Source organism: Vitis riparia, chromosome 17, assembly GCF_004353265.1.
Source record: "Vitis riparia cultivar Riparia Gloire de Montpellier isolate 1030 chromosome 17, EGFV_Vit.rip_1.0, whole genome shotgun sequence".
NCBI lineage: Eukaryota > Viridiplantae > Streptophyta > Magnoliopsida > Vitales > Vitaceae > Vitis > Vitis riparia.
The window spans coordinates 4,912,456-5,056,634 of NC_048447.1; the positions used below are offsets into that span (position 1 = coordinate 4,912,456).

Sequence of the window (144,179 nt, forward strand, 5' to 3'; positions counted from 1 at the left end):
TGACTTGGATCTTTCATGCAACTCCTAATGCACTCAAGTCACATGCAATGCAAAAGATATAGGTCAAAGTGTTTACAAGATATAATGCATGAAAATATGATAGATAATAGTGAACTAAAACTTTATTAAATAAATAATAAAATCCAAGAGTTTATTACATCGTATCATGTTTTTAAGGGCTCTATCCTAACATCTAATACTAGTTGAAGGGAAAATCCAGGACCTTTCCATTTTCGAAGTCTAGATCATGTTAGGAACATGCAAAACTATCCAAGGTTTTTCTAAATCCTATGCACAATGGAGGGAAAAAAAACATTTTTAAACTTTATAAGGATTTAGAAAGTGTTAACGAAAAACATACCTTAAATTTAGATGTTCTTGAATCAAGTCCGTGTGATAAAGATGAAGAACAAAATCACAAAAGTCTCGTAAACTTGGAGTCTTCTACTCGATGACTCAAATCTTAATCTTAACACACTTCTGGTGATGATGGAAGGGAGGGTGAAGGCTATGGGAGCCCTCTCTCTGAAGGTGGAAAACGTCTCTCTAAAAAAAACTATGGAAGCCCTAACCCCTAAGGGGATATTTATAGGGTTCACCACTAGACTTAAGTGATTTGAGTCTACTAAGGGTTTGGGTCACTTAATTAAACCCAAAATGAGTCCTAATTGATTAGTTCACCCAACATGGCTTATTAATTAATCAATTAACCCAATCTAGAGATCTTGTTCACTTATTCGTATGCAACCTTGTGTAATTACCAAAATGTCTTTATGCATAAAAGTGAACCTAGAGTTAATCCAACCCTCATAGCTCATGCCAGCAAGGTACATGAACTCAAAGTGGGACCATTAGAACCCATAGGAGTACTAGCTCCCTCATAATTCAATTTTAAAGTTGATTCAACATCTCATTATAGAGAATCAACTAAACTCCAATATCCCATGTAAATAACAATGAGACATTATGTGCTCAAGTCCGTGACCTGCTATCCATTGCGTTTAGTCTCCCCATGAACTAGTGTCTATAGTCTAATAAAGTGGAAGTTATCAGCCTTTTAAGACTACCTCTACTATTCTTGAGTTAGAGATCCTCCTATTGTCTGTTCAATTGACATATTTTATCTCTCCAAGACCACAATATCAAGTTCCACTTAAGGAACTACTATGACCATAGTTTTCATTAACACACCTCCTTAGGATCACCTATGAAGACACTGTCTTAATCCCATGAGATATCATGATGTCTCTATTGAGAATACTTATTATTCTCGACTTCCATCAACAATGACCCAATCCATAAAAAATATATGATCAACTTATGATCTCACCCGTAGTTCAAAGTCACTATGAACTTCAATATAAGCTCAATATCCTCTCAAGGTTGAGAAACAATACAATAAAGCAGCTTGGTGAAGTCATGACTACTTGATAGCTTTAAATTATGACTTATCACTATAAGTGTTGTCCAATTTGTAACCATACACACTAGTGCACATGCCATGGAAAACCTATCTCGATAGCTAAGAGATGTCATTCCTCTAATTAGGAGGTGGTGCATTACAACCTCTAATGGGTTTCCTTGACCCATAAATTGGTTGTGAACAAGTCATCTATTTGTAAGGAACCCGTGACTTGAATCTTCCGTGCAACTCCTAATGCACCCAAGTCACGTACAATGCAAAATATGCAAGCTAAAGTTCTTACAAGGTCTAATGCATGGAAATAGGATAGATAAAGTGAATTGAAACTTTATTAGTAAACAATTTCTTCTCTTCTCTACGCTTTCCTTTTGTTCAAAATCAATGTAAAAAGTGGTGTTAGTGTAAAACAAGGAAGTCAAGTCCTTAAGCGGAGAGACTATAACTGCAATATCCAATAAGGATTTGAGTTCCAGTCATTTTTTCGTAGGGTTGGCAACTTACCAAGTATGTATTTTTAATAGAAAGCCCAAAGTGTAATGTGTCAAAGGATGGGAGATGGATTATGCTTATTTATTGTGTTAAGGCGTTTAAACATCCAAATAAAAAAACAATAACTCATAGCATTAATTAATCATTAACAATAAATAAACGAGAGTTGTAGAGGACAAATTAAAAGGTTAGTGTTACCTAGGTGAGTCTTCATGCATGTGATCCAAACCATATCTTGAATAGGCATTGCACCTACTAGTCCTCACTTCTCTAGTCGATCAAGGTTATGCTATGAGAAGCTCTATTCATGACTGACTCCATTGTTGATTCTCATTTGAGGTGTTTCAAGCAACAAGAAACCATGGTGACACCATGCTAAGAATTAATCCTTGCCTCATCAACCTTGGTTTAACTAGAAGAGGGGAGTAAAATGAGATCCTATACAAACAGTGGTAATGCAACCTCAATTCTTACCTTGGAACTTAAAAAGTATTTGAAGAACTAAAACTTAAAAGAAATCAATGGAAAAAATAAACTAACATTAAATTGAAATTGCATAGAAATGAAATTGAAACTTTTGAATTCAAACTTAGACTAAAAATAATAACTTGCAAAAAAAAAAAAAAAAAAGGTGGAAAACTTGATACATTAAACATGCCTTAGAAATTGCACTAACTAAGCTAATCCTATTGAAAAGATTTCGAAAAGCTTCCAAGATTTCTTCCCACTTGTCCATTGTTGTTTTTGAATTTCTATGGTAGAAGTCAACTCTCCTCTCATTAGTGGCATTGCTTCCAAACTCTTGTAATCTTTTGGTGGCGTCTATGTAATCTTAATTGGTAGATCTTTGTAAAATCCAAAAAGGTGAATTGCTTGTGGATAGTGACTTGTGAAGGTAGCTTGAGTGGCATGGGTAGAGCCTTTTGGGAGAGTTTGATGCACTACCATGGAGGGAAGGATAGTTTTTCGCTTGTTGCTAAAAAACTAGCAACAAGCTATTGGATTGTTATGATAACTCAAACTCAATATTTATATGACTCTAAAGAGACTATTTTAGTGTGTTTGAAACACTCATGACAACCTTAATGCTTTATTTTGATGCTAGTACCTTAAAAAAATTCTTTCAATGCATTTAGTGATATTTTTGTAGGTTTACGGAATGTTAGGTATATCCCTAGCCTTCTTAACAATTCTAAACTCGTTTGAAATAATGGAGTCATTTTAAACCAAATTTTTTATCCATAAATTTCTAACATAAATTGGATCATTATTTGAGTTTCAAGTTTTTATTTTATTTTAAAAACTACTTAACTTGTTAATGAATCCAACGTATTAAGTCTTGTTTGATTAGGAGTTTACTTGCCTAGTGGAATATATATATATATATATAGAAACTAGTAAAATCATTCAAAATGAATTTTGATTTTTGACTTTCTAATGTTATTGAGTTTATGACTTTCTAGTACTTAAATCGATTTTTGAGTTTCAAAAAGTTTAAAAATTAATAAATTTTATGAGTCAAGTTTTTCATTACATATACACATCATTTTTAACATGTAAATGAGTTAAGTTTTTTATTACATGCACATATTTAGTACTCAATTACAAATACCAAAATTTTAGAATGATTTGATTTAATTTGTAATTAATTGAATCATTTTTTAATTCCAAATTATTCTTAGAAATTAAAAAATTAAGTAAAAAATTTAAATTATTAATTATACCTCAATTTAAAATCTATTTACCGAGTGAAAAAAATTCAAAAAATATAATTGTATATATATGAGAAACAATATAAGCTCATGACCCAGTTTATTGATTTTGGTCTATTATTTTTTGTAGTGATTAGATCTATTTTTTTTTTAGTTTCAAATTATTTTTAAAAATGATTAAACTCATTAATAAATTTAATTCAAAATGTCATTTGATTTTGAGTTTTTTTTTGTAATAAAAAATATATTAAAATATAATTATGTGCAAAAAAGATATAATAGAGTTATTATGGACCAATTTTTATCCATAAGTTTTAAATTATTTTTTAAAATGACTAGACTTGTTAATAAATTTTATATATCAAGCTTAATTTGAAGTTTATTTGTATAGTGAAAAAAAATCTAAAAAATATGGTTCTATATAAAGGATAAAGAATAGATTCATTCTAAACTAATTTTTATCTATAAGTTTCTAATATTAGTTGGTTCATTATTTGAGAAGTTATTTTTAAAAATCGCTAAGTTCGTTAATGAATTCAATGCATTAAGTCTTACTTGATTTTAAATTTATTTACCTAAAGAAAAAATTTATGAAAATAAGAGTACATGTAAAGAAGAAATTATCCAAGTCATTCAAAATAAATTTTGGTTTATGACTTTCTAATATTATTGAGTTTCACAACTTTCTAGTTAGTTAAATTAGTTTTTGAGTTTCAAATTATTTTTAAAGATTAGTCATTTTATATATCAAGTATAATTTGATGTGAAATTTATTTACTTAATGAAATTTTTGGAAAAGTTAAAAGAAATTAAAAAAAAAAACATGTAATTCAAAGGAGGATGATATTTAAATATTTTTTATATTAGTATTGGACCAGAGAGAAGAAAAATGACATTATGGTTCAATTTTATTTGATTTTAAAAATGATATTATGATTCAATTTTATTTGATTTTTATGATTTTTTTAATTTATTTTTATTTTTATTTTATTTTAAAAATTAATGAAAATAACTCCTACATATTCTATATAAATTGTTTTCTATTTAATTTAATTTTTTAAAAATAAAAAACAAATAACAACTGTCAAACAATACAATGAATTTTTTAATATTTAAAAATAATTCTTTATATTTTCTTTTTCTTGATTTTAAAAATTAGTTGTTCTTTATTTAATTTTATTTTCAAAAATTGAAAACAAGAAAGGATCCGTGGGTTTTTATTTTTTTTAAAAATAGATTTTTTGAAATTGTAAATACTTTAAATTTTATATTCTTTATTTTTTTAATTTTAAAAATAAAGAATATTTATTATTTTATTATTGGACATTAGAAAAGAAAAATATTTATTTGGTAAATAATTTGAGGAGTGCAGAGAAAATATTTTAACTATAGAGAAAATAGTTGGAGTAGAAATCGCACACTTCTACTGGGAGCCGGGAAGATGTCAGCAGTGGCTCTCCACCTCTCCTTCACCCTCCTCCATCCACATTCCACAAAACCCAATTATCCGGTAAGCTTCTCCTTCTCAATTCCAAAATCTTCATTCCCTTTTCTCTACTTATCGTTTTTTTCCCTGTACAGATTTTCAGGTCTCGTTCTCCTTCAACCAAAATCACTCTGGGCCTTGTGGTTTCCTCTCATTCTTCAATTTCAGGAAATGGACAAGGTTTGTGGTTCTCTTTCTCTCTTTTTCATCTGGGTTTTCTGTTTCATAGGTGTCTGCATCTTGGAATTTGATTGGCAGGCGCTTTTGATCCCGAGCTTAGGCCAGTGCTTGAACTGGCAACTGACTCTGAGTTGTTTGAACTTGAGAGGATCCTTTTGGCCCCAGGTATAATTTCTTTTAATCAACCTGTTTTATTTGGTCTCTGAAAGGGAAAAAGGAGGGAAAAAATTGAGTAAATTAAATGGTGTTAGGCATGGTGATTTTCCAAATTGCTTCGGCGAATGGGCATTGCAGTACCTGGAATCCAGGAGACTTAATGACTTTTGTAGTAATTTTTTTTCTTATATATATTTGGAAAAATAAGGGCACTTATGCTTTCTTTCCATTAGGAGGGGCACTTTTTTGGAAATGCATAAATTTTCTGAATGAGGGAAAGTGAAAATGGCCTAGGAAATATGTTTGGCAACATATTTTCAAAAGCTATTTTGAAACAATGTCCTGGAAATGGGTCATTTTCAAGAAATTTCAAAATATTATTTTTGGAGTTAAAAATAACAATGCAAGTAATTTAGAAGTAAAAATGACGTGAAAATGATTTCTGAATCTGTTCATTGTTTTCATTTAATAAAAAAGAAATTACATTTTACAAAAATGTCTTTTTCATTTCTGCTACCAAACTGGTACTTGCCAGTTGAAGTTAAATTTCTCTGCTTTCCATACATTCTCAGCAATCAAATGGTGGTGCAACTGTCTTGAACAGTAGTTCTGAGGTGATTTTGAAGTGTTATTTAATCTTTCAATGTGATGTTGAATTGTGCTCTTGTTCAGCTACTTCAGTCCTTTGTTAAAATCAATAACAAGGAGAGCTGATGTTGACTATGCCATGATTGAAGAAGACCTTGAAGAGAGAGAAGATTTTATTTCTAGTCTCGAGTCGAGATTCTTATTCCTTGCAGCTGATGCTCGGTCTACATTAAGGTTGTTGAATTACTTAGCCAATGATTGGCAGTTTTATTTTTCTTGCTTCAGTCTTGGCTTTGACTAAGTCAATGAGTGGGTATTAAGTTTAGCATAAAATTTAGATGGTAGAAGACTTTTTTTTTCCCTTAAGCAAATATTCCTATGTATTGTTAACATCTAAGTTCCAAGGTGAAAACTGATTCATGATTGTTTATTATGGTGCAAACTGGTAATCATATCCGTTTAAGTTTATTTTTTAAATGGATACTATGATCATAGTGTAAATTCATTTGACAACTTTCTGATTAGTTGCTTTCTACGTTCTTTGTAGGGGTTGGAGGCCTTCTTATAGAAATGTCCTGCTTGGTGTGCGAAAAAAATTAAATGTCCCTTGTTCAAGCAAATTGTCAACTGAAGACCTAGAAGTAGAGATTTTTCTTCATCTATTGCAGGACTACTCAAGGTACTTTTTATAATAAATTCTCTCAATTTTACAAGGTTCTTTGTATTATAATTGTTAAAGTAGTGGTTTTAAAGGTGATAACATAACACAAGTTGATTGACCCTTGGTTAAGGCCATTTGCAAGGCTTAAGGTATGGGTGAAAGCCTTTCAATTATTTATTTTTATTAAAAGAGTTTTCAATTAGTTAAATATAGGATCTAAATTACAGTTATATCTAAGCAGCCTATTTACTGAAAGCTGAAAATAATAGGTCAACTATTCCAACACTCCTCTCAAAGTTGGTGCAAAGATATTTTGTGTACCAAACTTATAAATAATCCGAAGAAAAATTGTACTCTAAATCTTTTAGTGAGCATATTAGCTAGCTGTTTAGAGGATGAAATATATGGAGTGCAAACTTGTCTCAAGTCCAAGTTTTGCTTGATGAAATGTCTATCCACTTCCACATATTTGGTCCAGTCATGATATTCTAGATTATGGGCTAAATTTATAGCTACTTTATTATTATACTATAACATCATTGGATTCTTCACTTCCACTTTCAAATCTGAGGGTGCTATTTCAGCCAAAGTAGGTCACCATTGATCCATGGCTTTGAATTTTGCCTTTGCATTAGAGCAAACAACCATTGGTTGTTTCTTACTTCTCTAGGTAACTAAATAGTAGTTGGCCACTTATCTACCATGGATCCAACTCAATTGACATTAGTATAAGCTTCCAACTTTAGCTCCTTGTCTTTATGAAATCAAAGTCCCATGCCTGGTGTCCCTTTCAAGTATTTGATGATTCTATAAAGTGCATCAAGGTATGATCTAAGTGGGGCACGCATAAACTGACTCACTACACTAACTGCATAGGCTATGTCTGGCCTTGCATGTGACAAGTAGATCAGTTTTCTGACCATTCATTGGTACATCACACAGTCAACCATTAGTTCTTCCCTTTTTTAATCCCAACTTGTAGTTGGGCTCTATCGGAGTATTAATGGGCTTGCAGTCAAGCATACCTGCCTCTTGGAGAAGATCTAGGGTTTATTTTTATTAAGAAATGAAGATCCTCAGCTTAGATCTAGTAACTTCAATTCCAAGAAAATCTTAGGTTCCCCAAGTTTTTGATTTCAAATTCTTTTGCTAATTAAATTTTTAATCCCATCATTTCTTCAATGTCATCACCACTGACAATAATGTCATTTGCGTATACAATTAGGGCAGTGACTCTTCCAATAGAGGACCTTTTTATGAATAAGGTGTGATCACCTTGACTTCCCGCCCCCCGCCCCTTGACATTAACTTAGTGAAATTGCCAAACCAAGTTCGCGTTGATTTCTTTAGACCATGAAGGGATTTTCTCAGCCTGAATACCTTATTTTTCTAAGATTTATGCTCATACACTGTTGGAACATCCATGTGGTATTCTTCAAAGTCTCCATGGAGGAAAGCATTCTTCACATCAAATTGATATAAAGACCAATCCTTATTTTCTGTCAAGGATAAAAGAATTCTGATCGTATACATTTTAGCCATTGGTTCAAATGTTTCATATACGATTGAGTGTACCCATTTGCCCCTAGCAGGATTTGTCCAAAACGCCATCAGCTTTGTACTTGACTGTAAAAGTCTATTTGCAGTCCACAGTCCTTCCTTCAATAAATCAACAACTTCCTAGGTCTGATATTTTTCCAGCTCTCTGATCTCCTTGTTCATGGTCTGCCTCCATGGTTTTGAGGTTAAAGCTTCTTGGACTAGATTCTCGACACTTCTCCTCAAGTTGGTGCATGGATATCTATCATGCCCAAGTTGCTTGTTAGATGTTCAAAAACTAGTTTATGAAGTCCCTTGATTAGGATGTCAGCTAGTTGTTGGGTTGTTGGAACAAATGGCGTACATATGATATCAACTTCAAGTTTTTCCTTTATGAAATGTTTATCAATCTCCACATGTTTAGTCCTATCATGCTGAACTAAATTATTTGTAATATTAATTGCAACTTTATTATTGCAATAAAGCTTCAAAGGGTCTAATAACAGGTTGTCTCAGCTCTTTCAGGACTTGCTTAAGCTACAACACTTCATAAACCCCATGTGCCATTGCTCTAAATTCTACCTTTGCACTTATCCAAGCCACCACACTATTTTTTACTCCTCCAAGTAACCAAATTTCCCCATATAAACGTGCAATACCCTGAGGTTGATCTCTTATTAGTTACTGAACAAGCCCAGTTTGCATCTGTGTATACTTCAACTCCTTGCTACTCATTCTTCTTAAAAAATAGTCTTTTTCCTAGTGTATTCTTCAAGTACCTTAAAATTCTATAAACTACTTCAAGATGTGCTTCAAAAGGTGAATGCATATATTGACTTACCATACTAACTGCAAAGAATATCCGGTTGAGTGTGAGATAGGCAAATCAACTTACCAACCAATTTTTGGTACCTTGTAGTCTCCACCGAAACCCTAATTTCTAGCTTTCCGAGCTTTTCATTAGGATTTATAGGGGTATCTAAAGGTCTACAACCACTCATTCCTATTTCCTATAGGAGATCAACTCAAGGCTCCAAGACCTTTAATTTCAAATTCAGTAGTTAGACACTTATTCAAATGATTCATCCCAACCATATTATCTCTGCTTAGAATAATGTCATCCACATAGACTATTAAAATTGTAACTTTACCTCCTAGAGAGTATTTTAGAAATAGGGTATGATCTGTTTGTCTCTGATAAAAACCTATTTTATTCATAAAGTGGGTGAGTCTCTCAAACCAAGTCCAAGGAGATTGCTTAAGGTCATATAAAGACTTCTATAGTTTACAAACCTTTGGGCCAACCCTTTTATCGAAGCTGGGAGTAGATCCATATACACTTCCTCCTTTAGGTCTCTATTGAGGAAAACATTTTTAACATCTAGTTGTTGTAGTGGCTAATCTGGATTTGCAGCAATTGATAAAAGAACTCTGATTGTATTTAATTTTGCAATGAGAAAAAAGGTTTCTGAGTAGTCAATCCCATATGTATGTGTAAATCCCTTGGCAACAAGGTGCGCCTTGTTGTACCTTTGTAGAGAGCCATCAAAATTATATTTGATAGTGAACACCCACTTGGAGCAAACAATAGTCTTCCTTTTAGGTCGAGCTACCACTTCCCAAGTCTTATTCTTCTCAAGGGTCCTCATTTCCTAAAAAACAGCCTCCTTCCACTCTGGAATTTTTAGAGCATCCTTTACATTCTTTGGAATTTCTACACTAGAAAGTTGAGAGGTAAATGCGACCATGGAAGATGACAAATTCTTATAAGACACAAAATTGGACATAGGATGTTGACTAAGACTTAACACCTTTTTGAAATGCAATAGGGACATCCAGATCACTAAGAGACTCTTCATGTTCAATATTGGAAGAAGAACATGGTTTAGATGAAGCCTTACCTTTCTCAAGTGGTGAGATTGGATCTGTTCTTGAGACAGATTCATGGCCTTGTTGTAAAGTAGGTTCCACCATTTTTTGAATATGATTTCTCCTTGAGTAGACACGAAGCTCTTGATTGTTTTTATTTGTATTTTCATTGAATTCAATAGTTTCATGATCTTGATCATGTGTTGGCATTAAGGTAGTTTGTCCAACATTTTCAATAGCTAAATCATTTGTTCCCAAAGTTTGTCTACTACCAACAGACTCATCAAGCACAGGTGGTTGTTTTTCTATTTTTTCTAGAGATTTTTCTAGAAAGTTTCCTGGAGTTTCTCATCACTATTGAACTAAGGCGGGTTGGAATAGTGGTTGGTCTAACTCAGACACCTCACTAGGAATGAAATCTACACTTTTATTCTCCCCCTGAGGATGATCATTTAAAATAGGGTCTAGTTTAAAAGAAAGTGACGTTCATTGTTATAAACATTCTTTTGGTATGTGGATCAAAGCATTTCTATCCTTTTTGTGTTGAAGAATATCTAACAAATATGCATTTGGATGCTCTAGGATCAAATTTTCCACGATTATGATTATGGACATGAATATATGTAGTGCAACAAAAATTTTCAAAGATAAATTCATTGAAATCCGTGAAGTAAGAAAACACATGTTGAAAAAACCAAGTGGAGTTTGATATTTTAAAACCCTAGTAGGCATCCTATTGATCAAATAGGTGGTGGTTAAAATAGCTTAACTCTAAAGATATTGAGAACTTTTGTTGAAAAGATGAGTGATCTAGCAACTTCCAACAACTTCTAAAAGATGTCTATTCTTTCTTTCTGCCACTCCATTTTTTTTAGGTGTATCAACACAAGAACTTTGATGCATTATACCATTTTCTGGAAAGTTGTTTCCCAACAATTGATTAAAGTATTCTGTTTCATTACCAGTTCTGAAAATTTGAATATTTTTGTTTGAAATTGTGTTTTGACCATTTTCTAAAAAATTTTAAACACTTGTACTACTTCTGATTTTTCTTTTAGCAAATACACCAAAGAAACCCTTATATGATCATTTATAAAGGTGATAAACCACTTCTTTTTTTTCCTGAAGAAGTGCTGACCCTAGAAGGTCCCTAAACATCATCATGTATTACAAAAAAGGGTTTAGACCCTTTATAGGGTTGTGAAGGAAAAAATGCATGATGATGCTTTGCAAGTTCACAAATTTCACAATGGAATGAAGATGGATCTTTATTAATAAACACCTTTTGAAATAAATGTTTCAAATATTGAAAATTGGGATGTCCTAACCTAAAATTCCATAACAACATTTTATTCTCACTAGTTACTAAAATAGATTCAAAACAAGTACTTTGAGCTTATCTACCTAGTTTGATTCGATCTTCAAAGAAATAAAGTCCTCCACTTTGTCTAGCATCACCAATCATCTTCCTCAAGTTTAAATCTTGGAATTCACATTGAGATGAGAAAAAATTAGCTTGACACTTTAAATGAGAGGTTAATTTACTGACAAACAATAAATTGCAAGACAAATTAAGAACATAAAGAACATTATGGAGTGTAAGAAGTAAGGAAAATTTGGTAGATCCTTTTCTAGCAAAAGTCGAAAGAGATCCATCTACTATTTTTATCTTTTTGTTTCCTACACAGGGACTATAAGAAAACAAATTTGAAGATTTGGTCATATGATCAATTGCACTAGAATCTATGATTATGGGCAATTTGAATCAAGGTGAACAAGGGTTGTGAGAAGATGATTACCTTTTTGGGACAAGGAACAAGAAGGGGATTGATTTAAAGAGACCTAACATTGAATAAGTTTGTACAGATGCTCTATTTGATCCTTAGTAAAAGGAGGTGTTTCTAAGGAAGGTTGCTGCCCATGTTCATTACTTCTGGCTTGGTAGGCACGACTCTTCCCGCTAGGTTTCTTCTTCTAGTTTGATGGCTTGTCATGAATCTTTTAGTGGGTGTCACAAGTATGCCAGGGTTTTGTATAGTGGTCACACCATGGTCTATCACCCTTTTTAGAATTCCTTTTTTCTCTTTCTTGATCAAACCCCTTACTAACAAGGGAAAAACTATCAAATTCTATTCTAGCCCTTGGTGACTCAAGGTTCATCATAATGGATCTTCTAGCATCATCTCTTCTAACTTCAGAAAAAACTTCTCGGAGAGATGGTAATGGTTTTTTCCATAGAATTCGACCTCTCACTTCATTAAGGTCTTTGTTCAGTCCCGACAAGAAAACAAAGACTGTCATTCTCTCCTCATTTCATGTACCTCGCACTATCCCTAGGGTTTTCCCCTACCTCTTCATAACACAAATCTAACTCATGCCATAAAATCAACATCTCGTTATAATACTCAGTCACACCACTATCCCCTTGTTTGGATTGCCACAACTTTGATTTTAAATCAAATATCAAGCAGAATTTTCTAGATTTGAGTAGGTTTCTCGGATTGCCTCCCACACTTCCTTGGCAGTTTTTATGAAGAGATAGGGCTTCCCTATTTTTGGCTCCATCAAGTTGATAAGCCAAGTTGTTATCATGGAATTTTCTGATCTCCATGCTGCTAACTTTGGATCATTTGTGGCTGGTTTCTTCACCTTACCAGTTAGGTGTCCAAGCATTCCTTTATCATCATCGATTGCTGGTTTCATAGTCTGGGTCCATTTTAAATAATTCTTACTATTCAATTTATGAACTGTTAATTGAATGGTAGAACTAAATGATGAGATATCGGGAGGCAACAGGATTTGTCTGGTCATCCTCTGTTGTAACTGAGGAGGATGAATTTTTGTTGGCCCCAGTCATAGTTGTCTTCACCATGGGAATTTTTTGATAAAGAGCCTATTGTCACAAGCTGATTCAAATGAGCCTCCCCATGGGCTTATATAGAGCCAGGAAGCTTCTGGAGACTCCTAGAGTGGGAAGAGTGTGGAAGGTTCTAGAGAAGCCTGGAAGAATCCACACAATTCTACACTATGGTGGAAGGCTTGAGAGGAGTCTAGGGCTTTCTAGAGAATTCCAAAAGTCTCTTGTATATACTTGTACCTAGAATGATGTAGGACATTCTAGAATAGTCTTGAGTTGTAAGGAACCCTCCAAGGTTCCAGAGAGTTCCATTGGTGCCTATAAATAGGTGAGGGCCTCATTTGGCCAAGGCACCAAGCAAGTGAGCTTCCAAGCACTTGTAAGGCTTCTTTGAGTAATAAAGAGTTTCCATTCTTTAAGGAGTTGCCTACTAAGCTTCTTAAGCTTTCGAGTTGCAAGTGTCTTAGCCGAGCAAGCTAAGCATTGGGGATCAAGGCTGACTTAGCAAGATCAAGCGTCTTGACTTGCCTAAGTGGCGCACGAGCTTAGTGAACGACTAAGTCCATGACAAGTAGTATCAGAGCGCGGTTACGAATTGGGCATAGCAAAGGAAGCATGTCGGGCTCCAACATGGATGAGACTAGTGAGCAAACCCGTGGGAGGGAGACCGAGCATATTGCACGGGGCCAAGGTAGGAAGGATAAGTCTCGTGATGCCTTAGCCAACATGGAGGCAATGCTAGCCAAGGTGGAGCTAGCCATGGCAGACACCCGGGAAGGGGTGGACTTGATCGAGCAAGGCATGGAGAAGGGATTAGAGGATCTGAGGGAACAGATCCAAGACCTTCGCGAGGGGGTGCTAGGCTCACAAGTTCAGTCGGTGTCACACGAGGAGTTCGTGTCCTTCCAAGACAAGGTCATGACCATGTTCGCTAGTGTAGAGTCAAGGATGGAGGCCTTGGCTGCACGCATGGATGCCCGAGACCAAGAGATTCATCAAGAGCTGGCTATCTACAAGACTGCGGTGTCAGCATGTCATGGCCACTCATGAGGCAACAAGAGTGGAGGTGCCCAAGCCACACACGTTCAGTGGCAAGAGGGATGCTAAGGAGCTGGATAACTTCTTGTGGCACATGGAACGTTACTTTGAGGCCATTGCATTAACGGATGAAGCCACTAAGGTACGCACCGCGACCCTTTACCTCATTGATAATGCTACTTTATGGTGGCGTCGACGGTTTGCCGACATAGAGAGAGGGACGTGCACCATAGACACATGGGATGCCTTTAAGAGAGAAATCAAGAGGCAATTCTATCCCGAAGATGTGGCTTACCTAGCAAGGAAGAGTTTGAAGCGTCTCAAGCACACGGGCTCGATCCGTGAGTATGTCAAAGAATTCTCTACTCTTATGCTTGAGATACCTAACATGGCCGAGGAGGAGCTATTGTTTAACTTCATGGATAACTTGCAAAGTTGGGCCGAGCAAGAATTGAGGAGACGTGGTGTCCAAGACCTAGCCACGACCATGGCAGTAGCTGAGTCCTTGGTGGATTATAGAAGGGGAGACTCCTCCAAGCCCAAGCCACCATCCAAGGGTAACCAGGCCAAAGGTGGGGGAGACAAGAGGTCGCAAGGCCACACTTCTAAGGAAGGCTCAAGCAAAGGCCCTAGTGGTAAGGATGGCAAAGGCAAGGACAAGCGGAAGGAGTTCACGCCCAGGACCAATTGCTTCCTATGTGATGGTCCACACTGGGCACGGGACTGCCCTAAGAGGAAAGCTCTAAATGCTATGATTGAGGAAAAGGAGCAGGAAGGCGATGCTAAAGTGAGATCGTTGCAGCTCCTAAATGCCCTTAAGGCCAAGCCGATGCCTAAGACGCCTCAAAGCAAAGGGCTGATGTATGTGGAGGCCCTTGTGAATGGGAAGGCCACCAAGGCCCTGGTGGATACAGGTGCCACTCATAACTTTGTCTCGGAGGATGAGGCAAGAAGACTGGAGCTCCAAGCATCCAAAGAAGGAGGATGGCTCAAGGCAGTCAATTCAGCTGCCAAGCCATCACATGGAGTAGCTCGCGGGGTGACCATGCACATCTGCGCATGGGAAGGAAGGGTCGACTTCACAGTGGCACCCATGGACGACTTCAAGATGGTGCTAAGAATGGACTTCCTACAGAAGGTCAAGGCCGTGCCACTACCTTTCCTACGCTCAATGGCTATCCTAGAGGAGGAAAAGCCATGCATGGTCCCTACGATCACTGAAGGTACGCTCAAGACCCCTATGCTATCCGCTATGCAAGTAAATAAGGGGTTAAAGAGGGAAGAGGTGACCTACCTCGCCACCCTAAAGGAAGAAAGGGATGATGGGTCGGGAGAACCCATGCCTAAGGAAATCGAGGGGGTCCTTGATGAGTTCAAGGACGTGATGCCCCCCGAGTTGCCCAAGAGACTTCCTCATAGGAGAGAGGAAGATCACAAGATTGAGTTGGAGCCGGGAGCCAAGCCCCCTGCTATGGGGCCATATAGGATGGCACCACCCAAGTTAGAGGAGCTAAGGAGACAACTTAAGGAATTGCTAGACGCGGGGTTCATCCAACCATCCAAGGCTCCCTATGGCGCGCCGGTCTTGTTTCAAAAGAAACACGATGGATCCCTACGGATGTGTATCGACTACCGGGCACTCAACAAGGTGACGGTGAAGAACAAGTATCCTATCCCGCTCATTGCTGACTTATTCGATCAACTTGGAAGGGCAAGGTACTTCACGAAGCTAGACTTAAGGTCAGGTTACTACCAAGTCAGGATTGTGGAGGGAGATGAGCCGAAGACTACATGTGTGACCAGGTACGGCTCGTATGAATTCTTAGTGATGCCTTTCGGACTCACCAACGCCCCAGCAACGTTCTGCACCCTCATGAACAAGATCTTCCACCCATACTTAGACAAGTTTGTGGTGGTATACTTGGATGACATAGTCATCTATAGTAACACTCTAAAGGAGCACGTAGAGCACCTGAGGAAGGTCTTTAAGATCTTGAGGCAGAACGAGCTATATGTGAAGAAGGAGAAATGCTCGTTTGCTAAGGAGGAAGTGAGCTTCCTAGGGCATCGCATCAGAGATGGCAAGCTGATGATGGATGATAGCAAGGTGAAAGCCATACAGGAATGGGATCCACCAACCAAGGTACCTCAACTCAGATCTTTCCTTGGTTTAGTTAATTACTACTGGCGGTTCATCAAGGGTTATTCGGCAAGGGTAGCTCCACTCACGGATCTTCTTAAGAAGAATAAGGCATGGGAATGGGACGAAAGGTGCCAACAAGCTTTTGAAGATCTGAAGAAGGCTGTGACTGAGGAGCCGGTGTTGGCACTACCCGACCACACCAAGGTCTTTGAGATACACACAGATGCCTCAGACTTCGCTATTGGGGGAGTACTTATGCAAGAAAGGCACCCAATCGCATTTGAGAGTCGCAAGCTAAACGACACGGAGAGGCGTTACACGGTGCAGGAAAAGGAGATGACTGCCATCATCCACTGCTTGCGCACTTGGAGGCATTATCTTCTGGGGTCTCACTTCATAGTGAAGACCGACAATGTTGCCACTAGCTACTTCCAGACACAGAAGAAGCTAAGTCCTAAACAAGCTAGGTGGTAAGACTTCCTGGCCGAGTTTGACTATACGCTGGAGTATAAGCCAGGAAGTGCTAATCATGTGGCTGACGCCCTAAGCCGCAAAGTCGAGCTAGCGTCCATGACGAGTCAGCCCCAAGGAGACATAATGGATCTTCTAAGGGAAGGACTGCAACATGATCCAGTGGCTAAAAGTCTCATCGCCCTGGCTCATGAAGGAAAGACCAAGCGGTTTTGGGTGGAGGACGACCTACTCTACACCAAGGGGAGACGACTCTACGTGCCTAAGTGGGGGAACATAAGGCGGAACCTGATTAAGGAGTGCCATGACACCAAGTGGGCTGGGCACCCTGGGCAACGACGCACGAGGGCACTACTCGAGTCGGCTTACTATTGGCCTCAGATACGAGATGAGGTTGAGGCCTATGTGAGGACTTGTCTTGTGTGCCAACAAGACAAGGTGGAGCAACGACAACCTAGAGGCCTGTTGGAGCCACTACCGATAGCAGAGCGCCCATGGGACAGCGTCACCATGGACTTCATCATCGGACTACCCAAGTCGGAGGACAGCGGCTCCATCATAGTGGTAGTAGACAGGTTCTCTAAGTATGCAACCTTCATAGCAACCCCGACTGACTGCACTGCGGAAGAGACGACGAGGCTATTCCTAAAGCACGTAGTCAAGTATTGGGGGTTGCCTAAGTTCATTATCAGTGATCGCGACCCGCGCTTCACTGGGAAGTTTTGGACGAAGCTCTTCAAGCTTATGGGTTCGGAGCTTCACTTCTCCACAAGCTTTCACCCATAGACGGATGGGCAGACCAAGAGGGTGAACGCTTTATTGGAGTTATACTTGAGGCACTTCGTGAGTGCCAACCAGAGGGATTGCGCTAAGTTGCTAGACATAGCCCAGTTCTCATACAATCTGCAAAGGAGTGAGGCAACCAATAAGAGCCCGTTCGAGCTAGCCACAGGGCAGCAACCGTTAACTCCTCACACTCTAACGATTGGCTATACAGGGAGAAGTCCAGCGGCTTTCAAGTTCGCGAAAGGGTGGCACGAGCAAGCTGACATAGCACGCTCATACTTGGACAAGGCCGCTAAGAAAATGAAGAAGTGGGCTGACAAGAAGCGACGGCACACGGAGTACAAGGTCGGAGACATGGTGCTTGTCAAGCTCCTTCCTCAACAATTCAAATCCCTAAGGCCAGTGCATAAGGGCCTTGTGAGGAGGTATGAAGGACCCTTCCCCATACTTGGGAAGGTCTGCAAGGTGTCCTATAGAGTCGAGCTGCCCCCGAGGTTGAAGATTCATCCTGTCTTCCACGCAAGCTACTTGAAACCCTACCACGGAGACAAGGATGATCCAAGCCGAGGGTTGTCTAAGAGGGCACCGACAGCGGTCGTGACCTCCTATGACAAGGAGATGGAACACATCATTGCAGACCGGGTCATCAGGAGACGAGGTGTACCTCCTGCTACGGAATACTTAGTGAAATGGAAGGGACTACCGGAGAGCGAGGCTAGCTGGGAGCCAGCAGGAGCCTTATGGCAGTTCCAGGAGCAAATTGAGCGGTTTCGGGCAGAAGGCGCGATGAGGACGTTTGCAGCTTAGGTGGGGGAGAGTGTCACAAGCTGATTCAAATGAGCCTCTCCATGGGCTTATATAGAGCCAGGAAGCTTCTGGAGACTCCTACAGTGGGAAAAGTGTGGAAGGTTCTAGAGAAGCCTGGAAGAATCCACACAATTCTACACTATGGTGGAAGGCTTGAGAGGAGTCTAGGGCTTTCTAGAGAATTCCAAAAGTCTCTTGTATATACTTGTACCTAGAATGATGTAGGACATTCTAGAATAGTCTTGAGTTGTAAGGAATCCTCCAAGGTTCCAGAGAGTTCCATTGGTGCATATAAATAGGTGAGGGCCTCATTTGGCCAAGGCACCAAGCAAGTGAGCTTCCAAGCACTTGTAAAGGCTTCTTTGAGTAATAAAGAACTTCCATTCTTTAAGGAGTTGCCTACTAAGCTTCTTAAGCTTTCGAGTCGCAAGTGTCTTAGCCGAGCATGCTAAGCATTGGGGATCAAGGCTGACTTAGCAAGATCAAGCGTCTTGACTTGCCTAAGTGCCGCACGAGCTTAGTGAACGACTAAGTCCGTGACACTTTGCTCTAATACCATATTGAGAAAGAATAAGGTAAAGAAAAATATGATATCTCATTCTCATTGATGATGATGAATATTTATATACAAACACATTTGAGTTCTACTATAATTCAAATTCTATCTCCCACTCTAATTCAAATTAATAATAGACCTCTACTCTAATTTAAACTCTATCTCCTACTCTAATTCAAAGTAATATTAAACTTCTACTCTAATTCAAACTCTATATTATAGTCTAATTCAAACTAATAATAAATAGATAAATAGTAAACTTTAAATTAAGGAGAAACATTCAAATAACAATATTCCTAGATTCTCGATAGATTCTAACTAGAAAATCTTGTGATCATGCCAATGAAACCCTAAGCTTGCCAAAATTGACTTAAGTTACCAAAAAGTGTCATTGAAAGTTGGATTGAGAATCAAAACCTCTACTTGCCATTATCTTTGCTTTTCTTATCATTTTACCTTCGAGTTTGTTTGAAATTCTGATGAATTGACTTACTCTTTCATTCTTATTTTTAGTTAATTTACATTGAACCAAGCAATTCTTAAGTGGATGCTTATGAAATGAAATGCAAATAGCTTATTTGTCAACTAGTAGGCCCTCTCTTGTTTAAGATCTACATTCTTCCTCAAATTTCTGGTTTAATTTTAAGTGGCAAAAACATTTCATTTCAAAAAATGAGGTATAGTGGAGAAAGTGCTTTGGAGAGTTGTTGACATGGAGAAAAGTCTGGTTCCATGGAGGGGCCGGGTTGGTCAATCTTTTGCATTGGTGGAAAAATTGGTCCTTTGTGGATGGTCTCCTGTGAGGAGGTGCTGGTGAATTTTTTGAAATTGTTTGACAAAATGGCTAGGGCTTAGGTCTGAGTTAAGAGTAGTGTGGAGATGGACTAAGGAAGCTATAATCTCGATTTCGTTATGTTAGGTGAGGAGGGCATCTTTGATTCGACCTTCATCATGTTGGATGCATTTAGTAGTTTTGTGGGTATGCCAATAGAGAGGCATGAAAAGGAAATTGCAACTGTGTTTAGAAAGTTGGAGGCTTTGAAAAATGGCAAAGCTTTGAATTTAATGAAAAGAGGAGATCCTCCTCTACGTTTCATTTCAACAAGGAACTTTGGAAGCTTAAGTGTTCGATTAATTATTGCCCTTCAAATGGGATGGAGAGGAGTCAGAAGAGTTGCAGAGAAATCCTACTTGTTTCTCCATGAAATTAATGATTTTGTTTTAGAATGTTAAAGGGGTTAATAAGAAAAGAAGCAGAAGATAATCAAGTCCCTCATCAGTTGCTGGTTGAGTGCCTTGGATTATTTGTTGTTGGTTGTGGTGAGTGCTATTGGCACCTCGAGGTTTGGGTCCTCATGGAAAGTGTAAAGGACTTGACCATGGAAAGTTCCTCCATTACAAAAACAAAAAGTCCCTCATCGGATCACGAAGGGTTGACTTAGTTTGCTTGCAAGAAACTAAGGAAAAGCTTATGGATGTTCAGTTGGTGAGAAGTTTAGAGGTGGGTGGGTGGTAGAAGCAAGTGGTTTAGTGGGAGGCATTTTGCTCTTTTGGGATAACAAAGTGTTTGATTTGATTGGGATGGAAGTGAGGGATTATGAAGGAACTATGAGGACGATTTTGTTTGGTGTTTCTTTGGGGTTAATAGTTTAGTCCAGAGGGTTAAGAGAGAGATTTTTAGTTAGAGTTGGGGGCTGTAAAGGGGTTGTGGGATGACCCGTGGTGTATAACAGGAGACTTCAATTGTGTAAGGTTTCCGGGTGAAAGAAGAGATTGTTTTGGGTTCTCCTTTGATATGAGGTGCTTCTCTAAGATTATTGAGGATTTGAATTTGTGGGATCTTCTGGTTGGCATGCCTTTTACATGGTGTGGGGCCAATCTAATCGATACACATTGAGGCTAGATCGTTTGTCGGTGTTAGAGGAGTGGGAGAATAATTTTTTTTGCCTCATCCAAAGAGTTTTACGAAGGTCAATTTTGGATCACTCCCCTATCATTTTAGATAGGGGTGTTGTGCAAAGGTGTTAAACGCCTTTTAGATTTGAAAATATGTCTTAAAATGGAAACCTTCAAAGATCTAGTGAGGGGCTGGTGGATGAGTTATAATTTCAGAGGGTTTTTTAGTTATATTCTGGCAACAAAGCTTAAGGCTCTAAAACTAGATCTTAAAAAATGGAACAAGGAGGTCTTTGGAAACGTCAACACTAGGAAGGAGGAGGCCTTATAATAAATTGGTTTTTAGGACTCTATGAAGAAGGAGGTTGTCCTCTTCGTTGAGGAGTCAAAGGTTGGAAGAGTGATGGTGGATGGGTATAGCAAGTGGGTAGCTTTGGAAGAAACTATGTGGAGGAAAAAATAAAGGGAATTGTAGTTAAGGGAAGGGGATGGAAATGCTAGGTTCTTCCATAAAATGGTCATTGTGCATAGTAGAAGGAATTTTTTAGCTAAGGTAAGAATAAATGGAGAGTGGAATTCTAAGGAGGTAGATATTAAGTAGGCAGTGAACAGAGCTTTCCAAAGTCTTTTATCTGAAGTAAGGGAGTGGAAACCTAATATCAATGGTTTAAGGTTTGCTTTGTTGGAGACTGTGGAGGCTAGGAGTTTGGAGTATCCGTTCTCAAAGGAAGGGGTTGCCTTGTCTAGCTTGAGTAGGGACAAAGCTCTACGGCTAGATCACTTTACCATGGCTTTACGGTAATTTAGGTTAGGATTTTGTTAAACAAGAGGTGATGAGTTTTTTCATAATACCTTCTTCAAAAAAGTTTTAATGCTACTTTTTTGGTTTGATCCCTAAGAAAGGTGGAGTAAAGGATTGGAAAGATTTTAGACCCATTAGTCTAGCGGGGGATTATGTAAGCTTTTATCAATGGTCTTAGCAAACAAGATTAAAAAAGTAATGGGAAAAGTGATGTCTTAACTACCAACATGCTTTTGTGAAAGGTAGGTAAATTTTGGATTTGGTTCCCATTACAAATGAGGTCATTGAAGATGAAGAGTGACATCAGTCGTATGATTTGTAAAATGGATATTGAGAAGATATATGATCACATTAATTAGGACTTCTAATGGTGGTTTTAGAGAAGATGAGATTCAGTAGAGATGGATCAATTGCATTAGATGGTGTATCCTTACTGAAAATTTGGGAAAGAAGGCGGATGGTGCTTAAGGTGAGTGAGAGATGGTTATGGGGTGGGTGTGTGGAAGGGTAAAGTTTGCTTCTCTATAGTCAATGGAAGGAAGAAGGGTCAAGTTTTGGAAAGATAAGAGGGAATGGTGACTCATCTTTGGAAGAATCTTTTCCATCTCTGTTCTCCATAGCCATAGACAAAGATGCATGGGTAGCGGACGTGTGGGAGCAATATGGGGAAAGGGGTTGATGGAGCCCTCATTTTTCTAGTCAATTCCATGATTAGGAGCTTGAATGATAGACTTTTTCTAGAAACTCCAAGCTAGCTCAGTCAGGAGAAAGGAGTATGACAATTTAGAGTGGAAGGAATCCAAGTGTGGCAAGTTCATTAAATCCTTCTACCCCTCTTTAGTCTAGAGAAGAAGTGAGCCTTTCCTTGTAAATTGTGTTTGGAATCCTTGGGTTTAAGTGAAGCTATGTTCTTTTGTGTGGGAAGCATCATGGGGCAGAATTTTAACGATTGAGCACCTGAAAAGGAGGGGATGAAGTATGCTGAACAGGTGCTACATGTGTAAAAAGGTGGACTCGGTTAATCATCTGCATCTCCATTGTCCTATAGCTAGTGTCTTGTGGCAATTGATTTTTGTTCTATTTGGTGTGGTTTGGTGATTCATTCTTCAATGAGTGGAACTTTGTTAAGCTGGCATAGTTTTGTTGTGGGCAAGAAGTGGCAAAAAGATGGAGGGCAAATCCAGTGTGCTTGTTTTGGACGCTATGGATGAAAAAAACAAAAATGCCTTTGAAGGTTTGGAAAAAAACAAAGCAAACAATTAAACTTTTGTTTTTGAATTCTTTTTTGGAATGTGATAAATTGTATGTAGATGTTAACTTTATGTCTATTGTAGACTTTGTAGATTGGATTAATTTAGAGTAAGGAGAGGGGTTTGTTTTTTGTCCCTTTCCTCTTTCTTCTACTTACCTATTCTTGGCATCAATTGTAAACTTCACATGTACTACTTTGTGCCTCTAGTTTAGGTGCTTCTCTTGGATTATTGAAGATGAAATGATTTTTTCTCGAGGAAAATGCATATGAATTACCTTCTTTAGCCTATATTTATGTTAGTATCTCTTTTGGATTTGATGTTAGAAATTAGTTAGTAAATGTGCAAAAATAAGACATTTTTGAGTCTTGACATCAATCCAAAGGAAGCAATGAAGATGACTTGAAGATCAGTGAACAACTGGTGATGAAATAAGGCATTTTGATACCTAATTTGACACAAACAATGAGGAATCGATACCTAGCGATAAAGGAGTGGATAAAGATGCAATGTCAAAATAAATTTCGATATAGGAGATGTTGTATTGGATTATTGAAGGCTGATGACAATTTGATATACCTTTCGGATATCGAGTTTCCATTGTGATACTTGTTGCTAGGTTCGACAATGGGTTAAACTTACTAGTGATCTAGGAAGCAACAATGGCTTTATCAAATGTTTATTTTGATACTAGACGATTAGAGAATATGGTTCGAGATTTATCGGATGCTATCAAACTATATTTTAATAGCAGCTCAAACTCATTGGAAGAGATCATGCACCATTTCGACATGTGGATTTGCATTTGAAAATGAAGATATACCAATTTTGGTATCAAGATATATCAAGAGGTATCAAATTTGCAATTTCGACACTGAAAGCTGAAGCAAAAAGAAGTTTCTTAATTGGATTGGTATTGAATTGTAATTATGGTATCAAAATGTTATGAGACTTGTAATAAATGTTGTTAGAACTGTTGTTTTCAGTTACTTAGATTCTCTTAGGATTAGTGTGGAGAAAATTATATTTCTCATTCATATCTTGAAAGTATACTACCCTAAAATTATATACAACAACAAAAAAGAAGGAATGAAAAGAATTGGAAACTATCCTATTAGAGATCCCTAGAAATTAGGGATTATATACACTAATAAATATTATAGTTGTAATATACAACTGTGTATATAGTTGTAATAATCTTCACATACAACTATGTATATGGCTGTAACAAATTGTAATATTCAACATTCCCCCTCAAGTTGGTGAATATATATTATCCATTCCCAACTTGATAATGATTTCTTAGAACTGGGTACTGACTAATCCTTTCATTAAGACGTCGACTAATTGACTTCCAATGGACACATGGTGTCCAAATTAAGCCACCATCCAACTTTTCCTTAATAAAATGTCTGTCTACTTCCACATGTTTGGTTCTATCATGTTGTACTGGGTTATGTGCAATGTTGATGTTTGTCTGCTTCCATATGTTTGAGTATAACCTTTGCCCCAACAAGCCTAGCTTTGTAACTCTTAAGAGGACCACCCGCTTTGTACTTTACTGTGAACACCCACTTGCATCCTACTAGACTCTTCTCTTTTGGTAACTCAACCACATCCAAAGTCCCATTCTTTTCAAGTGCTTCCAACTTGGCTCACGGCTTGTTTCCACTCCTTAATATTTAGTGCCTCGGACAAGGTCTTAGGTATAGATATGGTGTTTAGGTTGGTGAGAAAATTCTATGAGATGACGACAATCTTTCATAGGACACAAAAAGGGAAAGTGGATATAAAGGGTGTTGAGTACATGTTCTTGTGCCTTTTCTAACTGCAATGGGCAAATTTAGATCACTAGGATCAACAAAATTGGGAGAAATCTTAGAAGAAGATGGATCATTTACCTCATAGGAAGTGGTGGGTTTTGACTCTTGGACTTGCATAGGTTCAGTGATGGTTGCTTTCTTCTTTGAGTAAACCATAACGCCTTGTAGAACTAGGAACTTGTTTGCTTGAAGGTGGACTTGTTGGTTTAGGAATTTGTGAGTGCTTAAACACGGGCTCAAACATGGATGATTGTGATTGTGATTGTGAGGGTTTAAACATAGATGGAGGCAAGTCAAGGAAGAACAAATCTCCTAAATCCATATCTTCCATGAATGATATCTCCCCCTAAAGATAAGGATGGTTGAAGTAGCTTTCGTGTTCAATAAAGGATATATCAGAAGAGACATAAAATTGTCGAGTGGGTGGATGATAACATTTGTAACCCTTTTTAGTAGATGAATGCCCCATTAAAATGCACTTAATTTCTCTTGGATTTAGTTTCCTTCTGTTATGAGTGTGGACATGGACAAAAGAAATACAACCAAAAACCTTTGGAACAAGACCGGTAGATGTTGTACAGTTTGGGAAGATTTTGCAAAAATTTCTATTGGAATTTTGAACCCCAAAACTCTAGATAGCAACCGATTTATACAACGAGCAATAGTAAGTATTGCTTCCCCCCAATATGATTTAGGAACATTTTTTGGAACAAAAAAGGTCTTGTAACAGTAAGAAGATGACCATTTTTTTCTTTTAGCAACCCCATTTTGTTGGGGAGTACTAGCGTAAGAGGATTCATGGATAATACCTTCTTTTTGAAAATAAGGAGATAGGATTGAAGTAATCCTTTGCATTATTAAATCTAAACTTCTTGATTCCCACTCCAAATTGAGTTTTGACCGTTTTGTGGAAATTGGGAAATACAATACTCACATCCGATTTTTGTTTGAGAAGAAAGATCCAAGTTACTCGAGTGCAATCATCTGTGAATGAGACAAACCATCTAGAGCTTGAAGTATTAGGAATTGTGGCAGGACTCCGAATATCACTATGAACTAACACAAAAGGAATTGAATCTCTTTGGTTATTTATTGGGAGAGAAGCATGCTGATGCTTTGCAAGTTCACAAACATCACAATGTAATTTTTCTACATCAATTCCTTTGAACAATAAAGGAAGCATAATTTTAATAACGTTAAACAACGGATGTCCAAGATGACGATGATGAAACCAAATCTTATCATTTATTGTAGATGAGATTTCAAAAAGGAATGATAAGGATACCTAGTTCTTTGTTATTTTGACCAAATAGTAACTCAAGATAGTAAAAACCATCCTTTTCTCTAGCATGTCCAATCGTCTTTCCTAGATGGATAGAAAATCATATGACAATTTTGTTCTTTGGTAAGTTGATGAATGGAAACAAGATTGGTGGAAAACTTAGGTACATGTAGCATATTCTTTAAAACCATGGATTTATTCAAGTGAACTTCCCCTTAACTAGCCACAGTAGCTAGAGAGCCATCACTAGTGGCTTTTTTATTACTAGGACATGAGCTATAGGTAAGGATGAAAATATCGGTAAACATGGATATATCAGTATTTGGATTTTACGGATATGTCGGAAATATCGGTAAAACATCGGTGGATATTTTGACAAAAATATTGATGGGGTGGAAATTGTTCAAAATTCAAGTAAATGCTTGGAAAAACTTCAAAAAATGATAAAATAAGTAATAATACACATATTAAAGTTATTTTGTAAGTGTAATTGACATAAGTATGGTTAAAGATGATATTTATTTTAAGAAAAATTATCTGAAATTCCTTTGATAAATTTGTATTTCTTTATTTTAAAAATTATAAACTACTTTTATTAAAACGTGTTTTATTACATTTTAAATAAAAAATTTAATCGATTTATATAAAATATTTTATTTCTAAAATTTAATTATACATTTGTGGTGACAACTTTTTGCTATTAACATTAATTTATTTAAATAATTAAAATTATTAAAAATTAAATTATTAATTTATCTTATCAAATTAATTTAATTTATAAAATATTAGAACTTCATTAATTTTTTTTAATATTTTTTTAGCAATTTTTGAATAAATTTATATTTTTAATATTTTAAAGTAAAAACATTTAAAATTAAATGAAATTAAAATGATGAAATATAAAAATAAAAAAATAAAAAGAATTTAAAAGTGAATTGATAATATTTTTTTTTAAATATAATTGATAAGATAAATATGAAAAATAATTAAAAATAAAAGGATAATATAAAATAAAAGGGTAATATAAATTTAAAATAAAAGATAAATTAAAAAAAACATGGAAGACGATTTTTAAAAAACACGGATAAATATTAAAAAAAAAAATTAGCTATTTTTAATTGCCAATAAAATGATGATATTTTCAAAAAAAATTATCACTAATTTTTTCACCTTGCCAGCGTGTGTTTTCTAATACTGATAAATTAGCAATTTATCGGTACAAATTTGATATTTCAGTGATTTTTCCAATTTTTCGCCAAATTTTTTCTTCAATCGATTTTTGGTTGCCAATTTTGTTTCAACCTCTCCTGATATCCTATATTTTGGCAAAATGTCCCTACATTTTTGTCCATGGCTATAGGTACTAAACTTTTGTGAGGAATGAGTCATATGATCTATAGCATCCGAGTTGATGACCTAAGAGCCTAGGAAAGACATATCTGAGACACTAAGATTCTTCAAGGGGGAATACTTATCCGGCTGAGTGAGAGAGCAAGCACCACTAGGACTCTTAAGGGTTCCTAGGAGATTCTTCAATTTCTCAATCTCTTCCTTCTTAAGCTCAGTATGTTTATTGCCACCGGATTTCACCTTCTCTTGTAAAGGGTTTTCATTGATATGAGAGTTGGTGAAATACGCCTGAGTTCTTTGTTGTTCACCTTTGAAACCTCGTTATCCACCCTTAAAGCCTTTACTCAAAGTTTGAGGCTTTCCATAGAGTTTCCAGCACCGGTTCCTTGTGTGTCTTGACTTCTTGTAGTAGGTACACCAAATAGTGTTCTTGTTAATTATTCTGGACAAATTTTCCCATTGATGGAGGATTCATGTTGTTGGAGTTGTCAATAATTTTAGAGAAAAATATAACAAAGAGCCTTTGAAATGGCAATTAAGGCCATTAAACTAGGGTTAAAAAAAAGAGGAAAAATGGTGCTACAACTCAACAATGAAGGCTAAAAAGAAAAATCCCAAGGAACCTAATTTAGCTCTGATACCATATTGAACAACCAATTTTCCTAAAAACTTAAGCTTGTAAGATTTGGTCCCATAATGACTCTAACACCCTCCCTCACTTGTAGCCTCTATTTTTGGGCTTACACGCAGGTTTAATAAATTGGGTAAATAAATATGTGATGGTGAGGTTCGAATACAGGACTTCCCACCAAACAAGTCGTTGATACCATGTGGAGAAAAATTGTATTTCTCATTTATATCTTAAAAGTATACAACACTACAATTATATACAACAGAAAAAAGAAAAAAGAAAAAAAGACTTAAGGGAAGAATTGGAAACTACCCTACTAAAGATCCCTACAAATTAGGGATTGTATACACAAATATACTCAAATATATTACAGCTGTAATATACAGCTGTGGAAGATATTCAGCTGTAATATACAGCTGTGGAAGATACACAGCTGTAATAATCTTCACATACAGTTGTGTATCCGGCTGCAACAAGCTGTAATAATCTTCAACAATTAGTTTAGATGATGTGGCAAGTTATTATTGGGTGAAAGTGAGTTGTCATTGCCTATAAATAGTTTGTTAGTTTAATTTTGGATATTATTAGTCCATGTATAGATTTGTTAGGTGTAGAGAGTAGTTTTATAGTTTTTCTCCAGAAATATTTTCTATGAAATTTTCTTGGCTTCCAAACATGGTTTTTGCATTTGAAAGAATGTGGAATGGAAGGCTAAAACTCTGTCAATATATGGGGAGTAAACCTTGTGTGGCTAAGGATGAAGAACGAATGCATTTCTCTGTAATGATTTCAACTTTATCCTTTAGATCTGAGATTTGTCATCTTGTGATAGTGTTCTTCTGATGTTGACTGCAAAATTCACCTCTATGATGCTTGATGAATACATTGGATGCTCTTGTTAAAATTGATCCAATGTTTTTCTGTCGATCATGTTTGTCTTAGAGTAAACTAGGAATGAATCAATGCCTAATTGAATAAAGATCAGACTTCTAAGAAGAGATCTAAAGCATGAACAGGAAATCCTATTCTAATTTGCCCAAATCCGTGCGTAGTTCAATTTGTCCTTATATTCATCTTTATCTTTCTGAAAAAAAGAAATTTGATTGCTTAGTAGTTGAACTGATTTTCTTCAACTTTTATCCAGATTTTAAAAATTCAGTTTTACTAAGAGTAGTTCTAATCTAAGATTCAATTGATTGGTGAAGGAATATTGATTAACATAGTAGTCTCTATGGAGATCCAACCATTATACTAGGTGGGTATTTAGTAAAACATAATATTTATTACTTAATAAATTAAGTTGACTTTAAGTTAAATTATTTTTAAGTTGTTGACTTAAGACTTGTTTCTTATTTTTTACTTGAAGTATTAAGGTTGTTTGGTAAAGTTAACTTAAAATTTATCCTAAATCATCAAATTAGCATATTTATCCTCATTAATTTTAACTAAGATTTATATTTTTACTAATCTTAAGCAATAGATTTATTAGTTAAACATTCATATTTAAAGTATTGTAGATACATGAGATAACTAAAAAATTATTTACTATAAAAATGAGTTGTGAATGTGGAGTTATAGTTGTAAAATATACTTTTACTAAACATGGGTAAATGAGGTAAAAGAGATTTAAAATTAAAAATAAGTTAACTATTTAAAGTTATTTTTTACTTTAAGTTGTGATATTAAGCTATTTTACCAAACATGCTTAATTAAATTAAGTTATTAAGTCATATTAAGTCATTAAGTTAATTTATTAAATACCCTTTAGCTGTTAAACCTTTTGGATTTCAAAAGAAATTATTTTTGGTTTTAGGTTTAACTGTATCAATGATAAATTTCTGGTTGATTTTGTAAATGTAATTTCTTACCTCAATTTTGGACTGATATGCATTGAACCAGAAATACACAAACCACTTATGGTGTATAATCTTAGGTAGTGCTCTTGTGGCTTGGCTCAAGTGGTAAGAGGTTGGGATGATATTGTGGGCAAGTTCCAAGTTTGAATCCTATGGGGACCAAAAAAAAAGTTAGTTATCAAACATTTACCTTTTTTTTTTTTTTTTTTTTTGTGGTCACCATAGGACTTCGATAATTGTGAAAGTATAGATCAAACAATTAAAAATTCTTTCTTGAATGTTTTTTTTGGGATTGGGTTAAATTGTATGTTAGGGATGGCTCTTTGTTGATGTTAGGATTTGTGGATTGGTTAAGCTCTATGTAGGGCACGTTTGCTGGTTTTTGTTTTTTCGTGCTTCCTTTTGGGTGGCTACTTTGTATACATCATGTATACCTTTTTTTTATTTTTTTATTTTATTTATTTATAATACATCTTCTTTATCTATATATATATAAAAAGTTATCAAACATGTACTTCAAGGCTCCCCATGGGCAACTCATCTGGCAGGAACCTCTCATCTCAGGAACAATATCTCTTAGGTTTGACCCTTGGGTGTGGTCCTTGGGGTAGGACATATGTCTCCATGATTTTCCCAATCCTGCAGAATAAGGTTAGTGGATTCCATGTTGTCCAAACAAAGAAAAAATAAAGATGGGGTCCACAAGAGTAAAATATGAAAGTGGATGCTCCAAAATACCGATGCAGGTTGGGTTGGGTGAGAGAAAGGAACTGGGAATTTTAAAGTCTGGAAAGAAAGAGAATTGGAATTTAAAGTCTGGAGAAGAAGAAAGCCGCAGTCAGAAGAAAAGAAGTTTGATTGGATGGGATTAAATATTTGGCAATAATATAATAAGGAATTTGTGTGAATAGCAAAGTCAAAAAGTTAACATCTCATCCTAAAAGTTTTGCTTCTTTAGGGTATGAGAATACATTATTTATATCAGTGGGAGATGGCAACTGAACTGAAATTGTTACCAATCTAGACTTTTTTCCTGCAATGCAAAAGACATCTAACTCCTAAAATACTAAGATATTAAGGATTCAACTAGCTCCTGATAATATTAAAATATTTTCTTAAATTACTGCTGCACTTTCCCAAATTGATTATTCCAAAATTCTGTAATATGGAAAATCTTTCTAAAGTCTTAAACATTCTAAATTAGGATATACTGCCTTGTTATGAATGGCATACCTTGTGGACGCAAGTGGGGGCCACCATAAGAGTTTTTTTGGACCCAATATTATGAACCAGGAAGCAGCAGAAGCCCTTATTTTGTGGAAACTTGTAATATCTTCTCTAAGATAGACTAATTGAACAACCTGTAGGTGGTTAAATTTGAGGCATAAAATTCTTTGATACTATCTTCTTATCTGACACCAAGCTGTTAAGAAGAGGCAATAGTTTCAGACGAAAGGAATGAACCACACCCATCACCATCCCCCAAATGAAGGCGAAATATCGATACGCCTTTGAGGTGGGTTTCTAAATTTACTAGCCATAAGTGCCTTAACTTATCTCCATATCTCCTTATCAATCCAACCGGATGATAGATCTCCTTAAGTGGCTTTCCCCATAATGCCGAGGCACCCATTAGAGAAAGCAACTTCTATCTTAACGTTCTAGTTGACCATGCAACCATCGTTCCAAAATTTGGTATTGAACCATTATATACTTGTTAACGTTTGTAGGCATTGTTGGGTTGGAAAATTAGAAATAAACTAATATATGAACTCATTTTTACTAATTAGATGTTTTTTTTTGTATAACTATAAAAAGTAATTGATTTTTGTAGGAAAAGTAATTTACATAGGTTATTGACCATGGAAACTCCAATTTAGCATATGTTTTTCTGGTCTTAACTCTTCGCCTTCTTCTTGGAGCAAGCAGGATTTTAAAAATTCCTTTTAAGTTGAGTTCTGTTGAGCTGAGTTTCACATAATGAATTATCTAGTGTCTTATTTTATACCATCTGATATCAAATAGGAATATGCCAGTAACTTTGAATTTTAATTCCTCAGGTATCATAATTAAGTCTTAGATTTGCTTCTACGACATGTTAGTGTTTATTAAGGCTGAAGCAATTCCTTGATGTGAATTACCAATTGGGGCTAGAAATGTGTGGTTTTTCTGTGTACCTCTTCTGTTGCTAATTCTTCTTCACTTAGACATATTTATTAGGTGATATTGTTCATTCTGGTCTGGTGTTATATTTTCATGTTTTCTGATATTTCATTTCCCAGGCATGCTTAACAAGATCTTTTTCCTTGTGAAATATTTTGATAACCCAAAACTTATTTTTTGTATATGTAGTGAAGAATCAGGAGCTCTTCCTAAATCATGGGAAAACTCTAAGGCTTCTACTAGTCATGGTAATCTAGAATTTGGACTCAGTCAATGGAAGGTGCAAGCTGTTGCTGCTTTGGGAGCTGGAGCAAGAGAACTCCAGTCAATAATTTTGAAGGTGTGGTTACTTTTGCTACAATGTCAGCTTTTGTGACTACTTTGATGATTTGACTTGACTAATTTTTTCAGGGTGGCAGTATGCTTACACTGGGAAAGATATATCAATTAGTAAGACAATGATCCTTGTGATTTGATTTTATTTTGCTTTCTCATATTTATTTCTCAGCTAGTTTCTCTTCTGTGGTAGTTAGCAAGGAGATTATCTGGGAAGCTCTTCTTGGAAGCTGCCAACTATCAGATAAAAAATGAAGTTATCAAAAAGGTACACACGTTTGAACTTATGGCTGTCTAGTTAGGTTGATATGAACTACATTTTTGTCTTTCCTTATTTTGCTGGGGGTAGAACCATTGCTTCTTATTTATTATGATGTCCTTTTTTTTGTGGTTTTGATAAGGAGGAATATGTTGAAAAATAAGAAAATTATAGCTATAAGCTGTAAGGATAAGGGATCCCTAAAACAAAAAAAAGGTGTTCTATATCTTAGGGTTAGGATCACCTCCTAATTGAACTCTATTAATCTCCCATTGCTGAAGCTGATAATGGGAGAGAAGGAGCTGCAAGATGAACGATCAAGGAGCTGGGACAAACTAACAGCCAACTTTCACACATTATGGCAATGTTAAGAGATAGTGAGACAAACTTTAGGTAAGACTGGCATCAGGAAGCATCTCACCATCATTTGGCCCAAGTTTTGGATGAAATTATGGAGGGAGATGGGTGGGAGAGAAGTGGTAGGGGCACAGGATAAGTATTTGGTAATCAAGCTCAAGCAATCAAACTGGCTGTATATTTTGAGCTTTGAGGGCTTTGGATATGCTACCCCAATACCCAAAAAGGAACATAAAGAAACCAAAATCTTTCATCTGAAAAACTGGCCTGTTAGAATTCCTTGGCACATTGAATATGAGTGGCATGATCCTGAAAAGCGTTCATCCCACTGATTTAAACAAGCAGGATAGTATGCCAGTGAATCGAGTGGTGAGTGATCATGGAAAATATTGTTTTCACTAAGGTGAAAACTAGCAGATGGAACAGCTGGACAGAATTTCTCAAAACTGAGCATGAGGTACCTGTTTGAGACCATGAAGATCATAGTGAAGACTACTAGTATGGTTGGAGGTGAGAGATACCTGCAGGCAGTTTCATACAGACTTCCTTGTAAATATTACCAGGAACTTTTTTTTTTTTTGATCTTGGAAAAATAAAAAAATAAAAAAGAGAAAAACAAAAGATCACCATGGGGAACGCATCATCTTCATGGTAGAACTTATGTATTAAACTCTTATTTTGTTAAATTGAACTTTTCAAAACTTTTTAGTATTCAATGTTTTTATATGGTTTTATTTTAATCCTTTAAATCCTATTGTCTTTCATGAAATTAGTTATATTACTCTTCACTTCATGTTTGTAATACATATGCATTACATGCATGTACACATTTTTTTTCCATCATGTAAAAAAGCATACAACATATGATATGATACAATAAATGATGTGGAAAAATAGAAAAACAACACACCATATGATTTACAAGTTAGTAACTAAACCAATAAGCATACAAACCTATAATTTTGGCAATTTGAGTAAAGTTTCTTTTGGGAGCGCTTTTTAGAAAAACACTTCTAGCCTGTAGCATTTTTATTAGTAACACTTAGCTGTGTGGATATAAACCAGGGAAGCACTTTTTGATATTGCTTAATGATGATTTTGGTAATGTATAAATTATTTGTTATATAACAAAAAAAGTACTTAGTTTTGATAAATTACAAAAAAGGACATTATAAATTTTATTTATCATTATCAAAATTCTTCATTTGCATATATAACTGGATGTACTTGTGTATATAAAATTGAAAAAACAATATTTTTTATGAATTTTTTTTTTTAAAAAAAAACACTTATAAGAAGATTTACAATTAGATCATGTTCCAAAAAAAGGGTGTAGAGGTGAAGGTTTGCATTTATAGTGGTGGCTATTGACATCACTAGCAGTCACAGAAAGATAAGGGTAGAAAATAAAATTAATTAAAGCTGGTACAGGGGGAACTCAAATAGGGTAGAGAGAGAATTCTAGTAGAAAGAGAAAGATTTTTAGAGAGACAAAGATGTATTTTTGATACATGAACATTTTATTTAAAATCAAAGTCCTTCCCTTGTTTTTGATATATAGTGATTTTTGTAAAAAACACCCCTCAAAGTCCTTTCCCTATTTTTGAGAGATACAGAGGTATTTTTCATACATGAACATTTTATTTTGTTGGTTAGATTTGTAGATGATTGTACTCATTCTACATGTGCTTAATTTTTGAAATCTAAATCAGAAGTCTCATCCATATCTTCTATCTTCCACAATCTTATTCAAAACTAATTTGGGACCAAAATAGATACCCTTTGAGCTAATAATGGGAGGGAGTACTTCAAACCAAAGTTTGATTGATCCGGACTATTAAGGAATTTTCCATCATTCTTTTTGTATAGACACTCCCCAACAAAATGGGGTTCTTGAAAGGAAAAATAGGCCCTTATTCGAAGTTCCCCGTGCCTTGCTATTCAAACAAAACATTCTGTGGGGATGCTATTTTAATAGCCTCGTATTTAATAAATAGGATGCCTTCCAAGATTCTTGATTACAAAACCCTAATAGAAAAAATCAGTACTCTTTTTCCAAATTTTCATCGTATTGGGAAATTACCTCCAAAATTTTTGGATGTATATCTTATGTACATATCTAGAGCCACTTGAGCGGGAAACTTGATCCTAGAGCCCTTCACCGCATTTTTGTGGGGCATTCCTTCACAGCAACGCGATAAAAGTGTTATCATCAAGTCATCAACCAACTTGGAAGCAGTATGTTACAAGGGATGTAATCTTTGTGGAAAATCAACCATACAATGGGAACACCTATCTTGAAAGGGAGAAAAGTAATATGAAAAATAGGTGGTGGGATTCTTCAAATTATTCTTACCATTCTGGTTGGAATAACTCCTCAGACCAGCAGTAAAATAATTCTTACCATACTAAATTTAATACTCTTCTAAAAACATTCCTCTCTATTTCTATCCCTACCCCTATTGCTTAGTTGAATCATAATTGTGAAAAAATGTCTAAAATTTATTTCAACACTGAAATTCCTACAAAAATCAAGAGTTCTAAGCCACCTATCCTCAATGTGTATTCCAAAGAAAGGCGGCCTGCTGTTGCTTTAAATGATCCAATCTTTGACTTTGAAACAGGTTTTGAAGGAGATAACCAGATTTTGATGACTTAGATTTGCCTATTGCACTTAGAAAAGGGACTCAGTCTTGCATTCCTCACCCTCTTTCTCAGTTTATGTCTTTACAAAAACTCTCACCCAAATTCCGTGCCTTCATCACTGAATTAGCTATTGACTGATCAGCCTTTATGACTGTTATTTAGTAGGGAAATAATGGCTGGTATTTGGCCTCTTAATAGGAAAGTCAATAGTTGTATAGAGCAATTTAAATTAGGAAGTTAGAATTAAAATTCCTATGATTTTTGGGATAGACTTCTAGGAGTTAATTTGTTTCCATTTTTTACTGCATAGCCGTCCATAAGATGTACAATTTTTCCTCAAATCAATATACGATTATTCTCACATATGCCTACATGGTATCAAAGCTTTAGGTGTTTTTCAGAATAATCGTTCGGATTAAAGAAGTTCTGCAACTGCTGGTATTTTTCTGTTAGTGACAACGAAACACCCCGATTTGAAAAACAACCCTAAATTCTTTTGTATCCAACCTTGTTAGAAAGCTTTAAGGTGAGTAACTAGCAGGTATGTGAAGCATTAATGGCTGATTTTGAGGTGAAAAATAATTTCAGCAAGTATGTGACAGAACTTGAGAATAGGTAGTGAGGCAGATAGGCATATGTTGCTCACTTTGAAGAAATCAGCCCAAAGAAGAATGGATCAAACAACTCCAAGATTGGCCAATTCAAAAAAGATGAGATAAATCAGCTTAGAAGCTTTCTTGCATCATTCGATAATCCTAGTGCCTCGTGCTCCCTTGCACGCTCAGAAAATTGTTTTCCAAGTGCTTGGGTCATTGACTCAAGTTCTACTTACCCTATGAAAAACTCTTTCCATGGGTTCTCTTCATCCATGTTTTGGAAATAGGAAGATTAAAGTTGCTAATGGTACATTGGCCACAATGGCTAGTTAAGGCACAATATATTTGTCACCCACTCTGTCATTAAAATCAATATTACATGTCCCAAGATTATCTGCTAACCTTCTATGGGTCCATCAAATTACCAAAGATTTAAAATGTGAAGTAACATTCTTCCCGACTCATTGTGTATTTTAGGGTCAAGCTATGGGTAAAGATGATTAGGCGTGCTAAAGAACAGGAGGAACTCTACCTTCTTGAAGCTTGTTGTGGAAATAGTAATAGGTTACCATTCTCCTACCTCTCTGAATTTCATCAAATAAGGAATAGATTTGGCCATGCATCCACCCTTTTTTTTCCTGAAAAAAATGTTTCCTCCCCTGTTTGAAAACTTAAATGTTAGTGCATTCCATTGTGAAGTCTGTGAGTTGGCTAAACACCATCAAACCTCATTTCCATTGAATATTAAAAAAGTCTTTTTATCCATTTACTTTGATTTTCATACTGATGTATGAAGTCCTTCAAGAATTCTAAATATTTCGGGTACTAGATGGTCTGTATCATTCATAGATGCTTGCGCTAGGGTCACTTGGCTTTATCTTGACTTACCCATGACCTCTTCTATGTCCCTTCACCCACTTGGTATCTTTGAGCCACCATTGGAAGAAAAAATACCTGACAATACTATCACTGCACCATTGCAAGTCTATTCAAGGAAGTCATCTCATCCTAAGCACCAATAGGTCTAATCAGTGGATCCCATAATAGGTACTGAATTCTTTCCCTCTCCTAATCCTTCACCACACATTGACCAGCTTGTGGAAGAGCATGTGGATGAACTTGTTTGTAACAATCTAAATTTGCCTATGGCCATTAGAGAAGGCACCCGAACATGAGCCCAATACCCTATGTCTAACTCTGTCTCCTTTGATAAATTGTCACCCTCACATAAAGCCTTACTTAGTCACCTAAGTCCCCTAGAAATCCTAAAAACAGTTCAGGAGGCACTTAGGGATGAGAATTTGAGAAATATCATGAGTGAGGAAATGAGAGCACTTGAGAAAAATCAAACACGGGAGGTTGTAAGACTTCCTAAAGGGAAAAGACTAGTTGGATGTAAGTGGGTATTCATTGAGAAGTACAAAGCTGATGGGACTCTGAAAAGATACAAAGCTAGATTAGTAGCTAAAGGGTATACTTAGACTTATGAAGTGGGATCACCAAGAAACCTTTGCACCAGTGGCAAAGATGAACATTGTTCAAGTCTTATTATCTTTGGCTACTAACTTTGGTTGGTCTTTGCAGCAATTTGATGTTAAAAATGTCTTCTTACATGGTGATTTAGAAGAGGAAGTTTACATGGAGGCTCTCCACTAGGATTTGATGGCAACTTCAGCGGTGATTCTATGTGTAGACCAAAGAAGGTGCTATATGGGCATAAGCAATCTTATAGGGCATGGTGTGAGAGATTTGCTAAAGTTATGCTGAGAATGAAGTACCGACAAAGTCAATGAGATCATACTCTCTTTATCAAGCACTCAACATCTGGAAAGGTCAGGTTTTAATCATTTATGTGGATGATATAGTTGTGACTAGGGATGATTTAGAAGAAATTAAATGGCTTAACAAATATCATGTAGCAGAAATCGATATTAAAGATCTAGGGAGGCTGAGGTACTTCTTGGGTATTGAGGTCACTCATTTGAATAAGGGCATCTTTATTTCACAACAAAAAAAAATGTCCTTGATCTCCTAAAGGAAACCAGGATGTTGGGTTGTAAGCCAACCAATGCTCCCATTGAACAGAATCATAGGCTTGTGGATGACAAGGATGAGGCAACAGGTGATTGAGGTATGTACCAAAGACTAGTGGGAACATTGATTTACTTGTCACACACTAGGCTTGATATAGCCTATGCTGTGAGTGTGATCATCCAGTTCATGCATTCACCAAAAAATAGCCATCTAGAGGCAATCTACAGGATTCTCAAATATTTGACACTCACTTTTGGAGAAGGCATTCTATTTAAGAGGAATATGGAACCTAAATTTGGAAGAATACACTGATGCATTTTAGGCGTAATCAATTGTAAAACAAAGATCTACCTTAGGTTACTGCACATGGCTAGGAGGAAACCTAGTTACTTGGAAAAGCAAAAGGCAAGGTGTTGTGGCCAAGTCAAGTGTAAAGGTAGAATTCAAGGCTATGGCACAAGGAATATGTGGACTTTGATTAAAATCATTCTTGATGATCTCAAAATTAAATGGGAAGGAACAATGAAGTTGTACTATGATAACAAGTTGGCTTTTAACATTGCCCCTAATTCCATCTAACATGATCGAACAAAGCATGTAGAGATTGATAGACACTTCATTAAAGAGAAGCTAGATAATGACCTGATTTGTACTCTTTATGTTTCAATAGAAAGATAGTTGGTGGATATTTTGACTAGGGGACTCTTAAGTCAGATTTTTCAGATGATTACTAGCAAGCTAGGAATAGAAAACATCTATTCACCAACTTGAGGAGGGAGCTTGACTAGTTAGCCTTTATGACCCTTATTTAATAGGGAATAATGGCTGATATTTAGCCTCTTAATAGGAAAGTCAATAATTGTATATAAAAATTGAAATTAGGAAAGTTAGAATTAGAATTCCCATGATTTTTGGGACAAATTTCTAGGAGTTAATTTGTTTCCTTTTTTCATTGTGTAGCTGTCTATAAGATGTACAAGTTTTCCTCAAATCAATGTACAATTATTCTCACATATGCCTATATTAGCCAACCATGAAATTCCAAAAATGTTCAAGCGGCCATGAGCATAGAACCATGGAAGGAAGCTATGAAAAACAAAATGAGGACCTTGGAAAAAAACGATGTGTGGGAGATGGTGAGTCTACCAAAGGGAAAAGAACAGTTGGGTGCAAATGAATTTTCATTATTAAATGTAGAATTGATGGTACATTGGAGAAGTACAAGGCAAGATTTGTAACAAAGGGAAACACTCAAACATACGGGGTTGACTACTTAGATATTGTTGAATATAATGTATTTATAGTATATAACCTTTCCTTGTTAATATAGGATACATGTATGGTAGTTAGGACTCCTAGCCTTGTATATATATATATTTCTCAATTGTAAGTAGATCATTACATTAATGAGAATTAAGGTTTTTCTTCTTTCTCTCTCTCTCAACATGGTATCAGAGCCAAGGAAGAAAACCTAATTCTTTCTTGTTTCCCGTGTCATCAACTCCGGGAAACCTTCCGGTGACCGTGTTTCATTCCGGTCACCTTCCCCATCTTCCAATACTTTCCGGTCATTCGGATCGTCGACAGAAACTACTCACCGCCGGCGAAATTTTCCGGCGAATTTTCCGGCGAGCTTTTCCGGCGACTTTCCGGCGACGTATTTTTCCGACACCGACTATACCAGAAGGAGCGCCTGGAGGAGATCTACAACTTTTGTGAAGGCACCGGCACCAAAATCCCATCCACGCGCCGTCCACGCGCAAATTTCCGGCCGGCGACTGAATCTCACGCGCCGGCGCGTGAGGGCGCGTGAGGCCTTTTCCGGCGACGCGCCTCCTCCTCCAGCTTCGCCTGACGCCGACCAGCCTCCCTACCTCCCTGGTTCTCCCATCCGAGCCCTGCACATACCTCTTTTGGGGATTTTTGTCTCCGTCGGCCCTCCAAACAGCCTTTCCGGCGAAGCTCCGACTACTTTTTCTCCACTCCAATCCCTGCACGTGCCTTGGGAAGTGTTCTTCTACCTTTCTGGTGGTACCACGCCGCGATCTGAGGCCGTCTCCCTTTTTCGGTGGTGCCACGCCGCAATCTGAAGCCGTATTAGGGCTCTCTTCGATCCAAACATACTTCATTCTTCAGATAAGTAGATATGACTACTAAAAATTCCATTTTTTCCGCTGTTATATCTGGATCTCCTATGATTACTTCGGAGAAATTGGTTGGCAGTGACAATTATCTTTCCTGGTCTGCGTCTGTTGAACTTTGGTTTATGGGTCAAGGATATGAGGATCACTTGATTACACAGGAGGCAGATATCCCTGAGGTTGACCGCGTACAGTGGAGGAAGATAGATGCACAGTTATGTAGTGTATTATGGCAATCGGTTGATCCCAAGATTCTTCTTCATCTTCGGGCCTACAAAACTTGTTTTAAATTTTGGACTCAGGCCAAAGGATTATATACGAATGATATCCAGCGTCTTTATAAGGTGGCTTCTGCAATTGTCCATCTCAGCCAACAGGACTTGGATCTATCTACTTATATTGGCCAGATTGCCTCTCTTAAGGAGGAGTTCTTGACTGTGATGCCTCTTACTCCTGATGTTGGGGCTCAACAAACACAGCTTGACAAGTTCTTCATGGTTCTTACTCTTATTGGCCTCCGTCCGGATCTTGAGCCTGTCCGCGATCAGATTCTTGGTAGTTCATCAGTTCCGTCCTTGGATGATGTGTTTGCTCGCCTCCTCCGTATCTCCTCCACTCAGACTTTGCCATTTGATAGCACTTCAGATTCTTCTGTGTTAGTTTCTCAAACTAACTCTCGAGGAGGCCGTAGTGGTACCCGAGGTAGAGGTCAACGTCCTCATTGCACCTATTGCAATAAACTTGGCCACACTCGCGATCGTTGCTATCAGTTACATGGACGACCTCCTCGCACTGCCCATGTGGCCCAGTCCTCTGATTCTCCGCTGCCTCAAGCTCCGAGCTCTTCCGCATCTCAGGCTTCTGTTGCCTCTGTTGCCCAGCCTGGTAATGCCTCTGCCTGCCTTACCCACACATCTTCTCTTGGACCCTGGATTCTAGATTCTGGAGCTTCTGATCACTTATCTGGTAATAAGGATCTTTTCTCCTCTATTACTACTACCTCTGCTTTACCTAATGTTACCTTAGCTAATGGTTCTCAAACTGTGGCTAAAGGTATTGGTTTGGCCCTTCCTCTGCCTTCTCTACCTCTCACTTCTGTCCTTTATACTCCTGAATGTCCTTTTAATCTTATTTCCATCAGCAAAATCACTCGCACTCTTAATTGCTCTATTACCTTTTCTGATAAATTTGTGACCTTGCAGGACCGGAGTACGGGGAAGACGATTGGCATAGGACGTGAGTCTCAAGGCCTCTATCACCTCACCTCGGATTCATCTCCTGCAGTTTGCATTTCCACTGATGCTCCTCTCCTCATTCACAATCGTCTGGGCCACCCTAGTCTCTCCAAGTTCCAGAAGATGGTCCCTCGTTTTTCCACTTTATCGTCGCTTCCGTGTGAGTCATGTCAGCTTGGGAAACATACTCGTGTCTCGTTCCCAAAGCGTTTGAATAATCGGGCAAAGTCTCCTTTTGAGCTTGTCCACACTGATGTTTGGGGTCCTTGTCGGACTGCGTCTACTTTAGGATTTCAGTATTTTGTCACTTTCATTGATGATTATTCTCGATGTACTTGGTTATTTTTAATGAAAAATCGAGCTGAGTTATTCTCTATTTTCCAGAAATTTTATGCTGAAATCCAAACCCAGTTCAATGTTTCTATTCGTGTGTTACGCAGTGACAATGCCAGGGAATATTTTTCAGCCCCATTTACTTCGTTTATGTCTCATCATGGGATTCTTCATCAGTCTTCTTGTGCTCATACTCCTCAACAAAATGGGGTAGCTGAACGCAAGAATCGACATCTTGTTGAGACAGCTCGTACTCTCCTCCTCCATAGCAATGTTCCTTTTCGTTTTTGGGGGGACGCTGTTCTTACCGCTTGTTATTTGATTAATCGTATGCCCTCCTCTGTCTTACATGATCAGATTCCTCACTCCCTTCTCTTCCCTGACCAACCACTTTATTTCCTTCCTCCTCGTGTCTTTGGTTGTACTTGCTTTGTTCATATTCTCACTCCTGGACAGGACAAGCTTTCCGCCAAAGCCATGAAGTGTCTCTTCTTGGGATACTCTAGACTTCAGAAGGGTTATCGTTGTTATTCCCTTGAGACTCATCGATACTTTATCTCCGCTGATGTCACCTTCTTTGAGGACTCACCATTCTTTTCCACCACTTCTGAGTCTCTTCCTGTTTCTGAAGTCTTGCCTATTCCCATTGTCTCCCCACCTGATGCTATGCCTCCTCGGCCACTTCAGGTTTATCATCGTCGCCCTCGTGTCGTTGCTCCTCTCCCTTTTGCTGAGGCACCTGCTGACTCACTTCCTATCCCTTCGGCTTCACCTACCCCGGCTCTGCCTTCTCCTAATGACTTACCCATTGCTGTTCGGAAAGGTACTCGCTCTACTCGTAATCCTCATCCTATTTACAATTTTTTGAGTTATCATCGATTATCTTCACCCTATTCTGCTTTTGTTTCTGCTATATCCTCTGTTTCTCTTCCAAAGAGCACCCATGAAGCTCTTTCCCATTCAGGCTGGCGACAGGCAATGGTGGATGAAATGGCTGCTCTGCACTCTAATGGCACTTGGGATCTTGTTGTTTTACCCTCGGGTAAATCTACCGTTGGTTGTCGTTGGGTTTACGCAGTTAAGGTTGGTCCTGATGGTCAGGTTGATCGCCTTAAGGCCCGCTTAGTTGCTAAAGGCTATACTCAGGTTTATGGTTTTGATTATGGTGACACATTCTCTCCGGTTGCCAAGATTGCTTCTGTTCGTCTGCTTCTCTCCATGGCTGCCATGTGTTCTTGGCCTCTTTATCAATTGGATATTAAAAATGCCTTCCTTCATGGTGATCTTGCCGAGGAAGTTTATATGGAGCAACCTCCTGGTTTTGTTGCTCAGGGGGAGTCTGGTTTAGTATGCAGGTTACGCCGTTCTCTATATGGCTTGAAACAATCTCCTCGAGCATGGTTTAACCGTTTTAGTTCTGTTGTTCAAGAGTTTGGCATGCTTCGCAGTACAGCAGACCATTCAGTTTTCTATCATCATAACTCTTTGGGCAGTGTATTTATCTGGTTGTTTATGTGGACGACATCGTCATTACAGGCAGTGATCAGGATGGTATTCAGAAACTAAAGCAACACCTTTTTACCCACTTTCAGACCAAAGACTTGGGGAAACTCAAGTATTTCTTGGGAATTGAGATAGCTCAATCCAGTTCTGCTGTGGTCCTTTCCCAAAGGAAGTATGCTTTAGACATCCTGGAAGAAACTGGTATGTTAGACTGTAAACCGGTAGACACACCTATGGATCCGAATGTCAAACTTGTACCAGGACAGGGGGAGCCTTTAGGAGACCCCGGGAGATATCGACGGCTCGTAGGTAAATTGAACTATCTCACCATTACTCGTCCAGACATTTCTTTTCCTGTGAGTGTTGTTAGTCAATTCCTACAGTCACCATGTGATAGCCATTGGGATGCTGTAATCCGCATTCTTCGATATATCAAAAGTACACCAGGCCAAGGTGTGTTGTACGAGAACAGAGGTCATACTCAGGTTGTTGGTTACACAGATGCAGATTGGGCTGGCTCACCCACAGATAGACGTTCCACTTCAGGGTACTGTGTTTTTATTGGAGGTAATCTAATATCTTGGAAGAGTAAGAAACAAGATGTAGTGGCCAGATCTAGCGCTGAAGCCGAGTATCGAGCTATGGCTTTGGCAACATGTGAACTCATATGGTTGAGACATCTTCTTCTAGAGTTGAGATTTGGAAAGGATGAACAGATGAAACTCATATGTGATAACCAGGCCGCATTACATATTGCATCCAATCCAGTCTTTCATGAAAGGACCAAACATATTGAAGTTGACTGTCATTTCATTAGAGAGAAGATCGCATCAGGATGTGTTGCTACAAGTTTTGTTAATTCAAATGATCAACTAGCTGACATCTTCACTAAATCTCTCAGAGGTCTAGGATTAAATATATTTGTAACAAGCTTGGTGCATATGACGTATATGCTCCAGCTTGAGGGGAGTGTTGAATATAATGTATTTATAGTATATAACCTTTCCTTGTTAATATAGGATACATGTATGGTAGTTAGGACTCCTAGCCTTGTATATATATATATTTCTCAATTGTAAGTAGATCATTACATTAATGAGAATTAAGGTTTTTCTTCTTTCTCTCTCTCTCAACAGATATAAATTGAAATTTTTAAAGAAATTTTTTTTTCCTCTATATCTTTGAAGTTTAGGATTACTCTATATCTTTGAAGTTTAGGATTACAACATATATATATAGGACTACTCTTGAGTATATGCAAAAGGAAGAAAATAAAAGATGCAATTGTGCAAATAATTAATACCTCAAATCAGAAAAAATAAAATAAAAACTAAATTAGAAACATTGACACAGCTGATTCTATCCCCTAATTTACCCCACTAAATAAAATCTCACATATTTTATGATTTTCCACACCCCCAACCCCCTCCTCAAGGTGGTTTGAAAATGTTTAATAGTCCTAGCTTGGTTACTAGAACTTCAAGCGGCTGCTTCTAAAGGCCTTTAGTTAGGATATTTGCTAGCTATTTTTCTGTAGGAACATATGGCATAAAGACTAGTACCCCCTCAAGTTTTTCCTTAATGAAATGATGATCTACTTCAACATGCTTAGTTCTATCATATTGAATTGGATTGTGGCCTATGTTCATCATTGCCTTATCGTCACAGTATAATTTCATAGGTTTCTCATAAGGAATCCTCAATTCCTCTAATATCATCTTCAACCAATTGAGTTCACAAATTCCACGAGCAATGACCCGAAACTTAGCTTCTACACTACTTCGAGCAACAACATTTTGTTTCTTGCTTCTCCAAGTTACGAAGTTCCTTCCAACAAAGGTATAATAACCTAAAGTTTATCTTCTATTCTTGTTATCTCCTGCCTAATCAATATCAATATATGCCTCAATCTGCATATGCCCTTTTTTCTCGAACAACAATCCTTTTCTTGGGCTTCCTTTAAGATACTTCAGAATTTGATATACGACTTCAAAAGATTCTTCAGTACAAGTTTCTAAACTGGATGACCATACTAACTGCAAACACTATATCAGGACATGTATGTGATAAATATATCAGTTTACCCATCAAATGTTGATAGCGCCCTTTATCCACACTTGAGTTTAACTCTATTTGCCCCAATTTCCTATTAGGATCAATTGGTGTATTAGCTGGTTTACAACCCAACATTCCCATTTTTTTTGTTTTTTTATTTTTTATTTTTTATTTTTTTTATAGGTAAATTTTGTCTCCATTGGGACTTGAACTTGAAACGCACATATCCTCCCCATCCCTTTACCACTTGTGCCCGGCCTTAAGGGGAACCCAACATTTCTGTTTCTTTAAACAAGTCTAGAGTATATTTTTATTGAGAAACAAATATACCACCTCAAAACCTTGCAACTTCCAGACCAAGAAAGTATCTCAATTGACCAAGATCTTTAATTTGAAATTCTTTAGCGAGTAACCCCTTTAATTTCTCCAATTCCATAATTTTATCACCTGCCAAGATGACATCATCTACATATACTATCAAGATGACAATCTTATTGTCACTAGAATGTTTGTAGAACATAGTGTGATTGGCCTAACTTTGCATATACCTAAGATTCCGAATGGACTTTGTGAAACGATCAAACCATGCTCTTGGGGATTGCTTCAGCCCATAGAGAGATCTCTTCAATTTACAAACTTTTTTCAATTTCAAATGATTGCTCAAAACTAGGGGGCAAATCCATATACATTTCCTCCTCCAATTCTCCATTTACACAATCTGAGTCTTATTGTCGCTTGCAATTAATCTAAATTAGCCATTACAACAACTAGATGTAAAGAATGAATTTGTGTAAATGTCTCTTGATAGTCAATACTGTAGGTTTGTGTAAAGCCCTTGGCTACCAATCTAGCTTTATACCTTTCCACTGAACCATCGGCTTATACTTGACAGTAAATACCCATGTGCATCCTATTGTCGTCTTCCCTCTTGGCAAACTTATTAAATCCCAAGTTCCATTCATTTCAAGAGCCCTCATTACTTCCATGATTGCTTCTCTCTACTTAAGAACAACTAGAGCATCCTGTATAGATTTTGGAATTGCCATTGAAGACATGTTAGTAGTAAAGGCTCTAAAAGAATTAGAAAACCTATGGTATGACCCATATTTAAAAATAGGATGTATGGTACAAGATCTGGTTCCTTTCCTAAGGGCAACGGGAATATCAAGGTCATTAAAAGTATTAGAATCTGAACTTGAAGAGAGAATAGGTAAAACTGTACCTTCTTGGGTCCCTATGACCAGTTTTGACTCTTGGATAGTGGCAAGAGTATGACTTTTTGGATTACCTTGTTAATTTCTCCTTGTATAGATATGAAGCTCAATTTGAGATTTTATCTGTAGTGATTCTCCCCCTTTTAACAATTCTTCATTGTTTGACACAATAGAACTCGATTGAAGAGTTGAACTTGAACCTAAGTTTTTTTACCCCATAGGACCTGAACTAGAAGAATGTGAAAGACTTAAGACTCACATTGTCATCAAATGTTGGAAAAGGTAAAGACATTTCCCAAAAGCAATCTTCCTCGACCATACTCTTCACCTGAAGAGTGTTTTTAGTAAAGTAGGGTTGATTTTTAAAGAAGGTTACATCCATGCTAACAAAATTTTTCCTAGAGATGGGATTATAACACTTATACCCCTTTTCTATAGGTGAATATCCCACAAAAACATACTTTAGTGCACGAGAATCAAGCTTAGTTCTATGTTCTTTATGAATATAACAAATATTGTACATCCAAAAATTTTCAAAGGAATTGAGGAAAATATTTTTGTACAAGGATAAATCTTAGAAAGATGATTAAGAGGAGTTTCAAAACCAAAAATTTTAGTTGGCATTTTGTTAATTAGATAAGAGGCCATGAGTACAGATTCTCCCTAAAAACTTTTAGGTACCCCCGATGTAAACATGATGGCTCTAGCAACCTCCATTAAGTGATGGTTTTTCCTCTTTGCAATCCCATTTTGTTGTGGGGTATCAAAACAACTAAACTGATGTATGATCTCATTTTCAAGTAGATAATCTCCAAGAATAAAGTTAAAATATTCCTTTCTATTATCAATCCAAAGTACTTGAATTTGAGTTGAAATTGTGTTTTTATCATAGCATGGAACATTCTAAAAACCTTTTTTGCCTCTGATTTTTCCTTCAATAAATAAATCCAACAAGCTCTAGTGTGGTCATCTATGAAAGTGATAAACCACCTAGTTCCGGTTAAGGTCACCACACATGAGGGCCCCCAAATGTCACTATGTATCAATGGAAAAGGTCTAGATTCTTTATAAGGTCGTGCAAGAAAGTAGACACAATGATGTTTAGATAGGTGACATGCCTCACATTAAAACATTAAAGGATTTTATTCTTAAAGAAAGATGGAGACAATTGTTTTAAATATGAAAAACTAGGATGACCTAACCTACGTCGTCATAACATTATTTGATGTTCAATAGAGAAAGAAAAAACATCATTACTTGCAACTTGAGCTTGTATACTCTTTGAAGAATTTCTGAATTCCTTTATTGATCTTTTTAGGTACACACCATACACATATATATACACAAATGACTGAATAAGAAAATATCAATCTAGCTTGATTCTCTCCTAAAATTAGGAAACTGAATCATCCTAAATGATCTCTCCTTTTTTATTCCTAAAATACTTTCCTAAATTAAAACCCTAACTTTGAATGCCAAATTTCAACACTTCCCCTCAAGCTGGAAAATATATATCATATAATCCCAGCTTGCAAGTTAAGTCTTCGAAGTTAAGCCTAGGTAAAGCTTTGGTGAGGATGTCTGCGGTTTGATGCTTGGTAGGAACATAGTTCAATTTAACCGTCTCACTAGTCACCTTCTCTGTGATGAAGTGTCTGTCAATCTCAACGTGCTTGGTCCTGTCATGATGCACGGGGTTCTTTGCTATGCTTATAGCTGCCTGATTATCATACATCATCAGAATTGGAGATGAACTCGTTTGTCCCAGTTCACTAAGAACCCTTTTTATCCAAATCCCTTCATAGATTCCCTGTGCAAGAGCTCTGTACTCAGCTTCTGCACTACTTCTGGCTACAACTGATTGCTTCTTACTCCTCCAGGTAACAAGATTTCCCTAGACAAAAGAACAATATCCAGAAGTGGACCGCCTGTCAATGATGTTTCCTGCCCAATCCGCATCTGAGTATACTTCAGTGTCACAGTTCTCTGTCTTTCTAAAGAATAGACCTTTCCCTGGTATCATTTTTAAATATCTAAAAATCCTGTAGACTGCTTCCATGTGTTCCTCAGTGGGGCTGTGCATGAATTGACTTACAGCACTCACTGCAAAGCCAATATCTGGCCGAGTGTGTGAGAGATAAATCAAGCGCCCGACGACCCGCTGATATCTCCCCTTGTCTACCGGTGTACTTTCTTTCTCGATACCAAGTTTCTTCTGACTATCCATAGGAGTATCAATTGGTTTGCATCCAAGCATACCGGTCTCCTTAAGAAGATCGAGTATGTATTTTCTTTGAGAGACTACAATTCCCTTCCTTGATCTAGCCACTTCCATACTAAGGAAATATTTCAAATTTCCAAGGTCTTTAACTTCAAACTCCTCTGACAAATACTTCTTCAAATTCTGTAATTCCTCCATATCATTCCCAGATAGAATAATATCATCAACATAGACTATCAATATGGCCATTTTCCCGGCATGAGACTTCTTGACAAATAGAGTATGATCAGCCTGACCTTGTTTGTAGCCCAGCTTCAGGACTGCTTTTGTGAATCTATCAAACCAGGCTCGGGGAGATTGTTTAAGGCCGTACAAGGATTTTTGGAGTTTGCAAACCTGATTCTTTGTCATACTTCCTTCGAAACCAGGTGGTATTTCCATGTAGACTTCCTCTTCTAGGTCACCATTTAGAAACGCATTTTTTATGTCCAGTTGTTGCAAGCACCAATCTTGATTGACAGCCAATGAGAGAAGAATCCTAATAGTGTTCAGTTTTGCAACAGGAGCAAAAGTTTCCTGATAGTCTATCCCATAGGATTGTGTAAACCCTCTAGCTACCAAACGAGCCTTGAATCTCTCGACTGATCCATCTGCTTTGTATTTTATGGTGAAAATCCACTTGCACCCCACGGGCCTCTTCCCAACCGGCAAATCTGTGATAGTCCACGTCCCATTCTTCTCAAGTGCATCAATCTCATCTTGTACTGCCTTCTTCCATTCTGAAATTTTTAATGCCTCTTGTATTGTGTTGGGAACCTGAGTATCATCAAGAGAAGTAGCAAATGCTCTGTAAGATGGTGATAGCCCTTCATATGTAATATAATTCCCAATTGGATGATCTGTACATCTCCTAACACCCTTTCTCAATGCAATCGGCAGAGTAGAATCATCAATGCTGGGAATTAACACCTCTCCAGCCCTATCCTCACCTATGTTCTCTTCAAGAAGACTTGAATTGGAGTCAATATATTGGCCACATGTTGACTGTGATCCGTGCTCTAATTCCTGTCTTTTCCTTCTCCTGATGTGAACTTGTAAGTTCTCATTAGCAAGTTGTGGGGCTATAGGTTGAATAGGCATGGGAGACTGGATGGTCACAGGAGAAGGAACATTTGTGTGTTGGGCTGGCTGGACTGATGACGGCATAGGTGTGGACAACTCAGTGGGCGCAAATTGGGAAGGATTTGGTGACTCTGAGTGAAAAGAAGGTACACCCTCAAGAAGAGACTCCCAAACTTGATGTTCATTCATGCTTTCCCCTTGAACATGAGATTTGGGATAGAAGAAGACATGTTCAAAGAAAGAGACGTCCATGGTGGTGTAAAATCTTTTGTTGGTTGGAGAATAGCATTTGTACCCTTTTTGGGTTGGAGAATACCCTAGGAAAATGCACTTATTGGCTCGAGGAGCAAATTTGCTACGATTTTGAGGATACACATGAACGAATGCCGTGCAACCAAATACTTTGAGTGGTAAATCAGAAGAGGCTGCACGAGTGTGAGGAAATTGTTTTAAGAAAAGTTGATGTGGGGATTGAAAGGTAAGCACTCTGGATGGCATACGGTTAATCAAATAAGTAGCTGTGAGAATAGCTTCCCCCCAGAAATAGTTTGGAACATTAGAGGAAAACATAAGGCACCGGGCAACCTCCAAGAGATGTCTATTCTTGCGTTCAGCCACCCCATTTTGTTGTGGGGTGTCAACGCAAGAACTTATGTGGATAATGCCGTGATTTTGAAGATAAGTACTGAGACTACTAGTAAAGTATTCCTTTGCATTATCTGACTTGAGGACTTGAATTTTGGAATTGAATTGATTTTGAACCATAAGATGGAAGGTTTGAAAAATGTGCCCGACCTCTGACTTTTCTTTCATAAGGAAAACCTATGTTACCCGTGTATGATCATCAACAAATGTCACAAACCATCGAGTGCCAAAAATATTTTTTATTCGGGAGGGACCCCACACATCACTATGTACTAGAGAGAAAACAGTCGAAGGTTTGTATGGGTTTTGAGGATATACTGTTCGAGTATGCTTTGCAAATTGACAAATTTCACAGTGATAAGATGCTGGATTTTTATTGATAAATAATTTGGGAAACAATTTTGCAAGGTAAACAAAGTTAGGATGACCAAGGCGATAGTGTAACATTATAATCTCACTATCTTTATTGACCTTAGAATTTGACACAGAATTGAAAGACTCTAACATACTCTGAGACTGTACGCAACTTGCTTGAGAGACTTGGTTTGAGAATTGGCCACATGAGAGGAGGTAGAGCCCGGAACACAGTTCAGCACTGCCAATCATCTTCCCCGATTTCAAGTCCTGAAAAACACACAAGTTTGGATAAAATTTAGTAACACATTGGAGATCACGGGCCAATTTGCTAATGGACAAAAGATTACAATCCAAGTTTGGAACATGGAGGACAGAGTCAAGATATAAGTCTTTAGTAAGTTTTATAGAACCTGTCCCGGCAATTTTTGACTTTGAACCATCAGCAATATGGACGGATGAATGACCATTACTTGGCTTGTAATTTTGAAGAATGGCAGCATCTCCTGTCATGTGATCAGAAGCACCTGTGTCCACTATCCACGGCTTCATTCCTCCTTGATTAGCAGTGAAGGCTACACTGCCAACTTGGCTTAATAGTTTCTGTAGCATCTCCATCTGCTCTTTGTTGAATGGACTCGGCTCGGGAACAGATGTGCTCTCAGAGTTGGCAGCCACGTGTGCTCTGCCATCTCTGTCAGACCGTGGCTTTGGTTTCCAATAAGTCGGTTTGCCATGAAGCTTCCAGCAAGTCTCCTTATAATGGCCTGGTTTCTTACAATGATCACACCAAGGCCTATCCCGTTTCTGACGATCTCCACCACTACTATTAAATGACCGAGCAGCAAGGGCAGAGGCATCCAATGTTGGGGCAGGTTGCTCTTTGGATCCCATCATCACTTTCTTTCTACTTTCTTCACGCCTAACCTCTGAAAAAGCCTCCCTGAGACTTGGCAGGGGTTTAATGCCCATGATTCGGCCTCTAACATCATCCAATTCCCTGTTTAGTCCTAGGAAAAACTTGAACAGTCTCTTTTGTTCCACAATTTTCCTGTATGTTGCTGCATCATCAGAACATTTCCATGAGTGAGTCTCGAATAAGTCAAGGTGTTGCCAATACCTTGTGAGTGTGTTGTAATACTGAGTAACTGTCTGCTCTCCTTGGCGGAAGTCATGTAGGGCTGATTCAACCTGAAAAAGTTCTGAAGTATTTTCAGAACTTGAGTAAGTTTCTTTGGCTGCATCCCATATGTCCTTTGCAGTCCTAAACAGCAAGAAATTTTCACCTATGTCATTGTTCATGGAATTGATAAGCCATGACATGATCATACTGTTTTCAATCTTCCACTTCCTGAAACCCTGTTCTGTAGTTTCTGGCATGACTGCTTCTCCAGTGAGGTACTCATCCTTTCCTTTACCGCAAATGAACAGCAACACAGATTGTGACCACTATAAATAGTTATGGCCATTTAATTTGTGTCCTGTGATGAGAATAGGAGAGGAATCACTGCCACCAAGGTTTGGAATTTCAGATCTGCCCCCTGATTCTGGTGACGTGAGGCTGGATACTTGTGATGATGCCATTCCGTATTTTGTCATGGACCGGAAAGGTAGAAGAACACTTCCCAAGGCACGTGCAGGGATTGGAGTTGAGGAAAAATAGCCGGAGGACGTCGGAAAAACTGATCGGAGGGCCTACGGAGGCAAAAGAGGCACGTGCAGGGCTCGGATGGTAGAAACAGGTACGTAGGATGGCTGGTCGGCATCAGGCGAGCCTGGAGTAGGAAGCGTGTTGCCGGAAAGTGGCTCACGCTCCCTCACATGCCGGCGCGTGAGATGCAGTCGCCGGCTGGAAAAACGCGCATGGGCGGCGCGTGGATGGTTTTCTGGCTCCGGTGCTTTGGGAAAAGTTGGAGATCTCCTCCAGACGCTCCTTGCGGTGTGAAAAAAACCGTCGCCGGGAAATTTTTCCGGAAAAGTCGCCGGCGGTGAATGTTTTCTGACGACGATTCGACCGACCGGAAAGCGTTTTCTCCCTTGGCTCTGAGAATAAGGACTGATGACCGGAATGAGAGATGGCCAGAGAGAGAGATGGTCGGATTGAGAGATGGCCAGAGAGATTTGGCCGAAATGAATGATGGCCTGAATAAGAGGTGGCCAGAAGGGATTAGGGTTTTAGAAAACTGGCTCTGATACCATGAAGAATTTCTGAATTCCTTTATTGATCTTTTTAGGTACACACCATACACATATATATACACAAATGATTGAATAAGAAAATATCAATCTAGCTTGATTCTCTCCTAAAATTAGGAAACTGAATCATCCTAAATGATCTCTCCTTTTTTATTCCTAAAATACTTTCCTAAATTAAAACCCTAACTTTGAATGCCAAATTTCAACACTCTTGATAGGATCCTCAACAAGATAATAGAGTCCATCAATCTCCTTAGCACTACCAATCGTCCTCCTCGAGCATAGGTCTTGAAATTCATAATAAGATGGAAAAATTTTAGGAACACAATTCATGTCCCTTGCTAGTTTACTAATAGAAAGAAAATTGCATGAAAGATTAGGGACATGAAGAATGGATTCTAAAGTCAAAATTTTTGAAATAGGGACTGAACCCTTCCTTGCAACAGATGAAATGATCCATCCACAATTTTAATTTTGTGGTTACTGGACAAGGAGAATATGTCAAAAAAAAAATTTGACAAGCTCGTCATATGACCAAAAGCACCATAATCTATGATCCATGGTGTAAAATTTTTAGAATGAACACTTAAAGCACTAAGAGATTTACCTGTTTGTGTTAGAGAACAAGATGGTAAAGACTGATTGAATAACCTATACAGGTGCTCTAGTTTCTCTTTACCGAATGGAGATGCTTCAGTTATGATTTTTGGACTCAGTTGCAGCCTACATACCTTGGCCATTTCTCTCATGAAATCTGCCACTATTTTTCAAATTTTGTGTCTTCCCATGCAACTTCCAACAGGTGTCTCTAGTGTGCCATTGATTGTTACAATGATCACACCATATCTTCCCTTTACCCCCTGCATTCTTTGAGATCCCTTGACGACCAGCATTGGCAGCAGCACTGGCAGCAGAATTGATTGCAACAAGTGCTGAGTTCTCATGAATGGTTGAAGAAGAGCCTCCCATCATGACTGATCTGTGGCTTTCCTCCCTTCGAACCTCAGCAAACACTTTTCAAATAGAGGTAAAGGGCTCTTTACCAAGGATTCGTCCATGGACTTCATCTAATTCTTTATTCAGCCCAACAAGGAACTCAAACACTCGGTCCTTCTCCATCATCTTCTTAAAACATAGCACATACCCATTCAAATCCATAAAATAGGTCTAATTCTTGCCAAAGACCTTTCAAGATGTTGTAATATTTAGTCACACCTTCATCTCCTTACTTCATCTCACGGATCTTTGATTTCAACTCAAAGATTTGTGCTAAATTCCCAAGGTCAAATTAAGTTTCTATAACCGCTTCCTAGAGCTCTTTTGCTGTTGGTAAAAACATGTAAGTTTGACCTATCTCCGGCTGCATAGAATTCACTAACCAAACCATGATCATGGAGTTTTCTGAGTCCCATGTTTGTTGCACCGGTTAGATATCCTAGTTTCCCTTTCCCACGAATAAACAATTTAACGGACTGAGACCATCTAAGAAAATTCAGTCCACTTAGTTTATGAGTGGTGATGTGCAGTGAAGGACTATCATTGGTGCCATGAGATGAAACTTGAAATGGAGGCATTGATACCTATTGCGAGGAATCTCCAAAATTCTCCTCGTTAATTCCCAACATCAAATCCTCCTACCAGTAGCCTAATAGTTCTAGAAAAAAAAAAATCTGATACTTGAAACTCCTACCAGCAATAAATGTATCACTTACAGTAGAAAATTGGCTCTAATACCATGAAAGTTTGAGAGAAAAAAACTTGTTCCTCTATATCTTTGAAGTTTAGCATTACAACATATATATCAGACTACTCTCGAGTCCATGCAAAAGGAAGAAAATAATAGATATAGTTGTACAAATAATTACTACCTTGAAATCAGAAAAAAAAATAATAATAAAATTAAAAACATTGACTCAGTTGATTCTATCCCCTAATTTACTCCAGTAAATCAAATCACAACATCCGATTTACAGCACTAAATCAAATCTCCCACATATTTTATGATTTTCCACACATTTACATTAGTAGCCAAAATGAATATAGTGAGGGTGTTATTATCCCTAGTAGTTAGCTTAAATTGGCTTTTACAACAATTTGATGTAAAAAAAGTCTTCTTGCATGGAGACTTAGAAAAGGAGGTACATATAGATGTTTCACCTAGATTTACACACAAGACAGGGTCAAATAAGGTGTGCCAGCTCAAAAGTCCCTATATGGACTGAAGCAATCTCTGCGGACAATGGTTTGATAGATTTACCAAGTCAATGATCAAGAGGGGATATCAACAAAGCCAAGGGGATCACACTCTATTAATCAACCATTTCACTCAAAGCAAGGTAATGGTTCTAATAGCTTATGTTGATGATATTGTGGTAATTGGAGATGATTTAGAAGAGAATGGTAAACTGAGGGAGTACCTTGCAAATGAATTTGAAGTTAAAGACCATGGAAGTCTTAGAAACTTCCGAGAAATTGAGGTTACAAGGTCAAAATAGGGGATGTTTATTTCTCGGCAAAAATATGTACTTGATTTACTTAAGGAGAAGGTTCACTTGGTTGTAAGCTTGAAGTCAACCATAAACTAGGGGAGAAGAAGGAAGAAGTGGCTATTGATGGAGGGACATATCAAAGGATGGTAAGGAAACTAATTTGTCTATTACACACAAGACCGACATTATGTACACAATGTTGTGAGTCAATTCATACACTCTCCATTACAATCCCACGTAGACATTGTATACAAAATACCTACCTTAAAGCATCCCCTGGCAAAGGTGGCAAAGTCGTAAAGTACCACAACACTGGTAATCTACAGCTAGAGGCTACAAAGATGTGGATTGGGTAGGTTACCTTGTTGATAGGAGGTCTACACTAAGGTATTGGAAGGAAATTTAGTCACTTGAAGGAGCAAGAAGAAATCAATGTCAAATTCAAGGCCATGACACTTGTGGTTTACAAGCTACTATGGTTAAAGTCAATGCTTATAGATCTGAAAGTGAAAGTTCAAGATCATATGAGGCTTTTTTGTGATTATAAGGCAACCATAAACATAGCTCACAACCCCGTTCAACATGATAGAATTAAACATGTGGAAATAGACAAACACTTTATTAAGAAAAAATTATTTGGTGGACTAATTTGCATGCCCTACGTTTCAACAACCAAACAACCAGTTGATGTGTTTACCAAAGGATTAGTAGGGATCCTTTTTCATAAGTTCTTAGATAAGTTGGTACTGCAAAACATTTTGCATCCACTTGAGGGGAAGTGTTGAAACATTCTGGTGATAATCTTGGGATTGTGGTTGAGTTGTGTTTGAATATTTTGTATTTATTTTCTTCCTAAAATAGAATTGTATAGTTGGGTGTTTGACTAAGAATTATTCTGTATCCCTCGGATTCTGCTGTAAATAGGTAGTAATGTTTCCCTTTTTTGATCCTAGAAGGTCAACCTTGATTATAACATTATGTACATTCCTTCGAGTAATAGAAGTGAAAAATTCTATCTCAATTTTCATTCTTCTTTGTGATCTTCGAACAAGTTGGAAATGTCCTATGAAACTATACTGTGACGACAGTTAACTATCAGAATAGCCCACAATCCAATTCAACATGACAAAACTAAGTGCATTGAAATTGATCATCATTTCATCAAGAAGAAATTGTATAGTGGGTTGGTATGCACCCCCCATATATCCTCAGAAAGATAGTTGGCAGAGATATTGACCAAGGTACTTGCAGCTCAATCATTCTAATCTGTCACAAACAAGCCAGGAATGAAGAATATTTACTCATAGCTTGAGGAGATGTGTTGAAGAATCGGTGTAGTAATTGTCAGATTGTACAGCCTAAATAGGCTGAGATTTTGAATGGAATTTATTTCTTTTTCTGTACTGTTGACTTGATTTACTTCTCAGTTTAATTCCTATAACTAGGGACTAATTAAGTAATTTATTTCATGTAATTCGTGGCTATTTTAGTGGAGTAATAATTTTAGACCTAGAATAGAGTAATTTCCTTTTCCTTTTCCCATTGTAAACATCATAAATAGGGTGTAAATATACCCAGTGAATATACAAGCATTATCCAAAAATCATTCTCTTTTGTCATAGGTTTCGATGGGGAAGTTATAGGCACCTTTGCATACTTTGTATCTAGCCTACTGCACTTAATTTTCTCTACAGTATTGGCATTAGAAGTATTTATCATGCACTTTTGGACTATTGAAGATTCTTTTCCATTTTTTTGGATATAAAAAAATAGCCTAGGAACACTAAAGAGTTAGCCATTTAGCTGAGGTCCCAAATATTATCTAGAAGAGTGATATCTAGTTAATATAGTAAAGGGTAGGATAGAGTCATCATGAGGCCGTCATCTATTGGCACATCTGAGGCTCCCTAGATAGAAAAATGCATCATTGATGCTCTTCACAAGGTTGTATCCTTGAAATACCTTGGACAGAGGATCATTGTCTAGACACCCCATGCATGGGGCACATCTCAATTCTTCTTGTCAAATTTTCTCTACTGATTTACTTTTTATGCCACATGCTACTTAGTGAGAGTCACATGTTGTGAATTGACAAATTATTTTGCCATGTATCAACTTATTTTAGGTCTACTAATAAAATAGGCAGATTTTCTAATATTTCTTTCTTCTTAATACAAATGTGCTTGTGGCTCATTAAACTAGATCATAACCAAGCTGCTAAATAATGTTCACTTGCTTAACCATATGTTATCTTTTCTAAAACTTTACTGGGGTAGATTTTCTTTAGATGTCAATTACTGCACCATAGATTTGGTCATCTTCTGCTTGGCTTTATTTGTTGATCACTATTTAGGTTTGCTGGAATATTAAATTTTACCCTCTTCTTTTAATTGAAAATATGAGAGACAGCTACCCTGGCTGATATACCATAATATGATTGATACCAGCTCAGCAATCTTCTGGTTGTGACAACTAACCTGCCTCCTGTACTATATGGTTTCAGGGAGGACAATTAGCAGCTATTAACCTGGAGTCCCGTGCAGCCTTGCTTGCAGCAAAACAGGTGTGTCTTTTTGATGATTTACATTGCCATAAATGCATTTTCACATCTTCAACATATGTTGCCACTAAATAATGTATTACTATATTATAGAATGTCTTGAAAATGGGTGATTATTAATAGGAGCATCAACAGACAATCTTATATATGGGGTAGTATGGAATGTACGGCTGCTGCTACATGTATACATACAAAAAGATGCTGGTATATTTGAGGCAATGTATCTTGTAATTCATAACAGTATATTAATTACCTCAGAATTTTATCTATTGCTAAAATTCACTGTTTTCTTGATAAACTTCTTCTAGTATTTGAGATATTTGATCCTGTAACGTTTGAATCAATTTAGCAGAGTATCAATAGTAAGAAATCATATTTATTGTTTTAATATTAGAAAAAATAAAATGCCAGGAAAGAGGAAAGGTAATTGCTTAAGTTGTGGTAATATAATTATTGTAAAATATTAATACTCCTATTTATTTTGATCTAGTAGGACAGTAAATATTTGCTTGACATTTCTTACTGTTTCAGTGTCAGTTCTCTCACTGTCAATTATTGGACCAGGGTTTTGCAGGTGCTGCATCCAGATACCTAGGATTGAGGAGCACAATCGCATTATTTGGCCCAGTGTAATTTCTCTTATGCCTTGTGCTCCTTTTCTTGTTAAGAACAATGGCATTATATTTAAAGTGGAAGAATGTGGTATAAGCAGTTGTGGTTGCTGACTCGGCAATGGGGACACACATTATGCTAGTTATTTTGAAAAGCTCAAAAATTAGAAAAAAAATAATTACAAGAAAATGAACTTAACAAACTATTAAGAAAACGTCTATCACATTTGATATTGTTTAAATAGATGTAAAACCATGTGTTTGATTTGATTTATAGTAGTTTTAAGAATTAGAAACTCTTAAAACACTACAATTTCCATTTTTATGTACAATTCCAATTTTTGATAATTGGTGTATTTATTGGAATTGTAGCCTTCTAAATAAGAACGAATTTTTTAAAAATAAAAAATGAAAATAATAAGAAGAAATGTGATTGATAAAAAGTGCAATAATTGTTTGAAAAGAAGTCATTGTAAATTTTTTATTCCTAATCATGGATTGAGTCATTTTTTCTTGATTGATATGAAGAGTCTGAAAATTGTAGACATTCTCTGTTTTTTGCCTCCTGTTTTTGTCATATTTGAGTCGTAGTTTTGTGAACCCAAGAAAGACCTACCAAGTAGAAGAATCACTGCCACAACCCCAAGACAACAACATGGTTGAGGGAAAGATGGTCCAGGGTGGGGGTGGTGGGGTGTTTGATTGGGGTTGAGGGTGGATGCTGAATCCAAGAAATACTTATCAAGTAGGAAAACCACTGCCACAACCCCAAGATAACAACACAATGGACAAAAAACTCTCAAGGCACAAGGCACGGCAGGCTGATGGTTTGTTTAGGTCTCTTAGCCTACAGCAAGTTGTCAATATTAACCTACTTTATTAACCACTAACCATGCACTGACTTTGACTTTGTAGGAGTTTTAGATGTTCCAATAATCTAACCATGCGGAGACTATGACCCTTGTATGAGTTATAGATGTCTCAATAATCCTGATTTAAGAAATGGGTGCTGAAGTGAGACGCGTGCGCGCGTCTGTGCTTGTGTTTGTGTGCCTACTTCTTGGTTCTCTAAGTTTTTTTCTTTGTTGTTTGTGCACTTCTTCCACAAACCAGCCACTTTTTTCTTTATATTTCTAACCTAAACCTATTTTTTTTCCCCTTTTTTTCCTTTGTCTGGTAAGTAACTTGTTTCTAGTTTCTATCTAGAGGCCACCATTCATATACCCAAAACCTTGATTTAATGCTGTCCAGAAATTTCAGAATTTTTTTTCTGAAATTTCTACATATATTTACATGCAAAACTTGCTTCAGTCCATACAATTCTAAAACCACAAAACTTGAGGTGAGCTTCTCAACCTCCTTTACTACACCTATGTTAATAAGCTCGCTCATTTCCATATTTATTTTTAAACCTGAAACAACTTCAAAATACAGCCTTCTCAATCTCCATTACCACTTCTTGCACTGAAACCCACAGGAGTAGGATTAAACACATGAAGCACTTCGAGTAAATCTCAAATTAAAAAAATTAATCTATATTATTATGCAGATAGTGGTGGAGCAACCTGATTCCATACATTGATCAACTTTGGCTCACCTTTTAGGTGTTAAATGCAGCATCTTTGACTAAAATTAAGCTCAAAAACTTGATTAGTAATGCTTGATAGAAAAGGGAATACCCTGAGTTAAAAGAGCTGATTAGCATTCAAATAAGATGATAAAATTCTCTACTTGACCTATAGAAAATTGCATATTTGAGTGTTAATCAAAAACTCATAATCTATGAGCTTCAAATAATGGTAGTGGGCTATGAGAACACAATAGTCCAGATTTGGGGTTCATGTGCTCTTAAAGAACAGGGTTGCAATTGGAGGTTTTGACACTAATGATTCTTTTGATTCAATGGTTAAGCTAATCAATCTGAAAAAAATATCTTCTAATAATGAGTTTTTTCAAATGGAGTGTCCTTTTGAAAAACGCTTCCTGATATCAGCTTTGTTACTTCAAAAGTCAGATCAGCTTCCTCACAAAGGTTTGTAAATTTTGTTTGCATTTTCTGGTTTCACTGTTTGACCAGTTTGTATCCATTGGTGTCTCATGCAGGCTGTGGGGAACATTTTTGGCAGATGTTGTCATTCAAATGCTTGGAACTGATTATGCTAGAATCCTTCGTGCAATTTATGCATTTGCTCAGGTGATATATGATCTTGTGTGCATGATTTTGTGAAGTTGGTGTTGCATGCATGCAGGTTTTATGCAGATAAAATATAACACAGTGGAACTTATGCTAGTAACATTAGTTGAATTTTTGGTCATAGATTTGGCTGTAACAATCTAAGTGGTCAAACTATAATTGGTAATAAAATGTACTCCAATCCTTAAGTAACACCGTTGAGCCTATGATGGTCAAAATTAAGGCCATAGATTTGGTTGTCAGAACTTGTGCTCTCTCTCTCTCTCTCTCTCTCTCTCTTATGTAGTTGTGTATTTTTCATGTCTTGTCATCTTGAGTCTATGATAATATATCATGGATCATGTTTAGATCATTGATACGAGCTTCCATGATTATTTCTCGTCTCAGGTTTTTCAGCAGTCAGTCTGGTATCATGACATCTAAGCACAATCTCTATATTTTGGGAAAATGGACCCAATTTTACATTTCAGTTAATACAAACAAGCCATTTTCTATTGGATGTCTACCATGCATATTGATATATTCTTTTCAGTTGACTAAAGTTAGCTTTATTTATTTATTATTTTAATTTTTTGCTTCAGATCCGTATTACCCGCACATATAGGTTGCCATCAGATGGTGATCGAGAATTTTATTGCTGATCAAGAGCTTCACTTGGTTCTTAAATTTTAATGACACTTAAAGGTATTTTCTAATTATTTACTCTTTTAAGTGGCCATCTTAACTTAATAGGCATCATCCTTCATATTTTGATACTGTTGTATATATTTTCCAGTATTAGAACTGCAGTCTTTACCCTTACGTTTCAATGTCCTAACGATTTAACATAATGGAAATCAAAGAATTAACTAATCACATCGTGGAAATCAAAGAATTAACCAATCTTGTGGTCTCAAAACATTGGTGTAAAAATTATAGGGATTGTTGTTCTCTCTTTTTTCCTATGGAATATATGTCTTTTTATTAGGAAAGGTGGACTAGGTGAGTTAAAAGAAAAGCATGCAACTCTTCTCCATTATATGTAACTTTATGATAATGGAATGTGGCCTTTTTAGATCTTTAGAATGAGAAAAGTGATTATTTCCTAAAACTGGCTTCAATTTCAATAAATCATACCAGAGAGTTTGTTCTTAGAATGCTTGAAAGAATATGGTCCTTACAAATGGAATTGGGGTATCCTCATGAACCGCGGTTTCCTTTAAGACAATTCTAAAGGATTTTTAGACATTTAGATCTTTAACAAGAAGCCACCTTTCCATATCTACTGAATATCTTTTGCCTACAAAACCTCCTAAATGCAATATCTAAGTGTGAACTATCAAATTTGAGATTAAAAAAAAAAGTTGTGCAGTTGTGCTCAAATCAGATACCAAACACTTTGGAGATCTGAAGCCACAATGTTGTGGCTTGGGGTTAAAACCTGATTTTATTTGAATTGTTCTCTTGCATTTTAATATTGAGGTTAGATACTTCAATATTATTCTAACATATATATGTCTTATATTCGAAGGTTTGAAAATGAGATGTGTGGGTCAGACCTAGGTTTGTGTCTCTTGCATCGACAAATATCCCAAAGCTTCAATGAAGGTAAAAGTCCCGTCTACATCTGTGGTTTTCTTTTAGGGCTTTTAGTTTTTTTAAAGCTTATAGCAGTTAGCTATCCCTGCCAGAACCATCTTTGGCTTGTGTTGATATTGTAGAATGAGACACTTAGATAATATTTGTTTAGACTCTAGTTTTTTACTCTTTTGTTTTATTTGTTAATTTGTATATTTTTGTCTCTAAGATGTTACATAAAAAAAAATCATTGAATTATTAGAAGAAATTTTTCTTTCAAATGATGCTTGGAAGGTTCACCTCTCTTCTCTGATTATTGTTACTCCTTATTGTGAGACAATCATACTTGAGCAAAATTCACAACCATGCAAAATCAAAGGGAAGACAAACTAAGAAGAACCAACTAAACAACTATGCATGATAGACCACATGTACCTCCCATTTATATGCCTTCAAGGCAGCTTTAGAATGTTAAAGTTTCATCCTTTCACTGTCTCTGTATTAGATAATCAAATAAATATAAGGCTTGATGAATAGAATTCAAATTGAAGGTGGTTTTGGAGAGCTCAACTGATTCAAGTATAGTTTTTTTGACCAATTGAAGCTTATAAATCATTGGATTTTGTTTTTTTTTTTTTTTTTTTCTAGTATTTATTTATTTTTTATAACTGAAGAACCTTCCATGACCAAACCCCTCCATGGAGATCCAAACCTTGGGGTGCTAACCGTGCTAGTAACAACTAGCACTGGGCAAATCAGGGTATTTTAGAAAGACTTCATCTGCAATCTTCAATTTATATGTAATCAGTGTTCAAGAACGTTATCAGTTCATTTACAAACAACTTAGGATGAAATTTGCCAATTAGAAATCCTGAGAACATGTTTTCTTTTCTTTGGCTCAATCAAAGGTAGTGGTCTTAAAATGTTTTACTTGGTTTATAAGTTTTTCAACTGCCAGTTAATGTCTTACGATGTTTATTACGGTAGTTTATTGGGCTTAGAGGATGATTATATAGAGTCTACACATTGTTGGAAGCTCTATCTCCAACTTTCATCTTTCACTCGTGGATCACTTGAAACGTGAATAACACAAAATGGTTTTAGATAAGCACAAGTTAAGATGAGAAAGATTCCACAATAAGCTTACTAAAAAGAGAGAGAGAGAGAGAGAGAGATCCCCATTTCTGACACTCCAGATACAAACAAGGAACATTTAGAAGACGCATTTGGAGTGGTCTAGCAGACTCCGCTGGTCTTTTTCCTATCCACTACCCTCTTCCAATACATGGCAATCTCCTCACGATTCTCCATCACAGTCTTCTTATTCAACTTCTCACTTCCCTCACCCTCACCCTCCCGTGTTTCATCCACAGTAGCTATCACATGGGTAGCTCTAGTGGTGGCCCGACTCTGGACTGCATCCATCTCCCTCATTACTTTCTCAATGTCTGAAAGCAGTCTCTCTGCCAGGCTTCGGCTGAAGTCCTCCCTTACCACCACCCTCAGGACAGCAATATGTTCGGCATCGGGTGGCATGGTGTATGCTGGAATGATCCACCCATACCTTCTCAGATTATTGGATATATCAAACACAGTGTAGTTGCTTGTGTCTTTAAGAGAGAAGGCCACCAGGGGCACCCCAATATCCTTGGAGACAATTTCAAACCGTCCTGTCTCCACTAGTCCTTGTTTCAGCACATTTGCGTTGTCCATGCAGTTTGTCATGATGCTCTTGTAACCCTACATAACCAAAACTCAATCATACAAGATTGCAAACAGACCCACAACTTACAAGGAATAATTATAGTTATAAAGATTACCTCAAACCCGAGTCTTATAAACTGATAATATTGAGCAATTATTTGGCTAGAACCTGCCATCAGACACAATGGTCATTTGAATGCTGTAGAAAACACAATGTAACTCTTTGGCTCAAACTAACTCAAAACTTTTAACCCAATAATCAACTCAACAGGTTTGGTTTTTCATTGAATTGAACCAATAATTTAAAAGTTGAAAGACTGACTTATATTGGTTGAGTTTGATTCATCTCCGCTGGGATGATCATTTTGTGTTTTTTGCCACCCCTGACTTGTTAGCGGTTTTTGACATTAGACTGAAGCATCCTGAAGATACTTTGTTATCTTAATTTTTGGGAGAAAACAATTACCAACTAGGCTCTCTGAATGTTTACTGGGCTTCGATGAAGGCAATCAACTTGTTAGAAATTTACCTTTGGAGAAGTTGAGGGTGAAAGTAGGTTGATCAGATCCCAGGTAGTTTATGTGAAATATAAGCTCCTCTGGCAAGTCATCTTTGGTCCTCCACACCACCCACCCCACACCTGCATACACCAGGCCATACTTGTGACCACTCACATTGATACTCTTGACTAGTGGCAGACGGAAATCCCATTCCAGATCCGGGTACAGGAATGGAGCTATGAACCCTCCGCTGGCAGCATCAACATGAATCGGGGTGCCCCATCCTGTTTCCTTATTCTTTTTGGTAAGAAGCTCGTTCAGGAGCTTCACATCCTCAAACTCTCCGGTGAGTGTTGAGCCCAGAATGGCTGCAACACAAATGGTGTTCTCATCCACCATCTCTACTGCTTTCACAGGGTCCATCACATAGTACCCCTCTCTCAGCTTCACCTCCTTTAGCTCAACCTCAAAGTACCTTGCAAACTTCTCCCAGCAAACCTGGACGTTTGCTCCGGTCACAATGTTGGGTTTGTCATAGGGTTTGCCCTCTGATTTTCTCTTCTGCTGCCACTTCCTTTTGAAAGCTAATCCTGCCAGCATGATCGCCTCCGATGAGCCCACAGTCCCCACACCAATTGCTGTTTCATTCTCACCCACTGGAGCATTGAAGAGGTGGGCAATCATGTTCACGCACCGGTTCTGAAGAATTCAATTTCTTTATTAATTCACTTCTAACGATCAAACTACAAATTTAAAGGTATATCCGGAATATGCTGCAAGAAGGAATGAGATTGAAAATGAGAAATTTATTCCATTTCGGTTCATTACTGTGTGTTTGGATTACTAATAAAAATTGAAAAAAAAAGTCATTATTAAGATCTCTTTTACATGATATTACAACTCATTCTTAGTTTTATCTCCTATTCATGCACAGTAGAGGGATGCTAAGGAACGAAAATAAGAGAGGAAATAAAAGTTAATTACAATATCAAATTAAAATCCCTACAAAAATAAGTGGTTAGTTAATGAATTTTTTATTTGTGATTCATGGAATCCAAATACAACAATAAATGGGAAATGGAATGGAGTTCCCATTCCCTTCCCTTGTTCTAAAGTTCCAAGCATGCTCTTAAAGAGAACATCATGTGCATGTTTGGTAAACCAACTTAAAAACTTAAATGGTGTAATAACTTAATTTAAATTATTAAGTAAATTAAGTATATTTAATAAAATAACTTAATAACGTGACTTAAAAGTAAAAAAAATAACTTCAAGTAATAAATAAAAATAATTAACTTATTCATATATACACATCTTTATTTTACTTTTTTATGACAATTTACATTAGTTATCTTCATGATCTCTTTCACCGTTTCACGACCTTTATTATTACTTAACATTTTTTGGGCTAATTATAATTTATGAACATAAATATATTAATTTGATAATTTTGAATAAATTTTAAGGTAATTTTATCAAACAACTTTAATACTTAAAATAAAAATTAAGTAATAAGTTGTAAATCAATAACTTAAATATAGTTTAACTTAAACTTAAGTCATTATCTTACTAAACACCTCATAAATATTCTATCTTGTTTTTCTACGTGAGTCATGACTATTATTGAAAATTTTTCAAAGATCCAAAGGAAGTTCTTTTCAACTATTTTTTAGAATGAAAGGAAAATATAAAAATATGAAAATATATTTTTTTTTTTAAAAAAAAAAAAAGAAAAGAAAAAACACAATAAAAAAACGATTTCCTTATTATTTCATTCTCTCTCCACCATGCCTAAAATCTTTCGAATATACTTTCTTATATGTTTCTATAAATTTTCTCTTATTGACTTAGGTAAACAGATTTATTAATTTTTTTTAAATAATTTGAAACTCAAAAACCAATTTAATTAATATTGAAAAGTTACAGACCAATTTGAATGACTTTTCACCGGATATATAAAGATTATAAATTAAGTAAAACATAATTTGAATGGTTAACAAGTCTAGCACTTTAAAAAAAGAAAATCTAAAAACTCAAATACCAATTCAGCTAATACCAAACATTTATAAAAGTTAGGAGAGGACTCATTATGATTGTTTTTCAATAATTAGTAAGAGTGACTATTTAATGTTTAATAATTTAAAGTGATTTTAACTTAAATTATATTTAAGTTATTTAATTTAATGATTTAATGACTTAAATATAATTTAACTTAAAATTAATTTGTATTAAGTTTTATGAAATGTCCTCTGACCTCGGTCTTCTTATTGGTCAATTGGGAGTTTCAGCATGGGGTTAGACTATTTTTGCAGAAGAAATTTGGAATTTAAAAATCTCTTCACACCAAAACATTTTAAAAAGAAAAAAATAATAAGAAGAAATAAAAAAACCCTACCAAGCCTTGGATTTTGCCTTTTAGTTAGGCCTTATATGAAAAAAATAAAAAAATAAAAATAAAAACAACAACATGATGTGGACCAACAAGCTGATTATGTTCAATTTCAATTCATCCTTGTTTTATATTTCATATTAGATAAATCAATATTTATATTTGCTTTTTCTTTACTTGGTACAAGTTTCAATCTATTATTATTCCTCAGTCAAAATCCAAGTTGAACGTGGTCCTTTTCGGACTAGATAAACACTAAATTTATTTATTTTTCAGAAAAGAAAAAAAAAAAAAAACCAAGGCGAAATCTTACTATAAGAGTTTAGGAAGTGTTTCTACACCTTTTAACACTTAAAATTTTTTATATTTTAAATATAAAAAAAAAAAAAATAGAAACAATTACTGTCAGTCGCATTATAGATTAGTTTCATCATTTGTAAACCCTAGATCCAAGGAAGAAGAACAGTCATTAATAGATAGAAAGAGGAGGGAGAGAAATGCCTGAAGTTCAGTGGTGACTGGATACTCATCCATGTCCACATAGTTCTTGTTAACGGAAGCCATCATCAGCTTATCACACTCCTCCTCCATCCAAGTTGTCACGAAAGACGCCAAGTTCAGTCTTGGGTTACCATCCAGCATCAGCTCATCGCTTATTATCTGAAACGCCGCCTCCTTCGGTATCGATCTCTCCGGCATCTTAAATCTACCAATTCAATAATTAACAATTATATTTCCTAAGCACCCATGCGATACTTAAATTGAGAATCTTAATATCTTACTTTGGTAGAGGATCTCTGACATATCTGGAAGCGAAGGTGGCGTGTAAATGCTCTGAGGAGTCGGAGATGGTGGTACTGATCACCATTTTTCTTTTTTCTTCTTTCGGATTTTGGAGAGAGGAATGGATTCGAGATGGTTGGTGGTGCTGCCCTTTCTAGTTTTTAGAGAGAAGATGGAGTTCTTCTTTCGGATTTTGGAGAGAGGAATGGATTCGCGATGGTTAGTGGTGCTGTCCTTTCTAGTTTTTAGAGAGAAGATGGAGAGCGTGAGTGGAGAGGTTGTTGAGACTTGAGAGGAGGTCCCAAAATTTAATTCGTAGCATTGAGATTAGAAAACTGTTTCCATTTTGGGTTGGCTTGTAGTGATGGAGGGTGCTACGAATGCCTTCACACTTGTCCACGTGTGCCTTTTGACGGACGGTTTTGAATAAGTAGTTGAGTGCTCATCATTGCAACGTGTCCGTAGGTGGTTCTACCGTTAATCTAACGGATGGAATTTTGGATACGTTTCATCTCCGATTTAATGCCGCGGTCCCACGCTTCATCCTTTGGGCACATAGGACAACAGGAGGAAGGAAGAGAGGAGTGCCGACACGAAAGAAACCAAAGGAGATGACCTGTCGTGGTGGAGTTCATGATAAATTACTTTTATTATTTAAAAAAAATGATGAAAATAACTAGCTATTGCAGTTTTGTTTGACACGTTAAAACCAACATAAACCAATGATGATTTTAATATCAAATATACTATAAAATCTATATTTATAAGGTTAGTTTTAAGCTTCATTTATTTTCACAGTAAAAACTAAAACCAATAATTCTAATTATTATTGGATGATAAAAATAAAATAAAGCAGGAAGCATTACTTTGTCAAATATAAAGCAGTGACAAGCCATAAAGAAATATAAAGAAGTGACAAGCCATAAAAAAAGATGGTGGTCCTCTCCTTCAATTTGATAATGCTGCAAGCCTTCATGTGCTCAAAATCTTAATAAGATTTATTGTTGGATTTGAGAACATCAAAATCAGTTGCAATTTTAACGAGTTTCAAGTGCTAAAAAAACATTAAATGGGAGGCTGATTAAAAGAAGGATTTTTAGGTTATGTTTGGTTCAGACAATACTAAGGAAATATATATATATATATATATATATATATATATATATATATATATATATATATATATAACTGTAGACCCCCCGGGAGAGAGAGGAGAGCTGAGGTTGTTTTTTTTCTTTTCTTTTTCTATTTTTTTTGTATATAATCTTCTAACCACCCCGGGAATTAGGCTGAGGGGCGGCCAGATGGGACGTGAACAGGAGCCGAGGATGGCTTGCTGAGGAAGACACAAGAATAGAAAAAGAGGAAGAGCAGGAGGAAGGGGGTGTGGATTTTTTTCTCGGGGGACCTAGCTGAAGGGGATCATCTTCAGGTACAATTATCATGGTTTTTCCTGTGTATTTTCGCTCTTCATACTCGTTATATCTCATACTTGGTGATTCCTATTCTATTGGTTGGATTGTATTATTTTGATGTTTATTGGTTCATGAGACGCCATATCCACCATGGCTAAGCCACCTAAGACCCTTGATGCCATACCTTTTCTCCCTCCGACCGCCATACCCATCTCTGCAAGAACTCCCAAAGCCGCCCTTCTATATGCATGGGGTCCAAACCTACAAGTTGCCTCCGCCATCTTCCTCCTCATATCCGCCATCGCTCCCCCCGTCTTCATCAGAGGCGCGTTTGTCGGAGGCCTGGAGGGCTTCACGACCTTCCATGCACGCATGGCGTCGTCATTCTTCGCGCTCTCCGAACCGGTAGCGCCTTCTGGAGGTCGCCAGGCCGCCACCACCTGCTCCGCCTACGCGCGCGCCTGCACCAACCACTATGGCGGCAGCGCCTTCTGGAGGTCACCAGGCCGCCACCACCTGCTCCGTCTACGCGCGCGCCTGCACCAATCACCACGGCAGTAGCACCTTCTGGACGTCGTCAGACCGCCGCCGCTGCTCCTCTCTTCCCCGCGCCGCCGTCTCTTCCCAAGCCAAGCCTATGATGGAGATGGAGCCCAAAGCCCTTTTAATTCATATCATTATTATTAATTTTAATTATTATTATTGTTATTAACTAGTATTATTATTATTATTAGCGGGATATTATTAATTTTAATTATTATTATTATTATTGTTAGTATTATTATTATTATTAGTGGATATTATTAATTTTAATTATTATTATTATTATTGTTATTATATTATTATTATTAGCGGATATTATTATTATTATTATTATTGTTAACGGATTATTATCATTATTATTATTAGCGAATATTATTATTATTATTGTTAGCGAATATTATTATTATTATTATTATTATTATTATTATTGTTAGCGAATATTATTATTATTATTAGCGGATATTATTAATTATTATTATTATTATTATTATTGTTATTAACTAGTATTATTATTATTATTAGCGGATATTATTAATTTTAATTATTATTATTATTATTGTTATTAACTAGTATTATTATTATTATTATTAACGAATATTATTATTATTATTGTTAGCGGATATTATTATTATTATTATTATTAACGGATATCATCATTATTAATTATTATTATTGCTATTATTATTATTATTATTATTATTATTATCTTTGTCATTATTATTATTTGTTCAAATTTTCAAATCTTATCATTGTTATTATTATTATTATTTAATTATTATTATTATTACTATTATTATTATTATTATCATTGTCATTATTATTATTATTAATTCAACTTTCAAAATCTTATTATTTTTATTATTAATTCAACTTTTAAAATCTTATCTTTATTATTATTATTAATTCAACTTTTAAAATCTTATTATAATTATTATTATTATCATCATTATCGTTAGTAATTCAACTTCCAAAATTTTATTATTATTATTATTATTATTATTTCAAAATCTTATTATTTTTATTATTAATTCAACTTTTAAAATCTTATCTTTATTATTATTATTAATTCAACTTTTAAAATATTATTATTATTATTATTCCAAAATCTTATTATTATTATTATTATTATTATTATTATTATTATTATTATTAATTCAACTTTCAAAATCTTATCATTATTATTATGATTATCATTATTATCGTTAGTAATTCAACTTCCAAAATTTTATGATTATTATTATTATTATTATTATTATTTCAAAATCTTATTATTTTTATTATTAATTCAACTTTTAAAATCTTATCTTTACTAATATTATTAATTCGACTTTCAAAATCTTATTATTATTATTATTATCATTATTATCGTTCTTAATTCAACTTCCAAAATTTTATTATTATTATTATTTCAAAGTATTATTATTATTATTAATTCAACTTTTAAAATCTTATCTTTATTATTATTATTAATTCAACTTTTAAATTCTTATTATTATTATTATCATTATTATTATTATCATTATTATTAAAAATCTATACTCTAGCCGTTCAATTTCCTTAAGTTCATTTCTTATTATTATTCTTATTATTATTATTAAAAATCTATATTCTCGCAGTTCAATTTCCTAAAGTTCATTCCTTATTATTATTATTATTACAAATTCAACTTTCAAAATCTATATCCTTGCAGTTTAATTCCCTAAAGTTCATTTCTCATTTTCTTTGGCAAATTTCATTTTAATAACCGAAGCTCTAATCTTTTAAATTTAATTCCTAAGACTCCAATTTTCAAATAAACTCCAAGAATCCCGTTTTCACTCGAATAGTTTTAATTCCATTTCGGTTTTTGAATAATCTTCTGATCTTCTTGATTCTACGTAAGCAAAAATGAATTCTTCATGATTGTAAAACACAGAATTTGTAAGACTAATTCATGAACCATAAATTGGGCTTTGGTGGGGGCCAGATGTTTGATCCCTTTCGATTGTCAATTGTTGCACTTAAGGTATTTTGTTTGATCTTCATTTTGCACTTCGATATGCATGAGTTATATTCCGTATTCATTAATTGTGTGCTAACCCCGTTTCTTGATGGCGCATTTGTGGCTCGTGGTCGAGGTACGCACCCACTCCCCATTCTAGTCAGTCTCTATGCGTGTTTTGATTCCTATATGTGCATGATCGAATTGAGCATCCATTGTTTTTCTTATTGATTGCCACATCAGCTTCATTTTATTAGTAGAGACCCGTTTTTAGGGACTTAGAGGGGTGCTACGGTCTCTACCTACCTTCCCGATAAGTAACCTGACCCCCGAACCCGATTCGGTTTTTCACAGACCACCTTTTCCGAAACAAGGAGTCACACTTAGGGATTTTCTTTCTTATTTTGTTTACCCTTTTAAAAATAAAACAAAAATAAGTGGCGACTCCAAGTCATTTTTAATTAACAAATCAATTTTTCAAGTATAAAATCAAGCTCGCCATCGAGTGGAAAACGCATGAGCCGAAATGCGGGGTCCACAAAATGGCGACTCCACTGGGGATCACTAGAGGGTCAAGCTTGAACATAAATTGAGGCAAATGTGGCATTTGATGAGTCGATCAGTGGGTACCTCTTTCTTGATTGCACATTGAGAGTTTCCGATACCATTGGATGCATGCTTGGGTGTTTGTTTTTACTTGGGGCATTGACATGTTGATTATGATGATTATTTATCTTGATTGTGGATTCCGATTGTGGCGATTTTTCCCATGCTTCATTGCTATATTTGTTTGAGACATTGATATGCTGATTATGTTGATTGCTCATCTTACCTTGCTTAGCATAGTGACTCTGTTTTTGCCATGTTTGTTCTGATTACCTCACATGCATAGACTCACCATTGTATATGATTTGATTTGACATGATTGTTTCTCTCGGTTATATATTATCTTGACTATCATGGAACATGCTATCATTGTTAGATATTCTTCTCGATTAGTTTGTGTGTAGATTTGGATGATATATACCTGTTTTGCATGACTGTCTGTTGCATGTCTCCCCTCATCCTGATGTGATTGCATGAGTTGCGTGTCTATGTGGGACACACACTTATCCCCTTATTTCCAAGTCCCTAATCTCGGTCGACATTGTTTTCCTTGATCTCGTATTTGATATGAGACTTGTTTGCTCTATTTGCTCTTCGACCGAGCTAGGGGTTAGGAATAGGGTCTAGCGACAGGTTATATCTATGTTTGGGAGCATTCTGGAGGTGGTCGACATATTGATGCTGATTGGAGTCCGAACTTTGAAGACTTGTATAGCCCGGAGCTAGGTTTAATGGATATTTATGCGACCAGTGTGTTTCCTTTTCTGCTCTAGATTCTTAGGGTTTTCGGATGCACCTACACCGTTCACTGTGCACTTTAGTTGACTATTGAGTGTTGAGAGCTTGAGAGGTTTCCCCATAGGAGACCCCTTGGGTTGTCGAGGTAGTGCATGTGTGGAGGTGATGACCACCTTGCATGGAAGCACCCCGTCTCTTTAGAGGCATGCAGAGGGTTGCGTACCGCCGGAGGGTATGATCGCTTCTGCTAGGGATCTTTAAAGTCCACCCATATCTGTTTAGAGCCACCTTGACCTTGTAGGTTGAGCCGTAGATCCTCCGATTAGGACTCCCTCCCTACACGTGGGTGCATCTAAGAGCCTTCAGAGCCTCTTTAGTTGCAGTTTGGATTTGGCGTTCCCTCTTTTTAGTCTCCAGTCGAGAGTGCTCGGAGATCAGTATGAGTTTGAGTACGGTTGAATCACCTTTCGTCTTGTCGCCTTAGTTTGTGTTTTTCATTTGATGAGTTTAGCATGTTTTCTCCCTAGGGTTTTCATTCTCATTTCTTGGCTCGACACACCTCTTCACTTTGTTGTCACTCACTCGATACTCTGGGATATGTTCATTGATCATCTTTTCACACTACACACCTATCACGGGCTTAGTACCTCATTCTTTGTTTGACCCTTGGTTTGATTTTTGACTTGATGCTCATTATTTTCATTACAGAAAGGTGAAAGGCACATTTTCATATTCACACATTTTTTGAGAATTTTGCCTTGATCACCTTATCATTTTGTCTCTTATGGAGCTCGAGTTGGAGATTGAATCAAGGACATCTTGGTCTAGATTGAGTATCGATCTTGTGATAGTGTTGTTCTTCACACCCCATTCATTTTCTTCACACCTCGATCATTTTCTGGATCATCGATAGAAATTCTTTAGTCATATTTGTAGTTGTCTCACGCTAGACACTCATGTGACTCTAGAGATTCTATCGTATATCCAAATTTTGATTGTCACCATATGCTTGTGTTTTGTGATATGATGTGTTGTTCTTTTTACTTGAGGCATCTCCTCACTTGCACATTGTGGTCGTGAGGCTTGACCTGTCATGGGGGATATTGAGCCTATTAGCCTAAGATTAGAGATTTGACTTAGAGAGTTCGAGACTGTGACGCATCTTCTTACGATCAGAGCAGTACCTTGCTCACTTCCCACACATTGCTTTTGTTTTTACCTACATCCATCCATTATGAGCTTTGCACAGCACCACCCTTGAGACCATTATATGACCTTTCCATTCTCGGTTTTTCTAGCTTTACACATCCCTTCTCTGGTCCGACCAGGTAGAGAGCGAAGAGTTTGAGCCCAGGGTTGATCTCACATGATGAGGGTTAGCTTATGATCTTTGGGTGGTTTACGATATGAGGATTGGTCGATTGCTTGATGAGACTGTCACTTATTTTTCCTTGAGTATAGAGGTTGATCTTGTACGATGAGAGTTGGCTTGTGACGGGTAGTCGTGCCTGATGAGATCACTGTTTACTTTGCCTTGAGAGGATCATCTTTGAGATTATTATGGAGTATTCGGAGTACGGTTGATACATGATCCTAGAGGGAAGTTCAAACCCAACTGGAGCGGACCTTATTTCATCAGGGAGTTGACCCCAGAAGGCGCTGCATGGTTGATGGATTTAGATGGAAACCGGTTCTCAGAGCCGACCAATGTGGATCAGCTAAAGAGGTACTATGTTTGAGACCATGGTCGCAGGATGGGTGGCCATCATTTCGGTTAGTCATTACCTTGTTATTCCTTTGTGATACATAGTCCGTTGCTAGCCCATTGAGCCTCACATGCATATCATAGCCTTTCTTTCTTATCGCCTTGCTCACATTTTCACACCGGGACAGGGGCCCTTTAATGTATGCATGCATTGTTTGGGAGTTTCATGAGCCTTGGACCTAGGGGCATGTTTTTCTCATCATCTTTTCCTATCACTACACCTTTGCATTTTCATCTCATCTTATTAGTTGTGTTATTCATCTCTTCTTCCTTATCCTATCTACTATTTGTTTGTCTCATATTCTCTCCATCCTGAGTGGTGAGCCTCCTCAGTTCATCACATGGAGGATAGTCACATCATTTCCACCATCTATCTCGCGGACACTGGTTTAGAGATCCTTAGTTTGAGAAGGTCATCTTGTCAAAGAGAGTTTGTTTGTTACCTTAGCACTTGGGAGTGTGTCCATTTGTTATTGATATCATCTTTGGGGTTCATTTGTTCATGTTCAGGGTACGCGTGTTTGTATATACGTAAAAAAAAAAAAAAAAAAAAAAAAAAAATTGAAAAAAAAACGTAGGTGTGTATTATTTTTTATCATTGAGTGTGTATATTGATATTTGGGGGTCATTTTTATCGAGTATGTTCGTTATTGGGAGTTCATATGTGAGCTCTTCGAGATCCCATGATTATTTGTATTGCTTTGTCATATCTATTTGTGAGAGAGATGAGTGACCTTCTCTTAAGGACTCCGAGTCATTGTCCTTTCCATCATTATATTCGTTATTGATGTGACTTCACTTCATGTTTGATCTGAGTAGATCACTGCCTTTCTTCACATATTTATTGTTTCGCTGTCATTTTTATCGTTGCTTGTGATTCATCTCATTCACTTCATGTCTTATTCTCTTCTTACAGCAACCCATCTCGGGTTTGATACTCACTTCGCACCATCATTCCACATATCACTATCAGTTCATTTTGCTTCATTTGTCTCCTTATCAACATCATATTCACGTTAGGCATCTTCAGGTCCATGGCTCATGGGGTTCATTATACATGTTGCATTTCATGTATGAGGGCATGAGTTTTGATCATTGGGTATTTGAGCCTAGTTTTCTTTCGTTTCTATCACCCTATCACCTTGGCCTACGTTACGTCCCGTGTCTTAAGACCATCCTGAGGCCATGGATCAGATGTTGTCTTCGGCAGCCTCTACTTGGACGGGTGATTGAGATCTGGTTGATATTTAGATATTGTCATGCTTCTTCTTTGGGAGTCGCCCCTTTGATGTGTAGGACTGATTCAGTTGTGTTCGGATCACCGGGATCGTGAGTTTGACGATGATTGACTTGGTATCACCTGATTTTTGACCTATCGTACCTCTGGTGCCACACTGGGGCATATCCCATTTCATTTGGAGGTTTATGGATCCTCACAGACTTGCACGATCATCATCACTTATTGGATGCTCACTGAGACGTGGACATGATCGTTACCTTACGGAGCCCCTGAGAACCACCCAGCCGGGTCCGCACTTCTCGACACTTGGATGCCATCATGCTTCTCCGTCTGGGAGGTACATCTTGGATATGTGTGCATGATTCAGTTATGGATTCGGACGACCATTGTTACATGTTCGATGACAGATGATTTCATGACACTCGATTTCTGACCTGTTGTGCATCCGATGCCCATACTGGGGCATATTTTCCGTTTCGGATGAGATTTACGGACTTTCATGGAGGTCACATGTGCGACAATGGATGATTTCATGACATTTGTTTTTCGGACCTATCGCGCACCTGATGTCACACCGGGGCATATTCCGTTTCGGAGGATCTTTATGGATCTTCGCAGAGGTCACATGTTCGAGGATAGATGATTCCATGCTATTTGATCTCTGACCTATCATACATTCCGATGCCCATACTGGGGCATATTACCGTTCTAGATGAGATTTACGGATCTTGGTGGGATTGTGCACTTATCCCCATTTGCGAGATGTGTGCCGAGACGATGATATATTTGCTATCTTTATGATGATTCTGCAGCGGAGCCTCTCGGGAGTTGCCCAGTCATCCCCACTTACGAGATACACATTTGATTACTACCAAAAAGTGCTATTTTGTAGACCTAATTATAATGGTTTTAAGCACCTTTGTGTAGTAATCATATTCATTTAACCCAATTAATTCATTAAGGTCCTTAGTAATTGGTTTTAACCATTTTGTGGCAAGTTTACATGTTTTTATCAGCTTATGAATCAATTCAAGCATGCCAAATGATGGAGGAGCTACTTGGACAAGTTAAAGCAAGGATTTTGGAAGTTTACAGGCTTGAATTTCAAGTGGAAACACGAGCACAAACAAGAACAATGGAGAAGAGGAGAGAAGAGGAGAACAGAGGACAGCAGGTGCAGTCTTCTTTCGCACTTTTGGGGCACTTCCCGAAGTCCATTTTCTACATGATATATACCATTTCAAAGCTCAGGAAGTCAAGAATCCAATGCTTCAAACCGTGTACAATTTGGAGCTGAAATGAGGAAGATATGGCCTTCGGAAGACAACTGCATCAAACCTTGCGCAAATTTCGCAAGGTGAATTTCTCCTTGCGAAATTTCGCAAGGGGATTTTCCTCACGATGCGAAATTTTGCCATTTCGCAACATTGCGAAATTTTCGCAAGGAGAAATTCACATTGCAAAAATGCCAAATCTCCTCTGTTTCTCCACGCACGCACCACCGACTTCCCAGATATTTTTAGCTTGATATTTTCTCATGTAAATTCCTTTTGTAACCTTGTATTCAGCCATCATAAGGCTTTATCTTGTAATTTTGCTATATATAGAGGTGCACAACACCTCCAAACGAAATTGGATTGGAATATAGATATTTGGGGGGATCGATCCTCTGTACAAAAACTTAGAATTATATAAAGCTTTGTTTTTCTTCTTTTCTCTTTTCTTTCTCATTTTCTTAGAAGCCAAACAGCCTCTGAGGACTTTTCCTCAGAGGATGATTGGCTAAAACCTTTAAGTTTCTCAAAGTATGGATGTTATGTGATGGCTTGGATGCAATCCCATGGAAGTTTCTCGCACCCGGAAGGTAAGGTAGTCGTTTTTTATTAATGGTTCATTAATGTAAATTTTGGTTTTTATTTCCTTTGGACAACTTCCAACGGCCAATACTTGATAAGCTTTTGGATTTCTATCCATTAGTTATCTTCTACGAGCTATTGGAAGGTGAGGTTTTCAATTCCAAGTTTTGCATTAATCCGTTAGAACCAATTTCAATGGCCATTGAAAGGTGAGTTTATCACCTAGAATGACTTTGAGTTGCCAATATTTGGTAAGCTTTTGGCTTTAGACCATTAGTTATCTCTTACGAGCCATTCAAAGGAAGTCTAAGGTGAATAACCATTGATAAAATCCACTACCATCTGTTTTGCCATTTTAAAGGATTAAAACTTGATTTGCTAAATCCATACCGGTTCGGGAAGCAAGCATCACCATAGTTGCAACCCCAACGCGAGGAGCCTATTCTGAGATTTCCAATTTGCATAAGAGCCAAAGCATAGCTATCCTATCTTTGAGAAACTTGTTTTTACACCCTTTCATTTTAGTCTTTAATGTTAGCTTAAATTAGTTTAAATCTTTCTCAAACATTTTCATTTTCTTTTAAAGCTAACATCCATAAGAAAATCACCTATTTTCCTAATTTGAATATCACTTGTGTTTGCGAAAACCCTTCCCAGTAAACGATCCTAGAACCACTATGCTATAGTAGCTTGGCTACTTTAGTAATAGTATTTAAGGTATAAATTTTGTTGATACGCCTTTAAAGCTAAGCTACCATGAGTCGCATCAAATGGCGTCGTTGCCGGGGAAGGTGCCACAAGCACAGTGAAGCAACCATTAAGGGTAACTTGTGATCTTCATCACAAGTTTGGTGAGTTTTCTTCTAATTTTTTTTTTAGTTTAGTTTTTATTTAGTTAAATTTTTTATTCTCTTTTCTTTTATTTTTGTTTTAATTTCAATTTGTGCATTCCTTGTTGGATTCGAGACCAAGAGGGAACCTTGGTACAAGTTGAAGAAAAGAGCCTTAGTTGAATATCATTTTTTAGAAATGGAAATTCCACATGAAGATCAAAGCTCTCATTATGATCATGAGAAGGACAAATTTGCATACTTATCCATGAGGGATCGAATTGAATTAGGGAAAAGGCAAGTTCAACAAAGCCAATGGGGTAGTAAGTATGCTTTGAATGGAGATGATTCATATGAGCATACGGTAGGGGAGTGCCCTACCATTCCAACTATGAGAGAAATGCACGGTTACCAAAGCTCCTACACCTCAAGTTGGAATAACCATCCCAACCTTACAACCCAACCTCAACCTCAACCATCAATGAGTACATCTTCATTGGAGCAAGCCATTTTGAAGATAAGCAAAGTCATGGAGGACTTTGTAGGTGAGCAACAAAAGATCAACTCTCATCTTAATGAAAAGATTGATAATTTGGAGAGTTCAATAAATGTAAGAATGGAGGAGGTTTATAATGATCTATCACTAAGGATAGAAAAAGTTCAAGACTCCATTGAGAAGCTCACCAATCTCGACATAGCAAGGGGGAAAAGGAAGCTTCCTCCTCAACCCCACCATAACCTTCAAGGACCCAATGTAAAAAGATCAAGGAAAGTGTTGATGATCGACACTTTGGTGGGGGATTGCTATGACAACTCTATGGACCAACCTTCCATTGAAAATCATAAGGTTCAAGATGATAAAGGGTTACCTGAACCCTTTAAAGCATCCACTTCTCCAGGGAAGAGAAGAGAAACGAATTCCCTTGGACCAAATGGGAAGGATGCCAATTTTGTTTGGGATCCAGGGGGATTTCAGCATGAAGTGGGTGTGTGAGTGAGGATGAGCTAAATAGTTCATCTTCTTTGGGGTACATGCTATCAGCTTCATTTAAATTCTATGTTTTTTTTTTTTTAATTTATGCATGTTTTAGTTTGAATTCTTAGCTTTAATTTAGTTTTAATATGTTTTTAAGATGAGTTTTGAAGTGTTCATGCAGGTACGAAAGCTCACAAGCTCACAAATGTGGAGAAAAAGGTGAAATAGGGGAGAAATATATCTAAGTCCAAGCTTAAAACCCCATTTCGCAACTCAACAAGTGAGTTGCGAAAATTTCGCAAGGTGAATTTCACCTTGCGAAATGCACATTTTGGCAAGATGCAAAATGCAACCTCTCGGGATTGCACTTTCGCAAGGGGAGTAACCAGTGCGAAAATTTCGCAAGGTGAATTCCTCCTTGCGAAATTTCGCAAGGGGAGTAACCAGTGCGAAAATTTGGCAAGGTGAATTTTCACCTTGCAAAATTTTTTCTTCATGTTTTTTTATCTCCAATTTTAACACCCCTGCAAGCTACATTCAAATGTCATTGCAACTTATATGAGTATACCATCATGGCATGGACCCTTTGAGCCTTGTCCTCAGCTGCTCAAAGTGGGGCCCACTCATCATTTTTGTAAATATTTAGTATAAATTCCTCTCTCATTCAATTTTTGAATTTTGAAAAAGGTGGTTCAACCTTCTCAACTCCAAGTCCACATCACATGAGGTACCACTTCCTTCCTCCTTATTTTCGATTCAAACATTGAGGACAATGTTCATCTCGGTTGGGGGGAGAGATGAGGAAGTAAGTATTAGTTTAAATTTTTATCATACTTAGTTAAATTAGCTACTTTTTTAAATTTTTAAATTTTTTGCTTTAAACTCCATGGATATTAAGGATTAACTCTCAAAATTAAATGAGAGAAGTCGAGTTTCAACTTGATTACATGAGTCCTAGAGTTTGTATTATGCTCTTCTAAAAGTTGATGAATTGTTGAAACTCCCATTGCATGCAAACTTATCTCTTCCACCTTAAGCTATTCGCACACACATACATTAGATTCCGGTTATAAGATGTGAAACTATCTCACCCTTTAAGCTTGAGAAATCATAATTTGACACCTTTAACCTCTCTTTAATAGTGTTGGGACACCTCATAAAGATCAATGAGTCTTTGAAAAAATAGAAAAAAGAAAAAGAAAAAGAAAAAGAAAAAGAAAAAAAATATAGAATAAACTTCTTTGCTTGCCTTGAAACCTGAGCATGGTCCGAAGGGGTGGCGAAAGCCTTTAAAGCCTGGTGCCCTAAGCCTTTATTGGTTGGGAGTCACCGATCCTCTGCTTGTTACATGGGTGAATTGGTTAAGTTTAGTAAGTGAAAAGAATTGTGAATAAGAGGTGCGTTCCTAGCCTATCAAGAGATGGTTAATTTTGCTAAGCTTAAAGAAAGACTTAGGTTGGGGGGAGATGATAGTTATCCATACTATACTCGGAAGCTAATCACATTAACACTTAGCATTTAGTGGAAGAATTTGATTTGGATCTTTTGAGAGTGGAAATTCTTTTGATGCTTAAACTTGCATAATATCCATTCTTTGTACTCTATGATCAAGTGAATGCTTTGACAACTCTTATTATAGGTTGAGCTTCACATCTTTATTGATCCATGGATGTCCATCATGCCACTCGTATCATTTTTTGGAGTGATTTGCATGATCTCTTTTATGTATATTATTATAGTTTACTTAGTTTTTATCTCCTCCATTGCTAAGGGACTAGCAATGAGTCGGTTGGGGGGTGTGATTACTACCAAAAAGTGCTATTTTGTAGACCTAATTATAATGGTTTTAAGCACCTTTGTGTAGTAATCATATTCATTTAACCCAATTAATTCATTAAGGTCCTTAGTAATTGGTTTTAACCATTTTGTGGCAAGTTTACATGTTTTTATCAGCTTATGAATCAATTCAAGCATGCCAAATGATGGAGGAGCTACTTGGACAAGTTAAAGCAAGGATTTTGGAAGTTTACAGGCTTGAATTTCAAGTGGAAACACGAGCACAAACAAGAACAATGGAGAAGAGGAGAGAAGAGGAGAACAGAGGACAGCAGGTGCAGTCTTCTTTCGCACTTTTGGGGCACTTCCCGAAGTCCATTTTCTACATGATATATACCATTTCAAAGCTCAGGAAGTCAAGAATCCAATACTTCAAACCGTGTACAATTTGGATCTGAAATGAGGAAGATATGGCCTTCGGAAGACAACTGCATCAAACCTTGCGCAAATTTCGCAAGGTGAATTTCTCCTTGCGAAATTTCGCAAGGGGATTTTCCTCACGATGCGAAATTTTGCCATTTCGCAACATTGCGAAATTTTCGCAAGGAGAAATTCACATTGCGAAAATGCCAAATCTCCTCTCTTTCTCCACGCACGCACCACCGACTTCCTAGATATTTTTAGCTTGATATTTTCTCATGTAAATTCCTTTTGTAACCTTGTATTCAGCCATCATAAGGCTTTATCTTGTAATTTTGCTATATATAGAGGTGCACAACACCTCCAAACGAAATTGGATTGGAATATAGATATTTGGGGGGATCGATCCTCTGTACAAAAACTTAGAATTATATAAAGCTCTGTTTTTCTTCTTTTCTCTTTTCTTTCTCATTTTCTTAGAAGCCAAACAGCCTCTGAGGACTTTTCCTCAGAGGATGATTGGCTAAAACCTTTAAGTTTCTCAAAGTATGGATGTTATGTGATGGCTTGGATGCAATCCCATGGAAATTTCTCGCACCCGGAAGGTAAGGTAGTCGTTTTTCATTAATGGTTCATTAATGTAAATTTTGGTTTTTATTTCCTTTGGACAACTTCCAACGGCCAATACTTGATAAGCTTTTGGATTTCTATCCATTAGTTATCTCCTACGAGCTATTGGAAAGTGAGGTTTTCAATTCCAAGTTTTGCATTAATCCGTTAGAACCAATTTCAATGGTCATTGAAAGGTGAGTTTATCACCTGGAATGACTTTGAGTTGCCAATATTTGGTAAGCTTTTGGCTTTAGACCATTAGTTATCTCTTACGAGCCATTCAAAGGAAGTCTAAGGTGAATAACCATTGATAAAATCCACTACCATCTATTTTTCCATTTTAAAGGATTAAAACTTGATTTGCTAAATCCATACCGGTTCGGGAAGCAAGCATCACCATAGTTGCAACCCCAACGCGAGGAGACTATCCTGAGATTTCCAATTTGCATAAGAGCCAAAGCATAGCTATCCTATCTTTGAGAAACTTGTTTTTACACCCTTTCATTTTAGTCTTTAATGTTAGCTTAAATTAGTTTAAATCTTTCTCAAACATTTTCATTTTGTTTTAAAGCTAACATCCATAAGAAAATCACCTATTTTCCTAATTTGAATATCACTTGTGTTTGCGAAAACCCTTCCCAGTGAACGATCCTAGAACCACTATGCTATAGTAGCTTGGCTACTTTAGTAATAGTATTTAAGGTATAAATTTTGTTGATACACCTTTAAAGCTAAGCTACCATGAGTCGCATCAACATTGACACGATGTTTCCTCCGTGGAGCCTTTCGGGAGTTACCCAGTTTAAGCCTGCACCTCGCAACGCTTCGATGTCAGCGTGCTTTCCTTCCGAGAGACGCTCCTTTGATCTATGAGTCTAATTCAGTTGTACACGTGGATGACGTGGATCGCGCATTCGATGACGGGTGATCTGAGCTCATCTGGTTCTTTTGACTCGTCATGCATTGTGTTTGATAGCTCTTATGTGAGCGATATCTGGGATTGATTCGGGAGCATTCTGATTGTGATGGACTAGGAGTTATGGTATGGCCTTACACTGGGGCATACCATCTCAGAGAGTTTTATTATCGGATGACCATTATGTCGAGGCATACTCTTCTCAGTCGATGACGGATTTTTGAGCCATGTCCATTCCTCGGGGGATATCAGATGTCCTTTTTCACATTGGAGCATGAGACAAGATTAGCGCATTTCATCTGGTGTATTTTACATAGGGGCATACCCCTTTCGGTCGATGATGGTTTTTAGGCATAGCTGTTCCTTGGAGGCGATTAGATTCATTTCACACTAGAGTACGAGATATGACCGGATGTTTTCTTTGATGTGATCACGGGAGCGTAGCCTTCTCATCATCGTTGACAGATTTTCCAGATGATTGGATCAGGACACAGACACTTATGAGAGCATGTAGCGGAGTTTAGTCATTTCAGGGTTTGCCCTATACTGGGGCATAACCCTTTCATTGGCAATTGATCTTAGAGATACCAGTTCACATTAGGACATGCTTTTTCTTTAGAGGAGGTCAGATACTCTCTTCACATTACCACGATGACTTTGAGGAGCGGAGATTCATTTTGGATCAGATGATGCATGATTGGTTATACTTTTCTCATGGATGTTTGATTTAGAGATGCTTACACTGGGGCATAGCCCTTTCATCGATGTTTGATTTGGGGATGCTTACACTGGGGCATGGCCCACTCATCGATGATGATTTTGTGAGATGACAGTTTATGCCGGACACTTACTTTCCGGAGATCATTCTGCACTAAGAGTTTACCCATTCTGAGATGATGCATTCACACTGGGGCATGGCCACCTTGCTGATTTTGACATTGAGACTCCATTTCGTGTTTATGATTGCTGCTTTCGATGGATCATGGAGTCATTGACACCCTGGGCTCAGTCTTCTCAGCGTACCTAGTTTGATTCGGATATTCACTTATCTTTGTTACGCACCCATACATCCTACATTGGACACCGTTATACCTACACCCATCTTATCAGAGCCTTACACCTTTTGAGCTTACATATTTCATCATCTTACCTGACCTTATCCTCTTATCTTGATCAGAGGAAGATATGGACTAGTCTTGAGTTTTCTAGCTGAGTTTTCACATGTCTCTGGACTTTAGGTTCAACACCTTCCATGATGGTAGGGCCTGTTAGATTGTTGATGTATTTGTGATGATGTTCTTGTATTGATAGTCGACACGTCGTGTCTTGATTTGCTTACATTTCAGACCTAGAGTTTTGGTCAGCATTTGTTTGATCCATTATTTTAGTTTTGCTTTGTCAGCATAGTTTCAGTGATGTTTGGACTTGTATTAGCGTTTGTTCATTGAGGCTATGTATATCTTTTGCATTGCATCATCATTGAACATATCCCAGAGTGTTTTGTTTGGTGACATTCTGTGTCTTATGTTGGTTACTATTTCACACTAGGGCATACCCCCATCCTTGAGTCCACCAGATCTTTTGCTGACTTTCTCACTGTTCGATCTATTTCTTGATCTTTGCGAGTCGTCACACTGGGGCATACCCCCTTTAGCGCTTTTCTACTGAGGCATACCCCCTCTCTTTGGGTTTACCGTGTCTCGTGTTGATTTCATGGTTGTCAGACCCCTTTGCCAATCTTTATGAGTTATCACCCAGGGCATCCCCCTACTGTCAGTTTGCTTAGGGCGTCGCCCTATTGTCATTTTGTTTAGGGCATTCCCCTACTGTCATTTTGTTTAGGGCATCCCCCTACTGTCGTTTCTTTTAGGGCATCCTCCTATTGTCATTTTGTTTAGGGCATCCCCCTATTGTCATTTCGTTTAGGGCATCCCCCTAATAGAGTTAGCTTTTTGGTTTGGCTTCCAGAGCTATTATTTTCTCAGTTTAGCATTTAGAGTTAGTTTTTTGGTTTGGCTTCCAGAGCCATTATTCCTCAGTTTAGCATTTAAAGTTAGCTTTTTGGGTTGGCTTCCAGAGCTATTATTTTCTCATTTTAGCATTTAGAGTTAGTTTTTTTTGTTTGGCTTCCAGAGCCATTATTATTCTAGTTTAGTGTTTAGAGTTAGCTTTTTGGTTTGGCTTCCAAAGCCATTATCCTTCTAGTTTAGTGTTTAGAGTTAGCTTTTTGGTTTGGTTTCCAGTTTAGCATTTAGAGTTAGTTTTTTTGGTTTGGCTTCCAGAGCCATTATTCTTCTAGTTTAGTGTTTAGAGTTAGCTTTTTGATTTGGCTTCCAGAGCTATTATTCTCTCAGTATCGGTGTTCAGAGCCATCCTCGTCCTTTTTTTCAGTTTCGGCGTTCAGAGCCATCATTTCTCAGTATCGGCGTTCAGAGCCCATATTGGGGCATATTTCCGTTTCAGATATGATTTTATAGATCCTCACGGGTTTGCATGCTTATCCCCATTCACGATATAGGTGTTGAGATGATGGCATGGTCGCTATTTTATGACGATCCTTCAGTTCTTTGGGGCCATTCAGCCAGACCTACTATACACTTGATGCCATGCTGGGGCATATTTCCGTTTTGGATGAGATTTGCCGATCTTCACGGAGTTGCATGTTTATCCCCACTTGCGGGGTATGCGCTGAGACGATGACGTTTTCACTATTTTATGATGATCCCTCAGTGGAGCCCCGGTGGAGCCACTCATCCAGGTCTGCATTTCTCGACATCAAGTTGTTTTCATACTTTTTTATTCTGAGAGACGTTCCCCGGATGTTTGGATTTGATTTGGATCACAGAGATCACATGTCCGATGATAGATGACTCTGTATTACCGGATTTCTGACTTATCGTATATTTGATGCCACACTAGGGCATATTTCCATTTCGGATGAGGTTTGGAGATCTCCAAAGAGTTACATGATCGTTCCCACTTATGGAGTACGTGCCGAGACGATGATTTGTTCGCTATTGTTATGAGGATTCCTCAGTGGAGCCTCTCGAGAGTCATCCAGTTAGGCACGCACTTCTCGGCACTCAGATGCCATCATGCCCCTCTATCTGAAAGATGCATCTTAGCTTGATGAGCGTGATGCTGTTATGGATTCGGATGATTGAGATTACATATCTATTGATGCATGATTTGCAGATTCTCGCTTTTGCGTGATCGCCCTTAGTTACGAGATGTGTCGGATTGATGATTCGATTTCATTGTGTCCTAACACTCTCTGGAGCCTCTCTGGAGCCTTTCAGCCAAATTCACGTTTTCTGATATAGTCGTGATTCCTGGACAGAGTTATCTCGGGCGCGTGGATTCCCTCGTCACCATTTTAGCGGGGTACATGTTAGATCCTTTGTACGTCCCCATGGAGTTACTCTTGATCTATCAGGACAGATCGGGTATATACGATGCCATACTAGGGCATATTTCCCTCATTTGGCTAGGAAGGCGATCGTTATCTCACAGATCCTTCATAATTTCCATCCCTCAGCCGGGATATACTGTATTTTCCTTACTGACTGCTATTCCTGTGATTTTCGTCGGGATGAGCTTTCAGTGGAGCACGATGTTCGGGTTTGGATCGCCCCATTGGTTAGGACTATTAAGTAGATGGTTATGTCGAGATCATGGTGTGTCTCTTACCAGACTACTCCCTGAGATTATCGGATTTTCCGTTCGAGACGACGATGGGTCCTTCAAGCAGAGTATTATGAGTTAGAGGAGTTCGGCTCATTACGACACTCTAGCAGACCTCGTGATTTCTTGGGGCAGGTCCTAAGACTATGTTCACCGTCGACCTGATCCTTCTGACTAGCTAGCAGAGCATTTTTTAGGGCTCATAGAGTCTCTTTCAAACCCTTCCAGCGGATTGAGATTTGCAGTGGCATGCCACAACCTCTCATCATTTCCTTGTAGTTCGGCGTTCAAAGCCACCAATCACTTTTTAGTTTCGGCGTTCAGATCCATCATCACTTCCTAGTTTGATGTTCAGAGTCACATTCCCAGATTGGCGTTCAGAGCCATCATCGCATCTTAGTTGGTGTTCAGAGCCATCACTTCTTTGTAGTTCGGCATTCAGAGCCACCATCACTTTTTAGTTTCGGCGTTCAGAGCCATCGTCGTTATCACTCTTTAGTTTGACGTTCAGAGTCACATTCCCATATTGACGTTCAGAGCCATCATCGCATCTTAGTTCGGCGTTCAGAGCCACCATCACTTTTTTTTGGCGTTTGGAGCCATCGTTATCACTCTTTAGTTTGATGTTCAGAGTCACATTCCCAGATTGGCGTTCAGAGCCATCATCGCATCTTAGTTGGTGTTCAGAGCCACCATCACTTTTTTTGGCGTTCGGAGCCATCATTATCACTCTTCAGTTTGACGTTCAGAGTCACGTTCCCAGATTGGCGTTCAGAGCCATCATCGCATCTTAGTTGGTGTTCAGAGCCATCACTTCTTTGTAGTTCGGCGTTCAGAGCCACCATCACTTTTTTTGGCGTTCGGAGCCATCGTTATCACTCTTTAGTTTGACGTTCAGAGTCACATTCCCAGATTGGCGTTCAAAGCCATCATCGCATCTTAGTTGGTGTTCAGAGCCATCACTTCTTTGTAGTTCGGCGTTCAGAGCCACCATCACTTTTTAGTTTTGGCGTTCAGAGCCATCATCGTTATCACTCTTTAGTTTGACGTTCAGAGTCACATTCCCAGATTGGAGTTCAGAGCCATCATCGCATCTTAGTTCGGCGTTCAGAGCCACCATCACTTTTTTTGGCCTTCGGAGCCATCGTTATCACTCTTTAGTTTGACGTTCAGAGTCACATTCCCAAATTGGCGTTCAGAGCCATCATCGCATCTTAGTTCGGTGTTCAGAGCCACCATCACTTTTTTTTGGCGTTCGGAGCCATTGTTATCACTCTTCAGGTTGACGTTCAGAGTCACGTTCCCAGATTGGCGTTCAGAGCCATCATCGCATCTTAGTTGGTGTTCAGAGCCATCACTTCTTTGTAATTCGGCGTTCAGAGCCACCATCACTTTTTTTGTCGTTCGGAGCCATCATTATCACTCTTTAGTTTGACGTTCAGAGTCACATTCCCAAATTGGCGTTCAGAGCCATCATCGCATCTTAGTTCGGCGTTCAGAGCCACCATCACTTTTTTTTGGCGTTCGGAGCCATCATTATCACTCTTTAGTTTGATGTTCAGAGCCATCATCGCATCTTAGTTGGTGTTCAAAGCCACCATCACTTTTTTTGGCGTTCAGAGCCATCATTATCACTCTTCAGTTTGACGTTCAGAGTCACGTTCCCAGATTGGCGTTCAGAGCCATCATCGCATCTTAGTTGGTGTTCAGAGCCATCACTTCTTTGTAGTTCGGCGTTCAGAGCCACCATCACTTTTTTGGCGTTCGGAGCCATTGTTATCACTCTTTAGTTTGACGTTCAGAGTCACATTCCCAGATTGGCATTCAGAGCCATCATCGCATCTTAGTTGGTGTTCAGAGCCATCACTTCTTTGTAGTTCGGCGTTCAGAGCCACCATCACTTTTTAGTTTCGGCGTTCAGAGCCATCATCGTTATCACTCTTTAGTTTGACGTTCAGAGTCACATTCCCAGATTAGCGTTCAGAGCCATCATCGCATCTTAGTTCGGCGTTCAGAGCCACCATCACTTTTTTTGTCGTTCGGAGCCATCGTTATCACTCTTTAGTTTGACGTTCAGAGTCACATTCCCAGATTGGCGTTTAGAGCCATCATCGCATCTTAGTTCGGCGTTCAGAGCCACCATCACTTTTTTTTGGCGTTTGGAGCCATCGTTATCACTCTTCAGTTTGACGTTCAGAGTCACGTTCCAGATTGGCGTTCAGAGCCATCATCGCATCTTAGTTGGTGTTCAGAGCCATCACTTCTTTGTAATTCGGCGTTCAGAGCCACCATCACTTTTTTTGGCGTTCGGAGCCATCGTTATCACTCTTTAGTTTGACGTTCAGAGTCACGTTCCCAGATTGGCGTTCAGAGCCATCATCGCATCTTAGTTGGTGTTCAGAGCCATCACTTCTTTGTAATTCGGCGTTCAGAGCCACCATCACTTTTTTTGATGTTCGGAGCCATCGTTATCACTCTTTAGTTTGACATTCAGAGTCACATTCCCAGATTGGCGTTTAGAGCCATCATCGCATCTTAGTTGGTGTTCAGAGCCATCACTTCCCGGTTTCGGCGTTCAAAGCCATCGTTATCACTTCTTAGTTTCAGCGTTCAGAGCCATCGTCATCACTTCTCAGTCAGTGTTCAGAGCCATCGACATTTCCAGTCTTAGCGTTCGGAGCCATCATCACTCATCCGTTTCGACGTTTAAAGCCATCACCATTTCTAGTTTCGACGGTCAAATCCATCGTCATTCTCAGTTTCGGCGTTCGGAGCCATCATTGCTTCTTAGTTTCGGCATTCAGAGCCATCGACATTTTCAGTTTGGCGTTCAGAGCCATCATCGCTTCCCAATTTGACGTTCAAAGCCATTGTCCACTTTCGATTCGGTGTTCAGAGCCACATCTTCAGTCGACATTCGATGTTCGAAGCCATTGTACACATTCATTCGAAGACCTTAAGTCACCATCTTCCCGGGTTTTGACATTCAGAGTCATTTCTCCTCGACTGTATCATTTGGGGTCACAGTCCCTAGCATTCGTATTCGGTGGTATTACACGTCTTACCTTCATGGTTTTGCATCTATCCTCGTTTTCCTCACCGTGTTACCCTGTGCTTATTGCTTATTCGTCATTGCTCTTCCAGATTTCTCTTTTCATTGCTCATGACGTAGTCCTTCGAGTTTACGACGCATACTTCGATCACGTCGTTGGGCACCCTACACTTGACACTTTCATATAGTTCCCTTGGGGCAGTCTTCTTGGGGCACTTTCTTCATAGTACTCCAGAGTGGTTCGACCGTTACTCATCTTTGATATGGTTTTTTCGAGTCACTTGTGGAAACATCTTAGAGAGAGTTTAGGTTCTCAGTGTGGCTTTAGAGACATTTTGAGACTTCATTTCCTTTTAGGATTAGAGCCTCGTTGTTCGTCTTTTGACCTGAGTGAGTTCGTGTCTCATTGGCGTCCTTATGGGGGTCTCCTTGGTTCTTCGGTAGAGCTCACTTCATTACACTCACTATTCACACTTGCTTTTCACTCCAGTGTTCATATCTCCTTACATTCGTGAATTCTACCGAAGAGGGGCATATTTGTAAACCCCCCGGGAGAGAGAGGAGAGCTGAGGTTGTTTTTTTTCTTTTCTTTTTCTATTTTTTTTTTGTATATAATCTTCTGACCACCCCGGGAATTAGGCTGAGGGGGCGGCCAGATGGGACGTGAACAGAAGCTGAGGATGGCTTGTTGAGGAAGACACAAGAATAGAAAAAGAGGAAGAGCAGGAGGAAGGGGGTGTGGATTTTTTTCTCGGGGGACCTAACTGAAGGGGATCATCTTCAGGTACGATTATCATGGTTTTTCCTGTGTATTTTCGCTCTTCATACTCGTTATATCTCATACTTGGTGATTCCTATTCTATTGGTCGGATTGTATTATTTTGATGTTTATTGGTTCATGAGACGCCATATCCACCATGGCTAAGCCACCTAAGACCCTTGATGCCATACCTTTTCTCCCTCCGACCGCCATACCCATCTCTGCAAGAACTCCCAAAGCCGTCCTTCTATATGCATGGGGTCCAAACCTGCAAGCTGCCTCCGCCATCTTCCTCTTCATATCCGCCATCGCTCCCCCCGTCTTCATCAGAGGTGCGTTTGTCGGAGGCCTGGAGGGCATCACGACCTTCCATGCACGCGTGGCGTCGTCATTCTTCGCGCTCTCCGAACCGGCAGCGCCTTCTAGAGGTCGCGAGGCCGCCACCACCTGCTCCGCCTACGCGCGCGCCTGCACCAGCCACTATGGCGGCAACGCCTTCTGGAGGTCGCCAGGCCACCACCACCTGCTCCGTCCACGCGCACGCCTGCACCAATCACCACGGCAGCAGCACCTTCTGGACGTCGTCAGACCGCCGCCGCTGCTCCTCTCTTCCCCACGCCGCCATCTCTTCCCTGCGCTGTCATGGCTCCCTTTGGTGTTGACGCTGCAGGTGGAGACTTTGCCTGAGGGAGTTGCCCAGATGGATGGGGTTGCCTTGGGCTGTGAAGGGGCTTGTGTTGATGACGGGCTTGGTGTTGCCCATGATGGCTTTGGGCTTGGGCTTAAGTTGGAGCCCAAGCCAAGCCTATGATGGAGATGGAGCCCAAAGCCCTTTTAATTCATATCATTATTATTAATTTTAATTATTATTATTGTTATTAACTAGTATTATTATTATTATTAGCGGATATTATTAATTTTAATTATTATTATTATTATTGTTAGTATTATTATTATTATTAGTGGATATTATTAATTTTTATTATTATTATTATTATTGTTATTATATTATTATTATTAGCGGATATTATTAATTTTTATTATTATTATTATTGTTATTAACTAGTATTATTATTATTAGCGGACATTATTAATTTTAATTATTATTATTATTATTGTTAGCGGATATCATTATTATTATTAACGAATATTATTATTATTATTGTTAGCGGATATTATTATTATTATTATTATTATTAACGGATATCATCATTATTAATTATTATTATTGCTATTATTATTATTATTATTATTATTATTATCTTTGTCATTATTATTATTTGTTCAATTTTTCAAATCTTATCATTGTTATTATTATTATTATTTAATTATTATTATTATTACTATTATTATTATTATTATCATTGTCATTATTATTATTATTAATTCAACTTTCAAAATCTTATTATTATTATTATTATTATCGGTTTAGCTTTCAAAATCTTATTATTTTTATTATTAATTCAACTTTTAAAATCTTATTATTATTATTATTATTATTATTATCATCATTATCGTTAGTAATTCAACTTCCAAAATTTTATTATTATTATTATTATTATTATTATTATTTCAAAATCTTATTATTTTTATTATTAATTCAACTTTTAAAATCTTATCTTTATTATTATTATTAATTCAACTTTTAAAATATTATTATTATTATTATTCCAAAATCTTATTATTATTATTATTATTATTATTATTATTATTATTATTATTAATTCAACTTTCAAAATCTTATCATTATTATTATGATTATCATTATTATCGTTAGTAATTCAACTTCCAAAATTTTATTATTATTATTATTATTATTATTTCAAAATCTTATTATTTTTATTATTAATTCAACTTTTAAAATCTTATCTTTATTAATATTATTAATTCGACTTTCAAAATTTTATTATTATTATTATTATCATTATTATCGTTCTTAATTCAACTTCCAAAATTTTATTATTATTATTATTTCAAAGTATTATTATTATTATTATTAATTCACTTTTAAATCTTATCTTTATTATTATTATTAATTCAACTTTTAAATTCATATTATTATTATTATCATTATTATTATTATCATTATTAAAAATCTATACTCTAGCCGTTCAATTTCCTTAAGTTCATTTTTTATTATTATTATTATTATTATCATTATTATTATTATCATTATTATTAAAAATCTATACTCTAGCGTTCAATTTCCTGAAGCTCATTTCTTATTATTATTCTTATTATCATTATTATTAAAAATTTATATTCTCACAGTTCAATTTCCTAAAGTTCGTTCCTTATTATTATTATTATTACAAATTCAACTTTCAAAATCTATATCCTTGCAGTTTAATTCCCTAAAGTTCATTTCTCATTTTCTTTGACAAATTTCATTTTAATAACCGAAGCTCTAATCTTTTAAATTTAATTCCTAAGACTCCAATTTTCAAATAAACTCCAAGAATCCCGTTTTCACTCAAATAGTTTTAATTCCATTTCGGTTTTTAAATAATCTTCTGATCTTCTTGATTCTACGTAAGCAAAAATGAATTCTTCATGATTGTAAAACACAGAATTTGTAAGACTAATTCATGAACCATAAATTGGGCTTTGGTGGGGGCCAGATGTTTGATCCCTTTCGATTGTCAATTGTTGCACTTAAGATATTTTGTTTGATCTTCATTTTGCACTTCGATATGCATGAGTTATATTCCGTATTCATTAATTGTGTGCTAACCCCGTTTCTTGATGGCGCATTCTTTTGACCTGTGTGGCTCGTGGTCGAGGTACGCACCCACTCCCCATTCTAGTCAGTCTCTATGCGTGTTTTGATTCCTATATGTGCATGATCGAATTGAGCATCCATTGTTTTTCTTATTGATTGTCACATCAGCTTCATTTTATTAGTAGAGACCCGTTTTTAGGGACTTAGAGGGGTGCTACGGTCTTTACCTACCTTCCCGATAAGTAACCTGACCCCCGAACCCGATTCGGTTTTCACAGACCACCTTTTCCGAAACAAGGAGTCACACTTAGGATTTTCTTTCTTATTTTGTTTACCCTTTTAAAAATAAAACAAAAATAAGTGGCGACTCTAAGTCATTTATAATTAACAAATCAATTTTTCAAGTATAAAATCAAGCTCGCCATCGAGTGGAAAACGCATGAGCCGAAATGTGGGGTCCACAATAACATATAATTAAAGCCGATTAAAAGCTTATATAATTTAAAATGATTGAATCTTCATGTTGATGAATTAAAATAAATAAAATGAATTTGAAGTAACAAATGAAAATAATTTATTAATTTTTAATCTTATTTTATTTCTTTCAATTTTGTTTTCTTTTATTTTTTTCTTTGTATTTTCTTGAAAACAAACATAGCATTAAGTTTCACATTTGTTCAAAATTTTCTCTTTCTACTTTTCGTTTTTATTTTCATTTTCTAAAAATAGGTTATATTTCTATGCTTTCTTTTCTTTTTTTCTTTCTTTCTTTCTTTTTTTTTTTTTTTTGAAATGAGTGAGGTTATATTTTTTATGTTTTTTTTAAATGTGTTTGATTAAGAAATGTGAAAAAACTATTTTAAAAAAAATGAAAATTAAAAAATCTAATTTGGTATCGAATTTTTTTATACATAAAATAATAATAATAATAAAATTTCATCAAATTTTTATTTTTATTTTTATTTTCTTCATTAATTATTTAATAATTTGACCAATTATTTTCTTTTGTTTGATACTATTTTTTTTTTTTTTGCATGAAAAGTAATTAAATCATTGAATTATATTTAGTAATTGTTTTTTAATATTATTTGCTCTATTACTTATTTAAATAATGTAACAAATAATATATTTATAATAAACAAAGGAATTGATCAATTATACATACTTTAATCTATTAAAATGAATTGCTTTCCAATGCAAAAACTATTCATTTTATGATAATTCCTAGTTTAATAATTTATATAACCCAAAATGACAATGGTATTTCTTATATAACATTTAATTTCAAATATAAATGAAATCATCATACATTACAATGATAGTCTTAGACACTTCAAAAGATCATTCTATTATACTATGTAATGATGAGTACCTATAATTGAACCATTCGCATTGGCTACGTGGTGTCCTTGCTCATGATTATCATACAAATGATACCTTTGATCTTAATATGGGTAGATCGAATATTTTGGTTACCCAATGAACAAACAACCCTTTTAAGCCACTTACTCGTAGGTTTTGTAGGTTTTGTAGAATGTGTGTTTGATATTCTAAATCATAGACCATGACAAATTACAATCAAGAGCGTTACTACTCCTTCTACACACATTTCTTTATTATCTTTTACTAGATTCATATTCCTCAAATTGTCACAAAGATTTAAAAGAACATGTTTTTTTATACGAAAATTTTCATAACATCGATCATCATGACTAGCTAAAATTTCAAGTGTACATATTTCCACTTAGTAGTGATGTTCTACAAAAAACTTTATTTATAAATACTCTTTTATTTTTCTCGAGTATTTGGATTATGATAAAATCATAAAAATGATACCTTTGATCTTAATATGGCTAAATCGAATATTTTGGCTACCCAATGAACAAATAACTCTTTTAAGCCACTTACTCATATGTTTTGTAGAATGTTAAAAATGTTTGATACTTTACATTATAGACTATGACAAATTACAATCGAAAGCGTTACTATTTCTACACACTTTTTTTTATCATCTTTTAATAGGTTCATATTCCTCAAATTGTCACAAAGATTTAAAAGAACGTGTTTTTTTTGTATGAAAATTTTCATAACATCAATCATCATGACTAGCTAAAATCTCAAGTGTGTACATCTTTCCACTTAGTAGTGATGTTCTACAAACAAAAAAAAAAAAAACTTTATCTACAAAAAGCATTTAAAAACATTTAAATCTAGATAAACCCTCATTTAAATTGTTACCTTAATTTTTCTACATTTGTGTTTGTTAGGAATCCCTAAATTATTCCATTCCTAGCCTTGGATTAATTAGGGTCAATGCAAACTATCCTAAAGGCTCTCTAGATTTACACAACAAAAGTAAAAAGCATTTAAAAACATTTAAATCTAAAGAATAATGTTTTACCTTAGATTTGGATATTCTCTTATCAAATCTTATTAGTGAAGATGCATTGTATAAGTGGTAGATCTCACAAGCCAAGAACCTTCTGCTTATTGACTTTCTTTCTAGATCCTGACATGTGAGGGAAGAGTCCTCTTAAAGGGTTGGTAGCTAGGTCTCTCCTCTCTTTGAAGAAATGGAAGACTGAATGTGAGTAGTTAATTTTATATAGGATTCCTATTGTTGAGATTGAGTCTTAGAAAACATGACATAATGTAACAGAAAAAAATTCATTTATAAATTTATTTTTTTTATTTCTTGATTTCCTATTTATTACCCCTTTTGCATTAATCAATTATTCGAGCATACATTCCCAACATCACCTGCATTTGAATATGACTTGGGTGCATTAGGAGTTGTACAAAAAATTTAAGTTATGAATTCCTTATAGAGTGATAAGGAATAAATTTATAAATACAAATATGCTAAAATTATTTCTAACTTCTTGAAAATAACTATTGTTTTCTTGTTCCATGTTTCTAAAGAATTGTAATACGGTTCTTTTAAGGGTGCTTTTACAAAATTCATAAATTTCTTGTTGATTTACAAAGGATACTACTACATCAACTGAATTTAAGGATTGTTCCCAATTTTCTATGATTTTCTTAAGGTCTTATGTACTATTTATATCTAATATTGTTTCATATTCATAAATTGGTTGTAAAGAACTAGATGAAGGTTTTTTTTTTTTTTTTTTTTCCATTGAGGTCCTTTTGGCTTGCTGTAGGGCTTATTATACCTTACTATTTCAGTTTTTATATTTACAAATTCATTTTTTACATTTATTGTATTTACTAACTCATTTAAGACTGTTTCAATGTATTCTTTAGCTTTTGGTTGAATAATAAATTGATTTATTATTTTTATAACTATAAGTTTTTTTATCAAATTGGTTTTATAAAGTTGTTCTATTATTTGCTCATCTATATAGTTTTTACACATGATATCAACAAAGTTTTCTTGATCTACCTGTTCTTCTAGTATCGCTGGGTTACTAAATTCTTCTAACATTATATTAACTAGTTCTGAATTTTTGTATAGGTTTTCTACTATTTCAATATTTAATAAAATATCTTCTTGTATGACATTTACATATTCTATCTCACTATCTGACTCTACCTTTACCTCCACATTTACGGTTTTATAGTTTCCAAAGGTTATACTTACATTTTCATATTGATTATCATATAAACTACTAGATGTTGAATATTTTATTACTGGTTTATTTATTTGAGGTAATTCTTATTCTCGTCCTAACAAATAGTCTATATTTACAAGTTTTGCTTCTATCCTTTTTATAGCCTTACTTCCAAAGGTTTTTACTATATCATCAAATTTTATCATACATTAAAAATATATTACAAAAAATAATAATATTTTTTTATATTTTTATTAAATAGATTTCATAAATTCATTACTAGTTTTATAAATATAACTATTAAAAATATTATAATTAAAATTTATTTTTATAATTGTTAAAAAGAAAAATTAAGGCATATAGTAATATATGGTACTTCTAGTGTATTTATATTATAAGTTCAATTCATAAATATCATACCTACATTTTGTACTAAATTAAGTCATGTAAAAAAATATTATACTTCTAGTTGTAAGTTCAATACATAAATATTGTATATACATTTTGTAACAAATCTAATAGGATTAGAAATGTTGTTTTATTATACTATATTATTAAGATCAATACATTTTTGTCATACCTATAATTTTGATATAATATTAATTTATTAAAAATATTAATAATAAAATTAATAATATAAAAATTCTATCATAAATATTAATGAGGTGTTAATAATAATAATTTAATTAGTGTTAATGTAGCATATAAAGCAAAAGACAAACAAGAATAATTTTTTAATAAAGTTTACAAGTCTAAAGAATTAAAAAAACAAAAATTATCTTCTAAGATTTCTTTGTAGTAATAATAAAAATATACTAATATTATTTTTAATATAATATTAAAAATATAAATAATAAGTTGAATAATACTCATAAAATAATAAATATTGTTAATAAGAATGATATTAATAATAATATGAAAATTTAAAATTCTAATATCATAAATAATAATATTAAGAGTAATATTAATATTTAAAAATAATATTAATAATGCCTAAAATCGTACAAAGAGAAAAAAAAATTAAAAAAGTAAAATTAAGTGAGAAATAAGAGGGAAAGACAAAAAAAATGGTGGAATTGGGATTTTGAAAGTGTCAACTTTTTCAATCATTATGGGAAGACTTAGCAAGAATGTATAAACATGGCCATCCTTAAAGGGAATTATCATTCCTGACCACGATTTTTGATAACTTTCCCTTGAATTTAAAAATAAAAATGATGACCACTTTAAAATAGAATCATCTGCCAAAGAATTGAGACACATCCTTGCATGCATAGATTTAATTTTTAATTTTTATTTTTTATAACCTTAGATATAATTTCCCATAAAATTTTGCTAAATTTTAGAATAATTCTACATAATTTTATTATAGGGAGAATTATTCTTTAGAGCTTCCAATATCATATAATGGGATTAATGGATAAGAAAGATGTACGGTAACACCCAAAAATTGGTATATAATTTATCTTAAAGATGTTAAATGAATAACTTAATATCACCCAAAATATCCTTAATGAATAGAAGATAACTTTTTTAAAAAAATTATATATCTAAAAAACAAAAAATAAAAAATTCCCAAATTCATTTTGATCAACCCTACCCGAAAAACCACCTTTGTTATGTTTTCCCTTTTAATTGGTAATAAAGGACGATATTACTCTCCCTAATAATTAGCACTGTAAGACCGAAATCCAAACTCTCCCTTGTAATTGGTAGTGTAAGATCAAAGTCTAACATAGATGACTGCTTTGGGACCCTCATATGCACTGAGTTATTATTACGATTTTTTATTTTTTTTGTTCATTTTTAATTCACTTTCAATTTAATTTCTTTGCATTAAAGAAAGAGAGAGACATGGGCAACAAGAGGGTTCTACGTTTTCTTTGGAAAGTATTTTCAAAAACAGCTCTAAAAGATAATTTTTCATAACAAATTGTTTTAATTATTTTATGATGTTTTGTAAAATAAATACTTGCTCCAAAACTTGACACATTATTAACTTGTTTTCTATGTTTTAAAACATGTTTTAAAAATAACTTTTAGATGCAATGTTTTGTTTTTAATCATTTTTCATAAGTATTTTTTAAAACAACCCTAAAAAAATTGAAAACAATTCCATTTTTACTTTTAGAAATAAAAAACTATTTTATATTTTTTAGTTGTCAAACACGTTTGTTTTATTTATTTATTTATTTTTATTTTGAAGAATGAAAAACTACTTTAAAAAAATAGTTATCAAATATGACCTTTGTTTCTTTAATTTTTTTTTTTTTTAAATATCAAGTGCATCTTTTTTTCTAATAAATATTTTATGAGCGTTATCATCTTAATGAGTTAGTTCAGCCATCTAAGACAATACCCACATTCCCAGAAGAAAAAAAAATTGAAAGGCAAAAAAAAAGAGAAATTTATTAGATGCCCTAAAACATAATCCCTTTACATAGTAAATGCAAACTATGTGTTAGCCAAAAAGAAAACAAAAGCCAGTCCTCCTGCCTATCACAATGGAATGAAGGGGAAAGACTTTCTAGCACAACCTATCTTATTTTTCATTCCAATCAACAACAGATATTGTTATTCTTTTTTCATATTTCATCAATTTTCAAGAAGGAAAAACACTTAAAATGAACCAACAAATATGAAGCATGGGCTGAATAAGAACAATAGAAAAGAGAGAGAGAGAGAGACAGACAGACGAGATAAACCAGAACAGCATATAGCAATATCTCAATGGTTACAATTCTAAAAGTGAGTTTATGAGCATATTTCATCACACTACGAGAGAATGAGACGCATACCTAATCTGGAATTTGAGGTGGAGATTGAAGAGATGCAAGCATGAATTATTTTACTAGAACATTTTTCCAATACCATCTTCCCTTGGGATAGAATCATCGATGTCCATTTTGCACCATTTCCCCACCAATGATTCCATCTGTTCAACCTTGTCATAAAGCCCAAGGAGTCCGCCTGTGTGTATGAAGAGGATATTTCTCCCTTCCCACTTTGAGGGATTCTCAGCCATGTCCTTAATCATTCCGTAAGCAGCTTTTCCACTAAAATGAAAGCAGAACCAAAACAAAATATCATGTGAACTAAGTTTCCACTCATCAAACTATAGCTTCATTATATGTATGCAAATCTAGGTTGAAACTTTGTCTTCACTAGCTATATTGTTGTCTCAACCCCACGATCCACCAATAATAACAACTAAGATTTTTAGACAACGGACAAAGTGAAAAGGAAGGCCTAAATTTAACAAAGGATATCACTCTAGAGAGCCAACATGTTAAAAAGGATGAACAAAAATATGTTGGTAAAGCTCTGTTGCGTGACAGGAATGTTATGTCATTATGTCAATTGCATGAGTTTCAATCACTCAATATCCAGAATAAAAGGTAAGCATAATGAAGTTTTGGGAAGGAGGTCGACGACTCCCTCTGCAGCATGTAACTACTGGATGAGAGATGCAAATCTCTCCATAGTATTCATCACTTTTACAGCCTTACACCCCCACCACCCCAAACTCAAAGTAGTGAGCTTCCTCTTCCCAATTAGAACCACCAAATTAGGTTTTTCTGCCAATAAGATTTTCCTTTCCTAAGTCAAATGATTGATTCCATTTTATCTTTGTTGAGTACTTTTCCCCCTTTCTCCATCAAATCAAATGACTGCAGGGAACAAGAACTCCCTTGAAGATAACTACTTGTGTCAGAGATCTTACTGTGGTTAAAACTTGGGGGAAGTAAGATCATTAAATTGACTGGAGTAAAAAAATGTGAGAAGGTTTTGGGTTGGATAGAGGAGTCTATAACAAATAATGTTTTTGTCAGTAAGCAGTCACAGTTGAGTGTGTTTGATTATGGTATAGTGTCACTATGAGCATTTATGGATTGCACAATACTAGGCGGAATGCTAGCTTTGTGGTTTGGGAAGTAGTACCATTGTCCTTGGAAGGCCATCTCTTAGGAGAATCAAAATTTCATTAGAGCGCATTTAAATCATTGTTGAAGAAGCATGCAAGGTTCCTTGCATATTCTCATCTCTATCTAAAAGCAACCTAAGCTTTTATATAGGTTAACACTCCTGATTCAATGAGGAGAATTTTTAACAATTTGCAGGATGATATTCATTATTTCACCTTTTCTTGGGATCTCTTATCTTATTAGAGGAGAGATCTCATCAGGGCTGATTGGTTTCCCTTGGTATAAGATTCCGTAATCTCAATTTTTTGGGATACTCATTGGTTAAGCAGACAGGGATTGGTAGTTTATTTAGAGACCCTGGTTATGAACTTTTTATGGTGTTCCCTAAGGTAGTCGGTATATGATTCACCACTGAAGGAGATATTAGCTGGAAGGGCCAAAACAAGGCAGCTTCAATGGATTTCAAAACCTTATAGTAGAGTGGCATTTGATAATAGCTTTATCTTGGCTGTCTTAGATAGGAAAGGGCCTTGGAGGTTGGATCCATGGATTTTCTAGATTGTTCAGCTATCTAAAAGCTTAGGTAGCTTGTCAGCATGAATATCTTGGTGTTCTCCTAAAAGGGAAGCTGATAGACTGGCTGAGAGAGGAGCCTCCTCTCCAAAGGAAGAAGGTAACACAGGGTTTGTAGCATTAGATTGAAAGGTTGCAGCACTTGGGTGAGTGTATGGAGCCGTGCACACAGGCTGCACGCAGGCTGCCTGCACAGGAAGTGCACGGGACACGCACAAGCCGCACACACGAGTCGCACACATAAGATGACTTAGATGGGTGGTCCCAAAAAGAGAGCTTGGATGACACACAAGCTATATATATGCATGGGCTGGAGCATGAGGAGGGAGACTTTTGATGCACGAGACTCCTAGCCAGAGTAGGAGACTGAGTCCTAATGTCTAAAGGAAGAGACTCCTAATGCACAAGACTCCTAATTTGGATGGGAAGTAGAGTCTTGATGCACGAGGAGATAAAGTCCTAAAGCACGAGAACTCGAGATCGAGTAGGAGTCCTTATTCCTAATTGTAGTCTGATTAGGACTCAGAGTCCTAGTGGGAATGGCCAGTGCCATGGCCTATGAGGAAGAGTCCTAGTTGAACTAGGATGAGGAGTTCTAGTTCAACAAGGAGTGGGTGGCCATCACTCTATTTAAGGGGGATGGGAGAACCTCCTTGAACACTTGTACATTCACACAATCATACAAATGGATCTAAAGAGAGAGATCTTGAGAGAGCATGAGCTCGCCGATGCTATTGTAGGAGCCTTACTAATCTGTGTCTTGTTTTCTTATTCGGGATAGTAATAAAATACAAGTTGGGGGTAGTGCCCTGTAAACTTGTGTGTGCTTGTGTGGGTTCTTTGATTTAATCTTGTATGGGCTGTTGGAAGGCTGGCTTAGAGGGGTGGCTAAGCGCCACACATATATAAAAATTTGGTGCAAGATTTTGTGTATGTGACAGTTGGTATTAGAGCTTGATGGCTGCAATGAGCAGTTCCATGGAGGCAATTCATGAACAGACAGCACACTTGGAGACATACGTGGGGGATTCTCTTGATGGAGACACCACTCTACCCGCAAGAGTGGCTGATTCTTTCAATGAACTTAGTGTTCAACGGGGTATGCTTGAGAGCCAGAATAAGTTGTTGGAGGAACAAGTGGCAACCCTAACAACTATATTAGAGGGGTTCAAGGGCAAGATCGAGTCTCTTGAAGGGGAAATTGTGGTTCTGAAACGAGTTGTTGTTCAGGGAGCATTTGCAGCTTCGGAACCAGCCCCACCTCAAGTGCGAGTTCCTGAACCTAAACCCTTCAGCGGGGTGAGAAATGCTAAGGATTTGGAGAACTTTCTTTGGGAAATGGAACAGTATTTTGATGCTGCCCATATTCCTCCAAGAGAGCAAGTGACCCTCACCACCATGTATCTCTTTGGAGATGCAAAGCTATGGTGGCACACGAAATTGAATGATGATGCTGAATTAGGAAGGCCGAGGATCAGCATGTGGGAGACACTTAAAAAGAAGCTGAAAGATCAATTTCTTTCCTCTAATAGGGCTTGGATGGCTCGGGAGTCCCTTAAAAGGCTAAAACAGGCGAGAACTGTTAGGGACTATGTCAAAGAGTTTAGCTCTTTGATTCTTGATATCAAGGACATGTCAGAAGTTGATAAGTTGTTCAACTTCATGTCTGGGCTGCAAGGGTGGGCACAAACAAAGTTGAGAAGCCAAGGAATGTGGGACCTACCCTCGGCCATAACGGCAGTAGATTGCCTAGTCGATTATCGATTGGATGCTTTGTCTTTTGCAAGTCAAAAAGGGAAAGGACAGCAGCAGCAAAGACAAAGCAAGAAGGTGAATCCAAAAACTCTAAGAAGAATGGAGATAAGAAAGGAAACAAGGGTGAGACAACTCCAACCCACGGGCAAAGAAGTCCAACATGGGACAAACAACCAAGGTATTGGATTGTTTCACTTGTAATAGTCCGCATCGGGCTAAGGATTGTCCCAAGAAGGAAAGATTGAATGCCTTGGCAGCAGAAGAGGAGAGTGATGGCAGTGAGTCAGAAGTCACTTCAAGGATGAATCCTCTTCAATTGTTGAATACAATCCAAGCACAACTAACTCATAAAGGGTTGATACATGTGGAGATTGAGTTGGGTGGTTGAAAAGTGGTAGCTTTAGTGGATAGTGAGGCAACCCACAACTTGGTTTCAACTGGGGTAGCAACAAGATTGGGTCTAAAGCTATGCAAGGATGCAAGCAAGCTAAAGGTTGTGAATAGTGAGGCATTGGAAACACAAGGTTTGGCTAAGGATGCGGCGATCCAGATAAGCGAATGGAAAGGTACAGTTAATATGCTCAGTACTCCTTTAGATGACTTTGACTTAATCTTAGGGAATGAGTTCTTTGTGAAGGCAAAAGTGATGGTGCTGCCACACTTGAATGGATTGCTTTTCATGAATGAAACTCAACCTTGCTTTGTGCAAGGATTAAGCAAGGTGCCAAAGATAGGTAAATCATTCAGAGAGAGCAGGCTCTTTGTCATTCAAGTGGAAAAAGGATTGGAAGTGAGTCAGAAAACCTATGCCGAAACATTGATGGGAACCAAGTCTGACTATGATGAGGGAATTCCTTATGCTAACCTGCGAGGTGCAGGAGTCCACTAATGAAGGATACCGTGACCAGGAAGATGAGATAGTGCAAGCTGCACAAGAGTCCCGAATGGATTCGGGACATCAGATGGTTGTCCAAGAGATTGAAGGTAGCTTAAGTTGACGAGGGCGTTGACTCCTTCAGGTGGGGGTGGGTTTGTTAGACCCTCGACACAGACCATGAGACACAAAGGGGCCTCATGGGTAACCTTGTACCTATGAGGGAAGCCCCAAGAGAAGGAACAAGGTAACAAAGGGTTTGTGGCATTAGATTAAAGGGTTGCAACACTTAGGTGAGTGCATGGAGTCACACACATAGGCTGTACTTAGGCCATATGCACGGGACATGCACGCATGAGATGACTTAGATGGGTGGTCCCAAAAAGAGAGTTTGGACGACACACAAGCTATATATATGCATGGGTTGTAGCATGAGGAGAGAGATTTTTTATGCACGAGACTCCTAGTCAGAAGGTGACTGAGTCCTAATGCTTGAAGGAAGAGCCTTCTAATGCACAAGACTCTTAGTTCGGATGGGAAGCAGAATCTTGATGCACGAGGAGATAGAGTCTTGAAGCATGAGAACTCGAGATTGAGTAGGAATCCTTATTCTTAATTGTAGTCTGAGTAGGACTCAGAGTCCTAGTGGGAATGGTCGATGCCATGGCCTATGAGGAAGAGTCCTAGTTGAACTAGGATGAGGAGTTCTAGTCCAACAAGGAGTGGGTGGCAAACGCTTTATAAAAGGGGATGAGAGAACCTCCTTGAGCACTTGTACATTCACACAATCATACAAAGGGATCTAAAGAGAGAGATCTTGAGAGAGCATGAGCTCGTTGATGCTATTCTGGAAGTCTTGCTAATATGTGTCTTGTATTCTTATTCGGGATAATAATAAAATACAAGTTGAGATAGTGCCCTGTAAATTCGTGTGTGATTGTGTGGGTTCTTTGATTTAATCTTGTGTGAGTTGTTGGAAGGCTGACTTAGAGGGGTGGCTAAGCGCTGCACATATGCAAAAATTTGGTGCTAGATTTTGTGTGTGACACCTTCTTATATAGGAAATAGATGGAGAGGAGACTTTCAAGCAATTAAGGGGAAACTTTTTGCAATTTGTGAAGGTACATCCTTGATAGAGAAAAGGAGTCATGCCTTTGCAATTTGGAGATTGATTACAAAGTGGAGATGAGAAGCCTAAAAACAAAAGCCTGTCAGAGAAATGGAGTCATGCATTTGGCATAGTAGTTGCACAAGATTTCCAACCTTGGATGCAAGGGGATTTTACAAGGAACATGAGAGGTGATTTAAGAATCCATGTGTTTGAACTGCCCATCAATCAAGGAATATGCTTTGTTGGTCAATGACATTTCATTTTAGGGAAAAGACTAAAATACTTGCTTTGCTAAGCAAGAGCTATTTGCTCTTCACATCACTCTCCAAGACTAAGAAAATCTTAGTGAAGTTGGGGCTCGAAGAGGCAAAGTGGAGTATTTGAAATCTACTCTAATAGGATGTTCTATACCTCTTTTTTACCTTTTGTTTTTTCTATCACATGAATTGAACCTAGAACCTCCCTTATACTCCCCAAAACAGCTTGCCACATGAGCCAGGCCTCCAAGATGTACTCTTACCTCCTGATGACAAAGGTTTTGTTACCATATTGAGCTGCCAGTTTGACCTAAAAACTTCAGCTATTAGGTAATAGGCCAACAACATGATCAAGTTGATGTTGAGGCCATGGGAGTGAAGGGATTTGTACCATTTACTCTTTTTCACTGGTGGAGGTGATATAAATCATACAAACATGGCTCCAAAATTAACAAATATAGGGGAATTTGAGAATCACAAGGCTAAGAAATTTGCCCTCAAGCAAGGACTCTAACATTGAACACAACCCACAATGAAGAAGTTTGAAGGGTCGTAAAGCCTTTCATTTCCACCTGTGAAGACCTAAGTTTCTGAAGCAATTCAAGCAGGACCTTTGCCATATATAATATTCTTTGAGCTTCCTACACTTGGCTTTGTTCTATCCCAAGATGTAGAAACTCCTATAATCCATCTCATATTTATTGTTTAATTAGATCATGCACTTCTGACTTACATAGAGATCTCAATGACTGAAATTGATGACCTTGCATCTAAGGATAAGAGATCTGTCCTTAAATAGGACAGGTTTATTTTCCCTAAATCCTTATATTTTTCCACTTGAGAAATAGAATAAACACTTTCTTTATTAACTATGGTTCCATTAATTAAGGTTCTCATAAAATTTGGAAAGGCTCATGTTCTTGTGATGTATTTATTTTTGCAAATAGTCACCTCTATAGTAATGTGATTCAATAGTTACCTATGGGTAAAAATTGTGCTTCTATACCATTCGACTACAATTAGGGCATATATGTGGAACTAGAGATAAATTGTAATGCCTAGTATCTTTTAAAATTACAAACTAGAACAGCAGATTGGTACCTAACATTAAACATGATTAGTTATAGGCGGTAAAATTAATTTAACGGTAATCAAGCTTAATTGTAACACCCTAAGGGTGTGCCTTGTGGTCTATGGTGCATTTAGAAAAAAATAAGGGTGTTGAAATTAACAAGTGAATTTACACCTTGAGGGAATTTTAGTATTTTTCCCTGAAGGTTGATCTCTACATAAAGCACCTTAATGCTTTAGGGTTGTAGAGAGAGAATTTTCAAATATTTTCTAAAAATTCAGCACCTTCTTGTCAGATTCTATAGATTGCCCTCACAATCAAGCCTAAGACATTGGTAGAATCATGGTGGAAGGTTAAAGGGTGCTGAAGCATTCAGATTCAAAAATAATCTAGAGGGATGTAAAAATTGAGTCTCTTTCTATACATGTAATAAATCTTTTAAAAGCTTCTATTGAATCCTTGTTCAAGGAAAACGAAACACAATGGAGGCCCTTAGCTGCCTTCTCAAGAGGGCTAGGAAGGGTCGATACCTTATGAGTTAGGGTGAAGGGGAAAAGGTGGTGAGGGGGAGGGGTCCTACTTCTTGTTTACAGATGACACTCTTGTTTTTCATAAGAATTTCCAAGACCAAACGGTCCATTTAAGCTAATTGCTCATGTGGTTTGAAGCTTTATCAGGGCTAAAAATTAACTTAGATAAGAGTGAACCGACTCCTATTGTAAGGGTGGAGAATATTGACGAGTTGGTCTCTAAGCTAGGATGCAAACAAGGAAAACTTTCGTCTACTTACTTGGGTCTTCCTTTGGGTGCTCCTTTTAGATCAATAGTGGTTTGGGATGGGGTGGAAGAGAGGTTTTCTAAATGGCTCTCGATGTGGGAAAGACAAGATATCTCTAAAGGGGATAGACTCACGTTGATCAATAGTACATTATCTATTCTTCTCATATACTTTTGTCTTAATTCAATATTCCAACGATGGTTAGATTGAGGTAGGAGAAAATTCAAAGGGATTACCTTTAGGGAGGTGGAGCATTGAAGAAAAGAATGCATCTTGTGAATTGATTGATAGTGTACATGGAGAAGAGTAACGGTGTTGGGCATTAGGTACCTCTCTTCACTAAATAAAGTGTTTTTGTGCAAATGTAATTGGTGATGTGCAACCAAAGAGGATGATTTTGGAATCAAGTCATCGGTGAAAAATATGGAAAGGAAGAAGGTTGGCGGTCCTATGAAGCAAGAGACAAGTATGTGGTCGGGCCATGAAAATTTACCATAAAGGAGTGAGACACAATAGTAGATCTTCCTTTGTGGTGGGTGATGGGAGGAAGGTGAAGTTTTTGAAAGGGTAAATGTTGTGGGAATGAATTTTTGTGTGTTTTTTTCCCTTTCTTTATATGCCTTAGTCATTTCAAAAGAGGTTTGGGTAGTAGATTTATGGGATCGAGTGAGAGGGGTCATTAGAACCCTTGTTTCTCTAGACTTTTACACGATTGGGAATTGGATAATGTAGAGGAATAATTTCAAGGTTACAAGGAGTGGGAGTAGATAGTGAGGGGGAAGATAAGGTGGTGTAGATGAACCTAAGAAATAATTAATATAAGTCTTTATATGCCACCTTGGAACCAGGGAAAGCAATTTCCTTTTCAACAAGTGTAATTTGGAATTCATCAATACCTTTTAAAGTAAGTTTTTTCACTTTGGAGGCTAGCTGAAGAAAGGTGTTAGACCCTAGATTAGCTTCAAAGAAGAAGGTGGTTTTTTATCAGTAGATGTTTTCTTTGTACAGACAAGGAAGAGTCTATAGATCACATTCTACTAAACTGTACCAAGGCAAGGTCCTCTAGCAATTGCTTTCACTCTGTCTAGTATTCATTAGGTACAAGTTGCTATTGTTAATCTCTTAAGGTGGCATGGATCCTTTGTGGGTAAAAGACATAAGGAGAGTGGCTCTTTCGTACATTTTTGAACTATATAGAAAGAAAGGAATCTAAGACCTTTTGACAATGAGGAGCAATCAGATCAAGCCTTAAAAACTTTTTTTTATGAGAAATTTGATTTGGTGGGTGAAGATGTACATAGATATAAGTTTTATGTTTTTAAATGATTGTGTAGATTGATTGGGTTCTTGCTAAGAGAGAGAGTTGTCTTCTATGTTCTTTCTTTTAGTTGCTCTTTTTGGCACTCATTGTATACATCCTATGTACTATAGTGTGCCGTCTCTTTAGCGCATATTTATAAAATCGTATTATTTGCTTATCAGAAAAACAAAATCTTTCATATAATATTGTGAAGTATTTCAATGTCCCATGGTGTCCTAGTTGTATATCCACCATTTTTTTTTTTGATAAGCAAGCAGAATATATATAAGAAAGGCAAATAAGCCTCAAGGCATACAGGAAGTATACAAGGCTACCACCCCCTTAACAAAAAAAAACACGACCCAAACCCTATTTGGAGGCTAACCACTCCAAGAAACCTAATAGGGAATTCGACTCCATAACCATGTACACTTTAGCCCACCCCCATACATTGTATACAAACGAAGTTTTTAATTTCTGATAATCCAAAACTCCCCCCTTAAAGGCTAGCCTATTCCTTTCCTTCCATATAGACCAAAAAATGAATAACGGGATTGATCTCCACACTTTTTTCCTTTTTCTCCCCACAAAAGAACCTTTCCAACAACTAAGGACCTCCTTTACAGATTTTGGAAAGACCCACTGTACACCACACAACGCAAGAATGATGTTCCACAACCCTTTTGCCACTGTACAATGTATTAGGATATGATTGATTGTTTCCTCTTCGCACCCACACAAGAAACACCGATTAGGTAAATGCCACCCTCTTCTCTGGAGCCTGTCCAAAGTGAGGACCTTCCCCAAGTAGCTTCCCAAGCAAAGAAAGCAATTTTGGTTGGAACCTTGTCCACCCAAACATTGCTATGAGGAAAATCCACTCCTTGGGTATTTGTCAACACATTATAAGCTTTCTTAACTTTAAATAGTCCGCCCTCGCCTTTCTTCCAATAAACCGAATCATCTTCCGAGTTTACTTTGTAATCCCTCAACACAATTAAGAGATTGTCCACCAAGTCCAACTCCCAGTCATTAAAGTCCCTTAACAGCATTAAATTCCACCCTCCTTGGCCCCCATTCTGGTCCCAGCATTCCTCCACTGTGACATTTCTATGGGCAGCCATGGAGAAGAGATTTGGGAATCCTTGGGACAGCACAATGTTACCGCACCAACGGTCAGTCCAAAACCTTATTCTATTGCCTTTTCCCACCTTGAAATCCATATTTTCCCAACACCAAGTGGACTCCTTCAAGATCTCCTTCCAAACTCCAACTCCATACACCCCGTTTGCTTTCCTTGTTCTCCACCCAAACTCTTCTTGCCCATACTTGGCCTCAATCACTTTTTTCCAAAGTTCCTCCTTAGCACGCACAAATCTCCAAATCCATTTACCAAGGAGAGCTTTGTTCAAGACAGCAATTTTCCTTAGACCCAATCCACCTTTTCCTTTATCCGCACACACCATCTCCCATTGGACTAAATGAACCTTGTTCCCCCCATTGGCTCCACCCCACAAAAAGTCTCTTTGAAGCTTTTCCATCCTTCTTGTCACTGACTTAGGCATACGGAATACCGACATTTGGTACAAAGGTATGCTGGACAGCGTACTCTTTATAAGAGTAATTCTCCCTCCTTTGGATAAATATTGACATTTCCAAAGAGCAAGCTTTTGCCTCATTCTCTCCTCCACCCCATCCCATACGTAAGAGGCCCTATTTGGCGCCCCAAGGGGCAGCCCCAAATAAACAGTAGGCAGCTGCCCCTCCCTACACCCGATTTCAGCCGCCATTTCAGCAACCCCTTCCACCTCCCCTACCGGAAATACCATACTTTTATCCAGATTAATCTTCAAACCAGAGGCTGCTTCAAACCAAAAGAGGATCCAGCTCAAATGCAATAACGCCTCTTTCTTTGCCTCGCAAAAAACAATCGTATCATCCGCAAACAGGAGGTGAGTTATATTGACGGCCTGCTCTCTTCCTCTCCATATCCTGCAGCCTTGGATGAAGCCCCCTTCAGCAGCCCTTGTGATGAGCACGCTTAGTACTTCCATTCCCATGAGAAATAAGTAGGGGGAAAGAGGGTCCTCTTGCCTTAATCCTTTTGAACTTGAGAAGAACCCCGCTGGAACCCCGTTCACCAGCACTGAGTACTTGACAGTGGAGATACAACTCCACATCCATCCTATCCATTTTGGTCCAAACCCCATCTTTTGCATGACCTTTAGTAAAAAATGCCAATTGATGCTATCATACGCCTTCTCGATGTCCAATTTACATATTATACCTTTCTCTCCCCTTTTTTGCCAAGAATCTATGGCCTCATTTGCGATTAAGGAACCGTCAAGGATTTGTCTCCCTTTGATGAAGGCATTCTGAACAGGGGAAATCACCTTTCCTATGACTTTTTTGAGCCTATTGGCCAGCACCTTAGCCAATAATTTGTATAAGCCCCCAATCAAACTGATTGGCCTGTAGTCTCTTAAATCCTCCACCCCCCCTTTCTTCGGCAGCAGCACCAGAAATGTATGATTCAGACTCTTTATGAATGAGTTCTGTTCATGGAACTCCTTGAAAAAACCCAAGATGTCCTCCTTGACAACCTCCCAGCAGCTTTGCCAAAAAGCCACTGTGAATCCGTCCGGGCCCGGGGCTTTATCCCCATTCATCCCCATTAAAGCTGCATGGATTTCAGTCTCAGAAAAAGAATTCTCAATGCCAATTGCTTCTGAAGGACTGATCTGTTTCAGTGAGAGGCCTCCTATGTCCGCCTTCCACCCCGAATTTTCCGATAGTAGCTGCTGATACGCATTTGCTATACCTTCCCTCATATCTTGTTCCTCTGTGAATCTCACCCCATTTATCTTAATTTTAGCCATGGCATTGACTCTCCTACGGGCATTGGCCATGCGGTGAAAGAACCCCGTGTTCCTATCCCCTTCCCTTAACCATATTTCCCTTGATAACTGTCTCCAATGCACTTCTTCCAACGACACCCACTTTGCATAACTCTCCTTAGTTTCCTTTTTGTGGCCCAGCTCCTCCTCTGTTAGGTTTCTCTCTTCTTCCACTGAATCCCACCTCTCCACTTGCTGAAGAGCTTCAGCTTTGTTTTTCTCTAATCTTCTAAAAACCTCCTTATTCCATATTTTTAACCTGTGTTTCAGCCCCTTCATCTTAGTCGCTAATCTGTAGCTTGGCCTGCCTCTAACCTCTATCCCTTGCCACCACCCCTCTATCAGCTCGTTGAACCCTTCGGCTTTGAGCCACATATTTTCGAATTTGAAGGGGACGGGCCTCTCCTTATCCCTCCACCCTCTAGCAGAATCGGGAAATGATCCGATGTTGGGCGAGGCAGTCTTCTTTGGTGAACCCTACTGAATTGGTCTAGCCAACTAGGAGTCGCTAGAAATCTATCCAGCCTGGCCCGCGATTGATTATTAAGCCCCCCGCTCCAAGTGAAAGAACCCCCTTGCAAAGGGATATCAACAAGCCCTAGGTCATCTATAATCTGGGCAAACCTCCTCATAGTTGAAGTAATCCTCCCAATTCTATTTCTTTCAGCTTGGAACAGCGTTGTATTGAAATCTCCTCCTAAGCACCACGGCTCCCCCCATATCCCTCTGATTGCCCCAAGCTCCTCCCATAAACATTCCCTATCTTCTCTGGAAAAAGGCCCATAAACCCCCGTGAAGACCCAGAATGCTCCATCTCCCTCATTCCTGAATCTGCAGGAGATGGAGAATTGTCCCTCTTCCACCCCCACCATCTCCAACGATCGCTTGTCCCAACAGATCAATACACCTCCTGCCGTCCCCATAGCATTCAAAACCTTCCAATCAAGAAATCTCCCCGGCCCTAAGCTCCTCACCACCATTTCAGACATCACCTGCACCTTCGTTTCTTGAATACAAAATAAATCCACCTTATGTTTTCTGATAACTGATTTGATAATTCTCCTCTTGGAACTATCATTCACACCCCTCACATTCCAACTCAATATTTTTACAGTCATTGGATACTTGCATACTGGTTCCCTCTACCCTGAATAGGGCCTTTTTTCTTAGAATCCCCCTCATAGTTAATAGAGCACTCCAATCTCTTAAGCTCCCTTTCAAACCTTGAAGACTCCAACAGACCTTTACCTACAATCTTTTCCTTCATTTTTCTGATTTTGCCCAGGAAACTCAGAATTTCCTTCTCCAGGCCTTCCGTAGAAAAACCTAAGAAATGACTGAATTTGATCAGACTGCTCTCCTCCCAATTCAGGTGCTCTTCCTTTCTACCCTCTTGGAACTCCGTCTGATCTGCTTTCCACCCCAAACTTCTTTCCAGAGGGTCAATACTGTTGACCTCAACCAAATCCCAACAGCCATCCCTTCTCTCTAATAGTTCTACTTCATTTGGTCTTTGTGACCCACTACCAAGCAAAACCCCCTCCCTACGGACCCCAGAATGGTCGTAACCCTCCCTTTCTGGAGACCGACCAAAACAAAAAGAGTTAGAGGAAGAAGACCCTTGAGCCCTGAGACCCCCCATATTTATATTTAAGACATACCTCTTTGCTTCTTCCTCTAACATCCTTTCTGCTCTCTGATACATTAGGTCCGTCTGATTTTTTCTCTCCGTTTCCTCCTCTCTGCATCTAATGAACTCGCAGTCCATATTGAAAATGTGAATCTCAATAATGAACTACACCTAGAGGGGGGTGAATAGGTGTTGTAGAACAATTTAAAATTCTCCCAACAAAGATGACCTAACCTTAGACTATCTTTATGTCAAGAATTTTTTTCTTCTAATAACTTTTCAACAAAGCAAAACATCCACAACATCCACAAGCAATAATGTATGCATCAACACTCTCCCAACAATTTATAAATGCAAAACACATGCAAATGCTTCAACACTCCTCAAAAATAAACCAAAATATAGAGTGAGAGAAAGAGACAATGAACACCAGATTTTTAACGTGGAAAACCTCCGAAGAGATCAAAAACCACGGGCCTATCACCGATTGAAAACTCCACTATGAAGAATAAAAACTGAGTACAAGGTTTTACCTAGCTCAAGCCAACCAATCCTTCCCGGAATACTTGACTAGTTCCTTCATTTTCAGCTTCTCCTTTTGGAGCATACTTGGAGTCCGCACCAAGCTCAATCTCGGCCTCTTCTTGAATCCACACAAGAAGAAAATGGGTTTTTGCACAACCCAAATAGAATGAGAGATTTAGATGTGAATTAAGGAATGAATCAACCCATTTATTGCTCAAGAAAATCCATTGAAAACTAGTTTTGAAAACATTAAGAGAAGTGGATTTTCTTTGCAATCAAAAACACCAACTTAGGAAAGCAAAAATGAGAAAATGAAGAACACTTGGAGTGTGGCTGCTCTCCCCACGTTTTCAACAGTCTCTCTCACCAGAAAATGAGAGAAGATTGGTTTTTAGAGTGTAAAAAGAAACCCTTAATCTAATGGCTGAGATTTGATCAAAAAAACATTAGTTGGATAGATCCACCCCTACACCTGGATAGATCCAGAAACAGAGGAATGAAAGCCTTGCACCAAAAACAATTTTTCCCAACTTTCTAACACATTTAAAGATTAAAAAACCGGGTTGATTCACATCCAATCACCACACACTCAACTACATACCTCGGCCTCTTAGCAAAATCTATGTCTTCAAAGTCAAGTAATCCGAATAGGAATAGGAAAGCCGAGTTAGGGGACACTTAGGAATTTTGTCCGGAATTGCCAACCTAACTAAACACTCACACATATTGTCGTCCTTATTATTACCGTTGGACCCAGAAGAAAAGGTTCTTAAGAGGGCCCCATCATCCACTAAAGAAGACTGGAGTATGGTGTTTTTCCCTTTTTGGTGTTGGCCTAGCCCAGCGTCAGCACCCCGCCCCAAGCTTTTAATTGAAAGCGGCCCATTCTGATCCCCCTTTGGATCTTCACGGCCTGATGTTAAAGAGAGCCCACAGGCCCAGTCCCTCTCCTTGCTTGAGCCCGCAGGCCTAGTATACGAACCAGACCCCCGCAAGCCCGCATGTAGCTGCGAACCCACAGCTGCAGAGCCCACTTCTTGCGTCAGGCGACCCGTCTCATCCACTGACTGGTGCTGCGCCTCGAACCCAGCGCACGCCATCTCCTCCACTCTCGACCCGGTGCGTGGGGCTTCATCACCCCTACCCTCACCACTGGATCGATCCCTCAGATCACGCTTCCAACCCTTTTCCAGCCTTAATGACGGAACCATCTCCCACCATAAAGATAGGGAGTAAGACATCCCTTCAACCCCTAACACCAGCGAACCAAGGATGTTCTCGCCGTCCGATCTGATCAGAATCCTCGCCCACTGCAGATCCTCCATTCTCTCCGTCTTTGGGTCGACGTCTAGAAACCCGCTGCAAGCGTCTCCCACCCTTCTCAACACCGACGGAACCCAAAGCGATATTGGTAGCCCCACTATTCTCACCCACACTTCCCTTCTTACCTCTCCTTCTTCCATACACCCCGATCTTGGATTCCATCGCTCTAGATCCACTTGAACTCCTCCCACCGTTTTCTGACCAGAAAGGTGAACCCTTCTTGCTTCTTCCGCGAACTCGAATTCCAGTAGAACACGTCCTCTTCCCATACTCGCAATCCCCATTTTGCCTTTCAATCCCCATGCCTTTGCCATTTCCCAGCCCAAATTTTCCAGGTCTTCCTCTTTTGTTTTGCTAGGTTTCCAATTTCCAATCAAACAATGTTCCAGTCTGCTGATGTTTCTGTTTAGCTCCTCCCGATCCACCTCCACTCTAAGGATATTGGTCTCCAAATTCCCCCAACCCTTCACCGTGTCCGCAAATGACCTTCCCTTCACCATTTCCAACCGCGGCCTTCCCACTGTCCCCTCTTCTTCCTGTTGAACCTTTTTGCCAACAAGGATATCCATCTGGCGAATAGTCTCCGCCATCGCCGTCCAACCTCCTTTGGCCCCTTTGCCCTTTGGGATACAAATACTGTATCTCTTCAGTTCCACATCGACGACCCCTAACCGCAAAAAGCAACCCGCCCTGTTATAGGCGCGCACGAGAGAGAAGCTTCGCCCTTTCTCCTTCCATCCCTTTTCCCAATTTCCTATCTTCTCATCCTTAATGCACTGCAATAGACCTTCCATGAAAAGCCCTACGTTGTCCAACCCCAATCGCACCCAAGACGAAACCCCATTCTTACTTTCCGTTATGATTAGGGTTTTTCCTCCCCTTTCCACCATTTCCAACTCAAATGTCTTGGATTCCACCCCGAACTTGCTCGTCTTCCTCTTCCTCCTGTTTTCCGCGCGACGCGCACTCCCATCGCTCTTAGACTCTCTCACACTCTCTCCCCTTTCCATTTCTCTAGGGAAAGAAATATTTATTATATCCACCATTTTTGTATGATGATGGTTGTTGTTTGGAGATGGTATAACACATTATGGCTTCAATTCTATGAAGGAGGTCCATGGCATGTCTACATGGCAGGTATGGTATGGTATCTAATCCAAGCATATAATACCCAGATAATGATCAACATGTGAGTATCTAAGAGATGTTGTATACATTATATTTGGTTATATTGGTTATATGGGACTAGGGCTCCTTAGATGAAAATCCCTAAGGCTCTCAAGGAAGACACACTGATTTGGGTCTATGAGCTAGTCCCGCTATTAGGTTTTAATCTTTAAAGACACACAATTGGTCTTGCCCTTGGATTGTAGGCTTAAAAGACATAGAACTGGTCTTGCCCTTAGATATAAGTCTTAAAAGACATAGGCTATAACTTGTCCTTAGGTGATAGTCTAGAATCGTCATTCTTTGTGTTAGAGCATCTTCTTGGAGCATTGCGATTGTATTCATGTTTGTAGGGATTCTCAAGTTATTATAAGTGAGAGAATGGATGAGGTAAAATGGAGATTGAACCCCCTGTTATTTTTATTCATATTTGAGATTATTGCATATTTGTTAATGATTACAAAAGTAAAAAATATTTTGATAGGTTATTACAAAAATCAAAATGCACAGTGCTATATGTTTGCATTAATTTGTTTCACTATCTTGTGACCTTTGTCATTCAATGAGTTACCTATCAAAAAATTAAAAAAAAAAAACTTCTTTCACTATCTTGAGGGTATACATGGAATGAGCATAAACTTTCCTACTTTGTTGTGAATTCTCCTTATCCTTTCCACTCTTACATGCAAGTCAGGAGATGCTTGCTTAGAGTGATGCTTGAGTTTTACATGTGGCACTTATTAGATGTTGTCTTGTACATGTTGAGATTCTTTTTTAGGATTTTGCCTTTGTACCATAGGATGACTGAATCATTTTGGAGATATGAGGTAGTTTATGTTTTTTTTTTTTCAATACTTGTAATATGACCCTTCGTGGACCATTGGGTTTTGGTATATAGAAATTACAAAGTAATGTTGTACAAATGTTGGTTATATCAAATGAAGTATACTTTGTTGATTATCTATTCAAAAGGGTTTTATCTTAGTATATGTATTTCTTCATACAAGTCTCAAAATTTTATTTTACATAAAACTAGGTTTGCAACTTGGGTGGGTTAAATCGGGTTGATGGCTAACTTAAGCTCAAACCGAATTAAGAATCAATCAACCCATGCCCAACCCAACCTAACATCTAATTCCAGGTACTAAGCCTAGGTCCAACCTAACCTCATTTTTCTAACTTAGGTTGAATTCAAGTTGGTCAGTTTTGACCCCGGTAGGTTATATTAGATTCAGGTTGCATGATTCAAAATACATCCACAATATTTATAAAAAAAAAATAAAATAAAATCAATATATTTATATCAAAATTTAAATAGTAAATGCGACAAAATTTCAAGATTAATATATATATATAAATAAATAAATAAATAATTGCATCTTTCTAGGAAAATGAAAAAAGTATATGATATAATATAATTTAGTATTTTTCCTTAAACATCTTAAAAGAAAATGACCATTCTAATACATAGGATATACATTATATATATAATATTGAATCGAGTTTGGGCTTGGCTTGGGTTATCTGAACCTTGGTCTAGAGCCTAACCTAAATTGAGTTCGGTTTTAAAAACTTAACTCAAACCCAATCCGAGTATTCAAAATGATTGCTTAAGCCCACCCAATGACATAAAGTAGAACAACATGAAGCTTGATTGGCAGAAAGAAAGGGAAGGGAATGAAAGGGATTTTTTTTTCCTTTGCTTTAGTTGTTTGCTTCAGGAGCAACAAAAGAAAAGACGAGAACATGGAGCTTTTAAATATATTCTTCCTTGGCCCACCATGTTCTTTTGATATAGCCTGATCAAGTTAGGTAAAAAATTTCACAAGGAACAGATAGTCAGCAAAGTCATAATAGTTTTTGTCCTAAGATTTATAAACAAACAAAAAGAGTTGAAATTTCTTTTATTTTCTTTTTCCTCACGTTTTCCCTCATTTTCTTTTAGGTAAGGAATTAAAGCTTTAAGAATTATGGATTGAAGAATGTGATATCCAACCTGTAAACTGGGTCGAGGACAACGCCAGTGGAAATAGCCACTTCTTTAAGAAAATTAAGCTCTTCAGTGGTATTTATTGCATAACCCAATCCTTTGGCCTGCAATAGAAAAAAATAAATAATAATAAAAGAAAAGGGAATAAAATCACTTGCCTTATAACCAGATTATAAAAGATATATAATCAAGGACTTCTTATGAAAATAATGTTGAACAGGTTTTCCCAAATTATCACATGATGAAGATGGCATTATGGAAAAATTATGCAACCCATGCATCTTAAATTTTCTTCTTTTAAAGATCATTGATTATGCTTATATCTGCTACTGTACAAGGTAAGAGTCGTAAAAGATGATATGATTGTTCAAATGAATACAAACTCTGCTGATTTTGTTCATGAATAGTACTGCTCCCGGGTGGCCTTCATGCATCTCTTTTTCTTCTTTTCTTCTTTGTTTCATTTTGTTGTAATGGAATGTATATTTCTTATGCATAACCACCCACTTAACTTTATCATCAATTTTAACCTAAAACTTTTGGTCGGAAATCCTAACCCACTTTGACTTCCACCTCCTTAACACCAAAATCCTACCTTTTCCATGCTATCCAGATTTTCAAGCAACCATTTTCACCTGAATCCCTGCACTACTTTAAGTATTTTTACAAATAACTATCAGATCCACAAAAGCCAAAAAGGAACATTATACACAGAAATGGCCCTTCGTCAACCCTATCTTCATCCTATAAACCCAACCTTTTTTTTTTTAATCACAAATCCTAACCCCACATTAAACCCATTTCTCCAACACCAGAATCCTACCCTTTGCTTTGCTTTTCAGAATATCCAGCAAGCATTTAGCCCATAAACCACCTGAAACATAGTTGTTTTAATTGTATCCATAAGCTTAAATGCTTCCATCATCTCCATAACCCTAAAATCTTTTCCTGTTTGATCATTGTTCGCCAGAAAAAATGCAGCCCTATAATAGAGATTCCAGTTTTCTTCCTCTAAAGTTTCTTTGGATAAAAAAGTTAGAGCCAAAGAACTCAACATGCAGCAACCATATTCTATTTATTTAGCACAAGAGTAAAATTGCAAAACTTGTTTAAGACATGATGAGGAAAATGTAAGGTGCAGGAGCACCAGTGCATTTACTATACAAGTACTAAAGAAACATAGACACGTTTCACAGAACAAGATGACAAAATGATAATGATATGTACTATGATCAGAATAACACAAAAGGAAAATAAAAATTTTAAAAATTGAAATAACAAAATAATATATGTTTTTGAAACTGATCTCTGCCAAACTAGTAATACCCACATTTTGAATGTCAACTATATCATGTGAGCGAACACCAGCTTGGAGTCCATCAAGCAAGCCTTGAACATAGTCATAGAAGTAATCTGGGTCATCACAAACAGAAAATGCATGCACCTGTAGAACCCAGAAAACTTATTAATTAAAATTACTATCATATTAAGGAGAAAAAGATTAGAGATTGAATAAAAGAATACATACTTTTGTGTTCAAGTTACTGAGTGAAGATCCCAATGATAGACCAGCAATTGTAGCCCCACTAGGCATTGCAAAAATTTAACAAAATATTTCGAATCATTATCAGTTTCAGCACTAAGTATGGTCTACACATATCATAGTAATTTTGCATACTGTATGTAAGATAGATATAAATGTAAATGTCATGATCTAAGTATCAGGTGAGTATAGGAAGTCCTCTAGGTATTTGCTTCAAGGAGTTCCCAAATAAAATTCCACGCCAGAAAATTAATCTCAAAAAGTGAGGCAAATACGAAACCTTGGTAGCTGACTCATTGTTCTTGCAACTAAATACTAGAAATACATCAAGGAGAATGACATGGTTGTCTGTCAGATACAGATAAAGGTGTCTGAAGCAGGATCTCAGAAAAAAATGAATTGCAGTGCTAGTTTGGGAGACAAAAACACATATTGACCCCATGATAAAAATCAAGGTTCTACTTACTGCATAGCTATCAATTTAGTATGTTCTTTGTTTCCACTAGGCATAGATCAAGACAGGTTGACTGGAAGTTGAAACAAGAAATGCAGAAATGACTTCACAATGGTTATCCCAACAATCTGGCCTTCTGAATGCATAAAAATCCTATAGAGAGATCCATCATCATTTATTCTGCTATTTTTGCAAATGTAGAAGATAACAAAGGGGAAAAAACTTCTCTCAAAAGAGCCTTTTTGATACATGTATATATCTTAAGCCTATAATACACAATCTTCACATAATATTTATTGATATAAAAGAAAATAAAAATAAAATACAGTAAAAATTAAAAAAAAATAAAAAATAAAAAATAAAAATGAATTTATGGCATCAAGTCATTCTAAGCATTTATGGGACACATTCTAATGGTTGGGATGCCAACACTATAGTCAGATGGTCACATCATTGCCCTTGGAAGGCTATCGCACAAGTCTTTAAAGATTTTTCCAAGTATACTCGATTTGTAGTAGGAGATGGGGAAAGAATTCACTTTTGGGAAGACTTGTGGTGGGGGGACCAACCTTTGGGATTCCAATATCCAAGACTATTTAGAGTAGTCACAGCTAAAAATATTCACATATCTTCAATTCTCGGTTCTACTCGTCCCTTCTCTTGGAACTTTAATTTCTGTCGTAACCTTTCCGATTCTGAGATAGAAGAATTAGAAAGTCTCATGCATTCATTTGATTGTTTGCACTTATCCCCATCGGTTTCAGATGCGAGATCCTGGTCTTTATCTTCTTTAGGGTTATTTACAATCAAGTCTTTTTCTAGCCTTGTCCCACCTTTCTGATTTATCTCTAGTTTTCCCTACTAATTTTGTTTGGAATTTTCAAGTCTCTTTTAAAGTCAAGTCCTTTGTCTGGTTAGTGGCACACAAGAAGGTAAATACTAATGACTTGCTACAATTGAGAAGACCCTACAAAGCTCTTAGTCTTGAGATCTGTAAGTTGTGTATGAAGCATGGAGAATCAGCAGATCATCTTTTCTTACACTGTTCTTTGACGATGGGGTTGTGGCACAGATTATTTCAGATAGCTAAGATGGATTGGGTACCCCCGAGGAGCATTTCTGACATGATGACCATCAATTATAAGGGTTTTGGAAAATCCAAGAGAGGCATAGTTTTGTGGCAAATTGCGTGTATTGCTTTAATTGGGTTGTGTGGCGGGAAGAAATGCTAGGATATTTGAGGATAAAGCTAGGAATTCAGAAAATCTATGGGATACTGTTCACTTCCTTGCTTCTTTTTGGGCTTCTTGCTCCATGGTTTCTAAGGGCATTCTCTTTAATGTGTTGCAACTAGATTGGCTAGCAATGTGTAGCTCCAATGGGGTGGTCTAGCAAAGAGAGTTTGTTTTTTGTTTTTACCATTTAGCTTATTGTTTTTGTATTCTTTTTTTTTTTTTTTATCAGAAACGAAGAGAAATATATTAATAGAAGGAAAGATACATGAGAAAGAAAGAAAAAATAAACAAAAGAAACCACAAGAAGGATGAGAGGTCCTTCCTACACAATCTGAACAACATAAAAACCCCCAACATTAGCTAAAAACAAAGAGAAACCCCCAAACTCAAACTTTTGAAGCGCAAACCTCACTCCAGTTGAGTTGTAACACATTTAAAGGAACTCCTCTAAAAGCTGCAGAACAAGAAACCCAAAGAAAGGAATAGAACAAAATCAAATCCCATAACGTCTCTTCCGATCTCCCCTTATCCTCAAAAATCCTATTGTTTCGCTCTTGCCATACTATCCAAACCAAAGTGAGGCAAGCAACTTGCCAAAGAGTCTTGCCTCTTAAGGAGTTCCCCAAGCCTTTAAAAGCAATAACCAACATGTCCACAAACCTCCTTGGAGGGACCCAAACCAGCCCAACTAGCTTGAACAGCTTGTTCCAGAGTCCAATGGTAACAGGACAATGAAGAAAAAGGTGATCAATCGACTCCCCATTTCATTTGCAAAGAATGCACCATTGAGGACAGAGGGACTTGTAAGGTCTTCTCAACTGCAACTTGTCATTGGTGTTCACCTTCCCATGAGCTACTAACCAAGCGAGGGCCTTAACCTTTGAAGGGGCTTTTAAACTCCACAAAAACTTGGTCGGAAGGAACAAAATAAGATTAGAGACTTTTGACAAGGCCAAGAAAAAAGATTTCACTGAAAACAGGCCTGATGAAGACAAAGACCACGCTCTATAATCAGCCAAAGAAGGAGAGAAACGCACTGAACTGAGGGAGGACATTAATCTCTGAAGGAGATCAATTTCTGAGTCGGTAAGATTGCGGCGAAAATTTAAATTCCAAGCCAATGGAAAGGAATTGCCAAGGACATTTGAAACAGTGAGGTTTTTCACAGAAATAACTCTATAAAGATCAGCAAATTGCGAGCACAAAGATTGGTTACCCCACCAAAGATCTTCCCAAAAGAAATAACTCTATTGTTTTTGTATTCTTGTTGTTTAGTTTTCTTTTGTGGGAGGATTCCTCATCCTTCTTTTGTTATTCTTAATTCTATCAATATATTTCTTTGTTGTTTCCTATCAAAAAGAAAAAAAAGAAAAATTAAAGAAGAAACAAACTTTACAATGGGCACACAACAAAGTTCACAACAGATATGCCACCATGCTAAATGAAGTGTTGAAAAGTTAGTATGACAGAGAATAATCAAAGGAGATGCTTAAACTCTTCATTTGTGTGAGCAGAATGGAAACAAACCCAAAAAATAACTACAATACCTGCCCAAGAATTAGTAGATTTAACAACAGAAAATCAATAGAAATTGAGGAGTTCAACTCAGTAGTATTTGTACATGGCAAGAATGGTATAATATTAAATCATAATGGATAATATCCAGAGGAGGAATTCGTACATGAAAAGTTATCTGTGAGCAGTTGCAAACATTATATTCAGTTATATTGGTTATAAGGGACCATGGGTCCTTGGGTGAGAACCCTAAAGCCATCGACAAAGACACACCCAATGTGGGTGTATGGGGGTTGGTCCTACCCTTAGGATTTAGTCCCTAAAGATATAGAGTTAGTCTTGCCCTTGGGTTGTAGTCCCAAAAGACATAGGATTGGTCTTGCCCTTGAGTATGAGTCCTTAAAAACACACGATATGACTTGTCCTTGGGTGGTAGTTGCAGAATAGTCATTCTTTGTGATAGAGTTCTATCTTGGAGCTTTGGCAGATGGTATTTATGGCAATGGGGATTCTTAGTGTGGGTGTACAAAGGAGGCAAAACAGGGATCGAGCCACATACTACATTTTTGCGGTTATTGCATGCCTGCTATAATTAAAAATTAAAATGCATATTGCTTCATGCAGGACATAGTTTGATTTGCTTCCTTGTTTTGATATACATGGAGTGAACACTGAATTGCTATTGAGTTATGAACTCACCCTATTCTTTCCACTTTTAAATGCAAGCCGAGACACTAGTTGGAGTAATACATGAGCATTACATGTGTTGTTGACTAGATGTTGTTTTGTTCCAACTGAGATTCTTTGTAAGACTTTTGCCTTTGTATTGGAAGGTGATTGAAGTTTTTTGGGGAGATGATGTAGTCCATGTATTTGTCTACTTGTAATATGGGTTACCCTTTATGGACTATGGGCTTACGATGAGTATATATCACCACAAAACATATTTGGGACATGTGAGATATGAAATATTATTTTTATAGTGTACTCAACATGTTATAATTTTGGAGAAGGATTCGTATTCATAGGTTTCAATAATCTTAAATTTAGCACAATTTAAGATAAGACTCATTACCCTCCATCTTAGATTTTGGGCACACTAGTTGAATCTATTATTTTAGGAGATTCACCAGTGAGTTCAATGTTTTGAATACAAAATACCAAAAGCAGGGAAACATTGGAAGTTTTGGGAGCGATATCTATTTTCTTTTTCCTTTGTAACTTCTTTATGGTATAGTGAAATGATTACCTTTCATTCATAGATGTAGGTTTTGTTAGCCCTGTGTATCATTGTATATGAGTTTGTTTTAACTTTATATTATTCTGCTGGCAGATTCTAAATAATTTTGTATTTATTTCTTTCCTTTCTCTCTTTGGTAAAATATAATTTATGTGAGAGATTATAGGATAATAGATGGTAGGTGAATAAGATCCCTGATTTATGGGAGAGATTTTAGGGGAATCTAATCCCTAATTGTGTATAAATAGGATGTACATATTGTATTCTAATACAATTTTGAAGGGGAGCAGAATTTATTTCATATTCCATCAATACCTGGCACTAAAGCTTCCACTACCATAGCACACACTCTTGTCATGTTAAGTTGACACAAGTACTTTAGTTGAAGTTAAAAACAGAAAATGAGTATCACAGGTTCAATGTTTCATTTGGTGCAACATAGTATAACTCTTTAAATCCTATTATCTTCCATAAAATTGGTTATAGTACTATACTTCATGCTTCCAATATATATATATATATATATATATATGCAATTATTTCTACTTATTTTTCATTATTATGATATATGATACATGATAAGATACAATACAAAATATGAAAAAAAATTGACACTATGATTTACTAGTTCACAAATGTGTTCATATCTGCAAATACTCATTAGGAGCACAGCATTGGGAAAGGAACAACCCAACAAACCATTAAATCCACAAAGAGCCTCGATTACACTGTTTGAGTGGTTATCATCCTAAATAATCCTTAATTTTAATACCATGACCCACAGATTGAATCAATAATCTGCACCATTTCCTGCCATATGACAGTAGTTCATATGCATCCTTTTCCTTTTAAGAGAAATTTCTTTTCAAAACATCAAATAATTACAATACTTAATTGTCAGACATAAGTAGGTAATTAGTTAATACAGATAAAAACTTTTGATGAGAGCATAAAGTTGAAATTAAACTTAACGAATGGGGTAAGGCAGAACCTGCCACATGCGACAACAATATCATCAAATCCTACTTCATCAGTCCCAGTTGGAAGCTGCTGCTCAATCTCCCTAATTGCTTCAATATAGCCCCTGAAAATAGTACAAAACTTTTATCAATGTCACAATGTAGACAAGATGGAGCAGTTAAAAACTTAAAATAAAGTCTTATCAGGAAATCGAGAAACCTGCATAGAAAGACAACAGCTTGAATATAAAAATGGGAGTTTGGAAAGTTACCAAAACATTAAAAAACTAAAAAAAAAAAGAAAAAAAAAAAAGATGAAGAAGAGAAAGAAAAAGAAAAAAAAAGAAAGTAAAGAGGCCAATTTAATTCAAATATGAAGTTACATTTTAAGGACAAATAAATTGGGGGAAAAAAGGATCATATCACTCCTTCATACTCACAGATTTTATAAACTAAATTATAAATCAATACATTTAAATCTTTGGACAAAGACCTAATGTGAGTTTCTCTAAACCCAGAGAGCTGGATGCACACATTGGGAGAGAAACGTTTCAACCTTCTACTACCCTCTAGAAGCTGAATGATGAACAGTCCCAAATGCATGCTGTTTCCTTCAGAATCACCCAAAGCATAGAACAGATAGATTTGACATGAAAAAACATAGAAGATATTCTTTGAGACCAACAGCTTTATTCATAAATTCTTCCATGGAAACACAAAACTACCTATGCACCAGTTCCATAATCCACCTTTCTTAATGATGAGAGGAGGGAGACAAATGGTCTAGGAATGTTCCAATTTAAAATAGCATGTGGCCATGAATAAAATTTATGTGGCAGTAGCAAAGTAATTCATGGCATTAAGAAAAACAACACATCACATGAAAGTAAGTGTGCAGTTCAAATTCCACAAGCAAGAATAACTTAGGTGTGCACCCCACATACATCATTCAAGAGGGCAAATCTGGCCAACTCAAGGAAAGTGTTTTATTTCCTTCAGAACACAATTTGTGGGACCTGACCCTGTGAGACTTCTTACCTCTAGAACTCAAAAAAAAAAAAAAAAAGATCAGATGATTCTTCTAATGTTTTTTCCTCTTGCATTATTGGGAAAAAAACTGTGGAGAATTTTGAGAATCATACCTTTGTAAAATTATTTCAATTGATTTTGAATACATAAAACCCCCCATAACCCTTTTACCCTTTTTCATAAATTGGGAGTGACTGAAGTGTTGTAAAATCTAGTAGACTTGTGGATTGCTTTCTGGGTGGAAGGATTCACGAAGATCAGTTTTCATGGACCTAGATTTGATGTGCAGGAAAGCCTTTCTGTATTCCTTTACTTGCTTCTGATTCCTAGTGGATTATATTCAAATAGTATCTGTATTATGGTTTTCCCAGCACTAACATGTTATTTTCGGTTTTCATGGAAATCACTTATTTTGTCCATTAATAACAAGCCCTCACCAAAAGTGAGGAAAAACACCAATAACAACAATAAAAAGGATCTATCCAGCTCTTAGGAAAATTCCCATTTTCTCAATGGAGTTTGTAGGTGTTAAAGCCTTTATAACATTATGCCTAAGGCTTTTTGATGTGGTGGACATCTAAAAAGCTTATATTAGAAAGCAGTCCATTCATATCACAGAAAGCAGACAATTCTTTATATGCAAGTCGATCTAGTTATGAACAGAACTAACTTAGTTCCATGTGGACCGTACAAACAGAACCTACCACATCCAACTAGAGAACCCACGGAAACAAATTCATATGGTTCTGTTTGCCACCTACCACCAATGCCTCCAAGCACTGTGGACTGAAAAGAAAAATCGCATCCCCACTTCCAAATCATCCTTCAAACACATTGAGGTATGCATGATTGAGCTCGTATTCTTTGAAGAGTTTTCTAAGGAAAGGAAGCACTCCCTTAAAGCCCCAACTCTACCAGTACCAAAATGGGAAAACTTGAAGGAGGGATCTACTAAAAAATGCTCCAGGCAAGAGGAGCAAGTGAACTACAGAAGTAAAAATCCCCAGTGAGAAAAAAAAACCCATCGACAGTAGACTGTTATACATACAAGATTGGCTTCGGATGACCAGCCTAGAAAATGTTTGGGGTGTTTACTTGATGGGAAAGCTAAAATTGCCTATCAATTTTGCGGTTTAATGTCAATAAGATGGAAAATAAGCATTGCAATGATGACAACCTTTTACCAGTGAGGTGGCAAGGCATGTGGATGTTTATCTTAAGGAAATAGTAAGGCAACTTGGAGGAGAATAATATAGGATGTCAGTAGCAGCAGGATCATAAGGAGCTTTGAACCTTACTCCAACTTCATCAGTTTGAAAGAGCTTTAAACCGTCTTTTAGGTCTCTAGCTTATTTATTTTAGAGGGTTTCAGAGTCAAAATGTTTCAGTAAGGTTCAATGTGAAAAGCTCTGGAGCCCTTTCTCCAAGAATTTTAGTAATCTAGAGAAATCATCTCTATTTTAACTGTGTACCGATTTACGAGAATAGATGCCCATCATCTCATGCAGGAATACTCCTTAGGATATTCCTTTATAGCTGATGTGGTAAGTAGCTAAGCCAATAAATACCATAGATGCGTTATGACTGTTATGAGTAAGATTAGAAACATGTCACAATGAGATGAACTCCTCAATACTCTAAGGAGAAGAATCAGAGAGTGTGGTGGAGCACACAAGGACACTCTATGGGCCCTCATTCTAACCATGCTTCAGGCACAAGCAACCTTACTCATATACTAGTGACCAAGACTAATAATTATTTCATGGGATCATATTACACAAAACATTCTGAAGTTATGAAACCCTAATAGCATTGTCTCCAGTTAAAAATTCAATGCATCTGCCAAACCCTAAGTTTTGCGGTTCAAGTGATGCATAAAGAGTACGAGTGAGGAACACAAGAGTGACTTCCTTTATGACATAGGTGGTCATCACCAAATATATGTCCCTGATACTAACAAGAACTATAAAACTGTAGACGGTGACCCCAAAGTATAACGCTCCCAAGGTGCACAACCATAAAAGTGCAAATCTTAGTTCAACTTATATACACATGAAATCTTGAAGCATCAGAGTATTAAAAGAGCCAAGATGCATTCCATGCCTTGGTGCATTCGAGGGTGGTAAGGTTCCATGGCCATGTAAACAAAGTCCCAAACATATTGCAATAAAGATTATATCCAGTTGGTATGATATAGGAGTGCCTGCAGGATAGTCTCTCTTCAGGAAGTTCTACAATCTCCCACATAATAGTTGGATGAGGAGCCTTGGATAGGAAGGCCATCATGTGCACTCTTAATAAGGCAACCTCCTTGGGGCATTTTGGATGGTGGGGCAAGTATCTTGACTATTTTTCATGCATGGAGCCAAGAATGTCTGAGTTAGTTACTCACCCCAAATTTGCAGTGCAGGCTTATTTCATGCCCCATGCTTTTATATTACATTTAAAGTTACTTTGCCACTGGTAGATGTAACCTAGCAATTGTTATGTGCTATTGTAAATTGGCAAATCCCTAGCCAAATATCCCTCTCTTATTAGCCAATCAGCACTTCAATTGGTCTCATGATAATCCAGTCTACAGTTCTATTCAAACAAAGAGATATGTTAGAAGGAACAGTAGTCCAATACTTTCACACTAAGACAAGCTCTTGCCTGCCTCTTTCAGCCTAACCAAAATTCCTTCTACAGCCCTAATCCCTCTTGATAAGCAGCCTAAATTTTTACCAAAACTGTCCACCTTGTTAGACCAAATTCACTGCCTTTAAATAACCTAACATGCCATAATTTTCAGCCCTCAGTCCAACCTTAATCTTAATCAGAAGTACTTCTGATGCTAATCCTTCATTCATTATCAGTCACTGCTTCTTATCATATAATCAGGTGTCAAGCTTGTATCAAAAACTACAATTGTAACACCATGAAACAGGCTGATCCCAGGAAGACCTTATATTGCCAGCACAGACCGAGAAATGAAGAATATAGAGACAAAGGAAATTCAGCAATAATGATGGAAAAGTGAGAGTGGAAAACAGAAATTTTAGGAATGAAACTTGTTTGGATTGAGATGAAAATTAACAGTGAAGAAAATTTAATCTTTGGTAGAAAAAACAGATATCAATAGGCTGTTGGAATAAAGATTTTAGCAGGAGAATAATTTATCTACAGTTGATTGATTTGGTTTAAAAACTTTTACAGTCTTTTCATTAATCAGAAAATGAAACTCTCTTAATTCACTCAAGTTAACACAGTCCATTTTCTATGGAAGGATTCAATTGATGTCAAAGTTAACATCAAACTCAGAAGATTGTAAATAAAAAATGAGATTAAGGATTCCAAATATCTCAGTAAGGATCACACAATCCTGAATCAGAGAAAAGCATAGGAGAATATTTAAAAATCAACTAAATCACAGAGAATGAAATCCTACCAGTTTAAAACATCAATCACAATCAATCAACTGCAAGATTAGTTTTGGAACCAACATTCATCTTTGCTCCAACAAATGAAAGATTTAAGTCAGTCATGATTATGGATATAACATCCATTATCTTTTTTGGTACGTAGAAAATATAAGGAATTGAGAGAAAATTACTGAGTAGAGAGAATGAGAAAATAAAAAGGCCTTCCAATTAAATTAGCAACTATTTATATGAAAATTTGTCTAAGGGGAGTGAATACGTGGCAGGCCTTGAATTGCCATTCTCCATCTGCTTCCTTGAAGAACAAGTCTCTTAGTTTCAGAACATCAGGTTCACATGTAAATTCAAAAATAACAATTGGTGGAACAAAGGTGCTCACTGATGGGAAAATCCCATGTGATTGCAAAAATGCTTAACCCTATTGTATCATATGTGCCTAGCACTTTGAGTAGCATCAAAAAAGCTCTCATGCATCAATGCCTGGCACACTTTTACAGTGTTGAATAGGCCATACACTCAGCAGCTGCACTCCCTGTGCTTAGCACTTATGGCAGATGCATGCCCAGAGAAAAAGGTACTTGCCCTTGCATAGTGCATACATGCCCCTTGCACATATATTAGATGGAGAAGGATGAGATTTGCGCACATGAATGGAACATCTTCATGTGACTGGTGAAATCAGCACTTGAAAAGGCAGTTTGGATGGAGGAATGTGCTCACATATGGCGCGTCATATGTGCCAGTGCAATGGATTCCTTGGATTCACCTGGTGTAAATTCTCCTCTAGCACTTCTTTATTTATTTATTTACTTTGAATGCTTTCCAGTCATTAGTCTGCAATCTTTGGTATTACTCTGGACTCTCTTCCATAAAAAACACAATGACTTGATTGAGATTAGCCAAATGACATCCAAGAGCAGTGCCAGCATGCCATTCACTCCTTTGCAGAAAAATCACCAAATGATACACTGAAGCTACAGAAATCTACTCATAAACTAAAGTACTAACCTACTAGGAGCTTAGCATCAAATCACTGTTAGAATGAATGATTACAACTCAGCGGTGCATTACAAAAAACCAATTAAGCTTACAATAAGCATATGTATTGAGATAATACCATGTAATCCAAAACTCCTCTCTACTTCTGCCCTCACAGAAATTACTATAGGAACAAAAGACAAGCAATAAAATTCTCAAGATCATATTAAATACCCCAACCCACCAATAAGACCATAAGCTACTTATATTGCCAACAGAAAGCATGAGAATTACATTAGGCTTCAATACTGCATTTTCTCATCAGGTCAGACAAAGACTCACAAACTGAACTATTCTAGACTAGTAAATCCTAAGCTTCCTTTACAGTTTTTTTTTGGGATAATACATTCAAAAGTTGTGCAATTACTTACAAGTCCAAAGGAGTAGAGAAAATATCAACAAGAAGTAACAGATAGAACTCCAATGTGCTGAGCGATGAAAATACTTAGATTCACGAGTTAACTCAAGTTGTCCACAGAAATCCAAAGCATATCATTCATGAGAAGATGGCAAGAGACCAAATTATAGATCTTTTTTGATAGGGAAAAAAAAATCTATAAGTTGGTCTCTTGCCATCTTCTCATTATAGATATAAGATAAGTTTAAGATGCCATAGCCAATCCTTTAATATGGCAAAAAAATTACAATTTAGAATTCTAAAGATTGTGTGGAGGCCAAACAAAAATTTTGGATATAGTAGCATGAAGAAAAGATGAATGCATTAACAACCCAATCTCACCAGGTTCCTAGGGAGTTTGATCCACCAACAGGAATGACATACGGCCTTCTCCCTTCCTTCAGTAACCTTTCTTTTAGCAGATTGGTAAGAGTCTGCGATAAATTGAAAGCAGAAAAAACAAAAAGTTAAGATTATTACTCAGTTCTAATTAAAAGTGGGAATTGATCAGTTTGGTAACATCAGAAATTGATCAGTCAGCTAACTATCAATTGATGAATGAAAAAACGCTAGTATGCATGTCAGCTCCAAAATTCTGGACCGTATACATTGCATATTGATTTCTAGTGTTGTTACATTTTGTACCCAATCACATGTTCTTTTATTTTAAATTACAATTGGATTTGTTAATTAGATAAATAGCACAAACTATACAATACATTTGAAAAAAAAATTAGAAAAGGATTTTAGGATGAAATTAAAGGTTTACTTCTGATTGAGGTATCTTACATGTACTTTAGATCAAAATCAGAAAACAAGTATTTATTATCAAAGAGATTTATGAGAAAAACAAAAGAAACTTAAGCAACCGCACTTAGAAAGAAGGTAGCACACTAAACAAGGACCTTTGAAGCAGCAAATTCTTACTGATCATTCATTAACATAAAAATAGAAAATATTATTCCTTTTACAGATGGTAAGGCCCAAAATAATTGAAACCACAAAATACAGAGCACACCAATAAGCTATTCATAGATGCATGTCGTAATATTAATATTTTAGAAGTCTTTTTACGTGCATCAAGAAGTGCATAATAGGCAACAAAGGAACAACTACAAACCACACTCCCAAGTTTTGCATATTCTTCTTTCGAAACAAGTTCAATTTGAGCTCCAATTAAACGTTCAACCAAGAGATTGCCCGTCAATCCGGGATCTTTGTCTACAAGAACCTGCAACAAATTTAAAAAAAAAAAAAATGATGTTGCAAACAAATGCCTGCAAAAAGAAGCAAAATCTTACCCAGAAACAATGATTGAGAAAAGAAGATAAAAAACAGTTAACCTTAGAGGTACGAAGTATAAGATAACAGTCAAGGTTCAGATACTTTGCAGCTACAGCAGTTGCTCGGCAGTGGTTGCTTTGGATGCCTCCTATCGTTATAATACAGTCTGAGCCCTGGGCTACAGCATCTGCCATCAAGAATTCCAGTTTTCTGACTTTGTTACCACTCATTTGCATTCCAGAAAGGTCATCACGCTATATAATTGCAAATTTTTTTCTGTCAGCATAAAACAGTAAGGAAAATGAAGCAGCAATCCATTATACATGTCCAGTTAAACAAATGAAACAGTATATCAAAATATAATGCATCACATACTTTTCTAGACCATATAAAACTTCCCATGTGGTCTAGGAACCTTATGAATGGTCATAAAGCACAAAAGTGCTCCAAACATCCAGCAATACTCCGCAGATCAAAAGGAAGATGAACAAAAATAATAATAATAAAAATAAAATATAAAATATTGGACAAAGACATAAGAACACTCAATAGAAAGATCTAACTAAACTGTAATCTAATCAATCAATTCAGTTATAATTGTTAACATTCTTATATGCAATAACAACAAGGAAAGATAGTAAAAACCATACTTCAACCCATCAAATTCAAAGTGTGCCATTAACAACAGTTATAACACAACAGATACCTAGGTCCTGCAACATATCATTTTTCATGAAAATTGCTATATTTATACATCCCAAAAACACATAGGGAAATGCCTTTAACTTGGAAGTACAGTACACATACACTTCCTTGCAACAGCATGTGGTTGGAAAACTTACTCAGAGGAAATATAATTGCTTTAATTTCATTCCAGAGACACAAGAGAATCACATATTGGGAACATAAAAAATAAGAAGAGCCCATTTGATAACAAAGAAAGAATATTTCTGTTTTTGAAAACAAAAGGAAAATGACATAACAAAGGGAACATGTTCAGTGTCCGTTCACATACACTTCCTAATTTTTGTTTTTGAAATAAAAAAAATAGCAATAACTTTATATAAGAGACTTATATTGAAAAAGTAATAATTTTACAAATTATTTAAAAAAAAAAATTAAGGTGTCAAAAAATTTTTACTATCTCAAATTTCAAAAATTCTAAAAGTGATTTTAAAAGACATTAGGTAAAAATTATTCTTTTTATACCGAATGTTCTACTTTTATATAAAAAAATCTAATTTTAAAAATAAAAAACAAGGAGTGTATCCAAACGGGACATCAACATGTTTTCAAGAAATATTTTTGAAAGCATTTTCTGAAAATAAGTCACTTTTAGAAAAGACTGAAGGAAGAAAATTTTGTTTTTCACATTTTAAAAAATAAAATCTGAAAACAAACATGTTCACTACTTTCATTTTCAAAAATTTGTAAACCAATTTTCATTTCCACTACCTAATTTTTTTTTTTTTTTTTTGATAACCAAGAACCTTCCATGGCAAGCCCTTAGGACTCCCCATGGAGAGCCAAACCTCGGGGTGTGGATCGCCTCGCAACAACTAGCATCTGGTAAATTCAAGGTATCATCAATAGTAGAATACAAACCCAAGACCATGTACCACTTATCGGGACCACACTTCCTAATCCTTGCCCTAATCAACTAGACTACCCTAGCGGATTTCCACTCCCTAAAATGCCTATAGAGATGTTTTCCCTAAATAGTTCTCCCATCAAATGACATATACTATAAACTTTTACATATGGTATCTATGCACTAAATCTTGTAGGAACATGTAGAAGCATCTTTGAAAGACAGCATAGTACAAAAACCAAGTAGTTGACCCATTTCCTTCCCAAAGAGATCCATGGCATGAATACCCTTGGGTTCATAAAAAACTAAACCATGTGCTGACTACAGGGTGGGTTGGAGAAGCAAACCAATAAATAAATCAGCTAAGCAATCATTTTTCAGCAAAAAATCAATTTGTCGGTCAAGAAACAACTATAACATGAAAAGGATAAACCACACAAAACAACTTTATGTTTGATCTAATATTTGGGAAAAACAGAGGGTAATCATTTGTGTTTTGTTCGGTGATTTGGCATTATCTTAGACCATGTTTGGTACTTGAGAATGAGGAGTGGGAATGAACATCTCGTTCCGTTTGTCATCCATTCCCATGTTTGGATAACTTAAATGAAGATAGGATTAGAATAAAAAATGATTCCAGCATAAATGAAATCCTCCTCATAAGTGGGATTTCAATTGATCTCCAATATGGAATATTTTGATTCTCTCCATGTAGAAAATGATATAAAACATGTTAAAATTACTATTTCATCTCTTCATTTCCATTAGGTTTATATAAATTTTATGGTTAATTTTTATTTATTTAGTAAATATTATTTTTCTTAGTCTTATTAATTAGCCAGAAAAGAAATCTGGATAGATGTTCTTTTAAAATTAATTTAAACTATGTGTAACATCATCATTGTCAACTTATTTCATTTTCCATTCCCATTATTGTTGTTACTAAATATTAAAATGAAAACAAATAATTATTCCAATCTTACATTCTTAGTTACATTTAAACGCAAGAATTGGTACACTTAAACACAAGAATTGGAATCCCCAAACTCATTCCTAACCAAGGAGAAATAGGAATGGAAAAAAATAATATTCAATTCCCATTCCCCATTCCCCCGGACCAAACATAGCCTTATAACATTACAACACAAAAGGATGATAAAGGTAAATAAGCGATGCTATTTCATCCGGACAACCTCACCTCGTCTAAGCGTTTGTTCTAAAAAAGACAGAGATAGTGTTTGGTATATCAAATACGTAGATATAATAAGTCAAAATCAATACTGAAGATAAAATGAATGGACTTGATTGTATAAAAATCATATTGGAAGATAAAATAGAGAAAGAAAGGGAAAATACCTTAATCCAGAGTTGAGTGTTTTTAGGTAAATTAGGAAGATTCCACTTATGAATAGGAGTAGGCACCTGTTTAACAATCAAAACCACTCAATTTTGAGTAACAGAGTTGAAGAGAACAAAACCCAAAAACGAAAACCTGTTGAATTCGAGATTGAAAACAAAAGAGAGGGAATTGTTGGGGGGGGGGGGGGGGGGGGGGGGGGGGCGCATACATGAGCGAGGGAGAAGACGTGAGAGGGAATAGGGGAGAGATGGGAGGCCCAGGAAGGAGGAGCATAGGGCTTCTTCGTCAGAAAATCGAAGCTCAGTTGCTTGGTTGCCTCCATTTCACACACTGCTTTCCAAGGTTTTGTTGATAGCTTTGGGAGAGAAGGCGATCGCTTCAGACTCCGACTCAGACCCAGCGGCGATAACAAGGTAGACAACATTCACATTGATTTTACGTCCAATAACACCTCTTTCGCAGATTTTTCAAAACCAACGTGTTCTCGGTTTTTTTCGTTTTTATTTATTTATTTATTTATTATTATTATTATTATTATTATTTTGTTGTCTTTTTCTCTTTACACCTTTCCTTAGATGCCATTTGTCCGGCACTTACGGTATATATATATATAATAATACATTAAAAAAAATCCCTCAATTATCTGCCCTAATAAAATAAAGGATAATTACGTGAACATGCAACGCCTTAAACAATACTATTTTTTAAAAGAGTGACTTTTGAGAAATTTAGGAAAACTTGTGATTTCAGTCAGCTATTTGAAAGTACTATGAAATTCAAACCTCGATGAGCTAAAATATGAGATTTGACTATTAGAAGGAAAAATATTATCATTTTGTGCACTCTTTACTGACTCAATTTTATGTTCTTAGATTGCCCCTCCATACCTCCATGTCAGTTGCAACCTTGTCTCCATATTAGCAGCAAGGCCTCCATGTCATAGGAGAGATTGAAAATTTTAAAAATACAAAAATCTGAATTTGAAACCTATGAAAAATCACCCGACCTAACAATCAACTCTAATTTCCCTAATTTGAAACTTTTTTTCTCTCTGATTTGGGAACATTTTTTTCTCTCTCTCTCTTGACTTCATCACCCACACAATCCTAGGACCCATTTAAAATTTCCCAAAAATTGTTTCATTTGAGAAAAAAAAAAAACCCCTTAATCCAAAACTCCAACCTGCATTTTTCTCTCTTGTCCACATAAAACTACAACAAAATGGAGCATTACATCCTAAGAATGTCCAATTAAAAGACAGTTTCAAAAGACGCAATTGTGATTGTGAATTACTACAATAGCACATACTCGAACGGAAAGCTGAAATCCAAAATATTAGCTTTGTCAACAAAATATCTCTTTCTATCATTAAGTTGCATTTTGCCCTAACCCCAAACCAAAATCTAAAGGTAATTAATTTTTATTTATTGTTTTTTAGTTCCTTTGTTTGAAATGGAGCACATCAACGATTTTGGAGTCGTTGTTGGACTTCAACTTTTGTGTTCGGTTGTGGAAACCATATTATTCCCAAACAACCATATGTCCTACAAGTGGCATTGAATCTAGATGGAACTTACAGCATATTCGGTTGCATATACAACTAAGCTTGGTAGTATGCATTTTAATAGGGTGGTGAGTTGAATCACAGATCACCTATGGTATGGTGGCGACTGTACCTTAAGTACAACATTAGCAAGCCTAAGGAACTACCTTAAACGACCTTAGGTACTACCTTAAGTGACCTTAGGTACTACCTTAGTTAAACTTGGGTACTACTTGTGTGAAACCTTGAAACTTGATTTTTGGACTTTACTTCATTTGTGACCCTTAGAGCATGCCATTATGTGTTTAATTAGTGTGGTTAATTGGATCACCTTTGGTATTTTGGTGACTGTACCTTATGTACTACCTTAATAACCCTTAGGTACCACCTTAATCTATTTTAGGTACTACCTTAACCTACTTTAGGTACCACCTTAACTGACCTTAGGTACTAGCTTAATTAAACTTTGGTACTATCTGTGTGAAGCCTTGGAACATAATTTGTGGGCATTACTTACTTCATTTGTGACCTTTAGAGCATGTCATTATGTGTTTAATTATTGTGATCAATTGGTTCAACTTTGATATATTGGTGACTATACCTTAGGTTACTACCTTACTAGCCTTTAGAAATTACCTTAATCTACATTAGGTACTACCTTAACCAACCTTAGGTACTACCTTAGTTAAACTTGGGTACTACTTGTGTGAAGCCTTGGAACATCATTTGTGGACATTACTTACTTCATTTGTAACCCTTAGAGCATGTCATTATGTGGTAATTAGTGTGGTCAATTGATTCACTTTTGGTATTTTTGGGACTGTACCGAAGGTACCACCTTAATCCGCCTTCGGTACATTAACCAAGCTTAGGTACTACCTTAGTTAAACTTGGGTACTACTTGTCTGAAGCCTCGGAACATCATTGTGGACATTACTTACTTTATTTGTGACCCTTAGAACATGTCATTATGTGATTAATTAGTATGGTCAATTGGTTCACCTTTGGTATTTTTAGGACTGTACCTAAGATACTACCTTAATAGCCTTTAGGACCTTAATCTACCTTAGGTACTACCTAAACCAAGCTTAGGTACTATCTTAATTAAACTTGGGTACTACTTGTCTGAAGCCTTGAAACTTCATTTGTGGACATTACTTACTTCATTTGTGACCCTTAGAGCATGTTACTATGTGTTTAATTACTGTGGTAAATTGGTTCACCTTTGGTATATTGGTGATTGTACCTTAGGTACTACCTTACTAGCCTTTAGGTAGACCTTAATCTATATTAGGTACTACCTTAACTGACCTTAGGTACTACCTTAATTAAACTTGAGTACTACTTGTGTGAAGCCTCAAAACTTCATTTATGGACATTACTTACTTCATTTGTGACCCTTAGAATGTGTCATTATGTGATTAATTAGTGTGGTCAATTGGTTCACTTTTTGTATTTTAGTGATTGTACCTAAGATATTACCTTAATATCCCTTAGGTATCCACCTTAATCTACCTTAAGTACTATCTTAACTGACCTTAGGTACTGCCTTAGTTAAACTTGGGTACTACTTGTGTGAAGTCTCAGAATTTCATTTGTGAACATTACTTATTTCATTTGTGACCTTTACGACATGTCATTATGTGTAATTACTGTGGTCAATTGATTCACCTTTGGTATATTGGTGATTGTACCTTAGGTACTACCTTAATAGCCTTTAGGTATTACCTTAATCTACATTAGGTACTACCTTAACCAACCTTATGTACTACCTTAGTTAAACTTCAATACTATCTGTGTGAAGCCTCATAACTTCATTTGTGAGACGTAGTCACTGCATTTGTGAACATTAGGTAGTCCCTTTGCCAACCTTGGGTAGTTGGTTTGTGGAACCATAAAACCCACATGTTGTATTCAATCTGAGGGGAACTTTCAATGTATTCGATGTCACATAGAATTGAGCATGTCATTATGTGCTTAATTAGTGTGGTCAGTTGGTTTAACTTTGGTAGAGTGGTAATAGTTCCTTAAGTTTTACCTTAGGTACTACCTTAAGCGACCTTAGATACTACCTTAGTTAAACTTAGGTATTACTTATTTGAAGCCTCGAAAACTTCATTCCCATCCTTGGCTTGTTATATTTTTTTAATTTTTTAGTTAATCATCATAGTTATTATCCTAAAATGTGGTATACATGTGTGAATTATATATGTTTTTCTACTATCTTTTGCAATAGTCATTACTTGATTGATTATAAAAAAAAACTAACCAACAACAATTATGTCATCAAATGACTAACATGCAAACATACCATGTAGTGTTTGTGGGTTGCAGACATGGAGTGTACGATTCTTGGGTTAGATGTCAAAAGAATGTGTTCCTTGATAAGGGGAGTGTTTACAAAGCATATACTTTTAAGGAAGAAGTTGTTGGAGCTTAGGTGCTCTATGAACCAAGATGGAAGAGAAGTGATGAATGTTCATTAGCTGGCAAACCAAAGTTTGAACAAGCAGTTGATGTTCACCATTTCTTGCAAAATATTTCATATACATATGTAATTAGTTTCTTTGCTGCCTTTTTTATAGCATGTGTTTTGCTTATTGTAATATCTAGTTTAACATAGGTTGTGGAAATGTGTTATGAATATGAATGTCTAGTAATGTGGTTTTCGTGGTGTACATAGGTACTATGTGATTATTATTATCAACTTTGTTAAACTGAAAATGATGAGTCAAACGTTTGGAGCATAAGACAATTTGTTTGTTAACACTCACAACAATGGAATTGAATATCCTAAATGACTAATGTCATTCTTCATCCATCACAACTTTTAAGTGTTTTCAAGGAAGTTCCAGTTGACTATATGTATGGACTAACATGTTATGTACTATTATTAACTCTACACGCACTCATAATTACTATTTTGTTTTTGTATTACTTGTCTCAATGAACTATAATGTTGTTGGATGGTTTAGACATCAAACTGAATTTTTTATATTTAACCTCATCTCTAGTCTTCTCATGCAAGTAGTATTGCCAATTATAAATTGTTATGTCTCTTTGTCAATTTTTAACCATATAGAACAAGTCTTCGACTATTTCCATTCACTTAGCTACTTGCTACTCACTATACATAATTAGTGTTGAAAAGACTACACATGATTTTCAATAATATCCTATGCAGGAAGGTCTTGTTTTAACTGCATTTATGTCATGTTGAAAATACCCATAAAGTGTTGTACACTCTACAAAAACACAGTATCCATGGGTTGTGAATTATTGTGACACTTATTATTGAGAAGACTACTCACTATTTATGTGAGGTATCATTGCAGGACTTTATTCTATGTCTTGAAATTCTACAGTTTATGTACATAAAGTGGTGACCTGGAACTAGAGTACCATAACACACTCATGTGCAGAATTTATTGAAAACACTCATCACATTTTCGTTGAAATTTTCATTGCAGGAAGCTATTATGTTTACCAAGATTGAGTTATGAAAACTACATAAAGTAGTATTCAACCATTTGAATACTAAATATTACAACAAGGCCTCTTCATTTGCAATGAAAATATACATTCCAAGTTTGTCATTTTCAATTACCTTAATGATCGTCAGTATTATCATCATGCATTTTAGTATCCGATTTGTACTATGGTGCCATGAGTAATTCAACAACTTCAATTAGGTTCACATTTTGTCCACATTTTGTTGCAGTATGAAACAACTTTTTCAACATTAAGTGTCTATTTCTTCGAATAGTCATTACGTTGTTCTCTTCCCGAATGCAATTCAATGCCTTATGTAATTGAATCGTTCCGTTCCTATTGATCATTCTCGCATGATGATATGGTACAGGTGCACAAGGACTCGGAGATTGTCAACAAGTATTCATGCTTTGTTAACACAATACTCCTAGTCTCTGATCATTGTTTGCAACATGCAGTCATTGTAATGATTACATGACGTCATTGCATAGTAGAATTCATCTTCCAAAGCCTAATAACACCATGTACTCTCAAAAACATTTCTTGAACTATAATATTTACCAAATGGTTGTTGCAGGTTTCGACACATGGCTTTCGCTTGTCCTGTGTTTACCATTGTTGATGAATGATATATATAACCACCTATATAAAATCACTTCACATAATTTACTCGTTTGCACATTATAATTTCAATTGAAATGACAATACATTCAGGCTCATTTAATTATGGTCTCATGTATGATACTCTTCCACTTGACCATTTCTTACACTTTGGAATTTTACCAACCATTATTGCATACTGATTTCCACTTGATTTGACAATTCCTTACAATAGGTGATTTCATAACTCACTATGTACATGACGTACTCCATTTTCTTGTTGTCTGAATTGATAGGTCACATCACCATAACTTGTACGCATTGTAAGTCATAAATGGAGGTCTTGCTGTAAGGTTATGCGTAATGTACATGTATTGTATAGTTCAACATCTATTGCTTTAAATGTATTCATTCCCTTAGAGTTACAATTACTTTTCCCTTTGAAAATAAATTTCATCTCTTATAAATTAAGATTATGCATGCCCCTTTTAGCTGACTTGATGGTTGGAAACCATGAGAGACCTAATTCAATAAAGAATTTGAGCTCATCGGCACAATAACCGACATTGGGTAATACTTGGTCCATATTGTTACGGTGACTTATGAACATCAGATAGAAAAGAATATTATGCAATGATGCATAATGAACGGGTTCAACGGGTTAATGAGTCAAACATACTCATCGAAGAGTTGTGTGCACTGCATGCTCCACTTTCACGTCGTCATTTCTTTCGAATGCCACAAAATAACCTCCACGAGTACATTGTAGCACTTTTGCAAATACGAGAGGAAAACAATAGAATGGTAATTTGTAAAGCACCGTTTTTCTTATTGTCTATTGCCTAAGAAAATGCAAACAATAATGGTAGAGATTTATCCTCCATGGAACGTGATGCTTTATTACAGAATCCTAATTATGCCTCTAATTATTCTATGTCCGATGAGAATTAAGAGTAGACCTTTGAAACTCATTTTGTCGTCACATGACATTTGAAACTCAACCTAGGTTTATATTTCATTAGAAATGTTTATTGTTAGTTGCCTTATGTGTACTATATCTATTTGTATTTTGTTTTATTCGATTTTTCTTACTTCTATTCTCTAACCTTTAGTATTCTCAAAAACTAATTAAGGTAGTGATTTTATACATCCACACCATACTCCTATTGTGTTTTCCTTAGTGATTCCTTCATTTCATGCTGGAGTTAAGACTATCATATATGCATTTCCCTTCTACTACAGATGCAGTTGATGCTTTAGCTTTTGCGATATCTTCAAAAAACATAAACCATTCCTTTTGCAGACTTCCAATTGACTTTTGTGGATTGAATATGAACCATTATTAGAGTGTAATACCATTCATTCTTTTGTTACATTGGGGCATAAATTGTTGGGTTTTAATGTGGTAGAGCCCCATACCAAGGGATTTTTGCAATAAGTTGTTGCTCCATCCATTTTCACCACGATCTTTGTCCTCCAACTTGTGGCTTTTGTATTTAGAAATTTTGAAGTAAATAATGCTACTGTTGCATTCAATTTCTGTTCAGTTTTGAGTGTTTAATACTTCTTCAATAATTAAATTTGTATTTAGGTTGTCCTCAATTCTTACTATGAAACGCAAGACAATGGTTTCTTATGTTTGTTTGGAACTATATTAAATTCTTTTTGAAAATGGGGTATTGGGGCAGTTCTATAAGATATTTCAGCCTAGTCCCTTAGGATAATGATTTTCCAACTGTTTCCCATGCACTAAAGAGAAGCTTATGTGAATCCCATGAATTACTCAAATGGTGCATGGATGGAGAAAAAAACCTATATGCATAATTAACAGTTCAAATGATCATCAGAGGGGAGAATTAGATCACAGTTATCTTAATTTGTCTATCAATTTACAATGCCTATGCATGAGAAAATATAGTTGTTTGGTTCTTAAGAATATGAATGATAGGAAAAGAACACAAAGGAAACTCTTTCGTAATCCCCATCATTTACATAATTTGGTCATTTTGCCTTAAGGCCATTTTCAAAGATCTCCTTCAACAGTTCCACTTTCTTCTCATGTCTCCAATTGCTTCATCACATGGTCTTTCCTCTCAAACAAATCTTTGAGTTTTGCAAGATCATAGGGAGGGGCCATGGTACATGGACCCCTACGTAAATGACTCCTCACCATTCTTTCGTTATCCCCTATGAATATTATTTGCTTGATAATATCTTCCTAACAAAAATTAATGTGGTAGAAACACTAAGCTCATACTATGAAATGTTATATCTAACATGTGATAAAGATAAGTAATCCTATATTTTTAATCTATTGCAATTTCAATGTGAATTTTTCATGATATCTAAAACAGTTTGCTCCAAATCTAAGCAAAAACAACAATAGGGAATGAATATAAGTCTATACTACATGCACATCAAGAGTAATTGAGAAAGGCTAAAATACTTGTTAAAACATATAAACACATACCATTGACACAATTAAAGGTGTGCAAAGTTTGTCTTCATTCTCCTTCTCAGTCCCCATCAAAGAAAGTTGCAACCTCTCCAGACTCCTAGTCCCATGCTTGACAAGAGAGTTAAAGAAGCAACACCATCTGCCTCAAGCAACATCATCTCCCAGTCCCATGATGAAAAAATGACCTGAATATTTTTTCAAAATGCTATTGATATGAAAATATGACATTTTTCAAGCTGTAGGAACAAAGAATTCTAAGCACCTAGTATATGTGAGATGTTGTCCTCAGGAAAATAAAATATGTCAATTTAGGTAAAATAGACAACATATACAGAGGTCTGGAACAACAATTCCTAGCACAACACATGCATAAAAAAGGGTTATGTAGCGAAAACATCTAAAGATGCTGTGAGTTTGGTTTTGTTTAGGAATGACCATGATTCACATTGCTCAACAAATAAAAAAGTGAACTAAATGGAAAGTCATAAACGTTGATCGCATTGACCAGTTAATCGACTGGTTGAGGGTC

General features: G+C 36.7%; 4 protein-coding genes across 4 annotated transcripts; 2 read left to right on the forward strand and 2 right to left on the reverse strand.

Annotated features, from left to right (window-relative positions):
* Positions 1-5,040: 5,040 nt before the first annotated feature.
* Positions 5,041-6,046, forward strand: LOC117904024. Its single transcript, XM_034816556.1, has 4 exons — positions 5,041-5,134; positions 5,206-5,290; positions 5,369-5,455; positions 5,982-6,046. The coding sequence occupies exons 1-4, from the start codon at positions 5,066-5,068 to the stop codon at positions 6,044-6,046; spliced, it is 306 nt and encodes a 101-aa protein (XP_034672447.1). The 5' UTR covers positions 5,041-5,065.
* A 69-nt stretch (positions 6,047-6,115) lies between these two features.
* On the forward strand, positions 6,116-62,685 carry LOC117904516. Its single transcript, XM_034817151.1, has 10 exons — positions 6,116-6,268; positions 6,582-6,713; positions 32,004-32,154; positions 32,226-32,264; positions 32,344-32,418; positions 58,054-58,113; positions 58,675-58,739; positions 60,825-60,915; positions 61,497-61,599; positions 62,426-62,685. Exons 1-9 carry the CDS (start codon positions 6,174-6,176, stop codon positions 61,554-61,556), a joined length of 768 nt encoding a protein of 255 aa, XP_034673042.1. The 5' UTR covers positions 6,116-6,173; the 3' UTR covers positions 61,557-61,599; positions 62,426-62,685.
* Positions 62,686-63,545: 860 nt separating this feature from the next.
* LOC117904515 (glutamate decarboxylase-like) lies at positions 63,546-68,154 on the reverse strand. Its single transcript, XM_034817150.1, has 5 exons — positions 67,848-68,154; positions 67,567-67,771; positions 64,706-65,375; positions 64,293-64,345; positions 63,546-64,212 (listed from the first exon to the last, which is right to left on the reverse strand). The coding sequence occupies exons 1-5, from the start codon at positions 67,931-67,933 to the stop codon at positions 63,709-63,711; spliced, it is 1,518 nt and encodes a 505-aa protein (XP_034673041.1). The 5' UTR covers positions 67,934-68,154; the 3' UTR covers positions 63,546-63,708.
* Positions 68,155-99,991: 31,837 nt separating this feature from the next.
* Positions 99,992-136,010, reverse strand: LOC117904746 (putative D-cysteine desulfhydrase 1, mitochondrial). The gene is made up of 10 exons (XM_034817502.1): positions 135,766-136,010; positions 135,554-135,619; positions 132,666-132,860; positions 132,443-132,553; positions 131,665-131,756; positions 125,472-125,564; positions 120,022-120,079; positions 119,824-119,937; positions 118,500-118,597; positions 99,992-100,371 (listed from the first exon to the last, which is right to left on the reverse strand). Exons 1-10 carry the CDS (start codon positions 135,979-135,981, stop codon positions 100,167-100,169), a joined length of 1,248 nt encoding a protein of 415 aa, XP_034673393.1. The 5' UTR covers positions 135,982-136,010; the 3' UTR covers positions 99,992-100,166.
* Between the last annotated feature and the right edge of the window lie 8,169 nt (positions 136,011-144,179).

Excerpts from the sequence above, each read along its gene's own strand:
- LOC117904024 (XM_034816556.1), top strand. The coding sequence starts at position 5,066 with ATGTCAGCAGTGGCTCTCCACCTCTCCTTCACCCTCCTCCATCCACAT. Across the intron at positions 5,135-5,205 it reads CCACAAAACCCAATTATCCG|ATTTTCAGGTCTCGTTCTCC; the intron begins GTAAGCTTCTCC and ends TTCCCTGTACAG. Across the intron at positions 5,456-5,981 it reads GAGGATCCTTTTGGCCCCAG|TTGAAGTTAAATTTCTCTGC; the intron begins GTATAATTTCTT and ends GGTACTTGCCAG.
- LOC117904516 (XM_034817151.1), top strand. The coding sequence starts at position 6,174 with ATGATTGAAGAAGACCTTGAAGAGAGAGAAGATTTTATTTCTAGTCTC. Across the intron at positions 32,265-32,343 it reads TGGGAAAGATATATCAATTA|TTAGCAAGGAGATTATCTGG; the intron begins GTAAGACAATGA and ends CTTCTGTGGTAG. Across the intron at positions 60,916-61,496 it reads CAATTTATGCATTTGCTCAG|ATCCGTATTACCCGCACATA; the intron begins GTGATATATGAT and ends TTTTTGCTTCAG.
- LOC117904515 (XM_034817150.1), bottom strand. The coding sequence starts at position 67,933 with ATGGTGATCAGTACCACCATCTCCGACTCCTCAGAGCATTTACACGCC. Across the intron at positions 65,376-67,566 it reads CAGTCACCACTGAACTTCAG|AACCGGTGCGTGAACATGAT; the intron begins GCATTTCTCTCC and ends TGAATTCTTCAG. Across the intron at positions 64,346-64,705 it reads CACCCTCAACTTCTCCAAAG|GTTCTAGCCAAATAATTGCT; the intron begins GTAAATTTCTAA and ends GTCTGATGGCAG.
- LOC117904746 (XM_034817502.1), bottom strand. The coding sequence starts at position 135,981 with ATGTTGTCTACCTTGTTATCGCCGCTGGGTCTGAGTCGGAGTCTGAAG. Across the intron at positions 135,620-135,765 it reads ACGTCTTCTCCCTCGCTCAT|GTGCCTACTCCTATTCATAA; the intron begins GTATGCGCCCCC and ends ATTGTTAAACAG. Across the intron at positions 132,861-135,553 it reads ACACTCAACTCTGGATTAAG|CGTGATGACCTTTCTGGAAT; the intron begins GTATTTTCCCTT and ends GCAATTATATAG.